This window comes from Netta rufina (genome assembly GCF_964035555.1).
Source record: "Netta rufina genome assembly, chromosome: 3".
Classification (NCBI taxonomy): Eukaryota; Metazoa; Chordata; class Aves; order Anseriformes; family Anatidae; genus Netta; species Netta rufina.
The window spans coordinates 25,193,116-25,334,104 of record NC_140125.1 but is presented as its reverse complement, the minus strand read 5'-3'; the positions used below and the strand labels follow the sequence as shown (position 1 = coordinate 25,334,104).

General features: G+C 41.2%; 2 protein-coding genes across 3 annotated transcripts; both read right to left on the bottom strand.

The window, feature by feature from the left end:
* Window positions 1-21,134: 21,134 nt before the first annotated feature.
* On the bottom strand, window positions 21,135-28,425 carry NEK2 (NIMA related kinase 2; the record flags this gene model as incomplete). Its single annotated transcript, XM_084283362.1, has 9 exons — window positions 21,135-21,361; window positions 23,879-23,949; window positions 24,039-24,093; window positions 25,046-25,265; window positions 25,910-26,036; window positions 26,268-26,350; window positions 27,062-27,299; window positions 27,994-28,220; window positions 28,330-28,425. 9 exons carry the CDS (start codon window positions 28,423-28,425, stop codon window positions 21,135-21,137), a joined length of 1,344 nt encoding a protein of 447 aa, XP_084139488.1.
* A 24,674-nt stretch (window positions 28,426-53,099) lies between these two features.
* Window positions 53,100-120,669, bottom strand: LPGAT1 (lysophosphatidylglycerol acyltransferase 1). 2 transcript variants are annotated; one of them, XM_084284224.1, is made up of 8 exons: window positions 120,500-120,669; window positions 119,916-120,174; window positions 93,998-94,116; window positions 87,089-87,184; window positions 83,809-84,082; window positions 76,258-76,384; window positions 62,789-62,895; window positions 53,100-58,634 (listed from the first exon to the last, which is right to left on the bottom strand). In XM_084284224.1, exons 2-8 carry the CDS (start codon window positions 120,151-120,153, stop codon window positions 58,483-58,485), a joined length of 1,113 nt encoding a protein of 370 aa, XP_084140350.1. In that variant the 5' UTR covers window positions 120,154-120,174; window positions 120,500-120,669; the 3' UTR covers window positions 53,100-58,482. The 2 variants fall into 2 exon arrangements, with proteins under 2 accessions (XP_084140350.1, XP_084140351.1); XM_084284225.1 differs by lacking the exons at window positions 119,916-120,174; window positions 120,500-120,669 and adding an exon at window positions 118,758-118,865.
* Window positions 120,670-140,989: the final 20,320 nt, after the last annotated feature.

The following is a 140,989-nucleotide window of genomic DNA, read 5'->3' as shown; positions in this document are numbered from 1 at the left end:
CGGCCCGGCCGGCGGGCGGGGCGGGGGGCTCCGTGACGTCACGCGCGGCTGTTACCCGCCCGGCGGCTCCCCTCAGGGAGGGCTGAGGCGAGGCTGGCCCCGCACAGCCAGACCCGCCGTGTGAGTGGCGTGTAGCGTGTTATACATAACGTATATTGTACATAACGTATATAACATGTACAGAACGTGTATAACATCTATAACACCTATAACACTTAACACATCTATAACATATAACATCCATATCACATATAACACCTATAACATCCATAACACATATAACACCCATAACGCATATAACACCCATAACACATATAACACCCATAACACATATAACACCTATAACACATATAACACCCATAACACGTGTGACTCCTATAACACATATAACATCCACAATGTATATAAATGGGCATTCACACATAACAGATTTCCTGAGAAGAAGGGGGTAATTTTGCTCACGAAAGCTGTAGTGTAGCAAAAGCATTCGGGCGCTAATAAATCACTATTAATTTTATTGAATTTGCTGTAGTCAAGGGCAGACAAGGGAAAATGATCTCCTGAGACATCTGGGAAAAAAATAGATAAATGTAATTACAAAAAAAAAAAAAAAAAAAAAAAGGCAGAGTTGATTCCTTCCTTCACCGGTGGCGTTGCAGGGGGCCAGCAAACGTGGCAGCAAGAGACAGGGTGCCTGAGAGTATCTGTGGGTGGGAAATGAAGGGAGAGGACAACAGCAGCCACCGCTGTGTGTGTGGAGGCAAGGAGACCGGTGCTCTGACAAGGAGATGTAGCAAGACTGCCAGAGCCTGTTATTGTACAGAGGCAGAGGTTCAGGGTCTGTGCAGAGGTTTCTGACAGCTGGAGAGCACGGCAAGGCGGTCACGCTTCCGCACGGGAGGAGTATCAACAGGCCCAACAGACCGGTAGTTCAGGACCGGCTTACGCTGGACTCAGCAGTCCCAGCAAGTCCACATCTGTCCACCATGTCTTTCTGGTCTTTGTGCGCCATCTCCTCCTCACTTACACTGCTCTCTTGTGCTCTTTACGTTACAGGCACAGGTTGGGCACCACAGACACTGCTCTACTGCCCTATGACCCTGAGTTGTATCTGCTGTGAGATTGTTCATGTGTCAAAATCTAGGTCTGCTCTGTTTTTAGTTCAGCTTGGGAAACCATATGGAATGCTTTAATGACAACCAGCACTTTAAGAGTACTGTAAGAGCGTCAGCAGTTAGATTGCTGTAATGTTCTCCTCATCTACTTGATTTCCCATATGCCATAATATCATTTAATAAGGTGTTACACGTAATCAGGCAGCTGAGCAGCCATTATACTACAGTGGAACATGTGTCCTCTCCTCACCACCACCACCGCCTCAGCCATTAGTTGATAAGGAAGAGTTATCCAAATTACGATATACGGGTCAAGGAAACTGGCACAGCTCAAACCGTTCTTAGTTCCTGCAGGTGGAGTGGGTTATCATTTCACGGGGATCAGTGTTAATCCAGAGGAATTTAGGTAGCAATGAAGGACAACTGAGCACAAGCTGGTTCCCCCATGATGTCACTGTGCTTTTCTAGGTGACTCAAAGTACTCGGTCCCCTCCTCACCAAACTAAGGATGGTACTGATATTGATGCTCTACTTACTAATTAATAAAATTTAATCAACATTGAACATAAACTGTGTAAAGAGCTTTCTTGGCTTCTTTCTTAGGATGTAAATAATGTCTAGGTCAATTTGGGATCCTTTTAACATTTATTCACCATAAGACCTCCTAATCTCTTCAAAGATACCATACAGCTGGTCAATTTGCTGCTGTCTTCCCCTTCAGGGACAGCACAGCACGTTCTTGATCCTGCCCTTGTCCAGTGATAGCTTTTCTTCCTGCTATTGCAGGCTGAATACCGAATTCCTTGGGCCCAAAAGTTGTGAGATGTGGACCGTACACCTCAGGAGACTGTGAGGCCATGACTGTTTGCCAGGCTAGAAGTGATAATGGTTCCTCAGGCCTTCTACTGTCCCCTGATGAAGAGGGATGGGCATCTAGCTTTGTCCTAGGGGACCCAGCAGCCACTGTTATATTCATTTACTTCAAATATAGGGCCGTGGGCTAATAATCCCCAGTGGGATCCCAGTCCCGCTACTGGTCCTGTCAGACACAGAGCAGCAGCTGAGCTCCCATCACTACCTCTGCCCCAGAGTCCTTCTTGTAAACCAATGTGCTCTGCACTGCCGTTCCCAGGCTTTTCTATTGTTTTACCATGTATCAGCATCCAAGAGGAACAGGGATAGTTCCTAAATTTAGGGCTGTCCATGTGGCAACATTATGAATTTTAAGATTAATAGCAAGATGACTGATAAAGGTACCTAATCAAGCCTAAGATGATGTGCTTACAGGAGAACATTTTGTTCCTGCTTATGTGTTTGAAGAGAATATTATATCTTCAAAGCGGAGAGGACTGGTGTTGTTTTTGTGTGTGTGTGTGTGTTGGTTGTTTTTTTTTTTTTAGGCTTCCAGGCATTGTGACTAACCCAATTCTTCTCTCGGCTCTGCTTCCGGTCCACACATGTGGAATGTACAGTTTCCAAATCTGCTTGCTTACTGCAAATGCCCCGTGTCGTGAGGGGAGAAGTAACTCTGAATCTCCGGCGTGCAGCTACACACCACCCCAGATCTGGGTGACAAGATAGCAAAAAGCTAGCAAGACAGCTGCTGCTTGTTGCCTGGTCTCAGGCAAAAATTTCTGCACTGGGTGCTGCCGAACTCTCAGAGTCCACTCTAAGCGCTGTGGGAAGAATTAGGACTTTGGTTGGGAGATTCACTATTACTCACATGTTTGCTGAGTAAATAAAGTCACTGCTTTTTTCCTTTGAATCTCTGTGCAAGTTTGCATGCGGAGAGAGGTCAGCCGCAGGAGGCTCGTCGTCGCTACATGTCTTTCCACTTGGAAATGATTGTCTGTAGGCCTCCAGTGTGGTCACATATTACAGGGCACACAGCCTTCTTTTAACACCTAACTTGTTCCCTTTCTGTGCAGTCATCAGACCTGTCTGCTTTTAATAAGGGCTTGTGGGACTCTGACAAACATGACTCCATCTGTCTGTTCCACTTCAGGGCTGTCAGCGTTCATTGCAGGCTGTGTTTCTTGCAGGCAGTGTGTCTCTGTTAACCGTCCTTACAAGGTTTCTTCAAATTAGATCCACTCAGCAGCACCAAAGGGAACAAAAGCATTCACTGTCCAGTTACCTGTACTACCAAGTTGATTTCCTGGAATGAAAAACAATACAAATGAAAAGCAAGTATTTCTGTTCACACAGCTCTGTGGCAAAATCACTATTGCATCCTGATGCAGGAAATCAGCTTTATCATGGAGAGGACTTAAACGTGTTTGCAGCTAATTAAAAGGCCTTCTTTGAATAGAAGCAAGTTCAGCATGTGCTTAAATGCTTTCACTTGTGGTCTGTGAAGAAAGCCTATAAGATGCAATTGTCCTAAAGATAGGAAATGAAGAGCATCCTGCTCTGTAAAGAGATTTTTTCTTCCAGGTGGTTTCTGTGTCTGCAAAATCTGGGCCCTTTGTAAGTCAGCAGCAGAACTCCAGACAAGCTGAGGGGTCAGGATAACATTCTTGATACCTCTTCTGAACCTTGCAGAGCAGATGAAAGAAAAAAAAAAATCCCCTTCTGATTTTTTTTTTCTCTCTAATAAAGAAAATGGTTCTAAAATATTGTCGTGGTTTAACCCGACCGGCAGCTAAACACCACGCAGCCGTTCGCTCACCCTCCCCCCTCCCTCTCTGGGACGGGGGAGAGAAATGGAAAGTGAAGCCCGTGAGTTGAGATAAAGACAGTTTAATAAGACAGGAAAAAAAAAAAAAAAAATAACAAAAATAATAATAACAATAATAATAATGATGATACAATGGGGATAATACGAAAGTAATAATAGTATGTACAAACAAGTGATGCACAATGCAATTGCTCACCACCCGCTGACCGATGCCCAGCCTAACCCCGAGCAGTCCCGCCCCCTCCCCCCGGCTAGCCACCCCTATATATTGTTTAGCATGACGTCAGATGGTATGGAATACCCCTTTGGCTAGTTTGGGTCACCTGTCCTGGGTCTGTCCCCTCCCAGCTCTTACTGCACCCCCCCAGCCTGCCCGTTGGCAGGACAGAGCAAAGGCTGAGATGTCCTTGGCTTAGTATAAGCACTGCTCTGCAACAATTAAAGCATCGGGGTGTTATCAGCACTCTTCTCATTCTAAGCCAAAACACAGCATTCCACCAGCTACTAGGAAGAAAATTAATTCTGTGCTAACTGAAACCAGGACATCTATGCCTCTTATGTTCAGTTTTGACCTTTCCTTTGTATGTTGGTTGTTTTGCTTTCTTGCTATCCATCCATTTATTTGATCCAATAGCATTTGGCAGCCTGCAGCTGCATCATAACTTCTGCCACGATTAGCTGCACAGCCGATCTATAACTGGTTGTAATCAACATGCGTTTTTCAATGGACTTGAGAGCATTTCCTGACTGGTTTGGTTACCACTCACTCTGCTTATGGTACAATTAGTATTTTTTTTAAATTCACAGGTAAGTAGGTGAAATTCTTGCTCTAATCAGCTGTGAACAAACGTTGTGGTTTTAGAGCTAATAACTTATTCAACCAACATTCAAGTGCACCCTACTAGAAAAATCATCACTATATTAATCATTAAAGGAAAAAAAAAAAAAAAAAAGGAAAAAAATGGTGTTATTCACTTTTCCACACAATGCAGCTTCCCACTGGAAAGATAAGTAATAATGATTCAACAGGGATGGGAAAATTCTGTAAATATAGAATTCATCAAATGAAAAAAAAATGTCTTTACACCTGTCAGTAACATTTTTTATTATTACTGAAATAAATTATCCTTCATATGGCGTTTGAAATCATATTTGTTAAGGTCTGCCTTTTATTGTTTTTAGAAAGAGCATGTTCTCTGGCTGTAATCTAAGCATTACCTGAATCTCAATATTCTTAATAGAATCAAAGTATTTGTTATTGATATAAATATTCTTGTTTCTAACATTTACACATGTCGTAATCTCATAAGTGACTGGAGCCCCGGCACACTCACCTCAGCAATTTGTTGTTTGGAACACCTGTGGGACAAATAGAGCATCTATGACATGCTCTGAAGTTCGCTTTCAGCAGAGATCCTCTTGGACCTGCAGCCAATGCACTCAGACTGTGCTGGTTAAACTCTGGAGCCGCCTGTCATGTTCAGGTGTAGGATCCCAAGGTGCTGGGCACCCAGCTTTCCCCCGGGACAGCTGGCAGAAGGCCGTGCCACATATACCAGAAATGCAACCACGCTCCTAGGTGGCTGACTCTGGAATGTGTCTAACCTAAAAAATGGGTTTGGGAAATTTTGCTCATTAGGCGCCTGTCTTGGGCATCACGTTGGTGTTTGTGTTTTTATTTTATTTATTTATTGGATAAGTGCAGTTTTCTCTCCCTTTCTGCAGTTGCTGTGTGAGGACCAGGTGACAGGTGGGAGGTGGAGGCCGGTCGCTCACGTCAGGTGGTAACTCCAGCATTCCTACACTGGTGCCATTACCAGCCTACTTCTGGGACACCCCCCTTGTCAGCAATGCAAGTGAAGCCGGGTGGCTTTGAACTCCAACGCTCATTTTCCTCCATACTGGGACTTGAACCCTTCAGGCAGAGAATCAATGGGTTTTTACTGAGCACAGACGCTGAGAGAGATGTGCACTTATCACTGTTGCGCTGCTTCCAGCAGCTGCCTGTCCCACCTACCTACAAAGCCTGTCAGTGACTACACAAAGTTTTCTGGCATTAAAATTAATTATTTGGGGGCAGGGGTTTCCACTGTTGCTATAGGATGCTGGATTTCATTGATGTAGGACTTTTAAAAGTTGCTTGCAGGAAGAAAGGCACTCAGGTCCCTCCAGGTAAGTCCCGAGAAGTCCCTACAAGACCCGTGAATATTGTAGGGAAATCATAAACGTGCATGTTCTGGCACTTGAAAAGTTGTTTCAAAACTAGTTCAACAAGTGCAATTCTGAATCATGTGAGACTGCAAAACACCTCCACGAAAGAAGAAATGCCCCATGGAGGCAGGTTTTGCCCTAACAAATGGAGTCATGTTGGTACACCTCCACATCTCCTGGGAGCCTGGTGACATCAAGGGCACACCATGCAAATATTTTATTTCAGTCCCAGGGACTGCACTAGCCAATATCAAGAACTCCATGCAGGAACAGTATTGGCTCGGAAGAGGAAAATCCCCAGGCAAATTGGAGCGAAAGCCATCGCGCTGGCTTCGTGTGCAGAGTTTAAAGGATGGTTCCTGGAAGGGCCATGAGCACAGGATGCGGCACATCTTATCGCTTCTGCTCGGCGAGACCAGCCTGCCAAGCAGCCTGGTGGCACAGGAGCTGCAGGACGTGCTCGGGCACGGGGACCCCTGTGAAAGGCTCACAGGCTCCCGCTCTGACCCCGCACCAACAGGTCTGATCTTGAGGGCGGCCTCAGGCTCATCCTGGGCAGGCAACCCAGGTTCACCTGGTGTTTCCAGTCGGCTTGTCTACCCACCCAGCTCTGCTGCTCCTGGTGCCACAACACGCATCAGGTCAGAACTGCATCCAGCCGCCTTGATGACACAGGTTTGTTCATGTAAAGCCTTTTAAGCAGCTGAGAGCTTCATTTTACCATTTATATTTTAGATATTAATTGTATCAGCTTGAGAAGGACACGTTTCCCTTTATTACACAATGGATATATCCATGGAAAATCATCATTTATTTTGCCACTCAGAGTGTTTTTGTAATAAGTCCTATCCCTTCCCCATTTAGGGCTGTAGGTGCTGTGGATAGCTGTTCCTCAGACACTAAACAAGCTCATGACAAAGACTGTCCTTTCTAAGCTGCAGATATTTAGAAAGAAGCCATTTTAGCAACTGGTGTCAAATGATCAATGCCTTCTGCTAACAGCAAGCCTGCCAACACTATAGACGTTCTGTGCAGGTAACCATTTGGGGACCTGTTTGAAAAGCAGCTTTGTCCAGAGCAAACGTGACATTTTGTCAGTCCTGATTACTTAAAATTTCTCCTCCCCAGAGCCAATGTGATTTGGAACATGCTGTGAACCTGACTCTGAGACCTTCTGGACACTGCTCCTCTCTTCAGGCATGAAAAGTGGCCTTCACGTAAGGAGGGAGACATGAAGGTTTGTGCCTGCTAGGTCTCATCACCTCTTTTCTTTCCAAGGACCAGTTGTATTTGATGTTTGTCGAATCATATCCCAAAACAGTGAGCATAAGCGTGTTGACTTCATGTTCTGTAACTCAATCTATTAATACTTGTTATTAATACTCCCTTCATGGAGGCCATTTGGTGGTCAACTTAAGCCAGTCTAATTAAAAGCTGGTGCCAAAAAGGGCAGCCAGATTTCCACATTGGAAAGGTGATTTCTGCAGCCAGCCAGGCCTCAGATCTAGCAGTTGCTAGATGCCCCGCGAGGGGCACCAGCTCTGCCTGGTAGCACAACCAACACCCAGTTCTTTTTCTTCAGCATTAGTTTTCAGCCAGTTCAGCAAGTTAATCCTATTTACCTAGGGCTGCGGGATTGCTAGGGCTGACACACAGGACAATGTGATTAGGGCAGGGAAAAGTGTGTGACCATAAACTAGCAACAGCCCATAGCTGTTTATGCTGATCGTGAAGCCACAGCTCCAAGTGGACAATAAGGGAGGGATTCATGCCTGGGAATCGGTAGCTGACACACAAACATCTTCAGATCACGAGTCTCCTTGTCGAGTCAGTGAAGATCTAATCAGCTTTGCCAGCGGAGCCTACAGTGTGATTTATCTCCTCCTAGAGTCATATGTACTTGATCAGATGAATCCCACCCTCAGAGTGCCCATTTCTGTCCATGACTATAAAGAAAGCCTGGTGTGAAAAGCTCAGAGATGAAGTCAACAGCTAATGAGGTGACTCCTGCCCCCAAGTGTTAGTTCTGCCTATTGTAGGGGAATCTGTTTATTTGTTTATTTATGTATTTATTTATTATTTGTACACTAAAATGTGAGTTAGGTGAATTCTTTAATGTCCCAAACTGAATAATGTCAGAAGGAAGAGTGGCACTTCCGACTAATGTTGATGCTCATACCGATATACTAGAAATATGATGTTCAAAGCTGCAGCTCTGAGCCATAATTCACACGCATAGAGGGTGTATTCAGATATAGTCAGCCCTGGGTAGCCAACAGTTCCCTCAGAAGCAAACAAGAGTGGTGGCTACTTTTGGAAAGCAGGACATTTATGTAGGTGATTAAGCATGGAAGAGCCAATTGAGGCATTTTTCAAAAACCTTCTTCTAAATTTCTTATCAGCTAATTCTGTGCAGTCCATTACGAATGGCTATTCACATAGAGCAACTGTGAATATTGCTTCTTGAAAGCCTTATTTGTGTTGATCTGCTTAGTACCTGCCCAGGTGTTTCTGTCATCATGTTTGGGAAAACCAAGTTCACATCAGCATGGGTAGATGAAGTGATGTGCCACAGTATCTGCAAAGCCAAAGGAAGGAATCTGTTTCTATTGCTGCTGAGGTGGCAAAGCAAACATGAAATACAGCAGTTACTGAAGCTGTCCTTGGAAGGGCTTGTCCATCAAGTTTCCAAGTAATCTGTTCATGAAGTATCTGCTCCATCTCCCTTATTGACTAACAGTGGATATCATCTGGTTAGTTAACAGTGGGGTAAAGGTCTTTTTCCTGCTGTATGTCAAGCTCTTGTGCAAAACACTGCTGTTAAACTGTGTATAACCTGAGAATTGTGCACAGTTCCAACTGGAGTTCTAGGAATATGCTTATTCGTTTTGTTATTAGTCACATATAAGGACATACTTTGTGCCTTAGATAGTTAGATAAGCCAAAGCCTATCTCTTGCTTGGAAATTTCCCTGTAGGAAGATATTTTCCATGTAAAAAAGGGAATAGGTAAAAAAAGCAAAATATGTACTTATTTGATGAGCAGCATCACAGCATTCCACCATTGTTCATGCACTGGTATTTGCTGTTTATACCACTATACTGATATAAAATCACTACAAGTACTATCAATATGCACATAAATCGACACCAGTTGTTAAAAATCAATGTATTTATAGGTCTTTGTCTAGCTGGTATTCAGAGCTTCTATGCTTGTTAATAATGAGAACCAACAACTTTTTGTCTAATCCTAAATGGGAAAAATGCTTCCCACTTGATCTTTTGGATTTCTGTAGGCCTGACAGTAGCCCATAAGCACGCAGAAAGGCAACTGATAGCGTTCACATGTTCATGCTTCCCCAAGGAGTTGCAACAGGCTGACCTGATGCAGTCCTCCGTGGGAGGTGAGCATAGCTGTGAGTTGCCCTCCGGGACACTCCATGGAGGTGAACATGTAATCAGGTGTGTACATGCATGGCCCCTCCCGAAATGTTCAGTGTGGCAGCACGCAGGCAGCACGTAGGTTAGGAAGTGTTACAGGAGGGAGAGGAGGAGCTGCTCAATCGCTGTCATTACCATTCACCCCGGTCGTGCTTAATGGTTTCCTGGCATTGACCCTGGCCTGATCAAGCAATTGCAGCAACTGGGTCGCTTTTGCAGCGCTACATGGCCCAGCAGCTCCTGCTGGCACATACAGCTTGGCCAAGTCTTCTCCTTGCTGAGGTGATTCATCCTAGCCCACATACCGCACTGTCCTCCTGACCTTCTTAGTCTCCCTCTCACCTGCTGTAACTGTGTCACGCAGCCTGCTCCTGCTGCTTGGTTTGGTAACACAGGGCCGTGCAGGCAGGCCATAACTCAACAGTTTGCGTGCTACCCTATACAGTCTCCGTGGATCCCACATCACGTTCAGACTATCAAAAACCTCCTCGGGGCTGTCCAAAAGGCAGGATAGACCACAGGCAGCAAAGGGGACTGAATGGCTGTGCCATTCCCAGCTCCAGCCAGGTGCTGCAGCCTTCAGCACCCCTTGTCCCAGGCAGAGCACAGCCACTGGCCACAGAGCTTAAAGCTCAGCGCAGTCATCCTGTGACTGACGTGCTCCAGCACAACGCCAGACTTGGAGGCAGCTCAACTTCGTGTTTCTGTATTATCTGCTCCACCCAGCAAGGCAACCTTGCATGGGTCCGTCCCTCTGGGCCAGCAGGATAGCACAGACGCATGGAGACCCTCCTGCCTGCAGCAAGCTGACTAGCAGGAGCAGCAGCACTCAGACCAGCTCCTTGACCCCGGGCTCACTCCTATGCAGCTGTTTGTCTGGGATAGTTGGAGCCTGTGGGGGGGAATGGTCACCTCCAGCTTTTTCTTTCGAGACTCTGCCTGTGCAGCCTTTGGGTGTGCCTGAGAGCCATTATCTGCAAAGGCTGCATGCAGCCTGCTGAAGCCACCAAGGTGGCAAAGCAGCTAATAATTAAACCTGCTTTTTCGGTTTTACTGCTGGAGAAATGCTTCTGCAGCAAAGCGCTAAGGAGAACACAATACTCCTTTACATCAAGAGATTATTCAGATACCCAAGGTAAATACTGGCCTGCATTTAGCATGCTAGTGTCTGTGCTGCTGTCTATTTCCCCTGACAATTTCAGCAAGATCAGGGAGTTCCTCAGCCTTCTTAAAAATTCTTGGGACTGCTGCTTTTGAAGTGAAATGGGGAAATAATTGCATTTCCAAAATGGTTTAGAACCTTAGAACAAATCTTAGTTTGTGAAATTTCAGATGATCACAACTGTAACATAAAGTGTACACAGGCATCTGTCTGCACACAATCTTACAAACACGGTCCTCTTCCTGCTGAGTGTTGGTTAGAGGTAAAGAGCAAGGATTCCTGGTGCCCAAAGACTTGGGAAAACACTGTTGGCTGCCTGGTGCTGGAGACTAGAATAGTGTCAAAGTGTACCATCTGGGGCTTCGCTTGTCCCAGTTAAAAAAAAAAAAAAGAGAGAGAGAGACTGAAAATATAAAGGAAATGGCATGAACAGACAAGGTGGAGCAAAGGCAGCAAGAGAAAAAAAAAATTAAAAACAAGTAACAGGCAGAGTTGCCTCCTTCTGCCAGCCTCACCTGATTATTGGACGGTGGGGCAGTTTCTGCAGGTTTCTCTTTAGCTAAATTGGCTTGTTAATAAGACATATTACTTGTATTAGACATAAGGGTGTCACTTAATGAAAACATTCTTCTTCAGCAAGTAATAAAACATTTGCTCAGTTTAAAGTCTGTCCTCAAGTATTTTTGCTGGATGGGCGTTAAACTCATGTGGCTTTATTCCACTGCTCTCCCCAGGGAGAGCAGCAGTGAGGGTTGGTGGGGGAAAAGGACTGGAAACAAATAAACATTCTAAATCAAAAAGGCAGGACTTCGTATGCAACCCAGGCCAGAACTGAATCAATGATTCCCCTAGGGCCAGGATTCCTCCTGCATTTACAATCGAAGGACAAGCCTTATAATCTTCCCCTAAGCTTTGTAAACTTCAGCAACTCTCCTTGGTTTGCAGACCTCTCGGTTCATCAGTGTCTGATACGGGGCAGCTGTCTGCCAGAGCTGTGAGCACCCACACTTTCACACATCTGGTATCACCCAGACCTTAAAACTTAAAAGAGTTGCCAGCTGGGGAGTGAGGGAAATACTCAGCATTTATCTGGATAGTGGGATAGTTTTTAGTTGGATATATTTTGCCAAAAAGACAGGACAGGTTTCTTTGGGAAAGAAACACATGCCTTTCACAGATGCTCTGAAGAATGAGGAAGAAAAACGTGCAACCTCAAAGACAAGTTCTGAAGTTACTGCTCAAAGGCTCAGCCTTAAGATGAGCATTGAAGTAACCTTAAAGCCTGACTCAGAGAATCTCACATCAAAGATGACTGCCTAAACCGTGGAGTACCTTTCTGAAATCCAGCCAGCAGTGGTAAAAGGGTTTCAGGTCATTGGGAAGCCGTCTCATTCCCCAGTACATCCAGCCCTGCCGTCTGGCTGTCCCCTGGCTGCCAGTGTGTTCTGGCAAGAGCAGCAACAATCACTCACATCCAGATGTTGGGAATGTGGCAGGAGAGGATAAATAAAACATTAACAATCATAGAATCATAGAATATCCTGAGTTGGAAGGGACCCACAAGGATCATCAAGTTCAACTCGAGGCTCTACACAGGACCACCCAAAAATCAGACCTTGTGTCTGAGAGCATTGTCCACATGCTTCTTAAGCTCCGGCAGCTCAGTGCTGTGACCACGTCCCTGGGCAGCCTGTGCCAGTGCCCGAGCACCCTCTGGGTGCAGAACCTTTCCCTAACCCCCAGCCTGACCCTCCCCTGTCCCAGCTCCATGCCGTTCCCTCGGGTCCTGTCGCTGTCCCCAGAGAGCAGAGCTCAGCGCCTGCCCCTCTGCTCCCCTCGTGAGGGAGCTGCAGGCCACCATGAGGCCTCCCCTCAGCCTGCTCTGCTCTGGTCTGAACAAACCAAGGGACCTCAGCTGCTCCTCATGTGTCTTCTTCTCCTGACCCTTCACCATCTTCACAGCCCTCCTTTGGATGTTCTCTAGCAGTTTCATGTCCTTTTTATGCTGTAGTGCCCAGACCTGCACACAGCACTGCAGGTGAGGCCGCAGCAGCGCAGAGCAGAGCAGGACAAGTGCTTCCCCCAGCCAGCAGTGCCAGGCTTGGTGTACCCCAGGGCACGGTTGGCCCTTTTGGCTGCCAGGGCACACCGCTGGCTCAAGTTCCACTTGCCATTAACCAAAACCCCCAGCTCCCTTTCTGCAGTGCAGCTCTCCAGCCTCCCATCCCCCAGTCTGTACGTGCAGCCAGGTAACAAGATTCAATGCAAGAGCACACTTCTGAAGGAATATGCTGCAAAAAGATGGCCTTAAAACAACTAAAGGGATCAGTGGACTTTTTGGCCCCAATGATTCTTGGTCAATTTTGTGAAAAATTCTCCCCAAAACCCATAGAAGAAGAAGAAGAGATTGTGAAATGGTCATAAATGAGAATTCTCCTGTAGAACATGCACCTTGCAAAAGGAGTTACATGGAAATCCTTCGCTTCCTACACCGCTGATGTAGGGTTAATGTTTCTACCACCCCAGACATAAGACAATGAAACCCCCAGGAGCTGTAAATAAACTACTGCTGTTTAAACAGCCACTCCTGCTCCCATGCCAAAGGAGGATTAGCTCCGACAAAATAAAAAGAGGGGAAAGGATACCAAATATTATCATAACTTGATACCTTCTCAGTAATCAGTATAAAATTACTTAAAATTATCCTTCCTCTTCTTTGAAGTAACCACTTTCTAAAACAAATAAGCAAAAGTGACACAAATGTGAGGAACCCTGATGAGAAGACAGAGCAGAGTGCATATGGTGACGGTCTCACCCTGTTAATTCAGAGTGAATTCCCCTCCTGTGAAGGTAGGAAATCAGGCTACCGGGCTGTCAACCCAAAGACTGGTATTAAATGAATTAAGAAAATGAGGAGGGTGGATGTTGCTATAGAGAGATTTCCAGTTTACCTAGTAGCCTGCATTGGTAAGTTATGAATGACCCGGTAGCTGTGTAAAGACAACTCATCAGCATGTTTTTTTTCCTACTAGCAATGTGCTTAAAAGTAAACAAAAACCTTACTGACAGGTGATGGAAGTCCCAGATATGAGTTTCCCTAGAATAACTGTCAGGTTGAGAATCGTCTGTTGCTCTTTTCGTACTTTTTTATTATTTATCAGGGGCAGGAAAGTACCTCAGCAGTAGCCAGGGGTCTTGAAGGCGTTAGATGCTGTTAGGGGCAGGTGGTGCTAACACTGCATACACCTCCTGTTTCTCAGCACTGCTGAGGTTGAAACATGACAGGATGATTTAGAGCATGATAAGGAGTTGCCCTGGCATTAAAAAAGTGAGCAGCTACCATTCTTCCAGGGCTGAGTCACCAGGAAGAATGAGGCTGTAAACTGGGGAAGAGGCTAATTGTTTTGTGTTTGGCTAGTCAAAAGAAGACAGGTCTATGTTTGCATATGATGAAAGCTGTCCTTACCACTGCAAAGATTTGGTTTTATTCAGTTTCTCTTGTTGATGCTTCTGAATTTCTATAAGGAAACAACTGGTGATTTTACTATAGGACCACTAAAAATGTTTGTTCACAGCCTGGTACTGTCGGATACTGGATCAGGACTAAAGCTGGCAGCGTCTTTGGCAGTACACATTTATATGATAATAAAAATACATCCCTGTAGAACATACATGGTTTTTCCCCAACTTTGTACCAATGCCAATTGGTTACATACGAGATATCTTTACATGTCCACTAACTCCAAACTTCTGAACAGCTAAATAGCATTATTCAGCATGTGCTGTTCTCAAAATACTTCACCATGGCATAGGAATTTCTTCAGTCCCATCTTATTAAGCCAATTTTTATTTTTTTTTAAGAAAGTTGGCTGTTTGCCCAAGCTGAAGACGTGGATAAACATCTTGGTAAGCAGGACATGGAGCCCGTATGGCACACAGGGAGCCTTTAGAAACAGTTCCCATTTCAGACAGGGAGTTTTGCATGTGACTGGGGCACTGCAGATATGGCAAGCCACTTGCAAACGCTGCAAAACATTGCAATAATGCTTAGAATCGACCCTTGTAGCAAGGGCTACTTCACTTCCAGAAAATGGCCTTGCAGCTGGAATCCAAACCGTCAAAAATGAAATTTAAAAAAAGCAAGGGACCATTAGAACAGCTGGTCAACTTAAGCCAAGCTTCTAGGGTTTTATATAAGAAGTTCCCGCAGAGCCAGATTTGAAAACAAAGCTCATGGTTATTGCCTGGCACGAGCCCAAGGCCGAGTTCCTTGGCTGGGCTCTGCTGTTCAGTTGAGCTCATTCCCTGGAGCACAAGCGGAGGACCAGGCTTCCAAGACCATGATTAACCCACCGCTTCTTGCCAACACTTAACTGTTTTGTTTGCACCCGCAGCCATGCCAGCAGCAAGTGCAAATTAGCAGCAGTTACAAGACTGGTCTGCTGTGGATTCCTTTAGTCTGAACGTGAGACAGCAAAATGAACAGGGAAAGAGGTTAAAAACATGCACAAGTGAAGGCTGCGGTTGTTCATACACAAATTCCCTTCCAAGCTTCTGAAGTAAGGTTTTCAGGGCTCTGCCCAGACAAATTCCCTGAACTTAGGCAATGCAGGGTCTTGTTTTCAGTACCTTAGTTAAGATCAGTAACTAGAAAAAATTCTTCCACGGCCTTTTGCTTTGTGCTAATGGAGGTCCATTGGACGTGGCTTTGCACGGAGGTGAAGTTCCCATGTTTCTAGTTTCCTTTTGAGGCATCAAGCCCTGGGTCAGGAATTCAGCTTTGAAGAAGAGTGGGAAATTTAAAGGAGGGAGCTTTGCTTGTTGCATCCTCTGCAGAGACTGAGCGACACATTCTTGGCTGCTCGCCTGTATTCACCACGCTGTTGATCTGTGCCCATCACATGGCTGAGGGTGACTGAAGGAAAATAGGTGAAAAGTGACCTCATGTGTGAGGGTGAGGCCCCAGCCTGCCTTATGGGCAGACAGCTCCCTTTGAGCACATCACACAACTGTTTTCTGATCACACGGGTCCCTCTGGAAACTAACCTAATGGTGAGAAGGTTTTCCTAGCTTTCAGTTCACCTGGGGAGAAAAATTCAAAATGTGCCCTAAAGGTAAGCCTGTAATAATTCTTACAGAACTAGGTTATTTTTTCTAATCAACCAAATACTTCCTTGATTATATCATTTTCTTTAATGCTAATGCTTCCTCCTGCTTTTAGTTGCAACCACAAAGTACTTACAATCCAGTTCAAGCTAATTACGTGGATCATTGCCATAAGAGGTATTTGCTTCACCTCCCAGGAAATCATTATCTGTCATGATCTGCCATTTGCCCTGATGGCTTTGTTTATGTTATCATCCAAGTCTCAGAAAGTCTATATTATCTTTCCCTAGTGGCAACTAAAGATTGATTAGCAGTAGCCAGGAAAGACTTTAAATGGCAATTAGTGCTCAGGTTGGTCCGTGACTTTAACACTTGTGTTTGTCGGGCAGGATTTTCTAAACTTCCTGGATGACCTAAATAGGCACCTAGCTCTGGGGTCACTGCAATATTCCCCGATGATCTGTGAAGAGCTGAGGTCAGCTATATAATATTGCTTCTAGTTGCAATTGAATGACAAAACGCATTATGAGCAGAAAAAAAAAATGCATTCACTGTTCCCTAATACTACATACAACTCCAGAGAGGTCTGTGGTGCCCCAGCTTGCCAGAGGGCTATTGATGTGACTCCTTGTCAAGGAAAGTCCGATTTGGTGGAAGCCAAGATTGAGAGCTCTACCTGAAGTGGCTTGTCTTCACTTTTGGTGAATAAGATGGATGCATTGTTCCTGCCGTGCCTGTGGCAATGCACATTGTCCACACATCGCAGACAAGCGTAAGTATTTACAGACATCTCATGCTAATGAAGTTGAAGTCCAGCCAAGGTTTCACTGAATTTGAAGGGAAGCTTGTCATCTGCTTTACCGGGCTTCTGTTGTGTCCTTGGGACTTAGACTGATACATACGTGCAAAAAATTGTCTTATGCATAAGCTTCCTTCTGTTGACCTTACAAGAGCAAGATCTGCTGAAAGAGCTGATTAATCAGTAAAAAAGTTTTCAGCAGCTATCTTTGCAAATAAAGTTTTTCAGATTGGTATGAATAAATGAAAAAATTACTAGCTCTAGCCAAATATTCAAGCACCTGTTAGGTTCCTGCCATATTCCTCAGAAATATGCATGTTGCATGTTTTATGACAAAAAAATGCATGTGGAAACTGCATTGTTTAGTAATCATCAGTCACTGCATGTCACGTCCTAGCCAGTTTCAGTTGCCAAGTGACACAGACATCATGCATTAAGACCATTGATATATATATTTATAAATCACAGTAGAGAACAATGCAGCAATAACTGGGCCCATGAATTACTTCTGCTCGAACCAGGTGAAACAGAAAGAAGCGTCATACATCAGTCACGATAGGAACCACTCAAAAAATGAAAGTTAATTAGTGAGATTTTTTCATAAACATCTTTTCTTGTCCAGAAAGAGCTTACATTAAAAAATAAGACAATTTGTAGCTAGATAATGCTAGGTACCTCTGTGACCTTTCTTCTCCTTCTGTATCATAAAACTGACTCATATCATTGGCAGCAACTTGAGTTATGTACTTTCATTTTGACGGAGTAAAAATGCATGTTGTATTAAGTCACTAAATGTCCGCAGATTTCTGTATCTCGGATCTAATAATTGAGCGTGGGTGCAACCTGAAAGTGAGATCCAAATGGCAGGAGTCCACTCTGCAGAATACAGAGGATTTTTCTTCCGATAAAACTTCATCCTTTCATGGCAGCTAAGCCTCAGAAGTGCACTTTGCCTTCAAAGGAAGATGTCAGATAAAGGCGTCGCTATCCTCAAGTATAGTCACTTCCCAGCACTGCTGATCTAGCTGAAAGCAAGATTAAATGACAAAGCAGTATAACATGTGGCACAACACTATCAGTCTGTGGAGCCTTTTAAAGTTGTAAAGACTAATATTTAACTTCCAGCTAACTTCTAAAGTAAATATACAAATAAAACTCACTTCTTATATCTGAGGTGGATTATATTATATGTAGCCTTAATTATGCCAAAGTCTTCCCCGGCTTTATGGTTATCATAATTCTTCTGGCTTCACGAATTACGCAAGGGAAGAACAGGACGCAGACATGGCCCGAAGGCTGTCACTGTACCATCACTAGGCTGACTGTATTTTGGGTTATGAATGCTATGAAGAGCTTACTGGGAAATAGACATTGTCCTTATCAGCACAGCAAGCAGTGCACGCAGACACTAAGATGATGAACAGCGTAAGTGAGAGTACCTTGTCTTTTTGGACAAGGAAAACTTGTAGCAGGGAGCTTCTGCTCTGCACGTTTTTGTGCTTGTGGGAAACTGCAGATAGACTCTTGAAGTGAGCACCTGCGAACCAGTTTGTGCCATTATTAGGATCAGATCGCCTTCTCCTGGCTTATTCGCTGAGTAAAGGTAAAAATGTGAATTTTCCTTGGAAAAAGTATTTTGTAGTTCGTTGTTACAGAGGATTTATCCTTCCACCTATTCAATAATATAGACCACATTAAAGGACTTTGTGATATTTATGTTTACGAATAGATGGTCTACTTTTAAACCTGATTTCCTTTAAACATTAAAAATCTGCCAGAAGTGCAGACCTGTACAAGATCCCAGCGCTGTCTCTGAGCTCCCCCCTGTGCCAAGCCTGTTACTGATGGAACGTAAGGCACACGGCAGGGTCTTGAGCAAGGTCTCACACAAAGGCTGAAGATGAGGGATCTGGTCCACATTTTTCCAAAAGCGATGCAACTTTCCTTCTAATCTATCTGAGCCAGAGTATGTTCCACGCACACAAACCTTCTGTAACTTCAGAGGTGACTTCCGTATATCCTTTGAGTGCCCACAACTACAGACATTTCCAAAATTCCTGGTACTAATATTAAACAGCAGCGAGTATCTCACAACATCCAGCAGTGAACACTATTATCATCAATCTGTACGCCATGCAAGAGGAAGGTTTAGCTGTACTGTGTATATATGTACAAATACACCCTTACTCTTAGGAGATGACTATACCCCTCAGCACGATGGCAATGTTTCGCAAGCAGTTTATAAGCAATCTCTATTCCCATAAATATTCTATTTATTTCCTTGTATGTATTTGAAAACCTGAATGTGACTCCCATGCATGCTCTGGGAAAAACAATTATGCATTTGTAGAAAAATGTAAATTTCAGGATTCCAAAGCAAAAAACCCGAGACATAATGAAGACAATCCACAAGGATATCTTCCCCTATGTTCAACATATGCTGCTAAGAAGCTCTTATTCCAAAAAAGAAACTCCAGAAAGACTACCTTTATCATACTAGAACAATAATACTTCAAGAGAATATTGTTCGTAATGCATCTCAAGTAGCTCAATGCTACAGATGTATCTTAAGCAAAGTTCTCATTTATTTCTGCCAACATGATTGATAGTTTGCACACGCTGTAGCATTTCCTATTCATAATAGTGTAACTGTTAACTAGGATTTTGATTTGACTATTTTTATAAAACATGCATAAAGATGCAAAATGGCAAATTACAGATAATTACAATTAATTGCACCAGCAAGTACAAAAGCATCTGTAACCTAAAAAATCCATCTTGCAGCAACACACTTATGATTTTCTGAAACAAAACAGGTAGAAACATATTTCAACCAGATCTTAAATTTTGTGTTAATGACTGTATCCATAGGCCACAGGAGAGTCCCGTTGATTAAAAGGCAACAGTGCCATCTTGAGGTCAGTAGAGAATGAAATAAGAGGGGAAGGTGCAGGTATTTGAAGGTATTTGAAGGTACTCTGAAGGTATTTGACTTTTAAATGCACAAATTATTTACATATGGTCCAAGAGAAAAAAATAATAACATCAAGACTTTTTATTAGTTTGATCTTGTTAAAAATCAAAGCATTTTATCAGCTGTTTCACAATACAGTCTTTCCTGAATCACAAATTACTCATTTACTTTCTTGGTTGCTTGGTCTCCTCCTTTGGCTAATCGGTACCTGCATTCTGCAGATGACAAAGCTCACATCAGCAATATTCACATCCCACCTTTTTTCAGGTTAGAAGAATACTACCACATACTCTACCCTCTGCTGTTGCATGGGCTACACAATAAAGATCCACAGGAAGGCCAGAAGAACTGCATTGCAGGTTTTCTGGTTGAGGCACAGAACAGCAAAATCTGAGTATGCAGACATGTTAAGAAAGTAGGGATTCAGCCTCCAAATACATGTAAGAATCGCAGAATCACACAGATTCTGTGATACTAATTTTATTTATTTATTTTTTTTACGAATATTGTTTGGTGATAGTAATAACAGCAAATACGTCAAAATACATATTTTTTCAAATTAGATTCTCTTTTCCATATACTAGACATTTAGAATACCTCTTTATATAAGATTAATGGTCCAAGAAGAAAACAAGTGTTTTAAAGATCAGCTGTTTTCTGTGAATGTTTTATAGCACTTCTACCTAGAGATAATAAATCTTTGTATGTAATATATGACAGACATTGCAGTTCCAAAGGATTTATTTTAATTCTTGAGGCAGAGTTTATTCATGAAACTTAAAGCACCCTATGCAACACCCACTCTAGAAAAGAACAGTGATAGCTAAGAGAGGCTGAAAGCTTCTAGAAAATACAGACTTGCTATTCCAAGTAGAATTGCTCCTCCCCGAAACACAGGTGCTAATACCCTGGATGGTGTCCTGTCCAGGAGAGCAGAGCCAGGGGATCAAGTCTACATCTCAGTTTCAAGAGAAACTGGTGATACTATACCCTGAAGCGAGTCTTTTAGGAGCTGACAAAAAGCCCTGCAGCTGTCCAGGCAGCAAGGACGATAAACTCATCACTTATGCTAAGCTGACAATCCCACTCATTAGTCAAAGACATTAAACTAAAAGTAGCCTGCTTTGAGAGGTCACCTAGTTAGTGAGAAGAGATACAAAAATCTTTTTGCTCTTTTGCGAGTTAAAAAAATATTTACAAGCAGATAAAAAGCCACTACTTTCCCACATATACAAAATATCAATACTTCTATCAAATATTCTACATTATGTACAGCATCATTTTGACGCAGACTGCAAATCTCTGTACTTTTTCAGCCGGAAGTTTTTTACAACAGATCTGGAACAATCTGTTTTATTACATTTGTTATTTACTTTTTTCAGAGATGTGTGGTACACAAAGAGAAACAAAAGTTTTTTTTTTTTTTTTTTTAAATAGTACAATTCAGCTTGGTATCAAAGCTACTTATTTTTGTAACATAATCTCTCACATCCTTATTTTGAACTACCTGTAGTAGACTAAAAGAATTCATATAAGGACCGTTAAGCTCTATTTTCAGTAGGTTCCAGCTTAAAAGAAGGCATAAATATCTTCCTATACATTTAATCAACTCTAAAAAGATAAATACCATGTACCTATGTTACAGTTTCAGCGCATGCCCAAGATTTGCCTGCTTTTCAGCTGATAGTTTTTCTCCAGTTCACACAGAGCTTGAGCGCGCAGATTTGCAGCATACAGGCGTCTTTTGAGATCAGAGCATTTCCCTTTGGGAAGGGGGTGCTTTTCCACATTAGCAGGCGGCACAGCATTCTCTTCGCTTCCACCAAAGTGGACTTTCTTCTTGGTTGTAGACAAGGGGAACAGAAGCTCATTGTCTTCAGAAACAAACAAACAAAAACTGAATTAGTGCACCTCAGCATTTATTGCTTAACTTTTGTCCTTTAAACCTGTCACCCATTTTACTGCCTACCTATGGATTTAAACGATCTAACTGAATTCACTTCAGATCATAGCAAGAGTTCTCTTCCATTTTTGAGTAACATTTGAAAGCAAAGTTTTAAAATCATTGTGGTAAAAGGATATATATATATATATCACTGCAGCTTCTAGAGAGTATCGAAAGAAATATTACTCGAAATAAGAAGAAAAACACAGAGTTTCTCCTGCAGGACAAAAAATAGGCAGTAACAATCCGGGTCAAAAGGGAAATGTGGAATTAAGCTCTCAGCTACTTAAAAACCTGGTCTCTCCTTCATAGCAGGGGCAACCCCAAGCTGCCTGTTGCGGTCCTTCTGTCCTACCCCCATTGCTCCAACCCTATCTGCGTATTAAGTCAATGGCATACAAGCTAGGCTCCAACTCCATGAACATGTTCAGGTGCATCAGTAATTAATAAGTTGCTTCCTCTGCAACCTTCAGAACAGGAACTTCCAAAGTATAGCTATGCCTTATCCACACAACTGCCGCAATCAAGAGGCAGTTTATTATTTTCGGTGACTCACGGTACAAAAACAACCATCAAACAATACTGTAACAGCTGAGCTGTCCCTCAAAAGAGCCAACTTCATATGACTTATCTTGAATAAGAAATACAGAAAAAGACCTTATTAGCTGTCCAACTGTCTTAATCATAACTCTGGTGAAACCCTAATTCTCAATTTGCTAGGCTAAAACAAGGATTTAACAAGCACAGAAAGGTGAAAAGGATTAAACTGAAAATGCCAGTGAATGTTTGAGAGCGGTATAATTTCATACTAGTAATTGATACCTTTTTTGAACATTAAAAACCTTCCTAGGAAGCTGAAAAATCTCTGCAGAGATAGGGGCGTGTCTAGGACATGGTCACAGAAACTCAGATTTTTGGTATTCCATTTTACTGTGAAGTGAACCACACAACTGACTGAGAAAGAAATTAGGTAGCTGTGTGAGAAAGGTGGTAACATTAGAGCAACTAAAGATAAAAGTAGCAAGTGATCTCTTGATAACATATTTCAAGAACACTTAACACCATTTGTGTCAGGAGTGGAAGTATTTTAGAAACAGTATTACAATAATACTGTAGAATGAACTGGAAGAGTAGCAAATATTGATACAGAAGTGTCTAATCAAATGATCTACAGCTGAGAAATAGCAAGAGCTGGTCACTCTTTTGCTCTAGGTTCACTTTTCTGTATTATCTAGATGTATTAATTACTCAAAGTGGCTTTGCTCCTCTTAAAAAATTAATGTATCTGTGAAGATCAAAATATAGTATGAAGGGGTTGGGGTTGCAGAAGAAAACAGAAGCATGTGCTGGAGCTTGTTTAGCTTCAGTCATCCACTACTAGAGGCAGCAACAGAAAGCCCAAGACAAATTAATTTTGTGTTCTTTAATGTATCAAATAGAGAGGGGCAGAATTGTCAAAGTAGACAGGTATGTTAGAGATGCTCAGGCACCACTAACTTCCAGTGATATTTTACTCATGTTCTTGCCTGCCATGTATAGGCACTCCACGAGGGGGGGGGATAAAAAAAAGTTCGTTTTATTTGTAGTTGTGACAGTGACATACGTTTATCTCACTTGATTTCTGACCAAAACTAAATGAAAAGATTTTTTGCTACATGGTGTGTTCCCATTTCTTTGTTCTAGAATTACTACAAAGACTCAGCCATTTAATAGCCCATGCCTGTCTTACTCTTGCTCTCCCTAGCAGAAAAGTATTTAGTCATCTATACTGTTAAAGATATCTAAGTTGCAATGAACAGTAGGTACTACCTCTCTTATTGTAGCAAGGACTTCAATATTACCAAGTCCAAAGCCAGTGTCAAATACTCATGAGCTAGTAACTCTGTAAAAATGAGTGGAGTAGAGGTAGTCAAGTATTGCAGCACCTTTTTGAAGCCGTTCTTTGTTCTCGTGAATTAAACTGAAGCAAGCAAATAGCACTTTGAGAGTTCTTCAGAGCTTAGATGATGCTTTGATCACAGCTAGGTGGCTTGTAACGAATATTAGTCCCCACTTTAAGGACTTTAGAAGTGGAACTAAAGCTGCAGTGATTAAGGACATGAAAATTTATTAACCAAATCAAACTTCTGTAAGAAGACAGCTAAAATAAGTACAGCTCTGAGAAAGTTCAGATTACAAGTCCATACTTCAATATTTCATCAGAAATAGTTTAAAAAAAAATAAAAAAATCAGTGCTGACAGTGGTAACATATTCATAAGCAAACATCATTCATCAAGTCTTTCTGTAAAGGAGAAAGGCAGAAATCTCTTCCCAGCCATGCAGAGATGATTGGGGTTTGGATTGCTACCGTGGGACTAGGTACAGCGCATTGGGTACCACAGGCATCCTTCTGGTCATACCAGCCCACATCTATCAGTGCAACTGGCTTCTTGCGTACTTCCATACCTGGGCCATCTGCAGAAGCTAATGTCCTCTGCTGTTTGTAGAGATTGTAGTTCCGCATCAAGTTCTCAGCTCTGTTTTGAAAAAAAAAAAAAAAAAGTTTAAGCTTTTTGTTGTAAAATTAGAAACTCTACAATCTAGGCAATGATAGGTTAGTAGATACCTAGCAAGTTTGTCCTCTGCCAGTCTCTCTCGAACACAGAGTTCTCGTTCTCTCTCTGGAAGTAGAAATATGGCAGTATGCAGGGTTAGAATGCAAGTGTTAAAGGGATTGTGCATGATGGATTTTCTTGCAGAAGATGACAGTAGTAGCAGCCTGACAGATGCACCAATGTTTCTAACCCTATGGCTCTAAACAAAGCAACATAGCTGCTGTGTGAACCCAAGCTTTAACAAAACATTAATAAACCACTGTACAAGAGCTCCAAAGTGCTAGTCTTTAGAAAAAAGTCTGCCACATCTACAACAGTGAAGCTACAGAAGCTTTCTACTCTGCACATTATATCATGGCACACATGACACCAGGTCTGAATAATCATTTAGACGCCAGCTAACAAGTCAGCAATGACTGAACACCATGTTTTACAGCAGCAGCTGTTATTCAGGCTCAGAAAGCTGAACATACATAGTTAAAAACCTGTGTTCAGAGCCTACTACATATGCAAAGCAGTATTTTATCTAGTCAAGATAAGTGACTAGATGAAACAGCCACCTGCACTGTTTGACAGGTAAGCTACCTGGAGGGTACAGCCGCTATAGAAGCGGCTACATTATGCTCACCTTAGGCTATACATTAAGGTAGCTAATGTTAATGTACACAGAGTGGGTGAAAAGCAGCCTACACCGCACAGTGCAGGGCAATATATGCAGGCTTCCTGCATACTTTGCAGGTTATTGCTCATTTTTAATGATCTTCACAGACCAGACTTCCATTTCTGAACTGGCAACTACATCCTAGTAACTGAAACCCAGAACAAACCTGTCTAGGTGATCAAGTCCAAGCATTTTTGTTTTAGTCTTCAGACAGAGTTCTGCTAGCAACAACAGGGACATGACAGCCTAGGGCACTAAAATGAGGGGTTTGAAAATAGTCTACCTTTCCTTCCTCAGCACTTAATCTTTTCAATCAGAATCTTATTGCCACCCCCTTCCCAAAGGGAAATATCATACGCTCCAAACGTTGCTCTCTGTCTTTAATGGCTTGCTCTCTTTCTTTCAATTGCCGCTCCTTCAGTTTTAGCTCATTCACTGGAGCATCCAGATGCTGCAGCCTCTCTGGCTCCCCAGATCTCCGGCCTCTTTTATCAGAGTTTTTTTTCAGCTCTTCTGTCACCAAGTCTGCTATCAAGGGGTGCTGCAGAATATCTTCAACAGAAGGTCGGCAATAATCCTAAAGGGAAGAAATTACCAACAGGTCACTTTACAACCAAGAAACATTATGGCCAGGGATTCCCTAGCAAGGCCCACCCCAGGTAGAAACCAGCTACGTGCCATACAGCAAGAGACAAACTCAGAGCATGAGTGGGGGCAGGCAGCCCACAGAGGCAGGTGCCAGTAGATTCTGGAGCCAACACTCTGCATCTCCCCCTGTACCTGAGTCCTAAAGGAGCCACACCTGTCTCAGGTTCTTGTTACAGCTTTGCTGTCCTATGCAATGCTCTTCTCAACACCCCCATCCCACTTGTGTGGGCCAAGCCATATATTAGCCATATAAAACAGAAGTGAAGACAAAACCTCTTCAAAGTTCCAAACACACTGGGAACCATTTTAACCCCAAAGTTAGACCACAAAACTCCGCATGGGCCAGTACTGAGACACCATCTCACATAAGACGGCGTAATGCTTGAGCTGCTTCTTTTATTTATTGGTGCCCTGAAAGCACTGTTTCCCCCACTTCCCCATGCAAGCGATATTGCAGGTGACAAGATGATAGCATCACCACTTCAGATCAGTTTGTTCCATAATTGAAAAGGGAAACTTGTACTTCACTACTAGTTCATATCATGGGTGGAAAAATAATAAATCAGTTCTTACCTTTAAATTCAGCATCTCTTTGAGAAGTTCATTCAACTGCTCCGAGTAACGGTACGGTATTCGTCTGAACTTCCCTTCCCTTATCTTTTCTGCCAACTCCTTTTGGTTGTAAGCTCTAAATGGAGGCCTAAAGAAGAGTTTTACTGAAGTCTCTCACTAGTTTTACAGGACTTATTTTCATTAGAGTGTCAGATTCAGAAAAAAGCAGCAAGATTAGTTATCTCATGTCAAGACCAATATAGAAATAAAAATCCTAGGATTGGTCTTTGAAACCTTTAAGCTTTCATTTATACAAAATGTAATCACTTACACATTAAAAGTTACTCTTCTACATTTATTACCATGCTACTATACTTACGAGAGAGCACATAACTCATACAGGAGACATCCTAGAGACCAGATGTCAGATTTTTCATTGTATGACATGTGGTTTATTTGTTCCTAAAGAGAGAGAGAACAATCTTTAACATTAGAGACATTCTTCTCCTACTGCAGGATCAGCTGCTGTTTGAACCTGAATTAAACCACTGGTTGCTGGGGGTACTTTTAAGGTTCCTTCTTAATTAACTTCCTCAAGTATCTTACTAGTAAGGTGTTATCACGATAGCAATGCCACACTACTGAAGACTGAAGCATTGAACCAGTTTTCAACTGATAAAACCCCACATTCCAGGCAACATTAATCTTCTCCCCACCAAAAGGTACTATCAGTGGAAACACATTCTTGTTCATTTCTCATACAAATTAGAATCTTACCCTCAGTGTGTAATTTAATAACTTCTTTACCTTGACACTGAGAAACAGAAGAGATCTCTAGCTTCTCTGTTCCTTTTACAGAAAGCTACTCCAACGTAACTACCTTACATCTATAATATTCCAAGCATGTAATACTTATACAGTGAAAAGTAACCTTAATTAGAAGGTAGCAATGGTGTGAGGAAGAAATGAGATGAAGGTATGTGGAAGCTAACCACCTGCAAAATAACCTTGTCTCCAGAACATACACACACTTTATCAAAGAGTCACCTGCATTTAAGACTAGTAACTCTTCATTAAATCCTCCTAAGTATTAATGGACTCTGAGATCAACACCGCAGAAAACAGTTCTCAGAGGGATGAAAGGGAAGACAAGACACAAAAGGGAGCTCTTACCGGAGACATGTAATATGGAGTTCCAACAAACGTTTTGGCAAAGCTGGTGTCGTGGTGCAATATTCTAGCCAGTCCAAAATCTCCGAGTTTAACATTCTGCTTGCTGTCTAGAAAGACATTTGCTGGTTTTATGTCACGATGCACAGTGACTGCACCATCACTCCGTCTATGACATTCCTTCAAGGCCAACGTCAACTGAATCAACACTCGGAGAACAAAGCTTTCTTCCAAGTAATGCCTGAAAGACAAAAACATTTAATGAACATTAATAGATGCTTTATAGCATACACCAACTTCAGTAGTTGCTACCAGTCTTAGTCCTATATTTTTAACAGTTAGTAACGTTATCAAGCTTATCACCTTTAAAGATAAGCTATCAGCAGGCACCTACACGTGTTAATTTAAAAGTAGAAATTGTAAGAAATAAACACATTGTAAGATGTAGGCTTCTGTTGCAGAGTCCGCATGACATTCCCTTCCTCCCTCAAAGGGTTTAACAGATATGCAGCATTTCCATGCCTAACAACACAAGCATCAAATTGTAAACAAGCTGAGAGCTAAGACCCCTGATTTTCAATGTAGCCCTCCTTAAATGAGGGCACCGGTTCGGTTTATACAGCTCCGGTGCCACTTTGGACCGCTCTCACAGAGCAGCACCATGTATTTGTTCAACCTAAGCCTGGGAAGATTAACATTATACTTCAGAAGCAGGCTTTTTATCCTTCGGACAGAGAAGCATCCGATCAGCTGGCGCACCCGCTAGCAGAACTCCAGCAGCGCTTCACACCGCCCTCTGCACGTTTCACAGCAGTTGCTGGGCCCAGAGGGCTGGACTCCGAGGCACAAGCTCAGAGACACATTTCACCTTAACCTCGCTCCTTTGACTGCCCAGGATGCTTCACGCCACGCATCCCCACATCGCCCTGAGGTACTCCACGTGCCTTTCCCTCGTGCAGCGGGCGATGAGGCTGGCCAGGTCCCCGCCGTCGCAGTACTCCATGACGATGTACAGCGTCGTGCTGCTCCTGTCGATGATGCGGTCGTGGTAGCGGACGATGTTGGGGTGCCGCAGCTCGCGCAGCAGGTTCACCTCCGAAACGAGCATCTGCTTCTCCGCCTCCGTCATGGAGCCGTAATCCAGCTCCTTCCACACCAGGATCTGCGGGGGGACGGACACCGGCGCTCAGCTCGCCCAGCCCCAGCCCCAGCCCCCTTCGCCGCCCCCCACCACGCCGATCACGGCGCCTGCCGCCGCCGCCGCCCCTCACCTTGCCGTCGGCTTTGCGCCGCACCTTGCGGCACCTGCCGTAGGAGCCGGCGCCGATGGTGAGCAGCACCTCGTAGTCCTCGGGCCGCCCGGGCATGGCGCTAATGGCGGCCGCGCCCAAAATGGCGGCCGCGCCACCACCGCCAAGCTGCCCTCAGACCCCCGCCTCGCCGCCGCCGCCGTTTGAACGCGCCGCCCCGCCCTGCCATTGGCCGAGCGGCCCCGCCCTGCCGGGGATCCCCGCTTCCCATTGGCTGTCGGGGTAAACAGCGCCCGCCCGCTAACGGCCGTTGCAACCGCCGGGAGGCGGCGCGCGGCAGCCATGGCGAGAGCCACAGCGGGGCCGGCCTGAGGAGGGGGGCGTGACCAGACCCACGCTGTTAGAAACGATAGGAAAGCGGTCTGGGAAATAACCCCCGAGACCAGCGGGGAAAAACTGATTCTTCAAGAAATCGTTGTTAAAAACTCCACAAAAGTGACAGAGAAAGCATATGAGGACAGCTGTCCTACCACAGACAAACAGCTTCTGAAAATAAACCAAAGGGTGCCAAGGGTCAAATGTAAATTCGGCAGCAGGAGTGTGTGGGTCCGTGTCCAAATGTTGAACCAGCAATTATCATGAGTATTATTATTAAATTTTATTATATAACACTAGAATACACTGAATGGCATTACAGAGATTTTAAGTATATGCTGTATGATTTAGCATCATTTAGGGTATTTTTGGAGTGATACTGGAGTCAGTTGTGGACTCAGTTTAATTTCATCTCTCTTAATTGTGTGGAAATGGCACTCTGAAGCAGGAATTGTAACACTTGTATAGATCCTGAATCAGGTACAAAAAAAGAGCAGTTTTAAGGCTTTAAAAATGGTTTGGGGGGCATAGATGTTATGCTCTCATTGAATATTTATGAAATATTCTTATATTCTGAAAGTTTAGAAAAAACAAAGCCTTTGTGTTAATCATCAGGAGGCACAAAAGTTCCTGTTTTTCCACTATAAGAATTCTATAGCTTTCTATCTGTAGATGTCTACTCATTACAGGAAAAAACGAGCAATTGAGTATAAAGACGTATATAGTTTTGTTGTTAATGAGTAACAGGGTACTCTAAATCATTCATTTTTATCACTACTTTTAATTATTACGTTAAAATAAAATTCCCATATACAGTATTAGCTTTGTAAATAAATGATGGCGCTATGCAATAAGAATGACACAAATTGCAGTATGCATTATGCAGGCTGTAAGCTTCATTTCTGGTGTCAAATCTCTCTCTGTTTCAAACTTCTGTACTTTTAAATTAGCAAAAGGCCATCATGCATCCCCACTGTTATCAATGGGAGCCTTTCTATTTATATTTCAAAAGAAACAGAGTAGATTTTGAATACTGTGTTTCATCTAGGGTCTGTTTTAAAAGTTTCTTTAGAAATGTTGGTTTGAATCATAGAAATGTCAAAAGGTCATGCTCCAAAAACCAGTAGCACAGTCATTTTTGTTCTAATTATTCCTATTTTAAAGAGCTTGATAAAGTGAGAAAAACGCATTTCTAAAAATTAGTATTAATTTTTTTCTGTAGGTGCTCATTTTTCTTTTTCTTTCTCATTCTTACCGTATAAGAGAACCCAGAGTCCAATGATTCCAAGAATATATTTCAAGTTTGAAATGGAGACCACTTTTGTCAGGTGTTGTATTTTCAACTCTGATCTCTAATTCAGAAGCAACTCTTAGATTTCTAGTCTTGAAAATACATGTCCTGACTTCAGGTCTTTGAAAGACACAAAATAGTTTTTGATAACCTATTTTATCTATTTTTAATACTGCTTGCAATTTTTTTTTCCATCAATTTTCACCAATTGTTTCCTAAAACTTGATAAAATAAACTAAAATTCTTCCATAGTTCATTGCCAAAGTTCAGTAATTTTTGTGATACCTACCATTTTTGCCATAAGGGGTACCATTTTCCTTATTCTAGGGCCTAGTTACCTGACAAAGTATTAAACACTGAAGATAGATAATATGGTAGATGAAGTTCTATTTCTCTTAGATATTTTCTCTTTTGTGCATGGAAATAGGTAACACAAATGGCTAACACTTGCTGTGGGAGTCCAAATGAGTATATTTATCCAGACTGATAGCAAAAATAAAGTATTTTAAAATACTATAGCAAATTAAATTATTTTTGTGGCAACTTTATTTTTGTTAGCCAATCAGAGAAAACTGCATGGAAGTAGAAGTTCAGAAACAGAAAACATGCCCAACTGGAAAAGTACTCAAAATACATACAGACAGAGGTTTCTAATGAAAAATAAATGTACTTAGTAAAAAATAATTACAAAAATATCTGCAGAAAATGTTGTCTTTTCTCTTCAAAGACACATGAAATCATACTCCAGGATCTCAGAAATATGTTGAAGTCCACCAGCAAAAAGGAGGAATTGAGTACACGGCATCAACAAGGTAAGAGATCTTAAAGAATTCCTTTAAATGACAAAAAGAGAAATTATAAAAATTAGAGCAACTGAGACATTGGTGTGTTATTTTAGTACATTTTCACTATCTAAGTAAATTGTTTTTTATTTGATTAGCAAGTGTATGTTTGTTTGTTTCTGTGCTTGTTTTTCCACCTTTTCTCACTTGGTCTCATGAACACAAATTTTACGTCTACCAAGAATTACAATACACAGATTTTATCATCAAAATTCATATCTAGAACTAAAACAAAATCAAATCATAAAAATGCTGGGATATTACATTGTAGCACTCTCCTCCTTTAGAAACACCCCGGTGTGGAAAACCTTCTGTATCTAAACAGATGACTGGGTAAGCAAAGATTAATGAAGCATGCAGAACTGTTTATTTGATTTCAAACAAACAAAAAAACAAAAACACACACACTCAAAAAACAGCTTTCTAGAATAATTTAATGTGGTGAAGCAAAGTTCAGTATAATCACTATCAACTGAGATGTAATAATGCTTTCCATGGAAATATTCCAGTTTACTGGAAATTCCAGTTTTATGCATTTTGGAATATTCCAGTTTAATGCTTTCTGGAATATTCCAGTTCACAGTATTTAGAATCAGAAAATTTTAGATGTTTATACCTTTGTCAGACATCCATGTTCAACAAAATTACATATGAAAGATGAGGATAATAGCTCATAATAATAGAAAAATTCCAATGTATTTATTCATGGCATGTGATTAAATGTCAGAAAAAAAATACCACAGTAAAATTTCCTAGTATTTTTCCTCTACTGGTTTGAAGGGGGAAACAAAGAACATGTTCATTGATGAAATTCTGCACAACACAGCTGTGGACAAGGCAAAAAGGAACAAAATTTAGAAGCATCAATTATAGTGCTTAAGTACACTCTACATTTCATTTTTTGTAATGTTAGGATTCAATGCCAACTTAGACTCCAGAAGAAATACATGCAGCAGGCAAGCTTCAATAGGGGAGTTTGTTGCAGCAGCCACACCTTTACAGTTTTGTAAAACAAACTTTTAAAATGAGGAAAACCATAAAAGCACATGGTATAAATACAAATTCAGCAGCAAGTTAAGTTCCTGCATGTAGCACTGGAAAAAAAAAAAAAAAAAAAAAAAAAAAAAAAAAAAAAAGCTAACAGTGGGGGAATTCATGAGAAAGAGACTGAAGGAAGTAAAAAATACATTTTTGCATTTAGAGAGGGCAGCACGTGAATTCCATTAAATCCAGATTTGCTTTATGCATTTCTTATATTCTGTAAGGGAATATTTCAATACATGGCTGGACATTTTGAAAGTATATAATTACCTAGCTCTGACTCTTGAAGTGAAACTAATGTTCCTATCTACTATATGTGTCTCCATGTATATGCTGATAGCATTCATTTACTTCATCAACAGAAGGTGCTTGAATTGATCTTTAAGAGTACTATTTAAATTGAGTAAGAGACCAATTTTTAAGGTGCTTTGAGGTGCTTTTTTGAACTTCAAATGTGAAATACCTGAGTAGCATCAAATCCTGAACTCATCAAAATCTGAAGAACTGGAATTGTCCCTGGGCAAGAAAAATATTATGGCAATTTCTGATTTCTTTTCTGGTCTCTCTTGCTAACTCATCTCTACAGAGATAGACAAGTTTATATTTTATTCCTTGATTTCTTCTCTTTTGAAAGAGAAGTACTATAGTATAGTAACCTTCCAGATTGACATTTGTAGGTAGTATACATTAAAATTTTTGACAAAAATGCTTTAAATAAAAGAATAAGTGAGTATTTTGCTTATCGGAGCTGCACATTTTTGTTTTTAAATAAAATCAAGTATTTTAGGGCTTATTATGTGTAACAGTCCATCTCAAATATTTTTTTTTCCCATTTATTTATTGCAGTCCCTTCAGATATACTGGGAGAAATGTTTTCAAGCAAAGCCATCACCAGGTTTGCATGCACTGCACCATTATTGTCACAGATGGTTTTGTTGCCAGGCCACTCATTAAGTGTCTAACCTCCATGATTATGGACCCATGCTATCCACAAAAATAACATTATTTCCTCTACCTTCTGTCTCCTGTAGGAGAAAAAGGCACAGGAATCGCATTAGACGTTAAAGCAACATCACAAATAGTGACAGCATAATTTCTTCCACATTTTCTCTGAGGCCTTTGCACTGGGAAATGCCATGCAGTTCAGACCTGCTCTGTAGGGATCCAGCACCTTTCTGTACGCTCAGAAGGTAGTAAGGCAGTAAGACAGCGTGGAGCTGCCAAATATCTCCTGCCTCACGAGTCACCATGCCTGGAAAGACAGGCAGCAAAGCCTTCAAATGGAAGGCTTTATATAATTTGGAACTCTTGTTAATGACACAACGGCTTCTGCAAAGTCTTGATATCTCAGCTTTTAGGCTTGGAGGATGGCCAAGCCCTGTCCAGCTTCATTCACACCACACATTTCTTTGGCTGAAGCATGCACTGACTGACCACACTTTTAAAACTGACTGACAGCAGAGACTGAGAGTACTACCCCTATTCTATTCTATTTAGGTAAAGGCAGAGTTTAAGCCTCAGCAGTCCTACATTTGCTTATTTAGTAGCAAAAGGAGAAAAGTTTAGTTATGTATTACAAGTACATGCAAATACCTGTTTTGGAGATATTTTGTAGCATATACCAAAGGAATCAATTTCTCTAACATAATGATCTCAAATTAGAATGCCTAGTCTCATTCAGGCACTGCCCATAACATGCATTCAGACATTGTAATGTTAAAGGTTACATTAGGTAGATGGGCTAGAGACTGCAATTTCCATTATGCAAGACCCACAAACAGTTGTAGCAGTGGCACAGGTAACACCTGCCACTTCTGGGACTCTTGGCAGTACATGGACATGTACATGACATACTGTAGGCACATGTAGAAGCAAGCAGAAACCCCAAACCAATCATTTTCTTTCAGGGGACAAATAAACTGTTGTGCCAAGAATACCAGTTCTATCTGATTTAATTAACTTAAGGAAAATAGGCCATGTGGTTGGAGCACAGGATGAGGAGACAGAAATTTCTGGTAGAAGACATATTCTGGTACCCTGTGCTACAGAACTCCCTGGAGTCCCTGAGTTCAAACTACAAGAAACAAGTTGCCTGATTTGAAAGAGGAAAGAATTGAATTTTGGTGCAGCTGTACCCTTACAGGAATTCCTGTTTTTTTTTTTTTTTTTATTATTATTATTATTTATTTGGTTGGTTGGTTTTGTTTGTTTGTTTTCCTAATGACGATATCAAAAAAAAAGATTATAAAAACAAGACAGTCCACAACCATCTGGAGTGGCATTTTCCACTGCAAAAGTTCAGAAAACAGTGTTTACTTTGCACAAAACTGATTTTTATTTATTTATTTCTTTGTTTTTGTCTGGTTCCCTATGGAAATGGAACTGAACCGATCATCTCACATGTATGTTTCTATTAGTCGCTATCCCTTCCCCATTAAGTTATTCCTAAAGATACTACATTCCTACAAGTTCCGAGAAAATAACTCAAAAAATAAAGGAGAAACATCCTAAAGAGCTCAACTATATCATTAAACCAGAGAATCCATGTGGATGATGATGGTGATGATGATGATGAATGTGCTTATACCAATATTGACTGGCTTGGGGGAAAACATGTGACTAATGTGTGTACCCTAGACACCATAGAGTGTAACTATGAGATATCCACAGGAAAGCAAGCTTCCTTTGCCTACTTAACTATATGTTTTTTTGATCTGTCATGTATTATTCTGAAACCAAATTGAAACCCAGTCCTACTTATGTTACAGTAAGGTGATTACAGTGAGTAAGTGCTTTCATGTGGAGAAAATGCCTGGTACTTACAAGCTCTTTAGACTAATGGAGAAAAGCACAATATGAACTGATTTTTGGAAGACGAAGTCAGACAAATTAGAGGAAAAAGCACAGATTTTTAGCCAAGAGAATAAGTAACCTTCAGAGCACACGGCTGAGGCAAATAGAGATACTCTTTTTTTAAAGTTTACAGATCAAGACAATGCCTTTTTTCGAAAGACAAACTTTAACCATATGCAGATTATTAAGCTCTATCCATAACAATCAGCATGAAATCTTCTATTCAGGTAGTCAGACCAGATGAGAGCATGTTTCCTTCTGGCTTAAATTTTACATGTATGCTGCAAGCAAGGGGCACTCAGTCAGGCTTGTAGAAGAGGCCCACTCTCATCAGTGTAAATAACAAAGGGAAAATAACGTCTGAATATAAAAACAGACAAGTATAAAGTGATTTCTTTCTTTAAAGAAACCCTTTTGTTAAGTCAGGGGCCCATCTATTTTAGATGCCTTTGGATCATTTGGCACCTCACAAATACAGTTTAGCAAATTTTGATTTCATGCTCAGATAAGTTTAAATATTTTCATCTGTCCTCATTTAAAACAGTCAGCAGATAGAGTGGTTAGGCCTAAGCCTTAAAGAGCAAGGTGGCCACCTTACTTTTTTCCCCTCACAATTCTTAAGCCTCATTACTGTAGGAAGCTTCCAGGAAGAGACTTAATAAGATTAAGATGACCTCTTGCCTAGGGAGCACCAAGTTTAATTGTAATATCTGAGCAGAAGTCATTATGGAAAAGACAGACATAATACATACAGATTAACTGGGGGAAAAAAAAAAAAAAAAGAAAAAAAAAAAAGAAAACAGGAAGACAGCTACTGCAGGACTGATGTGGCCAATGCAGACATGAAATCTTGTTCTATTTTTCATATTTTGCTCATAGAGAAGGAAGAAATGGGAAGGACTGCTTTAAATAGAAGTATATGCATTTCTTGTCTGATCAAAAATGGGCTGCTTTCAGTGGCAGTCGGTCAGGCTGTTTCCTAAAACCAGTACAGCCCTTTAACGCAGGATTCCCCAGTATAATACAGTGGGCTTTTCTCTACCTCACCCATGCTCCTGGATGCCATTCTGTAGCAACAACCTGATTTATCCTCTCAGAGTCTACGCTGATTTGTTGCCTAAGTGTACATTAAGCTGACTGCAGAGAAGGTGTCTGAGGCTAATGCTGGGAAGTCAGGCTGAGAACACAGTCTTTCTTCAATGTGAGAGCTCAGGACACCTATGACCATAGGTGGGAGAATGTTTGCAGTTTTGATATGGCCACAGGCATCAAGCAGGCTCAGCACTAAGGTTGTAGCACTGTGACTCATGCCACCCACTGCACCTTGGCAAACAGTGAGACAGCTACTGGTAGCAAGCGTCAGAAGTTCAAGGTTAATTTTCCAAGTGGAAGAGAAAAAACAGGTCACAATTTTCCAGGTCAGTGAAGCTGTTCCTGTCATGTTCAGAGGAGAGCTATCTTGGCACTCTGCAAATCCAATAAGAGAAAACGTCGAAATCTACCTGGACATGTCTTGGACTACAGGGGGAACCTGCTGCATGAAATCAGGGCTGATATCACTTTCTGGGGGATTATCTGTTTGATAGAATTATTTTTTCTCAGCCCTATGACAGAGCAGAAAGGGAAAAAAAGACCCACTGCATCTCAAGGTAGCTTTATATCTATATAAAAAATACCTACAGTAGTAGACTCCTGGAAAGGGTGGACCACAAAGTTAGAGTTTAGAGGCAGCTCAGGGTGTTTAAGTAAAAAGGGTACTAGGGACATATTGACTGTAACTGGCAGGTGGTTGTACCTCAACTGTCTGCGCACAGAGTGCAAAAAGCAAGGACACCTATAACAAGAGCAGAACTGTGTAAAGAGGCTAAATACATCAGGAATGGCTATGTGAAATTTAGAGATAGGACCAGCTCCCAAACCAACCATGGTCCCTGTCACTTGTTGCTCAATGTTTAAGAACATTATCTCAGAATCACATCAGGTTGTACTATCACATGCTAAAGCCACTGCTAAGGATTACTAGGAAAAAAAAAATATGGCTCAGCAGTGCTCAGCTCCCACTCCAGACACTTGGCCAAGGCTTTAACATTGTCTCAGAGCTCAGTGATCATTTTTGGGGAAGAACTCCTCCATCTCCCAAGACACACGAGAGCTGATGGAAAGACTTGCCAACCTGAAAGCCTCCAAACTGTAAAAGATGCTGGCTACCTAGGTATTTTTTGGTGGGCAGCAGGCTCCAAACTTCTGAAAAGCCCAACTGCCTAAAAAAACCTCTGCTGGATGGCAGGCTTTTGGAGGCAGAGCAAGAGTAACCCTTCCATTCACAGTAAATGGGAGGGTTGTGTGGCTAAGCTTTTATATGTGGGAGTGTTTGGGCACTGAAAGGTAGCAAAAAGGTGCCATCTGCAGGCTCAGACCTATGGAACACCTCCCAGAGGAACCACAGCTCCTCCACAGGTAGCCTGCTGTGCGTGCCAGGATGCCTTGGGCACCACTCTCAGCTGCAGGGCATGCTCAGGTGCTGCGGCTCCGTGGGGCTGACTGACTGGTCCTGGACCCAGGAACACTCCTGGGTAGGAATGGTGTCAAAAGCCAACTTGGTAGGAGCTCTGGTTATTGCTTGTTACAACCTGAGCTCTTTCCTGCAAGACACTGCACATACCACATTACAACAGAAGGTAATTCTGTGATTGTTCACAGCAGCACGCATCGAGCAGCTTGTGCAAGACACCTGAGAGATTTCTGTTCCTAGGGTCATATTTTCTGACATACCCAATGCACGGCACAGTTTTAAACGGTCTTTTTAAAAATAAAGAAATAAAGGAGAGAGAGGGCTGTCCCTGTCTTTTGGAGGAATTTATTCTCATTTAAGAAATATCAGTGCTGGAAAAAAATCTGAAGCATTTATTTCATCAGGACTATTTTGTGACCTGGCAGAGTCCCTTTAAATGTGGGTAGTAATTCTTCTTTGCCCTTTCAGTCTGTCACCTACAAAACACAGCTACCTATCGGCTGTTACAGAACCATCTGTGCAGCCTTTGATCATGCACTTTTATTTTTTTCCTTCCAGATTGTTATCACCCTTCTGGAAACTAAGAATGGGACGAAATGTTGCAGCACTCTTACATGGTAGGGTGACACATTGTTAGTTGCTACAGTATAAAATAAACAGTTCAGGGTAGAGGCTGCTGACACCTCAGGCAGCCCACAAACCTCAGGTCACAGCAAACACAATAAACAAATATTTAAAGCCATTGAGACTTTATTGGAATGTGAAATCCGATTTCTATGATACCTCATTCAGTTTTGGAGTGGCCAAAACTCAGAATCTGATATTATTGTTGTTTCCATTCTGGTGATTTTCATGTCATCTCAAGCTCAGCCTGAGATGTGGGAGATCTGCAATCAAAATCTAAATCTAAATTGGAAAGTGATTTGGGGGTCATGTTGATCTGTAATTTCCATCTCTTTTTCTACTTGAAAACAGAAAGAAAACTTTACTTGTACCTGTATTGTTGGCTACAACTTGTTTCAAAGAATCTGATTACAGTTGTCTGTTATCACTAAAAAGGAAGAATAGATGTCATGTGCTCTGAAATTCTCAATTCAAGAGCAGCCACGCAGGTTACTGAGGACTTAAATCAGCAAAACAGGGGAGTTATGTAGAAAATTGATGCAGAGTTTCAGTATGAAAAATAAGCAACCCTGATGCAGGTTTGCAATGCTAGCTAAAAATAACATAACATTTTGTGGTCAAATGCACATTTAGTTAATTAGATCATTCGATTCACAGAATATTCGTTTGAATAAAAACAGGGCTCCAGAGCTTATTCCCTTCTTGTCCTCAGGGACATGCCCACATGATGTAATCCCAGAGAAGACAGTGGCTTTGCCTGCGTCCCCGGGGCACGGTGCTCATCCCTCACCACACATGAGAGCATGAAGTCCCTTACTGTCTGCCAGCCCAAGAATCTGCTCGTTCAATTTCTCAGCGTCTTCCAACTTGTTCTCTCTCATCTTTTAAGTCCTGAGCATTCAGGCAGTTAATGTGTTCTCTGCGAGAGGTGATTATTATATTAATTAGTCATACACCACAGCTTTACATGGAACGGACTGGAGCATTTAACAGCCAAAAGTTATAATGCCACCTCTTAGAATCATTTCAAAGTGACTCCTCAAACAAGATCTTTGCAAAAGCCTCCCACCACAGAAGTGATTCTCCCTGTGGCCACAGGGAGCCACACAGCCACCATTATGAATCCAGGGGAGAAGGCAAGGGAGAGAGCAAAATCCCTGGTCTCTTAACACCCTGCCAGGAGTTACAGGGGTTGCTCTGCCCTTGAGGTGACTGTACTGGTTGCACCTGGGCTTCAGTTAGCTGTTTTCTTGCCAGCTTCTGCTGGGAGTCTTGCACTGTTTTTAGCCAGGCATATAGAATGCATATGTAGCAAACTACTTGTACCTACCCGCAGGCAAACAGGGTAATTAGTGCAGCCTGTCATCATAATTTCTGTGTTTGTTTTTGACTGCAATGTTCAGGTCACTTTGCAAGACGTAGGATGACTGTTAATCTCTGAAGCCTTAAGCAACATCATTAGGTGCTCGACCCCACAGATAACCCAGTTTTTGTGTAATCACCCTGAGGTGTGTGACTCAAACATTTAATTGTACAGTACAAATTCCACACCAGCAGCACCATAGACCAGAAGGCCTAATCATTATCTCACAGTCCATGCATCTAAATATTAGTGTACAGGTCCAGTAGCATGCAGCTTCCTAGAGCTTTCGGGACAAGACTATCACAGTAAGCTCATTCAGCACCATCAGCCTCTTTACCAAGACCCCTGACTGGCTTTTAGAGGCAGAACTTGTGGTGCGCTTTCCTGTTTTCTCCTTTAAAATGCTGCCACCAAATTTCAATTTGGTAAACTGAAAGATTCAAGAAGAGGGAGGAGAAAGCTTAAAAGAACCAGCAACTTGATAGAGCAGCATCCAGAGATCAAACTGGTTAAGGCAGAACACAGAGGGATCAGTTTTCCTTCTTTATTTTCTTTTCAGCATGTGATCATCTTTTCCTTTCTCCAAATGTATGTACAGTATGAAGGTAGAAACAAACCTCTTTGGTGATTTTAATTCTAGCTAGGCATCTGATTAGATGTTCTTTCATTCACTGAGATACTTAACAGTCATTGTGGTTCAATCTCATTTATCAGAGCAACTGAGCAGTTGCCTAGATTTTATCTAAGAGTTTAAAGATTGAGGTAGTTATCTTGGATGAAAGGGTCTGCTGCACTGAGATTCTTACTGTGCTGGATTAGAAAGGGAGTGGTGATAGTGTCATAGACTTGCCTAGGGCCACATGAGAAGCTATTTGTTGAGCCAGAAATTGAGCTTGATTATCCTGAATTGCTTCAGTCTGGTGTCCCATCTACTGGCTCATTTCTGATTGCAAGTCAAAGTACAACTGCTTGAAGGTGCCCATTTGGTCTGTTAAAGTTAAGTCTCAGTCTAAATGTAGTCTCAACTGTAAATGTCCCCAGCGTTGTCCGAGAGCTGATAATTTCTAAATAAAAAGCAGCTTCTATTTCTCTGCTCTATATATGTAGTAGAGATAAGTGTATGGAGCAAGGACTGCTCCTCAGAGGACTTCAAAAACACTCTTTGACCAAATGCTATTTGACATTTCCTTTGCCACTCTGCAAGGCTCCTCAGAGGGCTTAGCTACTGTTATTTCTGCCAAAGAAGCAAAGACACCATTTCATTTCCCTCAAGCTAAACAGGGTATGATGTGCAGCAATTCAGAATTAATTTGACAGTAACGGAGACGGCAACTATTACTGTGAGGTATTTCTGCTCTGCACATTGCCATCCTGTCCTCATTTCACCCCCACCCCCCAAGTTTTGGTGTTACAAGAAGTCACTGAACAGCAGGCAGGCCCATGGACAAGGCACGCTCATGTACACTGCTCTGTCCTGGCACAGCAGCAGCTTTGGCCTTGACGGCCTCTGTGGGTACAGGAGCCCTCAAGTCCCACAGAAGTGCAGCTCTCACTTTTAGGAAGAGAACTGTCACAATAACACACACAGGTCCACGGGAAGCAGCAATTCCTTCTAAACAGGAGGCTGGGATAGAATTAGAACAATTTTGGTCAGCTGGGATTTTTGGAGAACATGTGGCCCAACACCTTGCTCAGCTCTTAGGAAACCTAAGGCTGTTTTCATCAAGACTTTCTGTTTTCTAGCTGGCTCTTTTTCCACTACCAATACCCAAAGCAAACTGACAATGAAAGGATGCATTCTGTGTACATGGCTAAGAAAAACAGGACAGGATAAATTTAAAATACACACTACTTCTTTCTTTCTAACAGTGGTATCAATGCAGAATGAACAGCACTGAGGCCAATATGGTTATAAAAGCAGACACTACTGGCTACAGTCCCACAATACACAGCATCAGGGGATCCTCTCTTTATTGATTTGATTTATTAATGTACATTCTGTAATTTAGGCCTTGTAACATTGAGAATGAGGGCAAAGCCCTGAAATAATGAATGGCCTAGGGTGAAGAAAACCAATCTGTAGTCTCTTTATATTCTCCTCAAAACTGCCTCACTTCCCTTCGTTATCTCTTCCCTTTCTAAAAAGAAATGGAATTTCAGCCTACCTTGTCTGAGCTTGGGTCCTGCCAGGCTGAATACCTGTACTCAGCAGAGATTTATTTCACCCACTCTTCTACAAATGCCCACAGAAAGTGTCGCACAGAGCTGCTCTAGGCTCACTGCCAGGTTCCCAGACGTGGCCTCTCCCTGATCCCAACCTGCCCTAATCATTTTGCAACCTTCCTGTGTAGATGCAAGCTAAAGACGGTTGCTGAAGCTGGTCGCTGAAGAAACCCACACATGGCAAGAATACGAAGATGTGGGAGGACAGGCATTACATGCAAGGGAGCGGCAGGTGAAAGGGTTGGGGAGGGCTGGGAATAGGGCTCAGTCCAATCTGTTCCTAACTCAGCACCCCATTGGTCTCCCGTTCATGCTCAGAAAGTACTTTGGGGCTATTGATATTTTTACACACAGCACGGAGAGGTTCCTGTCCAGCTGATGAAAGGAGTTTCCTTAGTTTTTAATGTCTTCACAGCTGAATTTGTAAAATCAAAACTTAATGTTGTACTAAGGTATTAACGTGAGGTCTCAGCTCCGGTCAAGTCAACAGGTGCCTCATCTCTATCTTCACTCTGAATAGCTAGATTAGGACTATTTTAGCAACTAGCCCTGTGACGATAAAGTAAGTGCATCATTTATAAAAATCACTTTAAGTCATATACGTGAAAAACTTCAGGAAACAAGACCATTTAAAGGGGTTTCCATAAACTTGACTTCTACAAGAATGACAGAATCACCTGCTTGCTCCAACAAGCAACATACTTGCTGCTTCCAGGTAGCAAATTATTTCAGTGGATTAAAACCAGAACACACTCATCTTCAGATAATGGGTGAATAAGTCTTTTCCTTCCTTTAAACAAGGACAACAGGAAGGTCAGTTATCTACGTGCTGCTGTTGAAAATGGTGAGGTTGTTTTTTACTTAAACCCTCCCTGCCTGTGTTCCTGTGTGGACACAGTGGCTGTGAGGCATTTCTGTAGCTCTGGAATGAAATGAGCACTGCTACAAACTTCACAGGAGACAGGTAATGATCAAAATTTTGATCTTTTGATGGGTTGCAGTGTAGAAAAGTAGGATGCTTTCATTATTAACATTCTCATACATTTAATCCTGTGGTAATTTATTGCATAAACCAAGAATTATTCCTCAAATAAATGTAGGAGATAAACTCTTTCAATTTGTTGTATGAGCAATGAATGCTGGGCTCCTACAGATTTTTCTTTTCTTGCCTGAACTCTGTTTCCCACCACATAATAGTAGCTCTGCTGCGTGTTCCCCTGAGATGCCCACTGGGCACAGGCGACACATGCTGCAGTTACTGTGCAGCCATCCACATATTGGCCAGCTGAGCAAATTCTTTGAAACGTTTGTATTCTACCTGTATTTTCTTTTGAATTCTTATGGGACTCGCTAAAATGGTGAGCCTGTCCTCCATGCAGCTATCGATTTTGTCAATAGAAATTCCTCTTAGAATCACACTTGAGATTTCTACCTGATTTAAATGTAGCTGAGTATGGCCAATAGGCCTGAACGCTATGGGGCAGGGTAACAGCAGATGGACCAACCACAAAGATCATATTTCCTTGGGAAACTGGGGATGCTTCTCCCATCCCTAATGGATGGGATGGAAATGCAATATTAAGACTCCCAGAAAACCTGTTTTATGGCAATTAAATGTAATACAATACTCTAAAGGCATATTGATGTTATAAGGTAATTTTCCTATACTGCCATGACAGAGATGAATCATTTTTATGTCCTAGATAAACATATAATAATTACATATCTTAATTTGATAATTCTAGATTTGAAAACCTTTTGGGTTTGGGATAATCCCATATTTCTATAGCATATTTCACTGTAAATCACTAATATGACTGAGGGGATGGACAGCATGATTTTGCCTATAAGTTTTATAATTAAAAATGTCATATAGAGATAAGGTGCTTTTCCAATACCTTGAAAATGTATTCAGACTAATTTTAGAGCTGTCCTTTGTTACAGCTGAATCCAGCTATTCAGTCTTAAAATGAGTTTCCCATTAAGCCACAGTCTGACAAAAAAATGTAGGTAGATGAAAAAGCCTGGTTTTGGCCCAACTAACTACAGACGAACCAAATACAGTCATTTTAATGCATCTCAGTGTTTATGAGAATGACAGCATAGTGCACTCATGCTTACAATGTTAGCATCGACGTGAAGATCATAGGTAAGCTCAATTTTGTTCTCTGACGTTGACCCCCAGTGCTATTAACAGCATTTTAACACCAGGAATATGCTTTTCCCTAAGCTAACCAGGAGACCCAAGACAGCTCTATGTAGGCCGAAAGAGAGCAGTGTTACTGTGAAGTGCCTTAACAATAAAGATGTTAACTGGCTCAAATCAACATCAGTCCATGGATAAATGTTCGTGGAGGTTAAGTGACAGACTAGTGTGTCTGACTAGCTGTGACCAGTAACTCAGCTCATAAACAAGAGTAAGGGTATAATTTAAGCTGAGGTTAGACTTTTCTCATGAGCTCTGGTACTCACTTCTCTCTCTTACATTAATGTGTCTATTAAAAATTACCTTTCTATGACTTCTTTATCTGTTCAGCTTAGACATACCCTGCAGCACAGTTCCTTGAAGTCCCATTCTTGCCTGCTATACACTGTGTCAAAGAATCTAAAAATGGATTCTGAACTTTCTGTACATCATTGCAACTACATGGATATGACTCAGGCAAGATTGTAGGAAGAGGCAGTATCTTTTATTATTTGATCTAGTAAAATACATTTGTAAAATACATTTCTTCTCCCAGTAGGCTTTTCCTAATGTCTTTAATAGAAAAATATACCGTACTGTCATTATGTGATTCCTAATTAACAAGAACTGGCTCCAAATTGTTCTGCTTCAGATGTGTTGGCCTGCACTGCACTAAGCTGAAATCTTCCATTCAGTAAGGTTAGTAACAGCAGGACCATTTGCTGTGTGCTGCTCAGAGGTACAGATCACTGAATTTTGCACTCTACCTATGAAATCAATCAATCCTGTCACCTGCTGGATCATACTGCCAGCTTAGTCAGCTCCCTGAGAGGTTTCATTTTTGAAATGGAAAACGCAGGTGAAGATTGCTGCTTTAGCTGTCTGTGATTAAACTACTTGTAAAAAATAGCAGTGTCCTCCAGCATTCATGTATTGTACAGAAGGCATACCTGAGGATGTTTCCAAACAGAAAAGAAATATCTTCCTGAAAAGATGTGGTTTTGCAAAATTCCTCCTTATTTCTAGGGAGAAATCTGCATAGGGAACATGCAGATAAATTTGGAACGTTTTTATTTATAGTTTTAATTAGTAGACATCAGAGGATCTGACCCCTTTTATAATAACTGGAAGGGTTGAATAATTGAGGTCTGAGTAGTCAAGGTCAAAATACGTTGCTTAATGTATGTCTTACAATTATCTAGTACTGACTTTATAACGTCACAGATTAAACTACAAAATGTTCAGAACTCAAAGGTCTATTTTTTTTTCCTCTATAAAGAAATCAAACTTTTTTCTTTTTTAACTGAAAATTATTAACAGCATGAAAATTATTAACAGCATAGTGACATAACATTTCATGTAGATGCAGTACATCTGCTCCTGTTTAGGTCTATTCACATGAGCAATACTACTTAGGATAAAGCTGCTTCTGCCTTTAATACAGGATCTGTTATGCCAGGAGAGGTTCAATGCCTGCACCAAGCACAATTACATAATGATGCTTCATCCTCAGTGTCTACCGGCATGCATTAGTCAATGAGGATGAGAGGCATACACTCGTAGGAATCAATGTTTCTCTTAACATCGTGCATCAGAGAGATGAACAGACAGACACCCCCGTGAAAACGGGTCTGAGGAGCAGGTGACATGTCTTAAGACAATTTCTTAAGACATTTTTCCTCATTCCCTCTGAAAGGAAGAACAAGAACATTTCTGTTTCCTTACGCTAATCTGTTTTCAAAGGTTAATACATGTATACAGAACAGGCTCGTAAATTATGGTGTTACTTCTGCAGTGATAAATGCAGGAAAGAAGAGGGAGAAACTGGTCTACCTGCAGTCCTGTTCAGTAGCACTGGCTATTGCTAGACAGCAGTGTAGTGCATTTGGGGACTTACCAGAAACAGCTTAAGATATGTTTCAGAGCAGAAGATGAGTACTCTAACATGCTTGAGCCAGTCTAACTAAACCACTGAATGCTTGTACGTAATTATTTCTACAAAGCTGCTTCCTATCTCTTACATTCAAATTAGCTGCTTCAGTCAAGTAATTATTTTTCTTCAGATTTGTGGAAAGAATGAGCTAGAAGTAAGGTGCTTCTATCAGAAAAGGGTAAAAGGCAGCAAGAGACACTTTGTACTGTGATCACTATAGGCCCCCTAGCAAGGAACAGTTCAAAAGAGGGCAAGGCAGAACATTTAATTTTGTTCTGAATGGGCCACAAGCCTGATAAAAGTGAATATTGGGTACTTGTCCTGTAACCTTGTTAGCCACATCAGTGAGCACTCCAGACCCTTGTCCTGTTGTCTGCTTAGTTTTTATTCTCTGCACTTTTCTTTTCTGATTTGGCACAAGTCTACCAGTGTCAGTGGTGATGGGAGCATTGGTATGAACAAGTCTACTGGGATTTCAATTGTTGTGTAGACAAGACCTGAGCAGAGTTAGCTGAAAAAGTGGTTAAACCATCACATCAAGGTGTTGTCTCATGAGCCCACCTGGATTCAATCAGGACACTGGAGGAAGTTCCCTTCCATCATTTCAGATGAACAACATTTAGCCCCCACACAAAAGCACAACGCTACTATTGTGACTATAGTTAGTTTAACAAGAATCATAATTAAAATCAATGCAACCTGAAGCATGATAGGACACATTACAAAGAGCCAGAGATGAACTCCAAGTCATAGCACAACCTATTCAATTGTCAGGTTTGAGAACAGGAGCTTTATTGTTTGGGCTTGCTCTAATTCACTTTGAGCCTGTAGTCTGTCAAACAGCTGTGTGGTGCTGCCTTCAAGCATTCTTTAATTAGTGCCATGTACAGTAATTGCGACGCAAGTGAGTAACTTACAGACTGAGCATCCTTACAACCTTATTTACAACCATGAGCTGTCTCTAAAGAACCCCTGAAGAAGTTAAAGAATTAAGCTGATACCCCTTTTTCTAGGTTGTGATGTGCAGGAAAGACTGGGCTGTTGAAAAGCAGCAATTTCTCTACAGATCCTTTTTTTTTTTTTTTTTTTTTTTTTCCCTTCTTTTAGTACTTTTAGCCTTCTTTACCTTCCATAGGAGATGATGCAGCAATTAGAAGGAACAAGTATATCTGTTAGCAAAATGCATTTTCTTTTTCCTCCTGACTTGCAGATGTTGAAGCATTTTTAAAATAATCTTGCACTAAATTTCCTAGGTAGGCACCACACTGCATTTTGTCATCAGAATATGTACTTCCAATACCAAGTAAGGGTTATTGCTATAAGCTCAAGATTTCCTACTACTCATACAGTGCTGCAAAGCAAAGAATTTTTTGCTTCTGCAGTTTTGTTCATTTAACAGTGGCTCTCGCCTTTCTTAGTATACAGCTTATTTCTGACTCATCTTCTGAGCTTACAAAATACTAGATAAAAATAGATTATTGTTCCATCTAAATTCCCATAATCCTTGTACTCATTAAAAATAAAGTCATGTAACTGTTCTTAGTCAGGATTGCACTAATCAGTGCAATTGGCACTTCTGACCTTGTGATATCTCCCCTTAATACACTCAGGTTTGCTGTGCTGCTTGAGCTACCGTACGCAGCATATATAATACCTCCTTACACAACAAGGTGCTAGAGAGAGCCATGCAAGCCAGAAAACAACTGTCAATACCTTTTTGCATAGTAACATGTATTTTTTCCATATCTTCACCCTTTGGCTTAGCTGAATATTTTGGATTTGTTTTCATATAGCAAATTAAATGGCCACACATAGAAATCAGAGACCAAATTTCATAGATGCTTTAGAGAGCCGGGACTATTCCTCAGTCAGTGACTGATTTAGGGTATTCAGGCTGCGCTTTGGTTTCTACAAACACCAGCTCATGCCTCAAAGATTTCAGGGGGATGCAAACGAACCTCGAGTGGTTTGTTAAACATTTTTTTTTTTTAAGATAAGTATTAGGATGAAGGAAGTAAATTCTCTTAAATTCTCTGATTGCTTAAAACCTACCTTATGGAACCATTTTATCTTTTTGGATTTCTTCCTTATGCAAGGAAGCTAAATGTGTATTTTTGCACAGGGGATAAAGAACAATTGGCAGTAGCCTATTAGTAGCTAGTAGTAGCTGCTAACATAGTTACTATTTGATTTATATATGTTTCACCGGAGTCAGGATATCACTAATGGTAAATCCATTAATAAATCTAACCTTGCCATCAAGATGTATTTAAATTACTATTTAAATAAATTACTATTTAAATAAATTACACCAACAGGATGATCAGTTCTCTGAATGTTATAATAACAAGCAGAAGGAAATAACTGTGCAGGTGATAAAGCTACAGGAACGAGAGCAGAAGTTTAAATAGTTAGCTCAGAGTAATCCCAGTCATTGTAGGCATGACAGAGGTATATAAACCTAGGAAAGGTAAACAGAAAAAAACAAATTGGGGATTTTTTTTATTTTTTAAACTGCTCATTAACACAAGGGGGAAAAATAACCAATGCAAAGACAGAACACTTAGATCTAATGAAGCTTTTTATGAAACACAGTGGACTCTTGAAGAGCCTGTAAGTGGCCTGCAGGACTCATTAACCTCCCCAAGCACAAAAATATATCAGGACTACAAAACAGAACAGACAGTGAGGAGGCAAACTAAAAAGAAAACAAATTTGGGATCTAAATTCCAGTGGGCCAGGACACAAGCCAGCTTCCAACAGAAAGGTTAGGAAGAAAAATCCTATATATAGCAAGGTTATTTGATACTTATCCACTCCAGGGATCCTTACAATTTTCCCTGAGGCACCAGCACTGGCTATTCCTGGTGAGCAGATAATGGCTCGGGCATATCTGGGGGCTGATTCACTGTGCAGCTGCTGTGAGCTGTGTTCACATAATGAATGAAGGCATTACAACAGTGCCAATAAGAAAAATCATTGAATAGCCTCAAAAAATACTATTTTATTTGTTGCTCTCTCCTGCAGGATCAGAGTCATTTTGAGCCTGTTGTATTGAGAATTTGCCCAAAGAAGCTGTGGATGCCCCATCCATGGAGGTGCTCAAGGCCAGGCTGGATGAGCCCCTGGGCAACCTGGTCTAGTGGGAGGCGTTCCTGCCCACCGCAGGGAGGTAGGAACTGGATGGGCTTTAAGGTCCCTTCCAACCCAACCCATTCTGATTCTATGAATTTAAAAGCCTAAAAGAGAACTGGCACTCGACTTACAAGCAAAATAGTAAGTTCTACAGACTTTCAGACAACATCTAGTCTAGTAACCTGCATAATGTAGGTCACAACCTCCCAGTGTAGTAATTAGGGTAAACAGTGCCTCCTTCTATTTCAGCTCTGTAGTAAAATATTTAAATTGACAGTTGTATCTTCAAGACTGAAGAACCGAACACATACCTGTCAGGATAGCTTCTTCTGCACAGAACTGCTGCGTCTTAGGGCTTTTCTTCTCAGACTATGTAGTCCATGAGTGAAAGTACCTACAGAGGACTTTACATAATAGAATTTTATTTTACTTTCCATGGGATAAACAGGCTAGGCTTCGTTCTTCCACTAACTTTTTCCAGATTACCTTTGTAGCTTTAACTAGCTCTGTGGGGTCTTTTTTGGACTTTGGTACAACTTCATTTCAGTTTCTTGGGAGGGAAAAAAAAAGTCAAAATGTATTCAGTGACTAATGCTAAAATTCCACCTTGGTCTAGATCCTTCTTTTGGCACAACTGAACTTGTGTATGTGCCACGTGGCTATAGGTGTCACAGACGACCTTCGGAGACTGTCCTCCCATGCGTGTTCTTCTGTCCACTTAGCAAATACCTACTTGTCTGCAAAACGTACTACTTTTCTCAAGGTTAAATAATTACAGGGTAAACACAAAGCACATACCAAACCTCATTAGTATTACTGTAAGGCAATGGTTGGAGAAACAAAATCCATCTGCTTCAAGCGACACAGGAATCAATACGCAGTATTGGAATAGGCAGAAGTGGAAGAACATTTATTTGCCAGAGATTAATCCAGCAGTGGTTAATCCACGTTGTTTCAGCAACTATTACTGCAGGCTTGTGGGCAATAAACAGAGCCTAGTTGTAAGCAATGACTCTACTGGCCTATTAAAATAATATTAATATTTTGTCATCAGTTTTGGCTAAGAAACTTCCTGGAAAAACAGCCCCACCCTAATTATAGCCTATGAGGTTCAACTCTGGAGTCTCTGAATTTGTGTTTGTCAAGTGCAGACCCCGTAATTCACTGGTTGTGGTGTAACAGAGCAGAGCACTGCACATACAACAATGTTCCACTTCTTTTTTTTTTTTTTTTTTTTTTTTTTTAAACCAGTTGTCAGGGAGGATTTGGTCAAAATAGCGGCCAAATAAAACCAAATCCCTGAGCCAAGAATTCTGCTCTGCAAGTTTAAGTTTGCCACAGTGAAGCTGTCTCATCCAGCGGAAGGCACTCTTTTCGTTTTCAGAGGATGCACAACTCCACGACCGTGTGTACTTCAAGCCACAAGTGCAGAGGGACAGTCCCCACCTGTGAGGTATGGGTTCCTCCACTTCAGGTACTTGCCGACAAGCACAATCCCCACGTGTCAGCTTAAGAGAAACACAGAGATGAAGGAACACAACAGCAGCAGGAAAAACAAAAACGAACAAAACCCAAACAAAACAAAATCCACCAAGCCCAACAAAACAACCAAAACATACACCGCCGTGAATACAACCAACCAACAGCTTCAGCATTCCCAAAGGTGTAAAAAGCCTGCAGGGAAAAGAAAACCCAGCGACTTCACCTCAGAGAACAGTACTGGCAGGTTTGGGGTTTCCCAGTGCTGCTGTACCTATCGCCCTCACCTCAGTGAAGGAGATGTGTGCAAGGAGAGGGAAACAGGTCGGCTGTCTGGTTGTGCTGGTGGGAGGTGAGGATGAGACAGACAGGAGTCAGGCAGCAGCACTTCCACCATCGCATCTGAATGTGAAGTTTCAGCCTCTAATCTCGTTTGATGGAGTCTCCTGAAGGGGGAGCCAGTGGATGAAGAGGAACGCGTGATTCTTCCTTAAAACCAAGACTGGGGCAAAAGGAAGGAAAAAGAAGGCGCAGGGTGTGACAAGCAGACAAGTTAGAGAGCCACGGCTCAGAGCAGGGAGCATGCAGTTTCATCAAAGAGACAGCTGCAAGTGAGCATCCCAAGGAGGAGGAGAAAAATTTGCTAAGGGAGTGGGCAGCATGTCTCATCTCAAGTCAGCCAGCCAGCCAGCCATACCTAGTCCAGAAAGGAAAACAGAGAGGGCAGAAAAAATGGTTTATTATTTGTCGGCTGAATATGAGCCAGCAGTGTGCTCAGGTAGCCAAGAAGGCCAACGGCATCCTGGCTTGTATCAGGAACAGCATGACCAGCAGGGCTAGGGAGGTGATCGTCCCCCTGTACTCAGCTCTGGTGAGGCCGCACCTCGAGTACTGTGTTCAGTTTTGGGCCCCTCGCTACAAGAAGGACATCGAGGTGCTTGAGCGGGTGCAGAGAAGGGCGATGAAGCTGGTGAGGGGCCTGGAGAACAAGTCCTACGAGGAGCGGCTGAGGGAGCTGGGCTTGTTCAGCCTGGAGAAGAGGAGGCTCAGGGGCGACCTTATCGCTCTCTATGGGTACCTCAAGGGAGGCTGTAGCGAGGTGGGGGTTGGCCTGTTCTCCCACGTGCCTGGTGACAGGACGAGGGGGAATGGGCTTAAGTTGAGCCAGGGGAGTTTTAGGTTAGATGTTAGGAAGAACTTCTTCACTGAAAGGGTTGTGAGGCACTGGAACAGGCTGCCCAGGGAAGTGGTGGAGTCACCATCCCTGGAAGTCTTCAAAAGACGTTTAGATGTAGAGCTTAGGGATATGGTTTAGTGGAGGGCTGTTAGCGTTAGGTTGGAGGTTGGACTCGATGACCTTGAGGTCTCTTCCAACCTAGAAAATTCTGTGATTCTGTGATTCTGTGATTAACTTCTCTGTTCTGTCTTGCCCAACTATTTTGAGTCAATATTCAATATATGGTCCCAATAATGCCATAGACAGAAATCCTACTGCACTCTACTGCTACTTCACCTATCTGCCTGAAGAACCAAGCCTGCCCTTTTATTTACTTGTATTTATTTACAGTGGAAACTTGCATTCAGTCATTGGTTGCCACCGTCTCCATTCTTTCTGGTGTCACTGCCTCCTGGGATGACTTCTTTTCCTGATGGACTCTTCCATGATCTCTTGTGGCTAGATATATAACCTTCCTGTAACAATGCTTACTGTCAAGCACAAACTTTACAAACTGATTTGGACTACTCAATGACTCATCCTTATAAATAACAAATTGATATAATAAAAAAAGTTTATTTAATCTAATTTATGAAAATATATTGTATGCCACTGATCTGCATAGAATCATACCAGTTAACTGCAAATGGAAAACTTCTTTTCAAAATGCAGCCTTTTATCAAACCAGCCACTTAACTCAGTACAAAACCAGACTGGCACTTGGAAGGACAACCAAAGAGAACTCTTCCTTATTCCCCAGAGAATCTAAAGATGCATTGAAAATGTAAGTATTGATGAAGTCTATCTATACAAAGAAATTAACATATATATGTATATATATATATATATATTTTTTTTTTCTGCCAGAAAACGGAGATATTGTGATCTCAAAATTAAAAAAAATAATAAAGTGCCTACAGATGTAACACACCTGACCACCTCAGACACCCATTTTTATCCACAGGCACACTGCTGTCCCCTGTGAGCATCACTCTGGTCAGAGCTGTTTCTCTGCACCCTCTGTGTAAGAAGGTGGCTGCTTTTAAATCGGCTGGAAAGGTGCACACGCACTCTGCATGCCAGATGGGCCAAGTGCGCTATTTTACAGGAGCCGAAGCTCTCGGAGAGGATGGAAGGGAAGGAGAGAGGCAGGAAGGGAAGGAGAGAGAAAAGCACCTGGAAGTGGAAGCTAATTGCAGCAATTCCCCTTCGCTGTGAACTAGCAAGCCTCGGGATACATTCCACATGGTGATTTTATTTTAGGATCAGCAAGAGATGTTTCTTTGTACACATGTGACATGACACTCACATACCTTTTTTATTTGCTGCCTCAGCTGAAATCAAGAATATTTTCAACAACAAAACAAACAAAAACCCGCGTGACAGTTACCAGAAAAGTAAAAATACAAGATAGAGTCCTGAGAGATAAAAATTTATTTATATCTGATCAGCATGTCATGATATGGTCACAACTCATACAGCTGACATTCTCATAGCCAAAAGAAGGATGTTTTTTCTGTTTTTTAAAAATACATTTTTCTTTCCAGCAGGAAAGATTTTTAAAACATTTCATACTAGGCAGGAATTAAAAACAATGGCTTTTTCAATATGACAACACAGCTGGTAAGCAGTGGATCTCCCACCAGTGCCTTATATTTAGATTTCAAATTTTCCCTCCCCGATCCCCCCCCCCCCCCCCCTCACAAAAAACACCACACAGGAAAACAGGACGAAACCCAGAAGGGAAACAAAGAGGTAGACGTAACTACAACCACTGCGCAGTTTCGCGAGATGCCTCCCTGTGCTCCGAGGAGCTCCTTTTCTTGGTACTCTGAGAGCTATCCTTAGCGAGCTGGCCCAGGCCACAGAAGGAGGGCTGCTGTCCCGCTCTGTATTGCTTTGCCTGGCTGAACTTGTTTAAAAGCAGACTGCTCTGATAAAAAATAGATGCATCCAACAAAACCATTACAGCCTTGCTCACAAAAAGGTTGGATTCGTTTCTTTCTTGGACGGCCGCAGTCCAGGGACGCTGGGGGCCCAGGTCCTGCTCTTGGTGCCGCCTAACTCTCACAGACTTCAAGGGGAATCATTGCCACGCAGTGCCCTGCGCAGAAACTCTGCGGTCTCGGTGCCAGAGAAGTTTCCAGCAGGTGCTCGAGCAGGCAAGCACCACAGAAGCTGCTTCTGCCCTACTGCTCCACTCCTCCCCTTAAACCACTTCTGGCACAGAAAGATTTCTCTGTATCCTTCCTGAGAACTCTACAAGCAACAATATCACTTAAATTAACACTCACTGTATGGTGAACTGAAGTGTTATCCTACTATCTGTAGTGTTGATGGCAAGCACAACAGAGATTGTGCATCTATTAGATACAACCACAATAAATACAACCCTCAAACAAAATCATCTCCGCTATTAAGGATTAGAAGCACATGAAATAATTGTGAAAAAAAATCAACTTTATTTTGCCACACAAAAAAAAATGGGAAAAAACACCTAATAATCTCTGTGGAGAAATGCTTCTTCTGTATCTGTCTACATTTGTGAAAGACATCTTGGCTGCTGGAAAGATTTGGTAAAAAAATGCAATGAAATAAATTCAGTAAAGTAAATCCAAACACAACCATCCCTTTGCAAAATCACAGAGACTCACTAGAGGCTTCTGCAGCCATTTTATCATACAGAACAAAATGCAAGTAACACAGGAGGGAAGGAGAAAATTGGAGGCTAAAATAAATGGTATCAAGAAAGCTAATTGTTATCATACAAAACAAACAATATTGTAGAGTAACTTTAAAGGAACTAACTCACTTTAACAGGACAGTTGCTCAGTGTATGATTATTTCATTATCCAATGATAAAAGATTTAGCTTTAAAATGCATAGAATTCTTTTAAAGACTTGGTTTGTGTCACAGCCAAGTAGCCTACAGTTTTTACACAGAAAAAATGAAGTTGCTCAAAACTGTTCATAATGTATGCAGGCTTTTTAACTCAGAGTATGGTTTCAATTTTGCTCTTCCAATTGTCTTTTCTTCAAAAAAAAAAAAAAAGTGTAAAAGCTATCACATATGCAATTTTGCAAAATAACCTTTTATTTCATATGGCTCCATTATTTCCAAACAATACAGTACCCCAGATGTATAATTACTTCGTGTGATTGTATCAGATCAACAACCGAACCTCCAGCTGACTATCACAGAACGCACCATTCCCAGACTCATGATTTGGAAATCCCAGTTTCAAGTACCTTTGGTCCCAACGTTTTATGACAAGGCAAAGTGGAGCAGTTGAATCCTGTCACACACAGTGATCGGTACATCTGTATTAACTTGTACAAACAAGTGAAAAAGTTAACAGCACTTTATGGCAATGTCAGACAGGAAAAACCCAACAATTACATCATTTGCAAAACAAGTCAATAATGAGCAGTACCACGGTGGTCGCTGGATTTTTAACGCAGTAAGATGCATCTTATTTTTGATGCTGAGCACGTAAGAGGGAGAAGGAAGCTTTTAGTTTTCTGAAAGTGAGCACGGTAAATTGCAATCTTTCTCCTCAAAATCTGATGAGAGCAACTTAAAAAAACAAAACAAAACAAAACAAACAAAAAAAAAAAGTCCCTCCTGCAAGAGACATTGTTGAAATACTTTCTAGAACCATACACAAAATACAAGAGAATCTGTAAGGAAGGTACACTCAGAGGGCACTGAAATAAAAACACTGCTCTTTTTGAAGGGGCAGGTATTCTTCATATAACTGGATTCAAAGAGCTAAACCATTAGGACTTGCATTGTTTCACTTTTAACCTATTTATGAAAAATTAAACATAGAAACTTACAAATGTTGTGTGCAACCCCAGCAGAGAAACGTCTTTATTCACAATAAACTTCACTATCTTCTCACTTGTGCGCGCAACAATTATTTTTCTTTACCTTTCTCATCCTGTCACTTTATACATTCTTCCATAATATTTCTCCTAATACAAATTCAAAGGTACAGTAATTAACCATTTTGTGATCAACTGTACGGTTCGTTAACATCACTTTTATAAAATGCATCGTGAGCTCTTCAGAAGAGGAAACCCACGGATGCTGCAGCAAAATGCTTGCTACAACTCCACCACTGGCCAACTGCCTGCAGGCAGAACCGAACTGCAACCAAGAGGAATTTATGTTCTACAGACCAACCTGCTAAGCTCCAGTCTTCACCAGCATGGTATTTTTAGCACAGAATCTCTCAGGTGTTGTATACATTTTATGTTTTTCCCTTACTAGAACAACTTCTCTGCCACGAAGTAGCATCCAAATTCGTGCTGGGAGGGTGCTTTGGGTTTTGTTAACAACAGTTTCGTTCCACTGTCATCTACAGTGACTCAGCCGCGGAGAGAGACAACATTAGGCTCCCTTCACATTTTCCAGTGCAGGAAGGAAAAGAAGCCTAGGACCTAACACTATGTCCTCACCCTATCAAAACAACAATCAGTGCTTGCAAACAGATGTCTTGCAATAGTAAGAAGTATAAAGGAACTAACTGAAAATGCACAGGACCAGATAAATCAAAGGATTATCTGAAACATTATTGCGCGTTACTAATTTCTTCAGGCAGCATGTGAACACTCACTATTGACTGTAATCCACTGGAAGAAAAACAAACAAACAAACAAAACAAAACAAAAACAAAACAAAAAAACCCTGCATTTGAAAAAACAGTATGATCTTACATGGAGTTTACTGGGTCTACAAAGAACAACCTCCTGATGCAAGTTACTGCTGTGCAATCTGCTTATATAAACTTCCCTTTTTATATCACTCTAGTCTGTCCTAGCTCAAAATAAAACCAGCTGTATCATGGGCATCTCTGCGGTTCTGATCAAACCACCTGGTGGAGGACAGAAATAATTAGCTCACCATCTGCATTTTGCAGTTTTGAGAGTCCACTTATGCCCACGTGCTGCAGACATAACCACTTACACTGTAACGGCACCGGCTGCCTCAGCACCTGCCTGGAAAGCAGCAGATTAAATACATTCATTCTGCCAGCTGTACTTCAGCAGGAGCAACAGGAAAAATAGTGTACTCCCAAGACTGCCTCCCTCTTCAGGGCTTCACTCTTAAGTGGATTTTATGTTACACTAGAATTCAGGTGTGTGACTGGGTGTAAATAGGTGGGATTTAGAGACATCTTAAATAAAATACTAAGCTGTAGGCAAGCACTGTCCTTTGTCTTTCAGTTACAGAGGTACTTTTAAGTCCACGAGTGGACTCTCAGTTCAGGGAAACTTACTATCGTCTAGCAGTATGCAACCATCCTAGTTTTTTGCAACTAGGATAAAACTATTTTGGGGAGAGATAGAGATGCATATTTGACAAAGTGTCTTTCAATTACCAGGCGAATCGGCATTACCTCATTTTAGTACGCTCTTCACTCCCCCTTCCTGACCCCCAGAGGAAACACTTTAAATTTTAAATATTTATTTATTTAAATTCTGCACACCACCTACTGATTCCTGTAGCAGGAGAGAGAGAGAGAGAGAGAGAGAGAAGGGGGGATCAATATTGCTAATTCAGAGCCAAAACTACTGAGGGCTTACTATGTTCTCAGTAAAATTAGAGTATGAAGTTCTGGCTATCCTGCTGGTATTTAGAGAGATTAATTTTATTTTAGGAACAGCTCTTTCAAATCTGTGTATAATCACATAAACACAATGCCAACTAGACCTGCCAGAAGTAAGCCCGTACATCACAGACACCCTTTCGGAAGTACCCTGTATCACACACCTGAAAATGGGACTGGAACTTCTGGTCCAGTTTGCCTTTAAATTCAACTCGTTCTTCCACCATGGTTTCTAGCACACTGGTGAGCTAATTAGTACTGCCCTCCTTGGAGTTACTCAGAATATTTCACGTACCTTTTGTTTTTGCAGTAATATCTTCTTATAAGTTGATGACAGCTACTATACCTATTTTTTTTTCTTTTTTTAAGAAACTAGTTTTCCTTCTATTATTCCTTAGCAAAACATTAAGATGGTTGGCATTGAATTATTTAAACTCTCCCACAAGTATATTTAGCGCTGTTGCAACTAGCAGGGGAGAAAAAGGCCTCTAGAAACCACTCAAAGGTCACCTTGGTGGGACCGCAGTATACAAAATACAAAGGTGGCTAAAAATCACCAGCAGCACCAGCAGACCTTCAGAAACAGCTAGAATTGCTCTGGCTTCCAATGCATGACAGATAAAGCTTTCCCCTACTCCCTAAGATGTATGTCTTTCCTTCACTGTATTTTCACCTTTAAAAGTGCATTTTGAAAAGTGATAATGATCAACGGGATGCATTCTGAACACAATGGGGAAACAGACCAAGTGGCTTTAATATTCTCCAGGTTTCCTCCTAATACGAGATACTGGTAGCACACAGAATTCGGACAGCTGATGGTAAAACCACAGCAGGGATGGGCTGATTCATCACACGTGGATAACTTTTAATCACACTATGATGCTGCAATGCTTTTTTTGAGGGCTGATTCCTCACAAAGCACACCTGACACTGAACCTTACTTGGGTCCTGGTTTTAGATCAACATGTCAGATACAACAGCTGCTGACTGGGTAGCCTCAAAGTTACCGCCACCAGCTCCGCAGAGTATCTCAGACTCCAGCACAATGAGCTGCAATAAAGTACAAGTTTGTGCAAATGAGGAATCTCTACCACACCAATGCTGTACAGACTACAGAAGAGACAAGTTGCTGAATTTTCTGAGCTCTAACTACAATGCCAAGAAATACTTGCGGTGACAGTTTTCTTGTCGCAGACATTCTTCTACGGTGGTTGTACGATTGCACCTTTTGTCCAAATGCTGAATTTGCTTAAGTGTGGGTGAGAGTATACACTTTTTAAAAATACAGACAATTCTTAAAATAATACATCATCAGGTCACTATGTTACTGATCTTCACTTTCAGTGGAGTTTAAAATTTCCCCAGAGAGAGGTAAGAGTCCATCCAGTATTTTCCTTTACTCTTGTATATTCACATTTGCACATACAATATGATATTCATTTGCAAGAGCCTGGATTCCCACTGTGTCCTCAGGTCCCATTCGACTTTTAAAATAGGCAATGATAAAAATACTGTAGGATGCAGTACCACATACCGCCTGACAAAAATGCAAGTGATTGTATGCCAACTAGCCACAGATTACTGAGGGTCATCGCCCGAGACACAGCTTTCGTTTGACCCTGCAGTGGAGGAAAAGCTCCTGAAAAAGAAAAGAACACACAGGTAATGCTTTCACAGCAGGAGTGATAGGCTTCATGCATTAGCCTTTACCATTGCTACCTGACCCATAACAATGTATTGATTAGTTTTGTATTAGGCTGTACGTTTTCAAAATAATCTTCACTATTACCAGTCATCTTCAAGAAAATAAAATAAGCTTTATTATTAAGACTAACATTCATTTCATTTGGATATAAACTTAAACTTTCCTTAAAAGCAGCCATCCTGACTGTACTCAACCCTTGCAAGGAGATCTGACTGGCAACTGAAGTCTTCTGGGTTATTTTTTATAGTTGTGCTAATATCAAACTGAATGGATGCTGTGTAAAGCTTTGCAGCTGTTTGGTAATAATTTGGTATACTGTGAACAACTAAACTCTCAACTTTCCTCTTGAATATGGACATATACACACAACCACATACATATAATATGTATATACACTTTTTTTTTTCCCCTTACAATAATTTTTATATGTTGTTTGAACATTCATTAGCCGGTCAGGTCACATAGACTGAAGGTCACAAGGAAGCACCCTAATTTGCTACTCTGTTTTCTAGAAGTAATTTTTGAGATGTCTGTTTATATGAGAAGGATTGGCAGGAGTTACAGCTGACAATTAAAACGTTCATTTTTCCCTATTTTGACTTTTTATGACTTACAACACTACACTGTGTCCAAATACATCAGAGCCTTATGATCATAAGCACATTGTTTGCATATATTTACTTCTGTATATTAAATAATTTGTGTAACATGTTGCTGAGATGCACAAAACCTAGTTGATATGAACCACTTTTTTTAAAGTTATTTACAGAGGATACAAAAACTAAATATACTAGATGAAGACGTTCTTGCAACAGCATTATAGAGTTGCAGCTACTCATAGAAGAATGAGAGGTGAATGATTCAAACAGCACAGATACAACATCGTCAGTTTTGAATCTTAGAAGCCACACAATTTGGGCAATTAGGTACCATCAGCAACTTATCTCTGTGCTTCACATTTGCAATCACTGGAGGAATTGCAGTCAAGTACTTAAGACAAAGCTTTTCTTTTTATATGAATGCTCTCGCATTAAAAAAAAATCTTGATGAGTCCCATCCTCCTCTCACTGACACATATTTTCACACATGGGCAGATTTGCCACACCATTTATTCACCACTAATTCTCACTGCTGATCTCTTCTTTGCCCACTCTACACTAGATTTCGTCTTCCATGGCTCATCTGTTTTTCCTGTACCAACACTGACCTTTGGTTTAAATAACTCTCCTTGCTCCTCAGACCTGACAGCAACTGCTTCTTCCCCTTCCTCCTCTCCCAAGCCAACTTGTGTCTTACAGGGAAAACGATCCTTCACTTTGCTAGATGAGCACTTCCAGTTGTCCTTCCCAGAAACAACTCCTCGTCTCCTCCATCATCTTAGCACCTATTACCTGCCCCTCTTCCCAGTTCAACTCATGTTTCTTGACAGATCTATATGCAGAATTTGCAGATGAGGTTTCAGAGCTGGTACAGTGGAAAAAGTGTTCCTGTACCACTACTGAAAATACCCTCCTGCTGCCCTGTAGGATGACACTGCTTACTTTTTTTAGTTACATCACATAAGTTGGCTTGTGGTCAGAATGAACAAGGAGTGTGATGTCTTCAGTATGCAATTATTCATTTCCAGTATTTTTTGTTTTAAAACTAGTCTCCAAGTGCTAAGTAATCCCATTTGTATAACTGCATTATTCAATGTTAACCCACTCAAGACTTCAGAGAAATCATGCAATTGCCAGTACAAGCTTTCCATTAACTGCTACGAATATTTGTGTTGCTCATACCTACAGACATTTACTGTAAATATTTTAATTTTATAAACGAAATGTGTAAAATCTACCTATAAGAAAGAATGGGACAGTTTCATCTTCAAATTTTAAGATTTTTTTTTTTTTTAAGACATCGAATATTACAGGTTTTCCCTAGATCAATTGAAGCCCTTACTAGTTAGGAATACTGCAAAAAGGGAAAAAATATTTTAGGCACATATTCTTTTTCTTCCCAAATAAAAATACTCCAAAATAACATATTCCTACTGATGATAAGAGTTTATACCAGTAACAAGCTTTTGACATTTCAAGTAGCCTTAAAAGTTACTCAGGCTTAAAACAAATAGTTCACCAAATAAAACTATTTTAATTTTATAATGAAAGTTACTACCTGAAGTAAACCTTATGAACTCAGATAAGTTCCCAAGCAGCATGTATTACAAAGTCAAAATGCTTCCACATCCCCAAGTCTTAAAAATGCACTAACTTGAGACAATGCATCGAGCCCCCAAGAAGCAAGCTGCTGGGCAGCTTCAGGGATTCCCCTCATATTAGTCCTCAGGACTGGTGGGGTTTTCCAAAAACTGCAATAGCACATTTGCAGTAAACCATGACAGCAAAAGCAAATGCAAGTAAGTTCTCAACTGGTATAATTAGTAGTAACTTTAAATTATGCTAATTTATGTCTAATAAGGTTCTGTGTCATAGCATTTACATTTATAGCGTCTTATTAATTCATGCTCATTACCCAGTAAATTACAACCAATCATCCTATTTTTGAAGCACATTCCAAGGAGTATGTCTGATTATATTCATTATACTGTTTGAAATTCTGGTCTAGGTAGGTTTTTAGGCATGACCATGTTATTGGCATGGTATTTGTGAAATAATGTTTCAATAACAACAATTCCTTGCATCCTATTGACTACACTTTTAGGCAGACTCACAAAGTTATTTGTCTAATATATGCATCTGGATGCAAGTTACATAGCAGGGTCTGACTTTGGCTATCAATTATGGCTGAATGACAGCAATATTTCATACAGCACAGTACAACGCTGGGTTGCTAACGAATTCAATTAAGCAATCATTTTAAGCAGTAGAATTGATAAATTAAGCACTCAGAACGGAATCAAAACAGTTATTGCAGTAAATCATCTAACAGAAGTAACATCTCTCATAAGTCACTCTGGAATATTAAACTCAGTTGATTCAACAGACTGCATTTTTCCTCAGCAGTTGTTGTAATCGCTAAGGGATTTATTTTTCTTCAAAAACACGTTGCATTATTTCATCTGGAGTCTTTCCACTCGGTTTGTTTGACAAACTTCCTTTCCTGTATGTTTAAACAAAACTGTATTTGTTACTCTCTGGATTTTCTTTTTTATTATAATAAGTTCCTCTGGTCTGTGCTCTGAAAACACACACACAGCCAACAACTGGATGGGAAAAAAAAAAAAGGGCCTTGGGGAAACACCTCCCCAGCTAAGCATTTACCTGGTATTTTAAATCACATCATTTGCCAGTATCCCTTCAGTAATGTTATTAAAGACCCAAATGTATTTAGGTATCTCTCTGATCCATTAACACTGATAGTATGTTACAACAGAAGTGACCCAGAGTATGTCACGGCAAGGAGACCAGTGCTCACAGCAAAGGGCTGCAGGCAGACAAAGACTCCGAAGGCGTTATGCTATGTTGTTCTTACAGATCCTTCCAGTCAGATCATCTTTCTGTTCAACTTAGTGGGAAACAGAAGAGAGCTACGATTTTGGACTACACCTACAGACTACCTCGGTCAGTTTTATTCTGTACAAGTGCCTGAGGAAGATGCTATATAGCCTCACTAAGATAAAACAAAACCTGCCTCACATAAGAGCTTTATTTATTCTCTTTTATCAAGAACTTGCTCATTTTTAAACCCTGAAGATTTTATATCCCCTCCAAACTTAACAAATTCTGAATACTTTTTACTGGTGCATGTGAACGTTCACTACCTCTTTGAATCTTGCTAAATTATTCCCCTTTGGCAGCAAGTTTCCCAGCTGAACTCTACATGTATGTTACTGGTGAAACAAGGGGATTTCCTTAGCTCTGTTTCAATTGTGACAGCTTCCAAATGCTACCCAATGCTAATCACAGCCAGGCAAACTGTTTTCTACATCATTCCTTAGTATACATTCTTTTGCCACATAAAAAGTGTTAGTATCTATATGTATTGTATTAATGTGAAAAGCATATATGCATTCTTAAACCACTTTGAGATCCTTATAAGAAAAGACATAATCAAAGCACAATTCTCTTTGCTAGACACCATCCTACCTGTTTCATAGAAATGTGTCAGGAGATCCTCCTTTTCAATGAATCGTTGATATAGCCAGTGTGTAAGAGCTTCAGGCTCTGCAGGTACATCTTTAATTGGAAAAATCCTACCAAAGAAAAAACATAGTTCATTCTCTCTGTTTCACAGACCACGAATATTAAGGGTACAAAACAAAACTACCAGCCAGGCGCACACAGAAGACAGAAGTATTATTAGCTTCTATCAAATACAATAGTACAGCATTTGAGAGAAGCTAATAAGTTGTGGTTTTATTTTTAATAGAAAAATACCACACCATATTACAATCCTTAAGAGAAATTACCAATCAAGAAGCAATGACATTCATGCACTGAAACCATCAAATACAAAATACTGAGAAAGTTCAACCACAGTTTTGAAGAACCAGTATTTTAAAAGCCCAAGGGAAGAATTACTATTGTTTTTGTACTTCGGTATTGAATACTAGGCTATTTAGAAAAATCAGATGTCCACGACAGAATTCACTAAGATATATACAGAGAGAAACCCCCAAAATAACCCACCATACCTCAGCAGATTTTTTTCAAAATAAAATTTCAAGTCCTACAGTAATTGTGAAATTTCCTCAGTGGAGTGAGTGCCTTTTGATATATACAAGAGGCTATGTATCTGCTGTGGTTCAAAGGTAGGCCAACGAAAAAGATCTGCGTATCAGGCTAGCCTGAAAAATTCACATTCAGAAATGTAAGACCTTTACTGTAGGTCTCTCTTCTCAGGAGAGCTACCATTTACCTTGTCATCTATGCTATGGTGGGTTTTTTGTTTGTTTTTAAACACAGTCTGACTGATTATACTGAAAAGAATTTGCAGTGATAACTTTATCATGTGGGAAGTTTCTGAACAGATAATGGCAGATTACAGAAATAAGGGACACATCTGAAGAATGCTTTTGTTGCTGTTCCTGTTTTCAACATCCTGGCTTTGTTGCTAAGTTGTTTGTACCTCCTCCTTTCACGGTTCTACACATGAAAAAATAAGCTATTAGTGGAAAAGAAAAGAAGCAAAGAATTGATCTAACGAATGAATAAAAACCAATGGTGCTTTGGTAGATAGAGAAGACTTCAATATAAATAAATGAACAATTTTATTTACCCGCTATGGCATCAGTGTTAACTCAGATAGTTGTGTTGCCTTGGTAGCAGCTCTACCTTTACCTTTCTCAAAGTGCAGAGCTCTTTGTGCCATAAGTCTTTGGACAAAGAGTACAAGACAGCTGGTAGTGCAGCAAGCTCAAGTCCTTAGCGTGCACATTAAGAAAATGGAAAAGACAGGTAGTAAAGAACTATCTCATCTTGAAGCCCAGATGCTGTACCGCAAATCAATATTGAATGGTATTGCATGTAAAGTCAAGTGAAAACACACTGATAGACCGTTTCTGTTGAGGGCTTAGCATTAAGGCTGACTGACTCCCTGTCCACAAGCACAACCAAGTTGCCAAGCACTATTTTTACGCTCTTCTGCCTATCTGGTGTGAAGAGATAAAAGGACTCAGCAACTGAATATTGTGTTTCACAGTATATTTTTGAAGGACAGATGCTTGCTGACGCAAGTTTGAAGATGGTTCAGAACTAACAGAATGCGTGCGTGGGCTCAGGACAGAAGTCTAGGATTACCTGGCTTCACATGCATTTTCCACTGTAAGCTGCAGGCATTCTTCACCTCCACTTGTCAGTTACTGAAGGGACCGACTACTCAATGACCTAATCAAGCCTGATGTTTTTCCAAGAATGTACTCACTAGTCTGAAAACGTTATCACAAGAGCTAACAAGATATTCATTAGAAACTACTTATCAGCTGGCACTTTAATGGAGTAGCAAAGTAGCATAAAGGATGCTAATATTTTGAGAGACTAATGGAGTGCAACATAGCAGTTTCCTGCTTGAATCCATTCAGGTTCTTGTATGAATCAATACAGTATCAGAATACTCCAATCTCTCAAACTTTTACTCAAACTTTTGAAGAGGCAATCACAATCACACCCTTTCTGAATGAATATTAATTTGAATGAATATTAATGTAGAGTGGAAAACAAGTGGTTTCCCAATAGTGCTACATTGCCTGTCACGTTATCAATGATAACTGATAGTGTATTTAGAAGTATGTTCAAACAGTTTTAGATTATCTAGGTTTATATTTTACCTGCAGAGTATTTGTGTTAATGACTGAACTTAATTAGAGATGAAATGTCTAAAAGAATCCTAAAACACTGGAAACTACACTCACTGCCACTATCCTCATTCTCTGCTCGTCAGACAGCTCCTTTAGCACCTCTGTCTTAAAAGGAGATTGGGTCCAGGAAAAGCAACTGAGAAGCCTGATGTTACCGAACTCTACACGGATGATCCAAACCCAAAGGATGAAAGCACCACACTGACCGGAGCAGGTTCATCACCAGGCATCAGTTGTGAGGTCTGCCAGCTCTACTGTTCAAAGATTCTGGGAACAGTTTTGTCTTTTCAGTGATACACAAACGCTGGTCAATGTGGTCACAGGCAGAGCATCAACTTGGCTCCAACCCACTGCTGTGCTTCCAGCATCAGGAACGCCAAGAAGGAAGGAACTCCTCAAGAAAATAAAATGTATTGACATACAGAACTGTGCTGACAGGGAACAGTGGGTCAATACGTAGTATCTGACACCTCTGGAGTCTCTCAGGCACCTGAATCCTCCTAGTTTTTGAGCAACACTGGCCTCAATCTGCACGAAAATATAAACTTCTTCATTCCTGATGTGGCAAACACAGAAATTTATAGCATCAGGTAAGATGACTTGACCAGGAAAGTCAAGCAGAATGGAAATTTTCATTTCTTATCAAGGGCACTGCTGCTTCAGTATCATCAGGGGTGCTGGCCAACCCCAGTAATGACTGTGCTGCCACCAGCTGTGACCTGAGGCCCTGGAAGCGGCGATGGCAGTGGCGATAGCAGCAAGGCCGCACCATGATGGAAGGCTGCGAGGCCTGTCTTCTCCTTCCACCATTAACAACACAGTAATTACATCCATGGTGAAGACTAGAATAAACATTTTGTACGTCCTTCCCTCTCAACATACAGAGAGGTGTGTACGCATACAGACTCCTACATCTGTAACTCCCTCACCCATGAACCATGAGCTGAAGAAAGCAGCTTCAGTTCGCTTCTTGCCGGAACTCCAAAGAGATCCTCACTTCAGCTCAGGCACAATTTTATTCTATAAAGTTTTCAGAATACTTCCCAGACTGAACAGGGAAAAATATTTATTTTACCATTTTTCTTTGAGATTTAGCAAAGAGACAAGCTTTTTTCCATCTGCAAGACTGCAAGGCAAACCAACGACCATAAAGCTTTCACCAGACATACAGCAAGAGAGCAATGCATATTTGGGCAAATAAATAAGCAATCCTCTTTCAGAATATTATAACGTTTCATATTATTATAACGTTTTCAAGACCTGATTCAACACAACCATCTGAACCAGTCGGTTTCTTGAGGTGGCATCTGAGGCACCAGCCCAGCAGCCTCTCTACAGCACCTGCGGGCCCGTGCCCTCAGGCAGCGTTAGAGCTGGCATCCGACCGCCCAGCCCCACGGCTGGCAGCGGCTCGTCCCTCTGCAGGGATTTCCCCGGCTCTCCCCAAAGTCAGGGACTGCCTGGCTGTAACAGCCTGCAAGAGGGGAGGGTATTTCCTACATGATGCTGCAAGCAGATGTTTTTTCTAGTTTCCAAAGCACACAACAGGTAATCAGCCTCATCTTGTTAGCACCACCGCGATAAACAACAACCTCCACTCTTCTTGCTGCGTGCGGCATTGCTTTCTCAAACCCCTGTGCCATTACATGTGCGCATTCACAAGCCTACCACAGAAGTTGTTTAGCCACCAATTATAAATCATTGATATTGCCTTCCACAAGGACCAAACATACTCTGGAAGAGCCCCAACCTGCCACATGTGAACATTTTGCTCCTCATACCTCATTGTCAGTTACTGTAACTTCAGTCCCAAAGCTAACAGAAGAATGGCTCACAAGGAAGCTGGGGCCATCCACTTCTGAAGCGCTGAACAAAAAATTGTATTTTACTGTCCTTGGCTTTAGTTTTAATAGAGGAAACTTACTCCGAGTGCCCACCCCATCTGACTGCCGCACTTCAAACTCGTGATGAAGCATGTGCAGCAGTACACGTAACGAAACAAATGCTAAAGCTCTTGCTAGATTCCTCCCTACCCTGTGACGCAGAAGAAAAGGATACGTAAGTACAGAATTATTTTTAGTCAGTTTAATCTGCATTCTTCTGTTCCTCACATCTAAAACGATCCATCCAACAAGAATGCAAGACTCGAAAGGTGGCTATCCCGCATCTGAACAGCACGTACCCCTTGACGTACTCCATACCCCTCAGAGGAGACTCCTTCATCCCAGGCAGCAGCCTACAAGCAGTGCTCTTGCCTGCCACAACACTGCACAGCGCCTGCAGCCACGCCAAGCCTCCATCCCCTCCGGATGGGAAGGGGTTTGCTCTCAGTCACAGAGGAAAGAGGAAAACCAAAGAGAAGGCAGAAGCCCACCTTGAACTGACAGATTTATCACTAACACCAGCAATATCTGCACGTGCCAATAGATATATGAAGACTTGAAACTACCTAAAACAATTAATTTGGTATTTTTACACCTGGAGAGGCAGAAGAGCAAGAGGAATTTTATGGAAAAAAGAACTAGCTAGAACACCTTTGTAAAACTGCATGGTAGAAAGGAATGGCAAGGAACAGAAAGACAGAACGAGGATAGTTATCTTAAAATCTACATCTGCAGAACAGTTTAAATGATACACTTCAAGATACATTACACCTCTTTTCTCAAAAGCTAACAAATAATTTTCAGAAATTTGGCATTCTCAGGATCAACTAATCCATTTTAAACAGGCCTTATTGGAGAAACCACCACTAATTCTGTATGAAAATGCTGAAGTTCATAGATACCACCTTTAAGTACTAATCGCCTTTCATCCCCTGTCCTATCCTGAATTCTTTATTACCCCCTCCTCTTTCTAAATCTTATTTGCCATTCCAATGACTCTTTAAATAAACTCAACATGATGGAGGTCATTGGTAGATCTCAGGCACATCCAAAAATAAGTTACTTGCGTAAAAAAAGCATATTAAAATGTATTGCCGTGCTGGATGCCCTTCAGACACGCTTCTGCAAAACTCATTCAGCAGCCACAAAATATTCCATTTTATTTATAGCTAAGAGTCTAGTTTATTTTAATAAATCTGTATTCATGTAGACACAGAAAACAAACTTCCTCAGTAGCTGGAAGCTTGCTTCAAAAGCAGCACAGGGCAAAAGCTGGTACGATGAAGGAAGGTGACACAGTTCTTATCTGCTCTGTGGCAGTGGGATGGCTGAGGTACCTCGATAAAATGTGGTCCTTCCCTGCAGCACAGCTGGGGTTCTCCTCTCGGCTGTGGAGGGGGCTATGGCTGGCTCTGACTTGAGGGCCTCTACACCACCCTCACTACTGCCCAGAGCAAACCGGGGACACGACTGTATCCGGAGGGGAAGTTTAGTGCAAAACAAACCTTACAACACCAAGCCATTCCTAACTGAGTGGAGTCTAGATGTCAAACAAATTTCACAGACAGGTTTCTTTTTTTTTTTTTTTTTTTTTTTTTTTAAACTAAACCAATTTTAAACTCTTGGGTTTTGACAGCAAACAGCAGCACTAGGGAAATCTTACTGTTAGAGACCAGCTGAGAAATGCCAAGTCAGACTGACGAGTGACTGGTGTAAAAGTAAAAACTCCCTCCAGACAACAAAACCCAGCTCAGTGTGGGGGAAAAGCAGAAGCTGAGGAGGGTTGCCAGTATGCTGTCTTGTTACATAGACAGCAAATCACTCAACTTATTTCTACATTGTGTAAACGTCGTTAGTCTGGATTTATGTTCAACGCACATCGCACAGGATGACCCCTGCACAAAGCTAAACTGTTCTGAGGAGGGGACCAGCCTTTCTGACAGATCTCGCAGGGATTCCTCTAGCTAGAGACACCCTGCACCTCCTAGAACGTAACCTTTTATTTCGCTTAGTGCTCTAACAGCCACTCTAATTTCCCCCCAAAACACCAGCAGCGTTTGACCTGGACAAAGTTAATCAGATATTCTCCTTGCTTCTTATGGTTCTGAGAGTAAAATCAGTTTTTCAGCACTTTCAAGGGAGTTTTGAGGAAAGTCTGTCAGGGTCAAAAATTTATTCTAATAGTTCAAAGGGTAAGCTTTCACACCTTTGTGTTTTGAAGAATGTGGAATTTGGCAATTGCCCATTTTTCCAAGAAAGTTCTTCTAAAACCTTGAGGAAAAATGAGGCCATAGCTGAGCCTAATTATGAGCTGAAAACCACGTAATTTGTACAGAAAACGGAATTTTGACAAGCAAGCTTTAACTCACCTATCAAAATTGAGCTTTCAACCAAAAATGATTACTGGATTAAACTGAACTCTCTCTGACATTTCCATCAGCAAAAAAAAAAACATCTACAAATGAAAAAATAAGGCTGGTCACTGTGTCCTCTACACTCCTCCTGCTGCTCTCTAAGTAGGATGAAAGAAACAATCCTGCATTAAAAGGACAGGCTGTGAGAAAAGGAAAACAGCAGATTTGGAAGACAGCATGGCAGAGACAGATTGTGACCAAGGGGGATGGCAGAGTGACTGAAACAAAGGAGGCTCTGCAATCTCTTCCTCTACTTCAGAGCGAGGAAGTAGCACAGAAAATGAACAGCAGCAGTGGAAAAAAGCTACGTCTCTCTCTGGACTGCTTTAAACAAAGAAAAAGCATTTTCAAGTCCCCAGTCTCCTTTCACACATCAGAGATTGCATCTGGTGAAATTATTGTTTACTTTTTCCAAACACTTTTTTTTTTTTAATGATTTTTTTTCTAGACACAGAACTCAGTTCAAATAACACAAGATGAGAAACTGGTGTGCTAAAGCACAGGCCGACACAGACCTTCCTCTCTCCTCAGTCATTTAAAATAATCTCCCTAAAAAATATTTTAAATGTAAGCTCCCAAAGCATTTACAATTAGGAAAGGTAATGAGCAAAATTTTATTGTATCAAATGAAGGAAAAAGGTGAGTAACAACAATCCAGACATATTCGATATACATTTCATGGCAATTTCAGAGAAGATCTCCTGTGTCAACCCCGCCCCCAAACAGAAACACTCCTGACATTTCCATTGTTTTAGCAGTTATATGAAAAGATAAAACTCACTTTCCTTCAGTATCTCCTTTGCAAACTGAGTTTGTTTCAAAAAGTTAACAAAGAAATGTACTAATCTTTTTCAAAATGACATCTCAGGTCTTAATGGAGCACAGGACCTTCCAAACCTCAGTCACTGGTCTGATACTTGCCCATGAGGCTGGGAACCAGCAGTAGTTAATGTCCAGTGGCTCTCAGAATTAAGAATCACTGAGGAACTATCACAGATTTATGATCTGCAAAATAAACAGCTGTGCTCCACGCTGACAGCCTCAGACACTCCGGTTGTTCTGTTAGATTAATATTCTGGTTTCCATGCAGAAGACAAATTGGAAGCAGCTCATGTTTCCAGGTCAAGACACGCAGCTTAACCAGCATACAAGGTGTTGTGGTGGTGTTTTTTTCCACCACAGAACCACTCCTGATTAAGATCTGACAAGGCAATGGGATCAAGTCATCGCTGTATGTTTGGACATGTGAGGACACTACCTGGGAGGCTCTAAGGAGAGTTTTCCACTGGTCATGCTGATAACTTCACAAATAAGCTCTAAGAAATTGTTGTTGGTCCACTGGGCTTCAATTATCTGGCTTCCCAATGCTGGAGAAGGTTTGATCAAGTGCCAGCAGAGCTGTAAGGTTTTCTCTTTCACCAGTAACTCTCAGGGAGAGAACTGTTGTTCCTTACTCTTCCCTACCTGACACCCTGTTTCCCAAGCTCATACTCCATCCTTACAGGTTCTCAGTGGTACCAACAACTCGGTTCAAACTGCCAGTACATGATCTGAAACTATTAAAACCCTGAAGGTATCCACGACATTGCAGCATTCTGCTAAAAAATAACCGCTAGTGAGTAAAGCCAGGTGATCTAGGAAAAAAAAAAAAAAAAAGAAGCGCTTGCTGTAATGCCCTGAATGGAATCCAACAGAAAATACCTATGTAAGCAACAGAAAAAGATGATGCAACTTGAGTGAACTCATGCACACACAAAATTCAACTGCTCTCTGCCAATGCTGCCATGGATAAACATGGCTACGTTTATCCACGTAAATGTTAAATATATATTTAAAGCTACACGGAAATATCTAAAAATAAACGTGATTATCATAAACACTGAAGGTGAAAATTCACTGCGCTCATTCCAAACCACAGCTCTAGTCCCAGATACTTTAGTTCTTCACATCTCATTCATAAATGATATGGTAAGCCTGAAAAAAAAAAAGGACAGCAAAATGGTTCTGGTATAGAATTCTTCTGGGTAGTCAAAGAGATGAGAAGAGCTGCAGAAGGGCCTGACAATAGTCGCAGACCAAATCCAAATACCAGCATGTGCAAGGCAATGAGCACCGGGGAAGGAACAAGCAAGAGCTGCTACACATGCACAGACAGCCCCAGGCTCCAAGATGAGCTGTTCTCACTCTGCTAAGTGATCCCAAAATCACTGTGGGGAACTGGGGGTATCAGTCATCTCCTGAACTGCTTACAGCACAACCAGGAAAGGCACAGACAAAGCTCATCTGAGAGGTTTTTGGTGTAAGGAGACACCAAATGCATGAAGACTCGCCAGGCTGGAAGGGGCACAGCGAGGCAGGATATGAGACAGCTGCAGAGCCACGGGGCGGTCACAGAGCGAGTGATTCAGCCACAACTGGCAGGACGCGGGAAACAGGGTGCACCCGCTGAAGTCATCGGTGGAAAGTTTCATGCAAAAGGGAAGCAACTCCCTGCTGCCACCCGCCAGAACAATTACACGTAGTAAATCCCACGGGATGTTGTAAAAGTCTGAAGTGTAAGCAGTTTATAAAGGGTATCAGACAAGTCCATAGAATCACAGAATGGTTTGGGTTGGAAGGGACCTTAAGGATCAGTTTGTAACAACCCCCTGCCATGGGCAGGGACACCTCCCACCAGACCAGGCTGCCCACAGCCTCATCCAGCCTGGCCTTTTACAGCCACCGAGCACCCACGTGCAGAGGGATCTCGCACGGTTTCCCTCCCCACGCTCTTGTTAGTGCCGTCTGCTCCCAGAGATCTGTAGGAGTTGCTGGCCCGGGTGTAACTGCAGCCCTTATGGGCCAGAGGACACGTACCTCAAGCTGGCAAGCCAACCAAGAACGACCCCGACTGGAAAGTCAGCCACAGCACCAGGCAGAGCCAAGACCCTCCGTTCTCATTTTAGAGGCATGGTACAGAGCTCTCAGCCTCAGAAACCTGCATTAGTTTCCACTTGGGGGATACTTTTAGAAGTTTTATAGGGTCAGTCACAACTACTAGAAGTCATTTTTAAAAATTAGACCAAGAGGCCCTGTCCTCCAAACCAGTGACTTAGACCCTCTGGAAAAAAAAAAAACAAACCCACACCCAACAATAAACAATTTCTTACAAATTTAAAAATTTTAGTATTACAAGCACTGTAATGTTCAAGTTCAGTACAAGGAAGGTAACAACATCTTTATGCTCATGTTCAGAATTATGTTTTCAATGTACATGTTTAGAATCAGGAAGTTAATTCAACCTCAGATTATTTTTTTTTAAAGAAAAAAAACTTTAAGTAGTCTTGGAAGTCTCTTTAGTGAAATTCTAAACACATTCAACTTGCAATTATTCCAGAGATGTGAGGGAGTACTAAGATGACCTGAATAAGGCATATTAGGTAAATGATGTCCTATAGAAATTGTAAGTACGTTCACCTTCGAGAAACCTGAAGGCAGATTTCTATAAAAAGCAGGAACAGATTTAAACATGGCTGTGGAAAAGAACTCCAGTGAGCATCCTGTACTGTGCTTCACACAAGGTCATTCCCAGTTAAAGTACCATCCAAGGGGGCCCACATAAGGAGACCTGAAACCTTACTGTAAGAGTCCAGAAGCTCAGTAAACAGCACAAGGGAATTAAGATAAAATCACGGATTTTTGTGATGTAAACGTGATCAACTTATTTGACATAGCAAGAGCATTAAAATATTCCTGCAGATTTCAGACTTGCAATGAAATGCAAATCAAAACCAAACAGCAACTAGGAAAATAAAAATAAAATGTCTTTGGGGTCGCATGCATGTTTTTCTCCCCGTAGCTGCAGCTTTCACATCACCTGCTGCAGAATACTGTAAGTGGTAATCAGTCAGATCTACTTGCTTGAAGAAAAAATCCCTAGACTGGAAAAAAAACAGTACATTGCCTCTCTTATGAGTTTCTGATAGCTATGTTGGGATACAGCTTCCCCAGATGCACACCAGCCAAGCTCCTGAAAGCAGGAGCTGGGGTGACTTCTTGCCCTCATTACCAAAATTTAACTCTTGTGGAGAGAAAATCATCTTGGTACTGTCTGTAATAGGACACTGAATCATTTCTCTTCCAAAACGATTCAACGTGTACAGTGATTAAAGGCAAGAAGTGCACTAAACAAAACTGCAGGGTGAATTTTTAAAAAGTAATCCAGTGGGAGATCAAAGAGCTCTGTGGGAGAAGCATCTTCCTTTCATCCCCAAGACACACCATGTGCTGGTACTTGCACTCCTAATGAGGACAGGTAGTCTTTGGAGTGCTGCTGGTTTCACAATACGCAGGCAGGCTGCTTTATATATCATTAACCCAAATACGTAATCTAAGTATCATACTTTTACGAAACATCAGCAATAGGATTACTTTATTTGCTTTGACAATGGTTACTAGCAAATGCTCAAGGCAAGTTGGTAAGAAGAAAAATGTTCTCATTTTAGATGGACCTAATCGTTGATGTAAGTGCGTCAACAGTTTTATTTTAGGATGAAGACAAGCCCCAGCCTAGTACACTCTACAACAAACTAGACCTAAATTCTTCTGCAAGGCCTCCTTCTTGCTAGAGAGCAGCAGACTTGCAAACCAGGAATCTATTGTAAAGGTACATAATGACTCACTGAACTTAAAGGGCACAATCAATATAGAAGATTTATGCTATCTTTATTTTCTTTAGTTTGTTCTACTTCCAAGTATGTAGCAAACACGAGTTTCTTCTTTTTACTGAGCCACGCAACTGCACTGTTCAAATTACCAAGCAGAAGCAGTGAGCTGGAATAAGTGACATTCAAAAGACTGTTTTTTTTTTTTTTTATAAAGAAGTGAGAAATGATAAATCCTTTTTGGTCATGGAAAAGTAGCACTTTTTTTTTTTTTTTTTTCTTTTTCCTCCCCCCCCCAAAGAAAGAGTGCCATCCTCCTTGATCAAGGTCTCCTACTCTGTCAAAGCTGCTCCCAACACTAAGGAGCAACGCAGCCTCAGGTTTCCCTTAGACAGATGCAAGTTGCTTTTCCCAGGTGATAAAGCCTGTAGCACTGCTGTGAAAAAAGTTCCCACGTTATCACCCCCAGACTCTGTAGGGCCTACGCAAAACAAGGATTTCTCTGGAAAAAAAATGACCGCTTCAGTTGGTGGTCGAACTCCTGAGTGTATGGGGTGGGTATAAGGAGATGCTTGAGAGGGAGCATTACAGGAGCTAGAAGTAACTGTAAAGGTATAAAGTGTCTGTCAGCTACTTCCTAGGGCACCAATCACTAAAAAATGCCTAAGAACATCCAGAAAATGATGCTGGGGAATAATATTGATCAAGACCAGCACCACTAACATAAAAACAACTAAACTATCAGACATGTCAGAAATATGTTTGAGGCCTCACACCCTTTTCCTGACCCAAGAAATCTTTCTATTATATATACACATGTGTGTTTGCAGCATGTGAAGAAATACAGCAGAGTTTAACGGATCATGAAATACTATTACTATGCTCCAAATAAGATTTTTTCAAGAAATTTAATCTTTAATCAAGTTCTTACCCCAAGAGTATGCATGATGACAACTTCCTAGCAACCAAGGTAATTATTTCTCAGCCAGCATTCAGTTACAACATCACTGGCAACTTCATACCAAGGACTGATACACAGCCCAGAAGATACACCCTGCCTTAATGAAATACCCTTGCTTGCTTCACCAATTAAAAAAGAAAATGTTTGTATGCCAAAATTTGGATTTGCCTATGTCCAGGGACAAAGACCTCTTAAAAAAAAATAATCCAAGAAAATATTTAATTTCTGAGCACTCAATATCAAATCCAATCAATTGTGGGCAGGTGAAAAACAAGTGAAAACAAAGCAAGCAACAGCTGTATTACAACAATCAGGTATTTGGTGCTGCTTTTTCTTTTTTAATCAACTTCCCAGAAGCAGTTTAGATCTGCATATTTGTGTGTTTTAACTCTGTGCATCCAGATGTAGATATATAAAAAGACAGAACAACAAAGCAGACGGTTATTTTATATATATATATATATATATATATATATATATACACATACATACATACACCACACACACACGTGCACAACTTCTCTCTCCATCAGTATAGGCCCTGAGACAAAGAACTGCTGAGGATTAAGATTTTAAATGGTAACCCATTTTAAGTTTCAATTGAATTTGCTATTTCAAAAATATTGCTCTGCTCAACAAGTAAGAGTGTGCTTTTTGCAAAAAAGCTGAAATTTGTCAAAAAGTTAAATACATAGTAATACATTGTAATCTTTCAGAAGCCCTATTATCTAAAAACAAAGTGATTTTTTTTGTCTGTTGTTATTACAGAAAAATGGAAAACAAACACTAAGTTGGGTTTAACAACATCAACTTAATATTGAAGTAGAAAAGATGACCAAGCCTTCAAACATACTCTGCAAAACTACGTTAAACCATAAGACATTAGTCAAAAATTTCACAGAATCACAGAATAGTTTGGGTTGGAACCACCCAGTTCCACCCCCCTGCCATGTGCAGGGACACCTCCTACCACACCAGGCTGCCCAAAGCCCCATCCAGCCTGGCTTTGAACACCTCCAGGGATGGGGCATCCACAGCTTCTCTGGGCAGCCTGTGCCTCACCACCCTCTGAGTAAAGGATTTCTTCCTTTTATCTAATCTAAATCTACCCTTTTTTAGTTTAAAACCTTAACTCCTTGTCCTAACAACTCTGACGTGCTAAGCCATAGAATGGTCACTGAACTTTTCAGAAGAAAATCGTTGATAAATACTGAGTTGCCTACCTGTGTGAGACTCACATACACACAAGACATTGCTATTGATTTCCCATATCCCAAAACATGCTGCTAATAACTTCTGAGTAATTTACATATATATACACTTTAGTTCAATGCGAGACTAGAAGGTTTATTTCCTACCTGTAATGTACATGTGTAACTGTTGGTTGCCGGTAGCCAAGAATCCAGGTTTGGATGTCTATGGGTTCACCTTTGGGATACGCAATGGTTGTATCTATCACCCACTGGAGGCCTTTTGATTTGCTCTCTAGGAGTAAAAAGAAATGCTATGTTAAAATTAATCAGAAAGTGCATGCCACTTATTTGACAGTTATTCCATTTTTAGATTACTTTATGAAGCTCAAATGAACTATGAAGCTCAAATATAGCTTAAAAATTTGAAAACATAAGACAGCCAAAAATCAAATCTAGATTTCATTTCAGAGCACAGAAATACTCTTTAGAAACTCTGGCAAGACCAAAACTTTACCACAGAGCAACTCCAGCCTTTGGGTATAGTCATATACCGCCTTGCCCCAAATCTTAGGTGCTTCCCCCCATTCCACAAAAGGAAAACTTCAAAAAATAAAGATCCAATTTTCTTTGCACTTTAAGGACATTTACAGATGGGCCTTTGTAAGAGCTCTCAGCACCTACTTCATTTGCAGCTCTCTGATGAAGCAATAGCCATGCAGATCCCTTTGGGCAACCCACCCCACTGCCGGGGGTAAGGCAAGCAGATAAAGGTGATTTGTGTCATAAAATAAGAGTTGGATTTTCAAAGTTTTTTGTTTGTTTAAATAAAAAATAAAAAAATAAATAAAGAGCCCTTACAGGTTCTTAAAAATCTGAGTTACAGGATAAAGAAGAAAAATTGGTCATTTTGTGAGTGAAAGACAGGAAAGCAATGAGGAGGAAAAGCTGGTCGGTTTTCACAATGGAGCTTCCATCCCCGAGGTCTCTGGAAGGCTGGTAGCAGGGCTTGCTCTTACACTCCTCATCAAATTCAGAAAATGAAAAAGGGTCAAAGGAGGTGAACATGCTTGCTGTGAAAATTATTCAGTAGAGTCAAATCCAAACCTTAATGTAAGCTACTACCAGCAATAGTCAAGAACAGACAGCAGCTTAGCCAGGCCCTCTCCCTGCTCTTGCTTTAGCCCATCTGGCCCATCTTCAATCCCCAGGTTCACCAAGGGGGAGAGCAGCAGATCTGGAAAGTGAGCCAAGAAGGAGGGGCACATTGCCAGATGGCACTGTGAGCTGAGTTTGTCAATTTTGTTTCCATTCCGTGGGAACTGGAGTTGCCTTGTATCTGAGGTCATGCCACATTTGGGCTAGCAGAGTAATGGCACACAGTTACACCATAGCCAGCAACATATCTCACAGAATTTTAAAAGCTGTCTGTTATAAATAACCACCTGTTGGCACAAGTAAGAGGTGTTACATCTTAGTACCATGTTCAAGACTCTTCAAGCCTGCAACTGAGATACTTAACTATGATAGAGGTCAAGACAAAAAACAGCACGAAGACAGTGAGAGACTGTTCACCAACCTTACCGATACAAGTATAGGTAGAGGTATTCAAACTGAAGCAAACAGAGAAAGGTTTCAGACAGAGAGGAATGATTCTTCATGCACAGGGGAGTAAAACTGCAGGGCACTCCTTGCCAAAGGATGTTAAGGATGCCAAGACTGGGCGTCAAGAGAAAACTGGACAGGTATATGGAAGATGTCCATTGGAGGAATAAATACATAAGCAGAAACCCCCATCTGGCTTGCAAAACGTGCCACACTGAAAATAATCACAAGCTAGGAGAATGTGAGGGAGAAGTGTGGCGGGAGGAGTGTGATGTGTGTTTGCTCTGTTCATCCTTTGCCTCTGGTATGCACTTGGAACCACAGAGAAGATTTGGGGTTAGACAAACTTCTGATCTTGTCCAAAATTGCCACCCAAATTTTACTGAGGAGCTACCGCACACATGAAGAAATCTGCAGCACAGTCTGAGGCACGCTCTGAAAGCCACACCAACTAGAACATACCTGGCTGACTCACAGGTTTCCACCTGCATTTCACTTAATTTGCACTCAATTTAATTAAGCGTGTGAAGACATTTCCAGCAACCCAATCACATATATCTCTCATCTTAAAAAAGCACCTCCTGTTGTCACGGTGCCTACCTGTACCACTTCATTACCAATGCAAATGCAGTACCTGCGCGGGGCGAGACGGTGTGTCAGACCATTTAGTTCATGAATTATTAGAAGCATGCAATGTGCCAAAATCTGACAACGTGCAAGCTACACAGGTCAAGCTGAAATATCCGCAGTGTCACCTTCTGGAAATACTGTATTCCAAAATGCTGACAGACACGTGAAATGAGAGCACAAGGCTCCAGGCCTGCCAGGATCATGACAGAGTGCTTGTCAAGGCGCTCTCAAGAAAAGCACTAAGTGCAGAGCCCTTCATTTTAAAAGCAGCAATGTATTAGAGAGAAGCCAATATGAAATTAATAGTAAATCCACAGAAGTATTCATTTAGAAATGGATTTCGAAACAAGGCCATTCGATTTATTATTTTCCCAGATGTAAAGTGGGAATGGACAAAGACAAGTAAATTGTCTGAGTAAGCAACAAAGATCATTAATTGTAATTAAAAAGCGCCAGATAAATATGGGCACATTATCTTATTATTTACAGTAAAATGTTTTTAAATCATTTATTAAATATTTAGCTAGAATTTCAAACTATTCTTTCAGTGGATAGTGCTTCAAACTTCACTATGGGAAGACTGCTGCAGTCCTCCTCGTTGCTGATTTCTTACCTTCTGCTTTTGTGGGGCAGATCTGTGCATGGACTCCTCAGATCAGCTCCAACCCTTTCTAGGGCAGCGTGGGGAGAAAGACCCACCTCTGGCAGTCCACCAGGAACCCCAAGTTTAAAAAAAAAATAATAATTCTAAAGGGAACTTCAGCCTCTGCAGGCCTCCCTTTGAGCAAGCAGGTCTTATATATTGTGCTGTGTCCTGTCTATGAGGCATGCTTATTTTTAAAGCCACGAAGCTCTAGCAGATCCTGATGGACAACTGCACACAACACAAGGGGGTCGGACTTCCACATCTCTGAGAATGCTGCTTTCAGGTGGAAGGAGACTTTTGAACTAGCAGAAACTCAGGAGAGGCTACTACAAAAGTTATAATATGGTGTGAATCTCAGGTCTGGTATTTGTAACAGAAAAAGAGGGCATCGAGTATACCCATTCAAGAACTCCTCTTGTCTTGGCCAACGCAGCTACAGATGTTTCTGGCAGCCAAACCCTTTTGAACATTCTACCTCCACTAAACGACACTCTCATCCTTCATTTCTAGCACCTGCTGAAAGACTGAGCAGCCTGGCTGCCCGAGACTTCAGCAGCAGAAACAGCTGCAGAGGCCAAATTTAAGCTGATCTCTCCGAGGACTCGTTTTTCTCCCGCAGCATCAGTCTGCTTGCCACTTTCAGCCCCAGTAGATGATTTTGATTTCTCAAATTGCCTCAAAATGCCATCAGTACAATTCTGTTTAAACTGTACATAAACGTTCACAACAGGCCTGCGGGGATCTGTCCTACACGGCTGTACTCAAACCACACGGTAAAAATATACCTCAGTATCAATGGTACTCACTTGCCTTGGGAGTGCTAAGGCGAGACGTGCACAAAGACAAGATTGAGCAATCAGGGGTTATGGCAGTTTTCCAATCTAGACAAAAATAAAAATAAAACAGTCTCCTACTTTATTTTTTTTTTTTAAATCACCAGCAGAGGTAAATCTGCATAACTATTGTGTCTTATTTTTGTTCTAACTCTGCATTCAGTGATGGTATGTTGCTTTTTATTTAGTTCAGGCAGATTCTTCAAGACAGCAGTGCTCTCCCTTTCTGTGGTGCTCACACAGCAGACATTTGACCACCTCCAATTGGAGATTTACTGATGCTCAGAGCTTCTCATTGTCCCTTCCATTCATTCCCTGGTGTTACTCCCACCCAATGCTGCCATCCAGGCTCAACTAGGAGCAGACTCTTCAAAGCCACCAGCAGACCATCAGTAGTCACCACTGAGAAAAAGAATAAGCTACAAAGAGAGGCTTAGCTGGAAACCTTGCCTCCAGCCAAGCTCTGGAACACCGTCAAATTGCACTTGGAATAGGAAAGAAACCATCAACCGAGAGTGAACCTGGGGACTCCAGCTTCCACTTGTGAAAGAAAATATTTGCTAGCATTCACTAGGATTCAGGTGTGGCTTCCTGAATAGCTTACACTGCTCTAAATGCAGCCAAAAGAGGCCCATTGCCTCCCCTGCAACACATTCTGCCCTCTACTTGTCCTCTTGTGATCAGCTGGAGCACTGACCTCAAAATCAACTCCTTCCTCAGAAATTAGCACTCAGACGGAACATCTTACTCATCAGCCCAAATCTCTGTGCAAGAAATCACCTGGGAACAAAACCAGAAGCCCCCTTTACAGGATTAAAACCGACAGCCAAGTCCACCTTCCCACATTATCCAAGTCACATTCCACAAAAAGTGAATCAAAACGTGAGCTAAAAAAAACAAGTCCAGAGTCCAGCTCTGCAGAAAGGAAAACTGAATTTCTCTGAGATAAAGCAACAAAACTGAGTGTACTGTGCTACCTCTGAAGACAGACAGGTAACATTTCAATATGGCTGTGACCAAGCTCATAGCATCCTCTTATCAGACAGAATTTACTGCACGGTAAAATAAAACAGGATAAAAAAATATACTAGAGCACAGCTGACTAAAAATAAGCTCTGTAATGCATATCTTCAGTCAGCAACTGCTCCAAACTTCTTTGATTTGCCAACTGTTCCTTCTTAAGAGTTGGATCTACACACAAGTCAACCAAAGAACAACAACAAAAAAAAACAGAGTAGTTGATTTTTGCCAGAAGATTTTGCTAGTTCTTGCAAAGAGAACTCTCAAACCTTCAAGACTATCAATTCTTTCCAACTCAGGAAACCCTTCACTTGCAACTGTGGCCTAAGTGCCCTGGAAAAAAGGAAAAGAAAAAAAAAAAACACACCAAAGAAAAATAGCCCAACCATCAGTCCCCACAGGGTTAGGGTGACGATGGACAGACATCAAGTGTTTTTATGCTGTCCTGTTTCTATTCTGCACTAACACCCAGGAAACTCAACAGGAAAGGGATATAATTTTTGAGAAGGAGTTAATGTATAAAGCATTTTAACAAAAATCAGGTGAGGGAGGAGATGAACTCTAATCATTAGTAATAAAACTTGGAAGTAACGAAAAGATTGGGAGAATGATAAATAACAGAGCAGAAAGCTTATTACAGTAAGTTGAGTAACTTGGGAACCCAGGACAGAGGAACACCAGGGACACTTAAATAACACAGTGCAGAGAACACGAAGAAGTAGTGCAGAGGAAAAATGTTTTCAATGAACCATGAAACTCAAATGCGATGCTACCAAGACAAAAAAGTCACTTCCCAAGCAAGGGAGTGCAGTTAGAAGGACAAAGCTTACACACAATTTCTGTGCAAAGCACTGCTGAAAACAAAACCATACACGCAGCTAATTCTGGCATCCACAACTCAGTGATGGTAAACCAAAGAAGATACACCCAAGTTTGGTTTCACTGAGGTGGGTTTCTTCAAGTGGTTAAAAAAGGAAAAAATAAAACAGATAAAAAGGAAAGATGACCACTAACCTGTTAGACTTTAAAATTATATAAACTTGTAATGTTTTATTTCCTTCAGCTGAACAAATATTCCTCAATTTTCTGAAGTGGCAAGAGTAAAGTAAAAGCATTTGGAAGGCAGAAGATTCGAGCAAGAGTCTTCCATGCAAGGTATAGATCAAGAACTAAACTTTCATACATCTCTGGAAGAGAAATTTTACAATGGTAAAATTTTACCATGGTAAAAACATTTTGGTGAGCTTAAGAGAGGAGAGGACTTAAATAGCTCGGTTTCACATGTCAAATATTACTCTTTCCTAGCCTACACAATTTATTTTTACTTCTCTTTTCCTTCCCTTTTATTATGTTTTCATGTCCAGTGCTCTTTTACTCTGAAAGAGTAATAGCTAAAATCAAATATTTCTCTCCTATTTTTCCCCAATTCTGTGTTTTCAGAAGGATGGGTAGATGGTAGATGTACTTTTATTATATTTCTGAGATGAGTCATTTATTTTGTTACCCAACTAAGTCAACTGTTATCAGATACCCCTTTCTCAAGAGTCTGAATCACACCACTCGAACAAACAAACAAAAACTAGCAGAGCTTGATGTTCAGAGAAGTTGCACTCTAAGATAGAAATCTGAGATTATGAAAACAAAATATGTTTGGTTCCCTTCCAGAACCAGAAGACCTGCAATTCATTTGGGGAACTTACTTTTCACACTGTTCTGCCTTTGAGAGAAGAAGAAATGGAACAGGCTGACCTTTTCCTTCTCATTTTTTAGAACCTAGAATTTCCTAAGAAAATTTGGGCTTTCTTGAGTCCTTCTTTTCTGAACATAGCCTGAAAGGAAATATTCTAATGCATTCCACAGCTTGATTTCAGTTCATTTAAAATATTCCTTCCACTCCTGCAAGAGCATCATCTCCATTCATTTCCAATGTTGGCAAAAGTAACTTTGAAACTGAAAATCTGGAAGTAATTTCTGTATGAGGTTTCCTCTTAACCCTGAAATTTGAACTTCAGCACAGAAAAAAAAGAAATTATCTGTGAATGTGGCTTCACTAGGTTGGGTGATTTGGTTCCAAATGAGTAAAACTGCTAAATGATTATAATAATTTTGGTATGGAAATACCACCACCACCCACCAATAAGAGAACAACACAATTCCCCTATCCATTGTTTCTATAGTAAGTAAAAGAAATCCACAACTGGATTAAATAGGATCCAAGTCCACTGTCTGAAAGTGCCAAGAAGTTCATTTTTAAAACTGAGAGACTAAAAGCACCAAGTCCCGTAACTACAGGCATTATTTATATCCCAGCTGTACTCTCCCCTACAGCCCAGGCATCCCAGAACAATAATGCTGCAGGAATATTCTTGATCCCTCATAACTCTTCCAATACAAGAGACCCAAACCAATCTTTCAAATCCAGTCAGTGACAGCACAACTCCCAGTAGCAAAGGACAGTCATCATAAAAATCTGGAGAGAATAAAAGAAATTGAACTCAATAGAAAATAGTTCAAGAAGAATGAAATACACAGTATTGGATGCAAAATTACTTTTAAAGCCAGAAATAAAGATTTAAATGTAGCTTATTCCATATTCCAGAAATACTTTTACTGCAGTTCCATAGTACTGTAGAGCAGCACAAACCACTGGTTTCGCAGAAAGGAGCTGCCCCACCTTCTCATCCTGCCAGGTGCTCATTCCAGTATCTGCTCTGCCCGTCACGTGTGCTGAGACAAGCATTCACACAGTCATGGTGCAGACTAACTCAAATTAAAATTAAGGTTTTCTTTTCCTTTTTGTCCCAACACAAAAATAGAGGAAATAAAAGCAAACGTGAAAACATTTATATAAATATGAGTGTGCATTATGGGTGTATTTGACATGTAGACAGACCAATTCAATATACATAAAAGGTTTTGCTTAACAATGCAAACATCTTGGACATTCAATTTGCTTTTTATCTACAAGAGTTCAGTGATCTTTACCTTTTATCACAGCGTCTCTCCCTGCAGGAGTTCCGTTTTCTTGTGGAGCAACAAGCGTTTTCAGGATTACTTGCGTTGCCCCAAGTCTTGGCAGGGTGACATGTTTAAGAAATGGCAAATTGTTTTTCTTGGCAAATGCCTGGCTTGTTTCCCTCCTTTTCCTCAGAAAGCCACCCTCTGGAAATAAAACAATCCATTTCCGATTACGGCTCCTGTAATATTTTTCTAGATGCTCCTGGAGTAACACAAGCTGCTGGTCACGGTGTGCTTTTCCCTATAAGAATAAAACACTGCCTGAGTAAAATGAATGCTTAAAAGAGACAACATCAGACCAATAATTATTACATTTCAAAGATTTCTCTCCCCTTTCAGAGACTCAAACAATATTCTCCTCAGAGCACCTACTGCTGCTTCACAAACCATCTGAAAAAAAAATCTTTGCTAGCAAGGATGAAACTCTCTATTTGGTGACTTGTCTGCAGGAGACACATCTGGACGGTGAATGGGCACTCCACCAGTAATTTCTCCTAGCCGAGCACTAACTTTCCTTGCATCATCTTCCACACACCTCTTCCCCTCAGCCCCAGCCAGGACAAGAGCTGCACGGGCACCAGAAGCCACAGCCAGACCTTACGGCCAGGCCAGGTGTGTTCCCCACCACAGCAAACAGAGGATTTCTCCCCAAACCAGGCCGCTTGGTTCTTCCCTTCAGCTGAAATCAGCACCCTGATGGGCACACTTGGGGACTGGATCTCTTCCATACCACATATGAAAGGAAAAAAGCCTCATGTGAAAAATGAATGTTTACGATGTTTACAGGTTTTCTTCCTCTAGGAGAAACTGTTGAGTGGGAAGCATTTTTTGCTTCGCGTAAACTTCACAAAAAAAAAAAAAGCCCACAGCAATAAAAGTGAAAGACAGCCTAGCCAACTAGATGTATGACACCAGCTTCCAGTTTGATAATTAGCTGTATACGGGCTATAGCCAGGTGATAATTAAACCCGAAGGACCAAGGGTAGGGAAAAAGACTCATTAATTTCTCCTCTTTAACATATCAGGACAACTTTTTCCACTTAAGACAGTAAAATTTGTCTTTAATTACTGCAGAAATATCTACATCATCTTCAACAACAATCTTGTCTCTTCCCACCTCCACACAAAGCAAGAGCAAGCCACCCAAATTTTCACAGGCATGAATTTACATGAATTAGCATTTTAAGGGTTCTCTAAGTTCAAGATATTGTCACAAACCTTCCACTGTACTTTTTTTTTTTTTTTCCCCTGGCAGGAAGAGGGAAGTAGTGGTGTTAAGGGAAAACAAGAAGAAACAGTATTTTATTAAAGACAAGTTGTGTGAAAGTCTGGATCCTAAATTTTAAAATCTCACCACTGCCATTATTTCAAACTTACCTCATGAAAAAGAAGGAAAATGCTCTGCCTGCTCATGTTAACGCAATTAAAGAGCAATATAAAAGTTCCTCAGTTAAAACAGTCTTTTGACACCAGACCACAGGACTCCAGGATAGCACAGTACTTAAGAAGAGAGCAGTGAACAATAAACTGTATGCAAGTTAAATATCAGGACTTTCCAAAACCTAAACATACCTGGCAAATAGGACAGGTGGGTAACTGCAATTTAGCAAACACTGGGTCAGCTTTCTTTCTTTTAGAGGAAAGAAAACAGGTAGCAGCAGAGCACTGACAAATTCTTTAGGGTGCCATGCTATTTGCATCATCAATACGGCAAGTTACTGACACCCTCGGTTACCTGTCAACTTCTCGATGGGAGAAGAGAAAGCACCATTCTCCTTGTAGTAGGCACCAAAAGCATTCCTAAAACTGCCGTTGTTGCTGCTCATGAAAGTGAGGCTAATGTACCTTTTTAAGCAAATCGGTTATATTGCACCATCATCAAATTGTTTATTTTTTCTGTAAAAATAACGTATTTGCTCATCCCAATGTTAGTAGGGCTTTTCTGTAGTTAGGTAAAAGATCATTACTCTCTCACCCTAAGCATGTCTGCTACACCCATTGATAAGAAGCTACCAAACGACTCAGAAACATTTTATTTTCAATATGTTTGCATGTAGACTTAGGACGATATTTTATTTTTGATGTTGCAGACCTCAGTCACTTGAAGAGGAATGTGGAAAACTATTTCTTGCAGCTCAGTAATAGTTCAGCTTTGTAACTGGAATTGCAACAACACATTCAGAAATTATAATTAACAAGCTGACAGCCTCGTGTACCTCAAAATGTGTATTTTGTGAATTTTAACCACTGAAATACATTATGAAGTATCACACCTGTTCTTTTCAATACGCTCACAGTACACTGTCATGTATCTCAAGATCTTAGCTTTATTATCTAATTTTGCTTGATGTTTTCTAAACAGGACTCTGGTTTTAGTTAAAATCTCACTGTAGATGTTTACTGCTGTGAGTATTTCTTTTTAAGTAAATTAGCTTTTTCTCCTCTGTAAATGTAAAATATGTGGATTTTCTCTGGTTGCCCACAGAGCTCAAGTCTAGACAAAAATAAAGAGGAAAGAAACATGTATGCTAGATACTACAGTTCATAGCACCAGATCCATACTTACCACTGTACTTTTACATTTCTACTTTTACAGTATGGTTTAATCAACAGCTAACAAATTCCCCCCAAAAAGAACAAAAACAAAACAAAAGCCCGGGGGAAAAAAAATAAGAAAAATAACAAATCATTTTTTCATTTATTAACATTTAGGATGCTGGTCCAAACACATTCTTTCCTGATGCTCAAATACTAACTGATCCTCAAGAACCCATTCATTGCAATTAGTGCAGGTCCACCACTACCTGAAACTGGTACCGTGTCACTGTCTAAAGGAATGGTCCTGCCTTTCTGTATCTGAAATGCTGACAGTCAGAACAGTGAATTAACCAGGCTGACTGCACAGCTTCAAGGTCACTAAGGGAAGAAGAGAGGGGACAACAACGGGCAGTCAGAAGTGGAGAGACAAAGAGGACTACCCACGTACTTTGCTTGTCCAACTCTCACAAAAGACTTTCATCATAATCGAGTCCTGTAGACTTTCATGTCCACACAAATAATAAAATAAGCTTTAAAATAACAAATTTCAGAATATACTGGATTCACTCTATCAGAATACACACATATTTCAACATAGTTATTTCATCCTGCAAAGCAACCCTGAAGGACTTGCGCAAGTAAGTCCTGTCACACCAAAACACCCCGTATATAAGGATAAATCAAAGCACCGTTACATGTTTCTATTTACCTGTCTTATAAAGAAGTCTCCATGGATTAGAGACACAATGCCAAAGTTTGTATACTTAAAAATATGATCCATCAGCCACATCATCTGACGGACAACCTGAAAATTAAAAAAAAAAAAAAGAAAAAAAAGAAAAAGAAAAGAAAAGAAAAGGCTTAGTAAATATAATGTGTAGAGACTTATGTATATACCAGTCACCCTCATAACAGCAATAAAGCTAGCAAATATATGGAAGAAAGTCCTTTTGCATCAAAGTATAAAGCTACACAAATGCTATGTTTCTCCCTCAAGAATCTTTTTGTAACATAACATACAGTTGTACTCTATTAGCTTTATGCTACAGTCATTTCTACTCAGTCTTTTTGCACTGGAGGTATAATACTTCTTACTGACACACCGTCACAACTTTAAGTCATCTGCAAACTAAAACTATTTCTGGTGTTTGTTAAAGGTCACAAAACATCACAGGTTTGTGTTTGAAATCTCCAAGTGTTTTATATTTACCACAAAAATCTTTCCTTACGTTTTTGTACTTATTTCGGAGTGAGATCATTTTGTTCTCCCGTTTCTGACATGCACATGCTCCCCACGTGCTCACTACAATCTCTGGGCAGTGGCGTTCACTGAGACCTATGCACAGCCTGCATACCATTATGGATTTCTCTCGTGGCAGAGCAGCCACATGTGTCCCTGAGAATTTCATTAAGTCATGCTCCTTGTCCTGCCTGGCCAAGCAGCGTGGTGAGAAAGCATAAGCACAGTGGAGCCATTAGATTCCCCTTGACCATCGTTTTTGTAGGACAGCAAAAGCAGATACTGCATGTGCTCCGTCCTCTGAGATTTAAAGTCAGAGAATTATTCCAGAAGTAGACAACAGAAGGCAAAAGCTTCTGCCCCCAAGGTCCTTCCCCTCTATAGCTCCTGTTTGTATATTTTAAGAGGAGTAGGAGTTGGCTTTCCAACACTGGAAGATCCAATGTCTCATCCATGCTGTCAATGATACGTTGGGCTGGCTGCCTTCTACTCTTCCCTGTGTTAGAAGGCTGCACAGACTGCTCCAAGTTCAGTGAAACCCAGTCATGTAACATAATACTCTTCCGTTTATCACGATCCAAAGAGTATGGAGAACCACTGTAATTCTCTGACAGTCTGAAGATCATGTTTTGCGGGAATTTTGTTTCGTGAAAAATAATAATAATAAAAGTCGGCTGAATATGAGCCAGCAGTGTGCTCAGGTAGCCAAGAAGGCCAACGGCATCCTGGCTTGTATCAGGAACAGCGTGACCAGCAGGGCCAGGGAGGTGATCGTCCCCCTGTACTCAGCTCTGGTGAGGCCGCACCTCGAGTACTGTGTTCAGTTTTGGGCCCCTCGCTACAAGAAGGACATCGAGGTGCTTGAGCGGGTGCAGAGAAGGGCGACGAAGCTGGTGAGGGGCCTGGAGAACAAGTCCTACGAGGAGCGGCTGAGGGAGCTGGGCTTGTTCAGCCTGGAGAAGAGGAGGCTCAGGGGTGACCTTATCGCTCTCTATAGGTACCTCAAGGGAGGCTGTAGCGAGGTGGGGGTTGGCCTGTTCTCCCACGTGCCTGGTGACAGGACGAGGGGGAATGGGCTTAAGTTGAGCCAGGGGAGTTTTAGGTTAGATGTTAGGAAGAACTTCTTCACTGAAAGGGTTGTGAGGCACTGGAACAGGCTGCCCAGGGAAGTGGTGGAGTCACCATCCCTGGAAGTCTTCAAAAGACGTTTAGATGTAGAGCTTAGGGAAATGGTTTAGTGGGGACTGTTAGCGTTAGGTCAGAGGTTGGACTCGATGATCTTGAGGTCTCTTCCAACCTAGAAAATTCTGTGATTCTGTAAAAAAAAAAAAGCTTGATAATTTGCAGTACCTATCTAGAATTGCATCAGTAAGTCTTCCTTCCAAATAAATCTAATCCTCTCTTGGAGTGTTCTGATTACCTATTCTCCCTTTTGACCACAGAAGCTATAAATGAATCCTGGGTTATGTATTTGGAGAAAGCTAACTGTTACCTACCCTGCTTCTTTTACTTATCCTTAAACAACTGCGGCCAGATGCTTAGCAAAGTGAAATTTTTACACACTTAGGAGAACATAACTGCCAAAGGACATTAAAGATGCTTTATTGCCTTATACATATAGCTGATATCTCAGCTAAATCTAAACGTCACAGAATGCATTAAGAACACCGTAACTTTTGTGGGTTTTTCGTATCAGCAAACTTTCTATTTGAAGATTTTGGATAATGCTAGAACACTGGAATCTGGACTTTCTAGCATCACTGGAAGTGGAAAGGGGAAACCATGTCTGAGAGAAAAGGGCAGCTCTGAAAGACATGAAATACTTTGCTCCAGAAGCAAGCATCCATTCCTTCTCTATGACATGCCAGTATCCTCTCCTGTCTGCTAGTGACATTTCTTACCAGATGTTAAATATGTAAGGGAACAAAGACACAGTATGTATTCGTGAGGGATAAAAAAACAAAATTAGTTCCTGGATATAACTGCCCACTTGAGACTAATATAGGTGAAACATTTTTATTGTGTTTTTTTTTTTTTTTTTTTTTTTCAGAGCTTCACATTCTCTCCGTTTCAGTAAAAGAGAAAGCCTTAGGGAAGTAAAAAAGAAATAAAAGGTGGGCCCCAAGGGCAAGAATACAAAACATAGCATTACTGAGAGGTACTACTGCTCCTCAAAGCACCATAATACCACCTCTTCATGTCCACGCACCAGCCTAGGGAAGACATGTTGTAGAGAACTGCATCCTTTGTCATCATCAAGCTAAAAATAGTTTTCAAATTCCACTGATGATGCTTTAGTCTGCAGCAGCACCCATATGACCCTCAGCGTTCATCTATTACTTTGGCTGTTTTACAAATATTGTTCTATTCTACCAAGTAGAAGCTAAGCCAACATAATCTGCTTGGCCAGAGGAGATGAACAAGCATAATAATCTGCTTCCCTGAAAAGAAACAGTTTGGGTCTTTTGAGGAGTCAGCCTTGGTCCCTATGTGTGGCAATCCAAGAGGAAGAACTGCCCAGCAATACTGGGGCTTCCCTCCTCCCAGAGCACTTTTTGTGGCTGTGTGCCAGCTGGGCATTTAGATCACAAATTCAGATGGCTGTAGTTTTATCTTGGAGGCTGATCATTGATCTGCAGGGTCTGAAGTCCCATCTCACCATGTTTTAGGTGACACAAGAGTTTCTAACAACCTTGCCTGGACTTCCTCAGTCTTGTTGGGAAGGAGTGATGCCACTGCATCAAAGACCGGCATAACATAAGTTTTAACTAGGACAAAACATACATACTGCTGCCAAGTGGGCTACAGAAAGGCAAACTTCAGAGCTCAGTGATTACAAATTTGCCTGTAAGCCTGTGCAGTGGTGTACTATAAAGTACAGAAAGGAAATACAAATATTTTATGTATATTAATTGATGAATACACACAAGCACATAAAATCAAAAAAGGGGAGTTCAGAGGGTAAAACACAATCATCCTGTTTGCAATCAGAAAGCAAACTAGATTAATGGGTATTCCTTCTGTTCTGCTACCAAGGGCAGAGCAGAGCAAACTGCAGGATAATGGTGCTGGCACTTTTATTAATGTCCTCAGGAACAAAACAGCACATCTCATGTGGGTCTCTAATCACATGTATTTCAAGTAGGTTAAGCAAAGATACTCAACATTTTTGAATGTAGGCTCATAGGTGTTCATGGACAGAGAATTTTTGGATGCTGTTTCAGGTCCTTTTTTCTACACCAGTTCCACTTAAGCAAAGTTCAGGATGCAGAAAATAGTTTTTAATGAGTTAATAGGAAATGTAGGTGTCTCCTATTCACAGGCCCGTTTTCATTTCACCCTGCTTAGATTTCATAACAAAGCAACCTGAACAGACTGACTTTCATTTTTAAAGCACCTGTCCATAACAACAATGAAAGCCAGGTATGCATGTCTTGACATTTGTACTAAAAAAGCTGCAAGATGCATTTTTTTTTTCCTCTCCATTGTACTGTTTCTGTTCTTAATTAAAAAAAAATAAAATAATAATAATCAAATTTATCAATCCTAACCCAGCCAGAATGCAGTAATAACAATATTTTAATCTACTTCTTTAACACAGGCATTAAAGGCTATGAGACCTCAACCAACTTACTAAGAGTTTGCCTTAACACTCACAAACTGGAACAAACGTTTTGAGCTATATAAAAAGTGAAATAAGGTCACATCTGATTCAGCAGAAACCTTGCTCTCTGTGACTTGTCTTATGGTATTAGTCAAACAACACCAGACCAGCCCTTCTGTTAAAGCATAACTTTTAGCTAAGTTCCACTTCACTAATAAAAGATAAAGTTTTCTTTATCCACCTAAGTTAATCTGAAATGGAATAAATGTATTAACAAATGCATTTTAACTTGGTGTTTAATAAGATTAAGTTTGCTTAAAACAGATAAGAAACACTATCATCTGTATATAAGAATTTATAGAACACTAGAAAAAAGTATGTCACAGTTCCTGACCTGGCCCTTAGGAAATCTATCGTCAAGCTGCAAGAAAATTTTTGAATTCTACTTTGCTACACAGAAAAACAGAATTTAGTCTTAAATTGAACATTTCTGACTTCTTAAATTAACAATTAAAAAGGCAGCAGCAAATGGATATATGCTTGCTGCTTAAATCTGGATTCAGTCCATACTGCCTTGCAAAGGACAGTAAAAAAAAAAAACACTTTGGACCGCCACAGGAGGAAGTTCTTCCTAGTTCTGACACTGCCTTATCACTGAGAGGCCACCTTTGGTACGTTATTTTACTTCTCTGTACACTCTTCTGCGTGAGATGGAAATGAGCATTTCACTTTTGCAAAATACTTTGAGCTGAAAAAGGTCTCCCAAGTGGTAAGAACTGTTTAGAAACTAACACAACTTAACCGTTGTAATAAAAGCAATTCTTGGAAATTACTATCTGGTTACTTACAGACAAATATCAAAGTTACAAAATACTCTAATCTTTTGTAACTCCAGAGTTAAGTTTAAACAGTATTTAAAATAATAATAAAAAAAAAACCAACTTGCCTCATTTAAATAGCAGTTTATTATATAATGATTTCTTTTGGATAGGTTCCCCCTCACTCCCCCAATGGTTTCACATTCTCTCCTGGTCAGAAATATGAAGCATGCTATTTAAAAGTGCCCGACTCAGCAAGTTCTATCAAGGATAAACTATCCTGATCTTTCTCATTATTTTTAGCCAGCTGTACCACTCATGCAATATTTTAAGAATGTGTTGAAGTTTGTACTTATTTTCATTATTAGCTAAAAAAAATATTAAAGCCGCTCTAGGCTCTGGACATGTATATTCCAAGAGCAACAACTGCAACTCTAAGGGAAAAATGCTGATTTTTTAAGGCTGCTTTTCTTTTCGAAAACCCCACAAACATAACATTCTCCGTAGTGAAGGTTATTTGCCACCTCAAAACCTTCCTCCATTTTTAGGATCTTCTGCACTCACTGAAACTTGCTTTGTCCTGACTGAAGCTTTTTAGCTAAGGAGACAAATAGGATAAACATGGCTTAAATTATACATATGGATGAGCACACTAGGAAACATACATGAGTCAACAAACCTCTGTGATATTTAAAGTACATGACACTTCAATAGTCAGGGTTATATGACATACACATCCACAGGACTGTATCTTCACAGTCACACCTTGATCACAAAAGACAGAACAAATGTTTCCTTTCATTTGGGTATAGTACAGAATACCATACAAGCCTAACTTGAGAATTCCCAAAGGTATTAAAAGAAACTAAAAGTGCTTCTAGAACATTTTCTTCTCTAGGTTATAGTAGAAAGGAAGAAGTAAGTCCCTTTCTTCAGCCTTGAGTGGCACTGTGATACTTTCCAATTCAAATCTTTGAGGGGGTTTGTTTTTCCTTTGTTTTACAAATTGGCTCTGCTGGCATAAGTAACATCTGGGAAAAAATCTACAAAAAATGTTAAGTGACTGGTAGAGATACAGTGGATACATAATCTATATTAATGTACACTAAGAAAAACAGTGTCAGTTACAAGCTGTGCAAATGCAACAAAGAGCAGCTGTTTTTTTTCCCTTGTTTCCCCACAGTATGAGAGCACGAAAACCAACAACACACAGCTGGTGGAGCTTTTCAGCTTGCCAGGTGTGTCCCTCACCCTTTGTAGCCTAATCATACTTACCCTTTTCCCCTAATTTCCTCATTGATTTAATTTTCCATTTAGATCCATTACTCTAGTTTCTGGCACTACACTCTTAGACATGAATTTTCTGAACACCAATGCACGAAGTGACTGACATTAATTGCACTTCTCACCGAGAAATGCTTGAGAGTCTGTGAAATAAGAGCTTAAGCAATTCTGACCTTAGCTAGCCTGGATGTGCTGCCCTAGGGGAGTCACTTCCAGTTTCTGAACTCCAACCAACACCCCATACAGACCTTGCTCCTGACTTCATGAGGAAAATTCTACACTGGAATAAAGTCATAACCAAGAAGCTACACCTGTGTTGGTTTGACCAAAGTTGGTATGAATTGCAGAAGGACATATGGTGAGAGGAAAGAGTGGAGGACACGATTACCTGCAAGGAGATCTGCTTCCCTCCATGTTAACCTGGACCCGCACACTGAGTCAGCTTGTATCTGACATTCCCTAAAGGCAACGTTTATGGTCTAAAAACCTGCTCCAAGGTAATGTCACATTAAATGAAATCTAAACAAAAAGCTTCCTGTATTCAGAGCCTTGGGATTATTTGATGGATTAACAGACAAAAGAAAGTAAGTCATCAGCACCGCACACAGACACACGCACACCCAAGGTTACAAATTGCAAACAGAAGCTGCCCATTCCCCAATTGTAGCCTACCGTGCCTTTATCCTGAAGGCACATCATCAGAGTGCAGACATCCCCCGTTGCTTGATGGTTCACCAGCACCATGGCTTCATCTTCCGATACTGCTTTAACATCATCACCCCATTCCACTACTATTGAAAAAGAAAAATAAAAGGTAAACTTTGTGATGACCACATTGCTAATTTCACTATATAAAAAAAAAAAATCCACACCCACACACTTATAACAAAGAAACCTACATGCTACATGTCAATTTAAATTGGCACATAGCATAAGATACGCTATATTAGCAAGACCATTTCTCCAAGCAGAGGGTATCCAGCTTAGTTTTAAATCGCATGCATAGAATAAGAACAAAACAAAAATACTCTATCAGGACATATGCAGAGATTGATCTTTTTGTGTCATTACACCATTCTATATTTAGGGTCTCAAAATTACATAAGGTTTTGACCCAGCTTTCAAATTCAACCATCTTGCCTCGTTAGATTTATTTTTCGAATTATGTCGTAAAAAAAAAAAAAAAAAGCTGCTTTTACTGTTTTGTTTTTTTTTAAAACTTGGCAAGTTTGCTTCATTTCTACACATACAATTATTAAGCTACTTGGGTAAAAGAAAAAAAAAGAAAAAACTTGAGTTGGAACATTCTGTTTAAAACACTACATTAAACAAACTTAGTAATTCAAATGAAGTTAGCTGTAAGCAAGAAAGTGGGTTCAGAAAACGAGCTGCTCAGATGACAGAAACTATTAGTCACTATTTTGTAGACCAGAGACCAGATACTCCAGTGGCAAGAATGACATCAGGAGGGAGCCACAGCTGTTGATCATCCAATATCTATACTCACAAAAACTATGCTGAGGTGAGGAGGAGGAGTTAAAATCGCTAGTTGCATCATCACAGAGAAAATAAATAGATAGAAAGTAGAAGGCCTCCTGCAGAAGAACACAGGATGGAAAACAAAAACGCCTGCCATAAATCAAAGGCCAGCATGCACCTACTTCTCTTACTGGGGCAAAGAGACCGATGAGCAGAGTCTGACCCTCGCCAACAAGAGATGGTTACTGCAGCTCAAGGAAAGGGGAAGGATGGAAAGGCTGAGCAGTTCTATGAAGCTCAAAAGGAAAAGTAAGATGCATTGCCTGTGCACGTAGGACATGATTATTTTTCTGTATTCGTTCAGGACCTCAAGAGGTTCTCACTGGCTATTATCTCCATTTCTGACCTCAAAGGCAATATGTCAGCTCCACTATGGTCCTAAAGATCCAGTTAAGAAAGGTTTTGTTAAAAGGTCTCCCAGCAGCAACCAGCCCTCCCTGCAGCACAATTCAAGGGTTATACTTCTGCTGTGCTCCCAGCTGTAGTTTAACTGAGGAGAAACCCATAGGCTATGCACTGAAGGCAAGAAGTGATAACCCGTGCATAGCTTCCCTGTCCTCGCAGAAATCCAATTAGCATCACACATTTGAAACTTGCTGCTTATTTTCCATCAGCTCCAAAAGCAGTATGACCTGAGACTTAAGCACAAAGTAAAATAAAAAAAAGTAAAAAAAATAAAAAAGTAAAATAAAATACTCTACTTGGTCACAAGTAGATGGAATCAGACTACAAATACAGAGAGGGGAAGCCTGTTCATCCCATAATGTCCAACCTTCCTTCCTCTCCCTGGCAAACTAAGCACAGGTCCTTCCTCATTTTTCTCAGTGTGAACTTTGAAGATCATCTTTGTTCTTCCTCCTTGATTACAAGCAAATATCCTCCGATGTCCTCTCTAACTCCATGGAAGGCACAAAGCACCGGGATGCTGCAATCTCAGTTGATGAGGCAGGTGCACGGTCAAGTATTTCACATTTCTGGGCACAACAGTACCCAACAATGCAAAAAAGTCATACAAAAGAAAAATTGTCTTAAAGAAAATGTATTAAGCCCATTTTGGAATTATTACTTCAGCAACTTTACTAAGGCGCCAATACACAAATAGTCATACTTAACTGCAGCTTTCCAACAAAAGCTGAAGTACTAAAGCACCAAAAACTAAGCACTAAATTCATTGAGAATTTGCAATATAAGGTGGCTCACAGATGTCTAATTATTACCAAATAAAACCATTTTACTTCTAGATCTGTCATTGGGGAAGGGGTAATCTTTACCATAGAGACTTCCTTGGAACACATCAGTTTATATTATTAATCACTTCTACCACAGAACAGTTTAAAAAAAGCAGTTGAAAAATAACCTATTTTTAATCTTGGAATGCATTTCACAGATCCAGCTTTCTGAAGGATTAAAGTAAAGTTCGTAACAAAGTCATGAGAAGTAACACACTACTGAAAACAACTGAAGAGGAGAACTTAAGCTTGTTTTGCAAAAAATAAAAATAAAAATAAAAATAAAAATAAAAATAAAAATAAAAATAAATAAATATATATATATATAAATAAAAGAGTAGCATACTAGGCAAAGAATAAGAGGTGACCTTGACATTTTCAGATAGGTCCCAGTCAAGTGAAAAGAGGGAAAAATAAGTTTCTGCTGCTACCTAGAGTATTCTACCTGCTCTTGTTAGATATAATATGGGGCAAACACTCAACCAGCTTACGATGCACTAATGAGTTTCAGCAGAGATATAGTACCAAGGTGAGTCCCGTGGCAAGGTTAACAAAAGTTTCATTTAATCCTTTAGTTGACAGATAAAATGAATTGAGTAAATCAAGTGGTAAGACTAATAGCTCAACCTCTGCTGCTCAGCTGACAGGTAGCAAGTTACTAAATCAGAGTGATTCAGCTGTACATCCTCTAGCTTCTTTTCCCTCTGCCATTTCTCCTCAGGCAACCTGTCTGTTGTGCTTAATATCGTTTTATGGTCAATTGATTGAGCTGATTATCAGGGAGAAAAGAAACAGTTTGTACAAATCCTTCACATAGCATTTCTGGATGGGAAACAGAACAGCAAACCACAAGTGTGCAGAAGAACCACTGCCATTACCACAATTTTTTAAAGAAGAAAAAAAAAAAAAAAAAGCCATCTAGCTTAAATTCACAGTGCCCTTTAAACTCAGTGGAGGAATAAATGTCCCTCTCAGACTTTTCAACTGCTCTCAAGTTTTCAAAATGGGCATTTTTCTTTCAGAAATACCTGTGCCATTACATTACTCCATTCCAATTGGAAACACTCAAATCACAGCCTCAGATGCATGGCAGCAGAACCGGCAACAGGGCTCTGCTCCACTGTAACAAGACAAAAACAGTTCAAAGACAAATATTTGTTGCTCAGGGTGCCTGAAACCCAGCAAGCATTCCTCCACAACTTCCTTGTATTGCCAGGACACATTTTATAACGATACCAGCTCTGTGTCTACAGCCCTGTAACAGTTAGATTTCTGTAAATGTGGTGTAACATAGTGAAATAAAATAAAGAGAGGGAGGAGCAGGAAATCAGTTTAACCTGGTAATTTGAAGCCACAGTAAATTCAGTACTGAACAAATCTAGTAATCCTGATGAGTAATGAAATCTTTTACCAGCAGGAGTGACACAAAAATGGCTTAGCTGTAAGAGAGACTTCATTTGTGACTTAGTTTTGAAAGCAAAAGGTTTCTCCAGGAAAGGATGAAGACACAGCATGCAGCTGCAAGTAAATGCAAGACAGAAAGACTTTTCCTTCCGAGTCCAAGACGTACACAAGTCTCTAAAACTAAGAAAATATTTCATAAAATGAGCTGCAAACTGAGCTTTTTATGAGCTAACTCTTCTTCTTCTTAAAGAAGAAAATAAAAGCAATAAAAGAGGTTTTTTTTTCAGATTGTAACTCAATTATTGCACATCTAAATGCAGCTATGGAAAGCTGTCAGAACACGTGGCTGCTTTGTAATCATGTCCTTACCATAACTGCATGAATGTAAGTGATGCTATGAATAAATATTCAAGCACTCTAATTGCAGCATGTCATTAGGCTGTGCAGATCACTACTCAGCTAGCTAACAATTCAGCAGCTTTACATCGTACTTCAGAACATAGCTGGCAAGAATGACAGCCTAGTATTCTGCACGTTGTCTACAGGTGAAGCAGTCCTGTGATTTGCATAGCAATTAATATGAACAACTTCACTTTGCATGCTGCACTTTAAAACATCAAAAGCATTTAAGATTTTCTACCCTTGCCTCTTCATTATAGTTAACAGTTGCACTACTGTGTGTGCAGTAAGAACCAGCATTAATTTTATTGGCAAATTAATGACTTAAGTTCTAGTGAGCACTTGGGCTTATTATTAAGAAATCACACTGGGTTTCAACTTCTTTCTCCACTGAGTTGGAAAGCAGAAAAAGGAAAACCTCCTTCCAGAAATTTCAACAGCCATTAGGAAATGTGAAGGAACCAGATGCAATTCTCTTACCAGCATCATCCAAATCTGAAAGCTCCCACATTAATTCCATAAATAAAAAACATGAGAAGGCCAATGCTTATGGCAAGGGCAGGGAAACTCTAAGTGTCCTAGTTACCTTTATTAAAAACCCAAACACCATAAACACTTCTTTATCAGGGAGTGTAGCAATAGGACAAGGGGTAATATCTTTAAACTAAAACAGGTTAGATTTAAGGTTATATATTTGGAAGAGATTCTTTACTGTGAAGGCAGTGAGGCCCTGGCACAGGCTGCCCAGAGAAGCTGTGGATGCCCCATCCCTGGAGGTGCTCAAGGCCAGGCTGGATGGGGCTTTGGGCAGCCTGGTCTGGTGGGAGGTGTCCCTGCACACGGCAGGGGGTTGGAACTGGGTGGGCTTTAAGGTCCCTTCCAGCCCAAACAATTCTGTGATTTTATGACAGAATGGTTAGATAAATCATCTGCAAGTTATGATATACATAAAGGTGTAACTGATTTGGGTATCCACGTTATTTACCTTTTAGATTTTCTTACACAGAGTATTCACAACTTTCTTAGCTTCTCTGATTTGTAGAGAACTTCTTACTCCGGAACTCCCCACCCCATGATTTATTTTTCTTCTGATCACTTGTAGTCACACACATCCATGAAGCAAGACTTCAAGAAAAACAATTCCAAGAAGCTGCGGGTTGGCAATGCTTAGAGCTGAACAGTACCACCTTTTGTGGTTCTTGCAAAGCTTTAGTCACAAATAAATGGCGTTATTAATGGACAGTCTCCTTTGATTCCTCAAAAATCACCCTGCTTTCAAAAATAAGGGACCTTGTTATTATCTACTCAATAGTAATTTAACTCATGACAACCAGGTTTCTACATTTTAAACATCCCTCCTCATGCGCAAGCATTTGTATTTGGCAAGTTTTTTGCTTTACTATTGTTCACAAATGTCCAGTCAAAGCATGTTTCAGATGGAGTTGTCAAATACATTTCTGTCTCCTTTACAGATGGGATTCCTTGACAGCTGCCATTAAGAAATTGCACTCCTGGCCTCACAAAAAAAAGTGGATAAAGACACACTAAAGGTGTTTTTTTAACTCCCTTAACTAAAAGGCTAAAGGCATTTGTCTCTGTAAATCGATATACTTGCCTATGGTGGAAAAAAGAAAACCAACAATGGGATAAGTAAATCAGCATACAATTAGTTTTGTTTTTAAATAAATATTTTAGGGCTAGAAGGCATTTAAAAACTATATAAAATCAGACACATTCTATTGGAAAGAGGAAAAACGCTCTTCCTACCCTTGAAAAAAGCTCTTCCTAGGCTACCCTTTCTTTTCAAGATTCACTTTTACTGCCAAGAACACCTTCATATATTGTCTTTGTACACACAGGACACACAGTAGATTAATAAAAGTACAATCCAGAAAAGGAAGGAAAGAATGTGCATACAACATCAGGTATCATTAAGCTCAGCTTCACTCATCGTCTTGTTTATCTTATTAAAGAATGTGCCTTTACTAACAGAAGTATTTTAAATATTAATGCCATTACAATATACACACCTTAAGGTTGTAAAAATAGTTTCAAACAAGATTTTGATACCAAAAAAAAAAGTGTCTTTTACAGATAACTCAATTCAGGACTCCACTGAGAATTTTTTCTTATTTCCCCTCAAGAAAAACACTTATCAGAGAGAAGCAAGAGAAGAACAAGCTGGGGAAGAGAAAACCACAAACAAAAGGAGCCTGTTGTACAGCATCTGTTAACATACCGAGATGTCCCAGTCACCATCATAATTTTTCTGTAGCAAACTATTTCACGCTCCTCCATGTTTCATTTTAGGAGCATTTCCTTTTGCTTTCAGTTCCGTTCTTTTCAGCTTCTACCTTTTAGGACCGAAATTTACAAACTGCTGCTTTGTGGAAAAGAGGACTTCGGTGGTCACAATATTTATGCTGTAAGTCCATCCACCCTTGTATTGCAATTAACTGGCAATAAGAGGTGGTAAAAACAAGTGAAAATTAGAACAGAGATGCCCTGTCTCCTACCTCACAAACCCAAGAACCATCCTTTTCCTAAAGCACAGCAGTTCCATTTAGAAATAGCCCCTGGTGATGACTACTTTTGAGGATTGACTTCATTTTCCTGGAATGCACATTCAGGACCTCATGGGCACAGTTTTCTTGAGTTCTGTAATTCACTGGCACAAGAGATGATGTTTGCGGCTGAAGAGAGGGCTCATTCTACCCACGTGTGACTGAGAATCAATAGAAATGAAACCTTGGCTCACCTTCAGTGAAGCAAAATCTTTCACTGACTTCAGTACAGACAGCATCATCCCAAGAGCTGCTTCTCTTCGTAACTACGCAAGGCAATCAGTTGACATGATAAGAAAACTTTTCAAGTCAAATTCTGTCAGGACAGGTGAGCTGTGCTGGTTACAGATGCTTAAGGCATAGTTCCAATATATCATCCATCTTACGAGGATGCATCTTTCACTCGACATACCCTCCATACCTGCTGGAGGTCTCCAAAAGCTACCTTATGCCACTCCCACAACTCCGCTTGCATTACAGGGCACTGAAGCCCTGCTACTTCTCCTTCTGACCACAGAAACTGGAACCCTGGTCGAATACAACGGTTACCACTTCCAAGCAGAGGCAGCAGATGGGCAGCGCTCACAGCTTTTCATGGCTATGCTGGTAACAAACCATGGCAGCCGAGAAGCAATCCTGCTGCCTGCTTTGCTGCCTCTATTATTAGAAAAGCAACTCCAAGACTGAAGAATGGGATGGAGCTCTGAAATCCTTTTGAAGTACCTCGAAGCTCATGAGTCAGACCACTTGCAGACAGAGCCAGCTGTACAGCACGTTCCTCCCCAGTGAGAGATAAAATGCATTAAACATTAACTACCCAGAGTAACATCAATGCATTCATGAAATAATATAATATCTTAAAGCCCTAATACCTAATATATTGCAGATGATACAGAGGCCAGAAGAATCATTATTTGTTTAAAGCCCAGAACAAGAAGAAGAAAAACAATGGGCCACTGTCCCAAATTTTTCTTGCTGTGGAAGAATAATTTTTCATAATTTTAAACACATGAAATGAAACATCAGAACAAGTAAAGGTTATAAAGGCAAACGGAAAAACAAAAACAAAAAACTAGGCTAGAATATTAAAAGAATCACAAGGAGTTTCAAAGGACAGACAAAAAATGATTTAATTAGAAGCACATGGCTCAGATTCTTCTAAGACCTTGGTGACAAACAGTGAATACACTGCAGATGAACAGCTATCGCTTCAGTTCATATTTAAAGCTGACAGTAACATGCTGATCATTCCTAGTTATATTGTGGAAAAGAAACAATTCATGTTCAGAAATGGGGATTTTCAACATTATCAAAGACACACAATTTATGGGACTGCCTTTGAGATTACTAGAAACCAAAAGGAGACTAACTAAAGATGACTTGCTTTTTGCTGGCTAAATATTTGAAGGATGGCCAACAAGCTGCAACACTGTAATGATGGAAGTAAAGAAACATATTTATGTAACACAAAAATCAGAGAGGCTCTGAATAGGTGGACCTCCGTTAAATTCTTAAACTGATAAAAGACAGGATTTGCAGTTTAGCAAGACTATAAAACGTTACATATTAAGAAAGAAACATGGCACAAGTTGCAGGGCCCACAAGACTGCTTGTATGGAAAAAAAAGTTGGTTTGAAAAATGTTGGTCCATGTGTTCTTTTGCTCCATAGACAGATATTAAAGAAATTTTAAACAAAAAACAAGACATAGAAGGTTTTTCTACCAGTATGCCCTTTGTGTATTTCAACTCCATAGCACAGACAATGATGGGAACACCACGGTCAATCCCTTAACTCAGGATATCTTCATACAAATTTCCAACTGCTGCATGAGCTGGAGAACTTGCTTCCTCCTGGAGTCTCATCAGAATAATTCAGAGGCAGGCCCCCTGGATACACAATCTCAAAAGAATGTGAAATAAAAAAGAAGGAAGGGGGAAGTGTCATTTACAACACAGACAAGGGACATGGCACTCTGAAATTCAGTTCCTTGACACTGGGACTTGAGCTTTAAGATGGAAAGTTACAGGAAAAAGAATCTTCACCCCCAGCACAAAGTCCACTGACCAGGGTGCACCCCATGGGTCAGTACCAGCACAGGCACTGCTCAACATCTCTGTTAGCAACCCGAATGACAGGATAGAGAGCACCCTCTGCAAGTTTGCTGCAAGCCTGCAGACAATGCAGAACCAGGAGGAGTGGCTGGTACGCCAGATGGCTGTGCTGCCATTCGGGGGGATCTGGGCAGGCTGGAGAAACAAGCCAGCAGGAAATTCACAGCGTTTAACAGGGGGAAATGCCAAGTCCTGCACCTGGGGAACAGCTTTGCAAAAAAAGGCCTGGTGTCCTGGCCGACAAGCTGACCCTGAGCTAGAAGGGTCCTCCCCTCAGCACTGGGGAGGCCACACCTGGAGCACTGGGCCCAGTTCATCCTGCAGCAGGAACAGCCTCTAGTCACAAAGCACATTTCACATAAGAACTGGCATGGTTGTTCTGTCTTACTGCTGACACTACTGCTGCAGAACTGCAAAGAGGTAAATTTATTTGAAGGATGGTTCAATTCTTACCAATGTAAGATGCAGAATGTGATTCACCTGGCACCACCAGACCAAGGCAAAGAGTGGGGTCAGTAAGCAACAACGCTAACTTGAGGCAGCAATGCATTTCAGCCACAACAAAGCATTGCGTTCACTGTTACAATATCTTCAGATATTTATCCAAAGATGAAGAACTTCAGGTCTTCCTCTGTATCTTTATCTGTATTACAAAATATGGCAAAACAAGCTACTTCACTGAGACTGTTTTGTCTGCATGTCAAACACTAAGCATGCAGGCAGTTACACCCGAATTAAGCAATTTTTACTTACTCAAATACCAAGACATTGAGATTACTACTTAACATTCAGATTTAGCCATCTACCACCTACTTAAACACAAGACTTGAAGATTAGAGTAGTAGTAAGTAAACAAAAAAGCACGCACGTTTTCTTCCGCACTGTGAAATGGGAGGGCCTCAATTATTTCCCCTATTCTTTTTCCAAAGATTCCTATTTTCCCTGTTAGGCAAGTTGCAATGGCTTTCTTTTGCTTCCCAAATATTAGAGCAGTACCATGTGAGCATCCGTGCTGGTAATTAAAAGGAAAAAAAAAAAAAGGGGGTGGAGGGGGACAGCCCTATCAGAGGTATCAAGAAGACGGGATGACGGCAGCACCAGCTGAACCAGAATGAAGCCTTATGGAGCTGTGCTCTGCTAGGCTGGAAGACCTGCCAGGCAAGTCCCATCAGCCCGACATACAGAGCATAACCTGCACAAGCCACCCAAGTTGCTATGAGTTGCTTTAAAAACAATAAATCCTTGCTATAAAAGTTGTGTAAGCACGTGCCACACACACTGCAGAACCGCTGTTTAGGCAGGGATAGAGCGACAGCTGTTTGGTTTGCTGTTTGTTTAGGGAAAGCAGATTTTAAAGAAAATAAAAATTAGTTTTAAGAGAGCACTCTGAGAACACACCCTCTGTCACAACTGAACTACTGCATCATGACAATAACCTGAGCTGTCTCTGCAGAGTCAACTGCTACACGGCTGAATCTACCCAGGGGCATTATCACAAACTACAATGCTATTACTACAGTTTCCTTTTGAGTCACTGGCAATGGTATGCATTACTAATTTGATGCTGTTGCTTGTCTTTCCAGATGTGAAATTCCCTGTGAGGCCAGGGCAGAGTCATTCATAAGGTACTTTATTTCCATCAGCTGTTAAGGTGGCTCCAAAAGCATAGCTACTGTACCAGCAGGTGTAGGCAATGCCAGGGGTTCATGGCCTTAACTGAAGGGACACTTCTCAGAGTGTGTAATCAGCACCAAAACTCAGTGCATCAGAACCAGCCATGTGAAAAATGCCTTCAGGGAAATGGCGTGTGCAAAGCAAATGACTTGTGAAATATCAGTCCTGTTTCCTCCAGAGACAGCTACCTTCTTAAAAGTAGGGGGGTGGCTGAAACCTGCTTCACAGCCTCAGCTGTTAAATCTGAGGATATTGATTAAAAGAGAAACAGAAGAAAGTCAACTAGCTGGTCTAGTGCAAGCTGGCTAAAGCAAATAATCAACAGGCCATCCTGTAGGACCACAGCACTCCCATCCGATGGTTTCCATCCAACTGTCTGGCTGCTTACGCAGACTTGTGTACTGCAATGCCACTGGATTTGCCATGAGGAATCAGTTCTCCCTATCACAGAAACATAGTCTGCACTGCACAGTCCAGAAAAACACAAATATTGGGGAAACTGGACTGGAGATTCCACTGGAAAAAAATGCAGCCACAAGACAGAGGCAGCCTTCAAACAAGTAGTTGGAGAAAAACTGCAATTCTGCTTCAAGGGGAAAAAATAAAAATAAAAAAAGGACAGTAGCAGAGTCCAGTGGCTATAAATAAAGAATAATCTACCATCATAAATAGGTAAGTAGATGGATGTCACCAGCAGGTTTAATCAGGTTTTATTTTTTCTGCCCATGCTGGCACATAAAAGCAAACTCACATCAAAGTGGCTCCAAGAGCAGAGTGAGGGCAAAGGCCTGTGGCAATCAGAAGGATGGCTGCAGCTCGTGCATGGCAGTTATTCCACTAGCTCCACTGAGATAACGCTATGCAGCATGCCCAATAGTTAAGGCTGCTATTAATCAAGGGCAATATGCAGCACGTTCAGAGGTATACCTCTCCTACTGGATTTTGTGCTTGTACAGAGGGCAGATTCGAGGCCTCACTGCTTGTCGACAACCGATTCAGAAGATCTGACGAAGGAACCCGTTACAAAAAGTTTAAGTATGTTCTGTGGTAACAGCTGCACTGCCCAAAACGAATGCCTGATAAAATCAGCACAAAGTTTTCACGGTTATTTAGGAGGGAGCAAGCTCTGTTACAGCAAAGCTTATCATAAACTGCTGCTCAGGGTGGTTTTTCGTTGATGGTGGTTTGCTTAAATGACAAGTGAGGTATTTGGAAAGGCTCAGTGCTAGGCAGACAGAACTTTATGACACTACTTAGTTCAGGCTTCCATGTCAGGCCATGTTACATGCCTTTGAACTGCAGTTAACTGGTGGTTTACAGCCATGAACACGCTCAGGAAGAGATGGCTAAGCGTTCTCCTCTCAAAATGTGCAAATTGCAAGCATCATCCTGTACTGTTTCAAGGAATCCAGAACAACTAGAAACTTTTCAGATGTTTTTCTCCCGAAGAAATAACTTGATACACCCAGAACTCTTACAACAAATATCCCAGTACTGTGGAATACCAGCTCCTTCTTGGGACAGCGTAAGACCTCAACAGAAGGTAGTTACGTATACACAAAGACCTCGAGAGGCTATCCAGCAATGGGAAGACATGAGGTGGAACTTTCATTTCCATTCTTCACTGCAGGTTTTAAAACACCGTATATTTGGGGACTGTAAGCTTTTCAGAGCACTACGAGAGTCTCCTTCAGGTACAACACACGCAGAATAGGCAGTCCAGCACCAGTTTTCTGCAAAGATGGAGAGCAATTTCTCACAGGAAATCAATAAAGCACATTATTCTAGCGTGCTTCTACTGTAGCTGGAGAGCTCGCTAATGGAGGGCTTTCTGGTACCCATGAATTGCTCTGAGGCACCTTGAGGTTTATCAAATACAAAACCCAGAAAAGTCTCAACAGGGCTGGAAGCAAACAAGCATTACTTTTTCTTAAATAAGATGTTGGACTTGCCTAAAACTCCAAGTAAAAGCTTGCATTCATCCCTTTATACCAAATCTAGTTAAATAGCATGGTGGAAAGGTGTGATCAAACCCTGAGTGAGCATTGGACTATTTCTCTCTGAGACTGTTTCCCCAGGACTGGGAGCAGGCAAGTGATACAGCCAAGAGCGTAGGTCCCAAGAAAAGCTTCCAGAGCAGCTACAGCTAAGAATTGAGACTGCACTTCTTGAAAGATTTGCTAACTGGGGGTTGTTGGTGGTGGAAACACCACCAGAATTAAACAGCTGAGCAAGGAAATGTTTTCCAAGTGTTTAAATCCAACTGGGCTCAGAGAAACATGATTTTGCATATATTCTCTGAATAAGTGCTTGATTCAAAAATATGAGACCACTGACTTTTCCTCCAAATTGAAGCAAACTACATGACTTTACTTACTGGATGAAGGTTCAAGGCAAGAAAACCAATGATACTATTACGGGGAATCAAGATTATACAGGTTGTAAGACCACTCCTATATCCCTGCTCTCCTTCTGCTTACCTAAATCAACTTCAGTTACCCTGTGTTTACCTCTTTGGATCCTTCATGTCTCCGCAGGTCCAGACGGAGGGCTATGAAGATGATGAGAGGGCTGGAGCACCTCTGCTGTGAAAAAAGGCTGAGAGAGCTGGGGATGTTCGGCTTGGAGGAGGCTCTGGGGAGACCTTATAGCAGCCTTCCAGTGTTTAAAGAGGCCAGAGAAGAAAGACAGAGAGGCTTTTTACAAGGACACGCAGTGATAGGGCAAGAGGTGATTGTTTTAAACAAAAAAAGGGGAGATTTAGGTTAGCTATTCAGAAGAAATTCTTCCCTCAGAGGGTGGTGAGGCCCTGGCACAGGCTGCCCAGAGAAGCTGTGGATGCCCCATCCCTGGAGGTGCTCAAGGCCAGGCTGGATGGGGCTTTGGGCAGCCTGGTCTGGTGGGAGGTGTCCCTGCACATGGCAGGGGGTTGCAGCTGGGTGGGCTTTTACGGTTCCTTCCAGCTCAAACCTCTCTGTGATTCTGTGTTACTGCAAAGTGCTGTTGATGCTGTCTTGTTATACAACTGACCTTTTTCAGCCCAGCTTATGTTGGAGTATATATAAAAAAAAATAATGCAGAATGCATTCAGGAAACCCTTTACTTTTTAGATTATCTCTGCTAAAAGGCCTACGTGGGAAAGGCAAAAGGCCATTCTGTGCATTTATTCACTGTCCCCCTGCAGTCAACTCAGAACCAAGGAGCTTGTCTCCCCTTGAAGGGCACTGACAATTTCAAGCTCCTCAACTCAGTTGACTCCTGACAGAAAAAGAACAAATTCTGTGTGCCTGAATGATCGTAAGAACAGAAATACATATTCACACAATGTATTTTGAGATTGCAGAAGTAGCATAATCTAAAAATCAATATCCACAGACAGTAAAATTGGGTGCTAATCAAGCAGCTGCAGCATTATCCTTTCCTCCCTCCACACACCTTTTTTTTTTTTTTTTTTTTTTTTTTTTTGCCATCCTCCAGGTGTTAAAATGGGTTAAGATCACCACAAAACATAACGAAGTCATTGAACATTTTCAGGTTGCAGTGTGGAGGGCAAAACTTAACAATGAATGGCGTGCAAAGAATCAAGAAATAACTGGATACAGACGCAAGGAAGCACAAGGACAAACCTTTTAAAGGAAGCCTTAAATGTCTGCACTATTGGGTTTCAAGGGCTTTATTAAACTTTTCACCCACGCTACAAACAGTCTAAAACAAAGAAGTTAGAACATGAACAAGAACTACAAACATTTCCTCCTGGGCTTTTGAGATACTATGCTCGTTTTTTTCAATGAATGGATATTACAAAGGCCCAGGGAAATAAGCTGTTTTGTTGCCACGAATTTAATCTAAGTAAATTAATCATAAAACAATAAGAAGTTAGTGATGCAGATTAATTTAACAGCAAATTCCTATATTCAGTTCTATGTTTATGCAAGGCCCACTGTTAAGAACAAAAGGCCACAACAGCTTTGAGAAGCATGCTGGAAAGAATATGTAAGTCATTCTAGTTGGGAAACTTTTTGCTGGCATGATGCAGCAAACAATCCAAGTTAAATATGTAAACATATTTACCCCAGATTATCCTATAGCAGTTCAGTGACTCTGAAGAAATAAATGTGTAACCTATGTTACAGGTTGCCAGTAAGCAGAAGTCCATTACCATAAAATCAGAGGAGACACCATCAGTGGCACTCTCAGGCTGCCACAAATGAAGTGATTAGAAGGGAGGGCAGCCTCACTCTCATTATTCTAGCTGATGTACCTCAAAGCAGCAGCAGCAAGTATGCTGTACCTAATTTTTAAAAAAGTTTAGCTCTCTGGCACCTGTTAGTATTACAAAACAAATAATCCTCTTATACCTGCTAACTGCAAAAAATACCTTGGATTTGCAGGTGAGTCTTACCAGGAGTTTCAGTAGTACTTTTTACAGTCTCCAACAAATTTATTCAAACACTCTGAATAGCTGGCTGTAATATCTACCCTTCATTCTCAGCACACAGACTAATATTCAATGTACCTTTCAAAGAAATACCCAATAAATCCCAATTTTGAAGTACGTTGCTGCAATGACAGTAATTGAGGCTTCTCTCTCTCTTCTCACTCTCCAAGTAAATAAATAAATAAAAATCCACGTCTCAGATCACAAAGTTCTTCTAAACGTTGGGAACACATGCTAAAAATGACAGCAGACAAATGTTGTGTGGGGAAAAAAGAAAAAAAGAACAAACTTCCAAATACATCAATTAAAACCAGTACTTCACTGTAGAGCAGCTTCTCTGGAGAGCACCAGTAAAGGGACTGAACAACAAAGTTGTGAAAGAGACTGTAAAAACAGGCTTCTCTATTTCAAACACAGCAAACATGCCACAAATACAAACAGACATTGTAAATCTCAACATTCCGCTTTACAATTCAATGATTAATGTGAATACTCCTAAGGCTGTGTGTATCAACAGTACTTGATAGGTAGCTTGTCATATCCTGTGGCTACAGGCAGCTTTACTTACTCAGGAAGCACATGCTGCAAGTTTCACAAATTGCTCTTTCCTCTGACAAATGATCAAAAATGTGGGCAAAAAACTGGGCAAAAAAGAGTTTATTCAGGCCACAAAAAGTCTAGCACTAGCACAGCATAAGAGTTTGGCCGATCCATTCAAACATCAAATTCTACCTATCCAACTAAACCCTCCACAATTTATTCAAAGAAACCCTGCCTCGAAACAAACCTAGTGAGCAATCAGACGTTGCTTTTGCATCAGACAAGGATGGTAGTGGGACTGAAAAAGGAAGGAACATGCCACCTGGAATAGCTTGTTCCTTGCCGCCAGCCACCCAAATTAACCTGCCTTTGGTGACGCACTGTGACACCACTCGTGGTTAGATGAACTCAGCACTGCAATTTAGTTCGTAAGTTTCAGTAGGCTGTTAAAATATTTGCAAAGAATGGGAGCAATAATGGGAAAAAAAAAAAAAAAAGGTGTTTCAATGTTTTCTGTCATGGAAGTTCTACTTCAGCCTGCAAAAGTCTCATAAAACTTCAAAAGCCCAAGGTGGGCATCAGATGATCCTTTAAATATATCCAAGACAACAGAACAATCTGGATAAAGACTTTGCCACTCCCTTCCCATATTGGGTTAGAAGACCAAAGTGTTAGATTTGGTGGTACGAACAGAAGTCTCTAATACTGAAAAATTAGTTTTCATGTAATCCAATGCACGCAAGAGGATTAACAGACATTCATATTAACCATACCTTCATCTGAAAACACTTTTACAAATGTAAACTAAACGTCCTGGGTTCCTTCATGATGTATCAGCACATAAACAGGCTATGGTTATATTTGTTTCCAAGTAAAAAGCTGTTGCTAGGAGGAACAAAAACTGAATTTGATGCCAGCGGCAAGTGCAGGAAATAAAAAGGGGTACGTAATCCAAATGAAAGGAATGCATTTGGAAAGGAGGCTGGCAGCTACCGGAGCTGGAGTTTTGCCAGGCCATCTATATGTATTTATGCATATCAAAACAGACTAGACAGGTACAAATTTCGAGAGGTCACCTTACTAATGCAGTGCCTTCACGCATGCTGCGTGACGGTGCAGAGCCCTGCTCGACAGATCGTTACGCTGCTTACCACCCACACGGTTGCTCTCTCCCAGGTCTCTTCAAGCACTCTCAAATGCACCTCAAGCCTCATGTTTCCACGTAACCCTGGGTCAGATTTCTGACTGACTTCCTCTGGCTCTGCCCTGCCTGCGGTAATCGAAGCATCACTGCTGTGCCTCAAGAGCTGCAGCTGGGTTGACGTCCTTCACGCCTTCCTTTTAGAGATGCTACACCAACTGCTTTATATATACACAAAGTGAGTAGAAAGTCTTAAACCCACAATACTTCAAGTTCTATTACTACCTTATCCTTTTCCTTATATTAAAGCTGAACAGCTACCCATGTATACCTTTGGGATCTAAAAGGCCATGATAAACCAGGTGAATTAAACATCTTTCAGAGGAAAGGACGCTGCATCTGACACCATCTGCCACTGCCAGATGAATGAGTTGTTCTGGAAGCTGCAGAAGCAACAAAGCCTCGTTTCCCAAAGATTTGTTGCCTAACCTCCTTTCCCACAACGTGCTGGACAAGATATGCCAGAGGTGGGACAAACCCAGAAGCACCTGTGCACTAGTTGGCACTGCAGCTGATGTCCAGTGACACAGACGATGGTCAAATTCCACCTGCTCTGCCCTCAGCTGAGGCACTGGCTCGGGTCTCTCTCTTCTCTGCTCAGCTGCCAGTTTTCAGAAAACTCCCGAGAACATCATTCTCTCTGAACCATCTGGTCAACTGCAGACAAATTTGTGAGGAGGCAAATCAGAAATGTGGGAGGGATGACAAAAAGAAGAGCTGTTAAACAAGAGGCTTAATCCCAAAAGGAAACCATACTACAAGCACTAAAAGCATTTATCTACGTACATGATAAATTACCCAAGTCACCAAATTACATTAAAAAGGTGTTCAATGGCCTCTCCCAAATACCACATTCAAACACAACTGATGCTTATACTAACCAAAAATACATATTCTGAAGGTTGGTGGTTGTTTTTTCCCCCTGTTCTGGCAAACGAGCACAGACGCTACAGACATTCACAGAAACTGCACATGCTTGGATTGTCAGGATGCTAGAAAACAAATGAAACTAAATAAGCAGGATGATTAAAAAAAAAAAAAAAAAGACAGTCAAAATCCTCCCTTTTGCCACCAAAAAAAACACACCCCCACAAACACTATGTCAGTGACCTACAGATTCAACTTTCCAGAACCCGCGCCCTCTCGGACAGCAGCACGCTGGCCCTGGCTTGCAGAACACTTTCTACTTTTAGTTCTACAGAAGTGAGAAGCAGTAATAAAGCTGTTAATCCTTCTTCTCCCCCTTTACTTAAATTGCAAAGGTAGGTGACACTCTAAACTAGCTTAAACTATTAGATCCCTTACACAGGGACAATTCCTTACCTTTTAGAAGGTTTTGAGATCATATTGTATGATACCACCTATCCTGCAAAGTAAATATTTGTGAAAAGCCATAAGGAAAATAAAACCCCAAAAATCAGCACTGCTGACTTATTAAATCTTAAAAGATTTAAATTTATTACCTTCCAATGATACTTAAAGTCCCTTTCTTTTTTTACACACAGGTGGGGAGATTGCATCTCTTCTACGTTATTCTGCCCGGGAAACAGAGCCATTAAATTGTCTGGTTCAGTTCTGATTCAAGTTTAGCTGTGAATTAAATGGTTCTTTTTTGATTTTAGCTTGCATTAATGAAACTGTTGACCCTCGTAGAGCCCCTTCTTAATTCCCAAATAGCTTTAAAATAACTGAGACAAGAACAGCAAAGTGTGAAGCTAGTACTTTTATTAAAATATGTTGAGAACAAGGAGAATAATAACACAACATTAGCCAAAATTTTCCCTAAGCTCTCCATCATGATACTGACCTCTTTCCTAAGCTGCTACTTTGCTTAAATGTTCATTATTTTGGACTGTTCAACACTGAACAACTTCTGCAATTTGCTGGCTATTCATATCGCTTAGCTACTTTCAAAGTTCTTTACAATTGTCTCTGCAGCTGACAAACTCAAACAGCCAAGTATACAAAACTTCCGAGGAACCCCACTGCTAAGCTTTCATTAAAACGAACACTGGCCTTTTTATTCCCTAATCAGCCCGTTTTCGGTTCATGATAGCCCCTCGATCTCACCCTACGCTTGATTTTCTTCTCTAAAGCAACTTTGCAAAAGGCACTTTTACAGCCCAAATAACAATAATCACAAGACAGCAGAAGGAGGTGAAGTTCAGTGACACCTTAACCACTGGAGCCCTGTCCTGCACAGGACTGCTCTCTCAAACTGGGGCCACGTGCAGTAGTTCAACAACTACAGCAAAGCTGGCCGTGCCACCGACAGATGCAGGTCCTCTTTCCCTTTGCTGTCTGCTCCCATCTTCTTTCACCCTACCTGTACAGTAAACTGGGTTTGGGAGCTGGTGTGTTTTGTCCCTCAGTACTCCAGCAAGAAAGGCGGTGGGGAGTTTTTAGCGTGTCTCAGGGCCGTGATGCAGATCGTCACACAACCATTGCAGTATTTGGCAAGAACACTGAGGCAGTGGTGCAACCATGAGGCTGAAAGCCTGGGACTGGCCTTCTTCGGGGGCACTCCCTGCTCAAAATGCTTGTGGGGAGAAAAAATACAGCCTTGTATGCAAAATCTCTCACTGGTGTCATGGAGCATTTTTAGGAACGCAAACATGTTGGTCTTATTTATTTCAGTAATTGCACATACGAATGGATGGACTATTATCTCCAGTGTGGCAACTGCAAGAGCAGTGCAATTACGTGCCTACGCAATCCTGCATTTGACGTGTCATCTTAAGCATTAGTTTATATTCCGCTGTAATAAACACGAGCAGATTACATATCTTGGAGCTGTATTTTGGCTCAGTTCACGCCGGAAAGTTACACCACTAAGCTTATATTCCATAAAGGATTTACTAACTGCCCTGTCTAATTAAAGTTGCACAACTCTTCAATTTTTAAAGTCCTGTTTTCAACGGCTTAAAACCTTGCCAAACTAACCTTTGGCAAGACTTCTCTGTCCCTCACACACCCAACAGAGAAAGGGAAAGTAATACATCTACTCGTTTGAGCTGCATTCTAAAAAAGTAATTTCTCAGAACAAAATGACAGAGAAAAATAGGTTTTATTCCTGTCATAAAATTGTTTTCTCTAGTTTTCTTGAAAAGCTCTAAGATTTTTTTTTTGCACTAAAGCAGTTATACTAAACACAAGTGAGGAGGAGAAATTGCATCTCTGGCATCAAGACATTGTCCCTGACACGTTCCAAATCCCCCCTTCACACACACTGCAGAGAAGTGGTGCATAAAGAGTTTAATGCCCTAAGATTCTGCTCTTCCTCCAAACCAGAGCTGGACAAAACCTTTTCTACAATTACTTCACATGGTTCCTAAGACCCTACCATGAAGAAAAAAAAAAAAAAAAAAAAAAAGAAGGTACAGAGAACAGAGAGAAATCTCTCAGGTATTCTTAGCCATATCCTTCCAGGCACTTACCCAGCAATGAAGGGAGAAGTAAGATGACTAGCATGAATAGATACACTACAAACAATGTCAGGCCTAGAACTAGGAGGGATGAAAACACGTCCTAAAAATAGAAATCTTGGCCGTAAGCAGGAATGGAACTACAGTTCAGAAGCATTCCACAGGCATTCCCAGAGTAAATAATTTCCCCTTCACACCTTTCTGTACGAGTACTCCTCAGTAACTTCACTCTTACTTTCCTTAGGTCTACCTGACAGATTTGGTATGCTGGCAACGTATTGTTTTATCCAGATCAGGTGAAACTTGGGAGCATAGACTAACCCACCCTAAAAAAGAGGAAGCAAATAGCAACAAACAACACAAATACCGCTAGCAAAAAAATAACAGCATGTGCTTGTGCTTGAAGTTCTGTGCCAGCTTTCTAAAAATAAAACTTTGAGAGCATTTCAATAGCTAATCTTTCAGAATGACCGCTTGTAGTTAAATGATACAATAGGAAAATAAAAGATGAGCATTACTGCTTTTGACACGCTGCTGACGCTAGAGACGAAGTACAAAGCAAGAAGTATGGCAAAGCCTGTGCTCCGAAAAGGCGAGATGGGAATTTCCTGGTATGATTTTATATGTGGTTAAAATAGGTCAGGGGTCACTACATAGCACCCTTTACAAACACAGACATCACTTGCCCAGAGAAGGGGAGAGTGAGTTCACTGTACTGCTCACCGCCTCTTACGCTAAGGCACAATGAGCCTTTGCTCTGCGGCCGCACCAAAACCAACTCCAGCGTCCCTCACTCATTCAACTCCGACCTTTCCTTATCAAGGCAGCTCGCTAGTTACACACAAACTTCCTCTTACAACATAAATTCAAAGATCCCAGCTTGTTCCAACCCTAGCCTACGCCGAAGTCACACACACTGGGGAGAGCTGCACTCAAGTCAGGGACTGCCCAGAAGCCCAGCACCGGTCTCTGCCTGGTGCGTTGCTTTCCAAAGCCATCGAGGCACATCGGCTATCGTCACACATTCAAACAAACCACAGAGCAGGAACAATCTCTTTTCTTCATTTCCACAACTCAAAAACATGACTATTTCCCCCAGCCGACTGTGCAGTCCTCGCAGTGGTGAACAATCCCCAAATATTACCAATTACAAATCGTACTGCAGGAACAAAGTGGGGTAGAAGACAATGGCAGGGCTGAATGCATGGATACACGTCCTGAAACAACACCCCCTGCCTTATTTGGTGCCAAAACGTACTTTTATCTCATCTGCTGTTTTCCAACTCATGTTGCACTTCCTGCCTGACGAGAGGGGCCCTGGCCATGCCAAGCAGCACTGACAGCACGCCTTGCCTGTGCCAGTGAAATGTTATCACAACCCCACCTGGATCTTACCAAAACGTTCTCATTTGTAAAGGGTTTAAGGAGTTGAGTCTGTTGACTGATGAAACAAAGAATGTTTTGAATTAGGAAAAAAAAAAGGGGTGATTGCTGAACAAGTTTTATAGAAGAATTAAATACTGGTCACAACTTGATTTTATGTAAGTGCCTTACAATGGATTTCAAATTACTTGAGGGGAGAGACAACTAGAAATCCAAATCTCAGTTTTACTCTTTCAGGCTGAATAATCAAAAGGGATAAAATATAAATTCTCACTGCTTGACAAAAACATAATATTCTTAGATACTATTTAAACGTCCTTGCTGGCTGGTACAGAATGGTAACAGGCAATACCATTTGATTAGTTCAGCTTTTTACCTGCATCACGATACCACCAAGCATCCTCACACCACTAAGATGCTTTCTGCATGGTGGCAGAAGTTTATTACTCTTCCTTTCACCACCCTGTCCAACTTTATTGAGAGACTTCGTGTGCGCTGCCAAGAGGCTAGAACAGAAGGTAGCACTGAGTTACCCTCTACCTTCTTCACCGCTGGCGTACAAAATGCTCCAAGCACAGCTCTGAAGCAAAGCCCCTCCGAGACTGACCCCATGCGATGTGCCTGGGGCCTGGAGAGGCAGAAGCTCCTGCAGACGGAGAACACTCGCCCATCGCCAGCTCCTTGTCACCACGGGGCAGGGTGAGGCACACGGTGCTGCTCCCCGAGCAGGACTGAGCTGAGCAGAGAGGAGTGAAGCATGAGATCAGCATCACGATTATCAGGACTGCTGATGACTATCACGGAGACTTATAATTGCCATTCCGCAACAGCAATGTCACCGGCTAATGATAACTGCTGCATAGATGGCAGGGGAAGACAAGGAAACAGTGCACCTAAGCATTTTTAAGCCAAGCGAGGTTTAATTCTACCAGCCCCAACTATTTTTAGAGACTTGATTAGACACAGGGATATTAAACTTTACTCGGTAGTAGCTACTGACCCGAAGAAGTTCCAGTTTAGAAGATGGTTGCTTTAAAAGGAGTTTTGCAGGTGAGCAGGGACTCATCAGAAATTCACCTCTGCAGATACGCTCCATCTCCCTCCCATTACATCTACCGTACTATTTAGGGGCTTTTGTTCTACTTGTATGTTAAATGACAAATTATAGCATAGAAGAAAGGTACTTGCCAACAAAGGATCAAGCATTCTCAAGTTCGCTTTTTTTCAGTCTGCGTCTTCCAACAAATGCAGGAAAAATATTGAGAAGTGTCATTCAAAGGTGCCTTTCAAACCACACTAACACGTAGATTCTGAGTGCCCTAACTGAACTGCTCCTACAAGGGCAATACAAATTACAAAAAGCCTTCAAAAAAATGGCTTACAAGAGTTCCAAGAAGGTCTTTCTGAAAACAGCTAAAAATAAAGTAACACCATTAGATATCTGAACATTCTTCATAAGAAGATACTCAGTTTTCCCTTTCTTAGGAAATACTATAAAGAGCACAGGAACAACATATCCTTATCATACCCTGCCCTTGAAAAATCAAAGTTCCAAGTTCTCTCTCATATTTGTATCTTAAAAGGAAATATTAGGGAAAGGAGAATTTTGACAACCTCTCTTCCCCTTCCTTTCCCTGTTTTGCTTGTCCAGTTATCTGCTACCTCTTTACATAAGATCAAGTGCACTGGCAAACAGAGACACCTACATTTATCAAAAAGCACAGATTAGAGCTGCTGTTACAGACACAGATCATGCACTTTCTCTAACAAATCCTCTGGGATCCTAGCACAAAAGCACAGGTTTATGCGGGGGTGGGGAGGAGAAGGGCAGACCTAGTTCATGAGTTTTCCTCAGCTGTTCCAGCGCGATTCAGTGAAGTGTACCAACGATTATGCAACAACAGCAAAGCCCAGAAGGAAAAACTAACACTCGCCATATTTTCTTCATTTGTGTTAAGCTCTCTCCTACATATTACATACAAACTTACATGGGGCATTAAAAAAAAAAAAAAAGTCTGCCCTGAATCTAGCTTGAAGGCTGAGTTTAAGTCCATAATTATAGTTTAATGTCACTTCTTACTCAACAGATGACCCAAACCTGGAAGGGGAAAAATAAGTAAAAAATAAAAATAGAAACACACCTACAACACAAGCAAAACAGAACATTACCTCCAATTAAAAGACAGGTAAACTTATTTAGCTGGCAACCCTCTGAATTGAGAGGGAAAAAAAAATAAAAAAAAATCCAACTGACCAACCACTCCACCACACCAAAAAAAGAAAAATCCTTAATCTTCTGGATGAACCCATACATACCTATTATCTTCTGTTTACTTTCACGAAGATGGAATATATTGCAGCCTATCTTTGGCTTAGTCTTGGAACTGAAAACAGAAAAGTTCTAGAGCAATGTCTCTTTCAGATACACCACTGTAAGTCTTAGGCACCAACTCTAATAAAGTAATATTTCAGTCCTGAATTAATGTATGTCATACTCTATATGAAGAGGAGAGCACAGCAACAACCTTTTATAAATCTACCCATCTGGAAACAGACGGACAGATTTCCTCTGTCTACATGTACTGCAGTCAGAAAGGTATCCTAGCCTTTCCAGGTCTGTTCTGCGTGTGGTAGTGAACACTGATGAGGGTAAAGGAAGGAAGGACAAAGAAACCAGCTATTTTTGCTATTTTGTAGCTTTTAGCATAAAACACGTTCATGTCTTCATACCAAATAAGAAAATATATTCAAACTGAGACTTCATACTAGCGCTTGCTTAAAATCCTCCCCAAGTCAGAAGCCATGCTTTATAGTGAAAAGCGAAGAGAAGGGCCTCCTTACCCATACATCATCCCAGCAAACACTTCTGGGTAGCTGTTTGTAAATGATACGTCACATAAACATACTAGGACATTTCAAGACTGCAAAACAAAGGATTTCAAATCGTCAAGATACAGCAGCAACACCAATGAACAGATGCTTCAGGAAGTCTCTAGGATATGCAGATCATGCTAAGACCACTTTCCAAGCAATAGGCAAAAGAAACCACACAGTTCTGCAGTCAGCAGGAAAACTGTCCCAAAGAAACTGCCTTCAAAATTGACAACCGTATCGCCATGGGATGACGGCTTGAATTTTAACTAGCATGTTCAATATACGCAGCGTATCCTCAGGGTCGTATGCTGTATGACTTTAACGTTCCCGTTATGCCCATGAACTTTCCCATTTCCAATTAATATAATACACACAACACCTTGAAAATTAACCCTCCCTTCCGGGAGGATTTTTTGCTTAAAGGCGTAAAGCAGACTTTTAAAAAATATACCTGCCACTGCAAATACTATGTGGACTTCTTTTAAGGAGCAAATATAAACAGATTTTTAAAACAGCATATCTGGAAAAGCTTGAGCTGTACCAGGCAAGGCAATTTCGAAGCAGTGCAACGCTGCGACAGTTCTAGCCCGGCAGACCAGGATCTAGCTTGCTGCTGCCACCATCTCCTTAAGAAGAACTGGAAGCTCACCTAGAGTATCCACAGAAACTTTGTGCATCTTGGAAAGGCACATGACAGGGTACCAAAAGGCATATTATCAGAGGCTTCAGCTCTTGTAGCCTAACAAAAAGAGCGCTCCGTCTGGGTCAACACTGACATTCTGACTAATCGGGAGTCTGACCAGACTCCAGAGCTGTGTGTTGCCATTCCTTTTTTTCCTTGTTTACATGGACAAGACCTGCGGATGCAGCCTGGGCAGAAGAGAGGGAAAGAATTTTAGGAGGGCTGTTCATATTTTGCACTCAGTAGATTCATTTCCTCCCCTTTCCAAGGTCTAAGCACATACAAAGATCTGACAGCTGTTTTCTTGCAGGAAGTGCAGTAGCTAGGATGAAAATCAGTGTATTCAAGGACAAGACTAGAGCCTTCCTTAATATTTCAGTTCAGTCCGTCATCTCGATGAGCCTATGAACGCTAACAAGTAAAAATAAGTTCAATAATCGCTGCAAAACAAGCATGCAGGGGAGGGAGGGGGAACCTACAGGTTCTGTAATTAGCTTTGCTAACAGTAAATGAAGAGCCACACAGTCAAGAAACACCGGGTATCGCTATTTCTGTGAAAAAGGCTGCTTCTGTTTCCCTGTTTCCCTCCGTTCTCAGGCAGCAGAGAAGACAGTTGCTGTTTCAAGGACCAGAAGACCTACTCTTTTGAGATGACCTTCATGCCAAACTTCTTAGCTTTGTGTCCTGACAGTTTTAAGTGGAGATGATTTAGAGATGCATGCACTTTTACAGGAAGTTTGTTCACACTCATAGTTTGGCTCTAGCAGCTACACTCACAGCACAAATCAACACTGTTCTGAATAGACGTGCCTCCTTCACGTAATACTAAACCGAAGCGATCAAGACACATAATGCCAAAAAAGCATTGTTTCTGATAGCACCGAGCATCGATTGAGAAACTCCATTGTTTAACACACAATAAATGTGCAGCTACAGTTTAAGAAACGTTTCGGTACGCTCGGCATCTCCGTGCAGAAACACAATGCATCCCTGCACGGCACCTGGAAGAGAAACACCCCCCGTGCCCACCGCCTTGCGGGGTTCCCCCACGCCAAAACACCCGCGATATCAGGCTTGTCGCCAGCGTAATATTGGTACGTTTGGTAGTTAATAAGACGTGCTTACCTGTGTATCCTGCCCACCAGCCCCAGGAAGCCACCATAGCTAAAAGCCATTTAAACAACACTCCTTCGATATACCAGAAGAGCTTACTATCCAGCACTCGGAGCGGCTGCAGCACAATTAAATACAAGACGTAGGACGGAATAGCAACCAGGTTATTGGCGACCATAAAAGCGAACCTGAGGAGTGCTTTCAGCAAGGTACAGCCCACCCGCTGGGCCTGCTGGAAAGTCACGGCCATCCTCTTCACTGCGGGACCGTCCTGCAGGGGAAGGAAAAGGGGAGCGCAGGTGAAGGCTCCGCGTTGGGAACGGGGCACGGGGGGCTCGGGGCCGCCCGGCCACCGCCGCTGCGGGGGCACGGAGGCAGCGGGGCAGCTCCCCAGCTCCGCCCGGCGGCGGCAGCAGCCTCCCCGCCTCCCTCCTTCCTCCCTCCCTCCTCCCTCCCCGGCAGCGGGACCCCGGCCTCCCTCCATCTTCCCCCCCGCCTCCTCCGCGAAGGTCACGGGCGGCCTCTCGCTGCCCTGCCCTGCCCGGCGCTGCCGAGCGGAGCCGGGCCCCGTCCCCGCACGGCGGGGCCTCGCTCACCTCCGGCAGGGCGGCGGGGCGGCGGTGGCGGCGGCGGCGGAAGCGGCGGCGGGGCTGGGGGAGCTGGGCCCGCTGGCGGTGGCGGTGGCGGTGGCAGTGGCAGTGGCGGTGCCGGCCGGCGGCTGGCGGCCGCTCATGGAGCCGGAGGCGGCGGGCTACGGCTGCTCAGCCCCGCGGGGAGGGAGAGGAGAGAGAGAGACAGGGGGCGGGCGGCGGGGAGGCGGGAGCGGCGGGCCGGGCGGGCAGGCGCAGACCGCGGGAGCACCTCGGTTCTCCCCAGCCGGGCCTCGGCTGCCCTGCTCGGGGCTGCCCTGCTCGGGGCTGCCCTGCTCGGGGCTGCCCTGCTCGGGGCTGCCCTGCCCGGTGTTGCCCTGCCCTGCCCGGCCGCGCACGGGGAGCCCCCTGCACCTGTTGGGGCCGCTCGGCCCCCGGTCCCCACCCACGCGGTTGGGTTAGGGGCTGGCGACCCCCTTAGTTAAGGGATGGGGGCTGTGCGGGGCGCGGGCACCTGCAGCTCACGCTCTGGCTTGGCAGGGCTCGGTGCTATCGGTCCTGCCAAGGGCAGCAGCCAGGCGGTGTGTGCTGCTGGCTCTACAGGCATAGGTGCACAGGGTGTGCTTCGTATCCATCAAAACCTTCAGCTTTTCCTCTCATCCGTCGCCTGCTTCCTCTAGGAACGCGCCACAGCCGTCCCCAGGGGATGTCACAGCAACAGCGGGCCCAAGACCCTGCACCCCACCAGGGCAGGCCGGGCTCCAGTGCTGGAGGCTTCGCAGCACCCTCCTCACAAACTGCTGCACACCATTGAGGAGTGTTGCCTTCCGTGAATGAGGAGCATCCCTTACTGCAGTCCCCTGCCCTTTCTTTCACTGTGCACGCCTGGCAAAAAAATCTCACCCGTCTCCCACTGCTGACCTCCTCCAGCCATCTCCAGGCTGACCAGGCCCAGTTTCCCCAGTTTCGTTCAAACATTGTCATGCTTGATCTGAGCTGAGTGGTTTGTGCAGGTAATTTTAACTTGGCTTGATTCTCAGGGAATAGACACAGGATGGAACAAATAAATAAATAAATACACCTCAAGAAGGATATCTCTGCTAGAACATCTTTTGCACTGAAAAACAAAATTTTCAAACTGTAGTATTTAGACTGAAACACATATCGCTTTCACATCCAAACCGTACTATGTGTAATGCTAGTCTACCGTTTCCCAGACACCGAGTCTTCAGAGATGGCTGTACCATCAAGGAAATTAAAACCAAACCTCCACTCCAGGGAGAAAACAAAGATGTTATTGCAGATCAATCTCATTTCAGAATTTGAAAACACAAACAACCAAATAATGCCATCGTGTTCTGTTCGAGCAAAACAAAACAAAATTGCTGACCTTCTTGACAAAAAGGACGAGTCTTGCATTAGCAGTTCCAACTCTGGGTGTTTTGCTCTGATACTTTTATTACGAGGTTAAATCTGACAGTGCACTTAGTAATCATTATGGAGTCAACTTTAGCTGTTCTGAGGTGTTATCAACTTCCGTAGGACTCGGGTTTTTTTCTTTTATAACACATGCAAACAACTCAGAGCATATACTTGAGCTTACTCTCAGCAAAATGTCAGTCCAAACTCCTAAAGATAAAGGACAACTGTTAGGTAATAATTAAAGTTACATTTTAATTTTTACATCCCAATAGCAAAATGAAGCCTTGTTTGGATATTATTCCAAAATAAAAATAAGTTTTAATTCATGTTTTTCATATAAAATTTGGTTGCTCTTTTTATTCTGTTTTAATCACTGCACAATTTTTAATAAAATCCTGATATATGATGCTTCAAAATGAGAGAGTCCGCAGCATTTATGTTAGACAACTAACAAATTAGGTAATTTATACAGCAGAAAGGAATTGCACATGGGGGAGCAGGCGTACAAAGCATTCTTTGTCAGCATGATGGCCTTAAAGCTTAGGAAGCTGTGGTTTAACATTTTGCTGAATGAGCTAGTAGCAAAGACCCACCCTTAGTCCTCATTTCCTGACCTTCATGTGGACAACCCATGTTCTAGGAAGCTCACTCAAGGAAATAGCCCTTACAGATCCCGAGGTGCCTGTCATCCAGTCTGGGGCTCTGAGGAAACTTTTCTGGTATAAAGTAACACCTCTGTGCATATATGTGCCATTACTGCAAATAAAAAAGGGGAAAAAAACAAACAAACAAACAAACAAAAAAAAAACTAAGTGAACTTTTTTCATTTGGTTGATAGCTGTTAATGCTGAACCTCTGCAGTTTCACAAGAGGTTTGTTGTGGTTTTTCTTTCTTCTTTTTCTTGTTTTAAATTCAATTCCTCGAGGCAATTCCTCATAATTTCTAAGAGATTGTGAGTTTTTTTAATGTGTAATTTGTCATTTAAAAAGGATTTAAGATTAATATAAGCAGCTCTTGATTTGTGGCCTTTTTAACCATTTCTCTACAGTTTACACATTTTTCAACTAAATAACTTACTGAAACTATGTCTTCTCAGCCCAGAGGATGATAATAACAAAGATGTCGATACTGATCTTTGGAAAAACATGTTTTAATGTGCTTATTAACTGTTAGAAATATACAGATACCAACACTGGTAATATTAGGTGGTTAAATGATGTCAGGCATAGCTGGAGCAGAAACTTCACTACTAGAAGTGTCTCCTACAGCCTCCAAGAAAACCTATGGGAAAAAAGTGAGAGAAAAAGGTTAGACTTATTCCTGCCTATTAGATGGAAAAACCGTGTTGTTATGGCAGTGGAAGTGTTACACAATAATAAACAAACACATCTGTTACACTCAGACAGTTATGTTAAGAAGTTAGCCTAACCAGCCTATAAATGAGTGCAGGCAAGCTGCCTGCAAGGTTCTGAATTCACCAGGCTGGCTTTGATCACAGTGTCTGGCTACAAGATGCAAGTCAGTTTTTACTCATTAACCCCTTGAGAGACTTTAGCAGAAGATAATGTTCTTTTGCCCCTGGTTACCCTTGAAGAAGTCCCTGGCTGCCGTGATTCTCGGACGCTGCCATTCGAGGGCAGGCATTTGCATTGCAACGCTGCCATCGTGTTAGAGCTGCCTCCAAGCATAGCTGCGAGGAGAGAACACACTGCGGACGTTCAGGCAAGCCACATGTCACAAAGGCATAGATCTCCATAATGAAATCCAGGTTCAAAGCTGTAAACACCAAATCGACTTAAAGATGTGTTTCTGGAATTCAGAAACAGTAAGTTTTGGAATGCTTTTGAACCTCCATCCAGGTCCAAGGCTGGGAAATAAAACGCTGCTCCTTTGTCTTGACCAGATTCAATCAGTTCTCCCTGCTTGCTTTTCGTGTAGCAAACTAAAGTCACAGATGCCATATGGCCTGAGAAAAAAGCCTTAGGAATAGGCATTCATGTGCAGATGACACTAAAACCAAAATTGCCTTTAAAAAATCATGAAGGCCTGTCATACAGGCAACAGAGACAGCCTGAAAAACCTCAGAAATTCTGCAGAGCAGGAAACAACTACTGTTTCCCACCTCTCAGGGCAAATTATTACTTGAAAAAAGAAGTATAAATTTTATTGAAAAGGTAGCATGAGAGAAGATAAAAGTAGACAAAACTGACATTGAGGAACTACAAATATGGAAGCGTGTGCAGAGCGCAGACAGCTGGAAGATGCACAGCATGAAATAGGGCATATGCTCAAGGCAGCATAATTCTAGAAAGCATCTCAAATGAACTGAGTAGTTGGTATTGGATTTGGAAAAATAAAAGTTTAAAGAAACACCAAGAACCTCGCAATTATGTTTTCCATAGGCTTCAATAAAGAAAGAAAAAGGAAAAGGAATAAAAGAATTTGTGGGCCTGAAAGCGAGAGAGTTAAATTTGCAGCCTCCAATTCTAAGGTGCTTTACATGGTGTACAATACCCTGGTTTGGAGGGTTTTCGTACTGCCATCCCCAGAACATTAAACATTTCATTTCTTTTTGACAATATCTGTTAAACCTTCCGTAGTATTCTCCAACCCTGTCTGCCTTTCCATTCTCTGTAAAGAGGTAAAACCACCTCTGTGCTCCAAGTCAATTCTTAAACTTAAAGGGTAATCTGTTACTCCACCTCTACGACCTGTAACCTCAGGGGGAACAAGGAAAATCATGCCTGTTAAAGTCCCTTGATCTTCAGTGCCAAGAGGGTCTTATGTCCTTTCTCTTACTGATCCAGTGGCAGGGCCATGCTTTTTAAAAGCCCCACTTTCAACAATCTTTTAAGAGGCATGATTTCCTTTTGAAGACTCGCACACAAAATGAAAACAAAACAGAACAGCCATTTTCCTTGACTGATTTTTCCCCAGGAAGTAAATACCACCAGTCTTTCTGCAAATAAAAGCAACTCTCACTGAAAGGTCATCTTCTCCTAGGGGCATCTCTGCCTAGGGACAGTTCAGGGTAATATGAAGGAGCCACTAAAATGGAGTAAATTGTGCCAATGGCTTTAGTACCTGTTACATCCCTCAAGATGAGCCAAGCTGCAGGCAAGGCTGCCTTGCCAGCTCCTACGGTTCTATCATACAGCATTGTCATTTTTGCTCGTTTCTCCAATATTTTAAGCTCTTGGATGAGAGCCTAAGTTCCTTCTCATTAATAAATTATAGGCCTCAGAGAAAATGTGTCACAAGTGTGTCCAAAATTTCAGGCTTATGATAAATGCACACTTTTTTCCCCCTCTCTACTATCTTGAGTTTACATCAGACCTCAGACAGTGTTCTGACAAAACTGAAGGCTGCCAAGTTAAGGCCTTGAGTTGTTCTAGGGGCATCTGTATTTTTCCTAAAGAAAGTGGCAAAGAAGACTTCCTGGTTTTAAACAAACTATATAAAACCACAACTAAATAGCCCAAAGAAATCAAAAGGTTATTGCTAGGATATGAGAGACTGAAAAACAGAGGCTATTCCTTTAGCGTACATAGAAATTGTGGTCACATATCGATGTCATGTTGCTCGAGCTTAAATATATATATGTTTTAATCATGATTAATTAAATATTAGGCAAAACTGAACATTACATGTCTTTGAGTTGATATTTTCTTCCAATATTTTTGTAAGCTTAAACGAAATCAAGAAAACGTTTTATAACTGGGTGCATTGCATCTGTAATTTTACTTCAGGGAATTTCGTATAGTTAGGCACAGACAGAACAACTTCTGGATCCAGCGAGGAAACATCCCTTCACTTTCCATTCAAATGTGATGCTTAAAATTCTGTCCAACATAAAGTAAAAATTAAAATTCTACCCACGGCTTCTGAGGAGAACAAGAGGAGCCACAGCCAAGGAGGCCATCTGACATGGAAGACACAGCTATGCTAAATGAGTACAAGTACAAATTATCAAGTGTGCTACTAGGGAAAAGAGAGGACCACTCACATCTATTGCTGGCTCTGGCTACAATCCCATCATTCTGTCTAGCGAGTCCTGCAGCAAAAGGGATTTTCTTTATGCAGTGAGAAATCGCAAGAGCAATGATATAACCCTCCCTGCCCTGCACTGCTGATTGAACTCATCTGTTGGATCACCACTGCTCCAAGTAGTTGAGCAAGTTGGACCTGAGGCAACAAATGGTATTCCTCCTGTTGATCATACCTGTTCCTGATCCTGTTGATCAGTCGGGCACTATCTACAGGAATGTGTGTTAGTCCCGCCTGAGAGCTAATTCTTGTTTATCAAGTGTTTACTGATAGTTTCCTGAGGCCAAGGCTGTGTCAAAGTAGATTTGATGAGTACAGACACATAGAAAACGATAATTTATAAATTTCCTTAGGTGTAGGTAAAGTTTTAAAATTTAGAAGTGCTCAGTTATGATTTTTTTTTTTTAAACAAACAAGCAAAAAAGGTTTTTCATCACTTTACCTTTGTATTACAAAAACAGATGTGATAACCAACACCTGTACTACTTTTACTACAAAGAATCTAACAAGACTAACTATAAGCTACAGAGGGGGCCCAAGCCACATGACACTTCAGTGAAGGTCGCCCTGGTCTCCTAAAAGGGTTTGGGTAGATTCACATCTGAATGTACTTACTGTTTCTACAGCATAGCAGATCAAACCCAAACACTGTCAAGAAGTTTGGCATGAAAATCTTGCATGAGAACAGCACACTTGTCTTTGTTCATGTCCTTTACCATTTGTGAAAAAGGTGGAAAAAAAATAAATGAATCACATTTTTAACTATTTGCCACTTAGTTAAGAGTAGCAGAACACGAAGCAGATATAATCATCCCTCTTTCTTCTATCAGCCATATGTAAATTTCATAATTTTCCACTTGAGAGTAGCTTGTTAGCCTTTACAGCAGTGCCACTCAGATTTTCCATCTCAAAATTTTACACAAAATATATGCATCGCCTTCAGAATATTTTTTATTGGTTTTGGTCTAGCGTTAGCCTCTTGTTACAGCTACATGTTCTGTAACTCAAGAAGATCTGATAAGATTACTAGTAACCTGTTTCACAGTTACCAAATCACTATCGCCTTTAAAAAAGGGGGAGGTTAGCACTCAAAAAAGTTAGGTTTTAGACAGATAAACCATTCAACAGATGCTTCAATCTCCTCCAAGAAGCACAAGTGAACTTAAAGTTCTCATTTCTGGCTACAATTTTCATAAAGGTATAAGATGAGCAAGAACTTAATATTAACCATAGAGGGATAATGCCTTGAGTCTCAGATTCGTGCCTTTGCTTCCACAAAGTACATGTTGTGATGTGACTCTCAACATTGCAGTAAGCATACATACGGGAAGAAAATGGTTGCTCGTGCTATTACAGTGCCACTTCATACAATACTAGATTTCTCCGTGCACCAGCATCCGTCACCGTGAGCTGAATTATTCAGATGTTTTGAGGTGTTTAATTTCTCATTAAAACTAAACTGAAGACTTTGACTGAGACTACTTATTAAAGATGGATAACAGATACATCACTATGCAACCAGATGGTCAGTGAGGAACACTTTAATTTGTTGCTGCAGATATGGTGTTTCTGCCATACTGTGTTTGTCAGTCAATGCGTGGCTCACGTAGAGAGCAATGCTAGGTTTGCCTTTCAGTTACATGGGCATTTTTCATCTGTTGACACTACCATCACCAAGGAACCATCATCAAGGAAAATTTGTGCTTTTTTTTTTTTTTTTTTTTTTTGGTGGTGTGTTTTGGTTTTGCTTGTTTGTTTGTTCTGGTTTTTGAAAGAAAGGAGTTCTAAAGTTGCACTTACTGAATCTTTAACCTCTGTGCTCTCTTGGTTATAAAATCATTTATTCACAACAAACTGATTGAGTTCAATCATATCTACAGAATCATATTACTTCAGGCAATTTTGATATACTGATTACATATAAATTTACACTTTACAAGATTTTTATAATCCCATAATGCTTGCTTATGCAGTCATTGTATGAATGGAAAACTGAAGCCAGCCTGTCTTTAGGCAGATGGGACTCCTCTACCATTACTAGCTATTATCATATTGCTTTGCGATTAGCCATTTTGAAAATACGTAGTGAAAAATGTGAAGTTGGCTGCACTGAATTAATCTCTAATATTTTTGTCCATCTGTACTGGCAGATTGTGCACTGCACTGCACGGCCCTGATTGTAAAGATCACATGCTGTGAGGTCAGTCACCAGATTAAGCTCCTATTTTCTTCAAACCCGTTCAAGTTCAGTTCAAGTCAACATTTACCAGACTGACTGACTTGTTTTTTGGTAAACTCTTATCAACATCTGGTCAATGTTTGTAGATCAAACCGCAAGTACAAGAGAACTGTATATAAATACCTACCCCCAATAGATAGCTTATTATAAAATTAAAAATGTTTTCCGACCACTTCATCCTTCCTATGTTTGTTGGATTACGTTATCATTAAAATTAATACTGATGTTCCAGAAAAGTGTTACTTTTCTAGTTGGAAAAGAAAGTAGAGTCCAATGTAACAATGCCAGCCACCTTTGCAGGGGAGTATATTTGTTCATGTGAATTCCAGTGGCTTCAAACAACTCTGTGCAAAGTGCAAAGATCCATCCCAACTGAGCTGACTGAAGCACTGGGGACAAAATGATCAGGCCTGATCCAAGGTCCACTGAGCATTTCTAGGAAGTAGGTGTTGTAGAATAAATACCATCAGTGAAATTTGATCAGGACTGGGGTCTAGAGAGAAATTAAAACAAAACTCAACTTCCCTCCCCCAGTTTAGCACAAATTAGCACAGCATTCAAGCCCTTTGTCTTATGGTGCCGTATACAGATGTGCAACTCTTTTGCTTAGCTTCCTCAAGACCGTGTTTGACTTGGTTGCTGAGTTAGGGTAATGATAAATATGTCTATGCTGCAAGCCAGTTACGCAGTTTTTGCACAACAAGCTGAAGCTGACTGAAGAAATAACCCTGCACTGGGAAATCCAAAAGGAGAAGTCACATCATGATTTGCATCTAAGCTACATTCACCCACACCCTCTGCAGTCTCACTACCTGATTGTTGCATGGCTAAAAAAATTATTGCTGCCTTTTTGCTGAATTTAGTAAAAATACTGTTGTCTGTTGCTAACAGCAATTAATCATTTCCTTGGAAAAGTTCAGTTACAGCTATTGTTGGCATTAGTTAATCAGTAATCATTAATTAAGTCAGCCTATTAACACTATTAGTTAGGCATTAAAAAGTAGCCTTTTTTTCTTCAGGCTTTAAGATGTAGGAGGTTGAATTCCAGAAAATCCTTACGCATCTAAGTTGTCTTTTCACATTAAGTTTATTGATCTAAGCTAAGGACAGACCCAGTGTGAATCAGGGGAGGACAAAGGGAGAAGGCTATGTTACAACTGTCACGTTGTACAACTGGCATCACCACGATCACATTCACATCATCCCCACAGTAAATCCAAGTCAGGCCACTTTTTCCTGATTTAGACCAGCCAGCAGCAAAGGCTTATGCAACAGTCATCATCAGATGAAGAAGAATTTTAATCTAAAGTGATGAAAGTAATGCTTTTATATACTTCTTACTACAGGACTCCAAGACTACTTTCCTGAAGTCTGTGCCACACAACAGACATGTCTATAATGGGCAAATACTTCAGATTTCGTGCCATAGAGTAAAGTGCTGCCCAAAAGGTCTGCAAGTTGGCATGTGCAATAAATGCTGGAAATTGTTCTTCCTAAAATACCACAATTGTTTCTCATCAGTGCTATTGATGCCTTTCAACTTAATAAAATGTTATAAAATCCATTACACCATTGTTAACTGTGGCTAAGAAAAGCAGTCCTAATGGCACGGGTGAATCCAGCCAGACCACGGGGGATTACATAGCTTGATTTGATCAGCCTAAAGCTCATAACAAAAGGCAAAGGGAAACAAAGATTTCAAAATGATTGAGACACAACCGTAATGCTACTTTTGCTTAGACTTATTCATTTATCATATTTTATGAGGGAAAAAAAAAAAAAGATGAATGGACAGAAAAACCACAGTCCAAATGAAAGACTTTTCCTACACAAAACAGATGCAAGGGGAAAAGAAAAATGAGAAGTTATCCCTTCTTCTCATATCTGCCCTCAATACTCTGTTTCTCTGAGCTGCTCTGGACACACTTTTTTAACCCCACCTGGCCAATCCAGCCTAAAAGCAGTGTCTCAAATACCACTGTTTTGCTAGGGTCCCAGCTTTCACCTCTCAGCATTCTCTAGCCCCAAGAATTCAAATGGAAGCTGGGCCCAAAAGAGCCCAGAGAAGGAGGAAGCAGAAGATAACGTCCCAGGCCAAGAGCATACTTGAGTAGGACATCGTATCTGTGGTGCACTTAGCCCAGGACACTCACCAGGTAGTTCAGATGAGGATACAACCCCAGCTTTGAGGTGAAATGTGTGCATATATGGCTATCATATACATAAATGAAATTATGAGACTAATAAGTGAGAAGTCTGGTGATTGGTATAACTCAAGTCTTTCTGCTTGCTTCCACTAATAATTGTCAAGACTGAAAACAGCAGTGAAAGCCACTATAATTAGATTTTGTGGGGGAGGAGAACAGGAAACAGGCTAATGTGTTGAGGCTCTGAAAATTATCAAACAAGATGTGCCTTGTGTTAATGCTGAGTGTAAAATGATACATCACAGCAAACGCAGTATCATAGAACCATAACTGCTTATCACAATGAGCTGCGAGAACTTTGTACTGACTTAATTGAGGTCAAGATTTAATTGCATGTCTTTTAGATAACATTTCTAAATAGCAGCATATATCTAAAGGGAAGACATTAATTCAAACCTTTTAGGCCAAAAAGCTACAGAGAAGCTGAAAGTTCCAGTCAGAGCAGGAACATTAAAAAAGTATGAAGATATCTTGCCATAAAACGTGGCTTGATGGGCAAACTGTAAGTAAGGATCAAACCAGCAATATGCTGGGGGAGCAGGAAGATTCAGAAGAGGGTAGGCCTGGGTATTTAACCTACTATTCAATGTTCTTTTCTCTGTACTTGAGCCTTCCAGGAGATTGTTGCTTCCTGAAACCAGCCTGGTATCCTTTATCCCATTATTAGTACTCAGCGGGCACTGGAGTTAGACCCTTGTTAAGGCCAAGCTACTAGAGAGAAACACAAAAATAAAATCCAGCAGTTGAAGGACAGATTGCATTACAGCTTGCTCATAAGGATTCTCTAGCTTGAGCAGTGGAGAACTGAGTTGGTGCCTGCTTGGCTGTGGGGAGCTCACCAGCTGACAGCCCGGTCAAGACCAACCCTGCTTAGGGAAGTGTCTTGGGCACAGGGACCTGCAGGAGCACCTACCATGTGTCATAATCTGCTTCTTTTCCCGAAGGCAGGGAGGAATGGAAGCTGAGGCTTTAACACCTTGCAGTCCCACATCAGTTGGTGCTGTCTCAGGCTGAGGTGGAGGCCAGCAATTTGGGGTATGCAAACTATTGCACATTCCAGCCCCTGTAACATACACTTACTGTGGTCACTCCTCTCCCCAAGTGGAAGGAGCATTGGAGTTGCTACATACCTTAGATATTGATCACTTCTCCACTAAGGATGGATCAGGAAAGGGTCACATGGAGGAAAAAGCTGAGGCCACAACAGCATTTCCTGGGCTCTGCTTGGATAGATGGCAGGGGCAGCAGCTAGCACTGCAAGCAAGCAGAAGGTACACGTGTCCCAGTCTATGGCAAGGAAGGCTCACATTCCAGCTGAGGAAATGATGCATTCACATCTCTGCTATTCATTATGCCAACTGCCTTAACACTTGCTCCTGGCCACCACATTTTCTTGGTGAAGTGCAAACAAGGAAGAAGGCAGCCATTAACACAGCCTGGTCAGGTAGAGGTAGATCAGGTAAATCAACAAGGGTGATCACCACCTGGTGACCCACCACACAAGTGCACATTTTCCCTCCTCCCTCTGCTCTCCCTTCTCTCTGACAAAATCCAAAATACCACAATTTTTGCAAAGATAACTTAAGAGAATGACAGAAAGAATCACTAGGTAGGTATATTTGAATGACCACATGCATACCACTACTTGACTTTACAATCAAAACGTAAAGATGAAAATACTGACTTGCTCATGCTGTCTCTGGTCACCATCTTTACAAAACAGGTAACAAAAGAAATATCCATACAAAATTTGACATATCCATACAGAATATAAAATACAAAATACAATGGATCAATATTCTATTCTGATAGGAAAGTGTCGAGTGTTGTAGAAAAAAATATATTTTAGTCAAAGGGTGTCTGTCTCCCATATTATCACTGCTTTTCAGTAGAATCTCTAATAACCATTTCTTTCTAGGTCTCTGTGTCCTTGTTCACAGCACTCTTCATCCTGTGAGCTATGTTGCTGAGATCCTACCAAGCCTGTAACAGCTGATCCGGTTCACGTTTAATTTCACTTGAATGGTTATAAAAATCCTGCAGGGTTTCTAACAAAGGTCACCACAGTGTATACAAATGAGCAGCTCTTTGTATGCTTTCATCATGCAAGACAAACAATATGAATTGCCAATTAAAAACAGTTAATGTGAACCTAGGTATTATATATAAGCCAAAGAAGCCTCTTATTTAATCTGATCCCAGCTAGTCAGTAACTTCATTATGCAGGGAAACATGAGCTGGAATACTCAGATTTTTCGGGCTAGTCTACAGTTTCACATGTACAGACATTTGCATGCACTCTGTTCTGGGCTAAGTCCACTCAAGTACACTGTTATTCTGCAAACAGAGTTCAATGGAGCTGCCACCATAAACACAAAAATCAAAATATGAATTCATGATACAATGATACCAGTCATTAAAAAAAAAACAAACAGACAAACAAAAAGCAAGAAGCAAGTAGACTCCAGAAATTTCTACCAGCTAGATTACAACAGATGATTATAAACAGGATTCTAGTTTTAGCAATTTAGAAGTGCTTAAAAATTCAAACTTTATTCCTGGTTCTAATTCCTGTTGCATTGGAGTTGATCATCAAGTACACTTCAGTTCCAAATGAGAATCTGAGAAGGATCTCAAGGTAGTCGAGTGGTGATGGGGTGGGGGGGATAAGGTGTTAACAGTTTATTTAGTAAATATAATTAAATGTCTCATGTTAATTAAACTCAACTGACTGAAAACTTACTTATCTTTTATCTTTGCTATTACAGAAGCATAAGCTTATCTGGTGTCTTATCTTCCACATCATCCCTCTTCAGATTAGCAGTTGCTTGCATGAACACAAATACTTCAAAGGCTTAAACTCTTGAAGAAAAGGTAGAAAGCTTTCATGCATCTCCAACATACTTTAACAGAAGAAATGCCCACTCATCTGTAGCTCCTTCTACTCCTAGGTAGTCAAAATAAAGAAAGAATCTAAACAATGACAGTATTAATCACAAGTAGCATTCTTTGCAGTGATTGGATTCTTTCTTTGCCGGTCTGGATAACACAGGTAAATATTTCACTGTATCAGGTGATATGTCCTGCCAGGTTTGTAATTGAAGTGGCCTGGAAGTTTTAATATTTTAGAGTGGCACAAATGAGTCATAGCCTTGACCACCTCTGTTGAGCATAAATTATGTCTTAACAGAAGTCTAATACAGAACTATAGCAAAGAGTTTGATAGCAGAGTTTGTGTCCTGTGTTGACCCTACTATAGTGTTAACAGGATTTGTCCTATATTCAAGGAAACTTTTGTCTATGCTCTATTGAGAAATTTGATTCCTGTGAGTTTCTTGTAAATCCATCTAGACTGAGTAACTTGAGTTACTTAATCACTGGCAAACAAGTTATGTATTGGGCAGCATATCTGTGGATTGCTGGTCTTGTTGGACAAGGTTCTTCTCATCATTGCCCTTGTGTAATTTCCAGACATCAATTTTTCATTATCAACAACACAATTAGTGCTCAGAAGTGGTACAAATGAATCAGTGCACAACCAGCTAAACTGCTATGAATAACAATGGCTCTGCAGTTTCCTTGGAAAACTGGACAAAATCTTTCCTTGCAGGTGAAGGACAAAGCAAAGCAAGTTGGATTTTTATTCCCAGTGATACCAATATTTGAAAACTCCAGTTTACTAAGTACTTATCTTTCACTTACTGTAATCATTTCCATGAACAGGATCAGAGGGCACTCAGTTTTTTGCCTCACACAAAAGGTGGCATGAGGCAAAATGAGGCAACAGGAGACAATTGCAGTGATACATTTTTAAATTGCTAACTTCCTTCTGATCAACTTGGGTTAAATTGCAAATCTCACTCACACAAGTGCTTTCCACCACCTGCCCAAACTTCCTTTTACACAATTTTGAGTGGAAGACACTTGGCTTGTAACACTCCTATTTATTTGCTATTCTGCTATTCCTTTACTCCTTGAATGGCCAAATATATGAGGCACAACCCTGTAAGAGGGCACATTTGAAGGCCAAATCAAAGTTAATTGAATTAACAATGTTGTCAGAAGGATAGATTTTATTGTACATTTGATTAGTGGTGTTTGTTCCTTTTTTTGTTTTTAAAGCCACACATCCTGGAGTCAAGTACTAAAAATAAAAAGGAGGAATGAGATTATGCAAATCGTTATTTACGGCCATCATGAGTGCGGAGAAGCAGCTCAACGTAAAAGCTCAAGAGATTAAAAACTGAATAATTTCTGAAAATTTATTCAGATTGCCTAGCAGAGTATTTGAGGTTGCCAATACCGGCCTCTCCCTGGGCTGCCTTGCAGCCACTAGATTCACAGCAGGAAGCACACCCAGGCTCCCAGCAGTTTCTCCTACCAAAGAGCATTCAGATAAATAAGCGGTCAGACATCGGTGAGGACTCATGAATCAGGAAAGGTACTTTGCATCACCGATAAACAGTGGCTGCCCTGACAGTAGATTATTAGCCCTTAAATGCTGTTATTAGCCATGACGATAAGGGGATTGCCCAGAAAGCCCAGGAGGAGCAGAAAGGCACGGCCCAGGTGATTAGGCAGATATCACAGAGGGCTCTCCCATCTGTCTTGTCACAGCAAGTGCTCGCTGTGTTTATACTACAGAACGGGCTCCATTGGAAACAGATTTCCAATTACCATATCCCTCTTGGTAAGCTGTATTCTGGTACGGAAGTGTTTACATATATGCATAAATGTACTCAGTGAGTCATCAGCACCTTCATCCGCCATTTAGTACATTCACACCATGAAAGGAGAGACCGGGACATGAGTACCTGGTCTAACACTGGGTTTTGAGAAAAGTTTTCCTTAAGGATAAAAAAAAAAAAAGAAAAAAAAAATTAATCTCCACAACTCTGAAGAACAAAGCATTAGGAGTAAATTCAAATTTTTTTTTATTATTATTTTTTTATTTTATTTTATTTATTTATTTATTTTTTAGGAAGGCAACTAAAGCAACAGCTTTCCAACTACCCTCACGCTTCACCTGTTTCTTCCCCACTCTCCAAAAAATAAAAATCAAGGAGTACCTTCATGTTTTTAAACCTAGCGTAGGTATGTTTACAGGAATACAAATTTCTTTAGGGAAGAGATTGAGTGGGCTGCACCACCCAGATGCATTCCGTCTGTACATCATAGTCAGGATCAATTTACATTGCTCATGAAAAACATGTGCCAGGATGACAGCTTCACTGAATGAGTTGCAACAATTAGCATTATTAATTACAATAGCTTTTGTTCCTCCCTCATGAAATGATGGAAAGAGACCTTCTGACGAGGTCAGACAACATTTTTTGGTTAATTATTAGAACTCCTGGAACTTCCTATTTGTCTGAGGTGGGTTTTTGAGCTCTGATCCATCACAACCCACGTTGCTTTTTCACTTTACTCAGCAAGACAACGGTGTAGTTTGGGCACAGGCATTTACATAGACCTGTTTCTGAAAATACGTACACACGGAACTAATTCCTGTGGATTTAAGATTAAGTGACAAAAGCCAGGCCCCAGCCAAAATTGTGAAGTGTTCGCGTAAGAGTAACACCAGTATAACAAAAGTAACGTGAAATCAGAACCTTAATGTCTGTGTAATTTAGGATTTTTGTTAAACTATGCAAGTCAGGCAGCTGTCATTGCTCATGACTGTTAGTATACATACTGCTGGCAAACTGGGACATTTTCAGTACATCTCACTCACTCCAGAGCACAGACTGACATCTCAGCACAGACCTGGCCTTATCCATCACTCCAGAGAGGGCACTTCTTCCCTTCTGCCCTGCACTTGGGTGAGGACTCATGGCAGCAGGGAAGGCCAGACAGCTGGCTGGTGACGACTGCAGCAAGTGAACTCTGCCCTCCGACTGGTCATGCAGAAATGCCACAGTTCAGATGTCTCCAAACAGATTGTTCCCTCCAGACTTGTGTTAAATACAGAAACACACCGCAGATGCACAGTCAGTCCAGCAGTTGATTATTACTTCTCGGATACACCATATTTCTCTCCCAGCACCCTCCTGGTACTGGCTCCGATCAATTTGCTGCAGTCAGCCAAGACAGACCTGCTGATTCAGCTGAAAAAACACCCTAGCAAAATGAAAGCTTTAACTAGATAAACTTATTACCTGAAGTAAGGAATAAAGATGGAAGCAGGAACAAGAAGCAGAGAGAGCCTGCTTCAGCAACAACTCGCAGCTAGACTGCCTTAAGTGAAGTGTGAAACTGTACCCTGAAGGCTCACCCATCACCTTTGGCAGGGGCCAGCCATTCACATACCTTTCAGTTTATATTTACCAGTCCCTACTAGTTCAACTGCTACTCATTGGTTTTGCCCTGTAGTTAAAAGCTGTGCATTAAGCACCAACACTTCTTGATTTTAATTTAACTGCATATCTAAATTTAGTACTTCTAGGGAGCAGACCTGTAAGACAGAGTACCAGCAAGTGAAATACCTAAACTATAGAGAAATAAATTTTAAATCACCCAATCCAAACCTCTATCTTCTCTGGAGCTATGTAGTCATCACTGATACCCACTAAAAACTCCACAAAATGGCTTTTATTAGTCAGATTTTTGAAAGACTTCATCAGTCTCAAATCTAAGGGAATATGATTTAAAAAAAAAATAAAAATAAAAAAAAGAAATCAAAGGACTGTGACACGGCTATGGCCTATTATTTCTATGCAATGGAAGTAATGCAGCAACTCTTGGACTGCTGTACTAGGTCAATTGTTTCAGTACTGACAAAAGGGAAAAACAACAACGACAAAAAAAAAACAACACCTTTTTACTATAGTTAAGCATCCAGCAGACTCAAGAGCTTAAGTGATCTCCATGGGCTCTTTCTACCCCAAGAAAGATTTCCTCTTGAAGTTCAGTGACCCCCTTCTTACCTTGTCTGAGATCCTTGGATCAAGGGGTTGAGGTTAACTGGAAGTTCCATTAACAACGTGTCCTTAAATTGGACAGCATTAGAGATGGGCAAGCAAGAGGTAGATCAAGACTTTACCCTAAAAGCAAATAAGCACACCAGGGAGGTATGCCCTATTTCTCAGCGCTAAGCTGACAAGCAGCAGAGTAAGGCAACTTTCTGGGAGTATGCAGTACAGCAACAGGGATGGCTGTCTTAAGACAGCTCAATGAAATACATGCAGTCTGTGACTTCAACAGTGAGTTTGAGCAGCTGCTGTTTGTTTGTCTGTGAGATGTCCCTGGGAGCACAAAAAAACATAAGCTATCTAGGGTCACTGCTAAGACAGATAACTTCCCTGCAACAGAAAACTGCACCTGGCTTTCATAGTCACATAGATAGAAGGTAACTGCAACACTGCATAACATATCTGGTAAGAAAAGCAATGTAACACTTGTTTTCCACTTGCTTTCAAGAAGTGCTTTGGTCTCTATCACTCTCTATGCCTTGGAGATTAATAGGACAAGGATTTGGATAAGTCTCCTCTGGCTTAGCATCCAAGCTTGTGCCCTTGGAGGCATCGATGTGGGTGAAGCACAAGCAACTCTAATAGTGCTGGATGCTGGCTTACAGCAGTCAAGCACAGAGAACCACCAGTTCTCAACCCAGAACTGCTTTGTGAGCTGGCAGGGCTCCTAAATCCACTCCTTCCTCTCTCCCTTACTTCTCCTACCCCTCTGCAGGGCTTGGACAATGCAGACACCTGACTACACCTGTGCTGCCACAAAAGGAACAGTGTCGTAAGAAGATGCTGCTGAGAACCAAAAGGGCATGTGTATAAACACGGTGACCAAGGAGACAAAGCACCATAAGCCAGCAGAAAGAAGACAGTCAGACAAAAAAAAAATATACAGCTATTCCAAAGGCAAAATGCTTCCATACCAAAGTATCATTCCCTCCATGCACACATACACATACCCATTTATACATACACACACCTGTGCATCTTTTCTTTTCAGGGTGTACAAGGCAGCATCACATGCCTTTAAGAAGCTGCTAAACTTCAAGACTACTGCTGAAACAAGTTGTCAACTAGGAGAGAAATGTGCTTAGTAGGCAGAGTTAAAAAACAAAAACAAACAAACAAAAAAAAAACAACAACAAAAAACAGACCGAGTTATTCTTGACAATTTTTCCAGCTGAAAGTACCTTCGGAGGACAAAACCAAAAACTTTTTTTTTCCCCTTTAGTCATCCCAGGTGTTATACTAATCCTCCTGGCCCAATCCAGCTTGAAAGACAACAGGAATTTCACCAGCCTAAAGATTACTACTACATCCTCTTGCATTTCATATATACCTATTCCACAACCCACACCCCAAACCACTGATCACAGATTTACTATTTAAATCTACACATATTTCTAGTTTATTTAGCAAGAACAGACCTTGTCTGAAAACCTTAGGTGACAATTAATAGTCACGGTAGCCAGGTGTAGTAATACATGTGGTTCCATGTGCAGGGACACCTCCCACCAGCCCAGGCTGCCCGAAGCCCCATCCAGCCTGGCCTTGAGCACCTCCAGGGATGGGGCATCCACAGCTTCTCTGGGCAGCCTGTGCCAGGGCCTCACCACCTCTGAGGGAAGAATTTCTTCCTAATATCTAATCTAAACCTACCCTTTTTTAGTTTAAAGCTGTTACCTCTTGTCCTATCACTACATGCCCTTGTAAGAAGTCTCTCTCTGTCCTTCTAGAAGAAGCAGCCCCCCTTTAGTCACAGGAAGGCCACTGTAAGGTCTCCCCAGAGCCTTCTCTTCTCCAGGCTGAACAACCCCAACTCCCTCAGCCTGTCCTCATAGGAGAGGTGCTCCAGTCCTCTGAGCATCTTTGTGGTCCACCTCTGGACTTGTTCCAACAGGTCCCTGTCCCTGTGCTGGGGGCTCCAGAGCTGAACGCAGCACTGCAGGTGGGGTCTCACAAGAGGGGGAGAATCCCCTCCCTCGCCCTGCTGGCCACGCTGCTTTTGATGAAGCACAGACACAGTTGGCTTTCTGGGCTGCAAGCACACGCTGCCAGTTCACGTTCCTTGTCTTGCACCCTCCCTTCAGGCACTCATATACATAGCACTCCTGACTGGGGCATTCAGCATAGAGCTCTACAGCTACTGTACTTTCTATACATATTAATAGCCCACAAATGTTCATATTAACATCATTTAAAAGAGATGTTAAGAATACAATGTAATTCTTTCAGATCTTACCCATTCCTTTTATATATAAATTTGTGATATCAGTAAAGAAATTCACTTTAAAATTGATGCCTATATTTAAAGGACCATTAAACTTGCTTCTAGACCTGCCTAACTCCCGTAGAGTTTCAGAGGATTTAAATTCAAGATATACATACACTTATTATCAAATTAAGACAAACAAAAAACCACCTTAGCTAAATTAAGGCATTTCAATCCTCAGGTCAAATGAGTGCATATTCAAGGAGAAAGGAAAGGGAAGTCCAAGATGCGAATTTCAGGGAAACATTTATGAAGAACACTCAAGTCACTCAAGTGATCTTGGAAGATTATACTCTAAACCCTGGAGAAAGTTATGATTTTAAGTGGGAAAAACTCCTTTCCTACCTCTTGTAAGGATCTGCATTGGCTTGAGCAAGAGATTGGCTGAGCATCTAACACTTTCTGATATGCCTGAGCACAGGTTCGCAAGGATGTGTTTTCTCCAGCTTTAAAGATTTTCTCCACGTCTGAGAAAGTCTGGTTACATCATCCCTGGGGAAGTCAGCTTAAATTCTAGCCCCTGATTACTATTGGCTTAATGCATGGATTCACTTGAATCCTTGGATTATGAATGTTTCCAAACTCATCTGAGTTTGATAACCAGCTTCACCCCTCCCCAGCCCAAGAATTTATCAAAGCTAGATGAAAATGTATCGTAATTATAAAGACTAAATAATGACATAGCTAGCATTTGCCTGCATAAACTCTTCAGTTTGAACTCTTAGCAGCAGGCTCAAGACCAACGACTAGCCACTGAATTTCCTACTTTTGTCAGTGAGTGAGAGACCTGAACCATCTGCCATTATGAGTGTGCAGTAGCCATAGTGATCAAGTTACTGCTTTGTTTATTGAGAAATGTTACGGAGATTTAACTTGGGCCCATATCACAGAAGTACTTTATGGAAGATAATGCGACAAAGGATCAAGTATGGGCACCAGAAACAGGAGTCAAGCAAGATAACCTCTCTATTTCTATTAATAGTAAAGGATCACATTTACCCTTGATAGTTTCAACAGCTTTCTGTACATTGCTGCAGCTCTAACAACCTTCCTCACTTCTTGTCGGGTATTTTGAGTCATTAATTTCTATGAGAAAATTTGGTTGCTGTTTGCCAAGTGTATTACACCCTGTGTTAGGAATAAAAATACATATAAAAACAAAAACACAGCCAAAATCAACCTCAGTATAAAACTGACATAACCTAAAACACTGCATTTGCTTAAATGGCAGTTTAGTAACAGGTTCAGGGTCCTGCTTGATCAGCATGCACATCTAACCTGCAAAGTGGCCAGCAGCAGACTTATCCTTAGTAATTCGTCAGAAATTCACATACTTGTCCAGAAAG

Bases quoted from the DNA above. Each gene is read 5' to 3' on its own strand.
- LPGAT1 (XM_084284224.1), bottom strand. From the start codon at position 120,153: ATGGCCGTGACTTTCCAGCAGGCCCAGCGGGTGGGCTGTACCTTGCTG. The intron at 87,185-93,997 runs GTAGGCTACAAT...TTTAATTTTCAG, and splicing joins GCCTTCAGGATAAAGGCACG to GTTGTCCGTCAGATGATGTG. The intron at 58,635-62,788 runs GTAGGATGGTGT...TTTCTTTTTCAG, and splicing joins GACACATTTCTATGAAACAG to GAGCTTTTCCTCCACTGCAG.